The sequence below is a fragment of the Lepisosteus platostomus genome, chromosome 10 (genome assembly GCF_059453375.1).
Source record: "Lepisosteus platostomus isolate fLepPlt1 chromosome 10, fLepPlt1.hap1, whole genome shotgun sequence".
In the NCBI taxonomy this organism is placed as follows: Eukaryota; Metazoa; Chordata; class Actinopteri; order Semionotiformes; family Lepisosteidae; genus Lepisosteus; species Lepisosteus platostomus.
This window is the reverse complement of record NC_142620.1, coordinates 3,935,256-4,078,944: the sequence shown is the minus strand read 5'-3', so window position 1 is coordinate 4,078,944 and position 143,689 is coordinate 3,935,256. Positions and strand designations below refer to the sequence as shown.

The window sequence follows — 143,689 nt, the reverse complement described above, 5'->3', positions numbered from 1 at the left end:
TTTAGTAATCTGCAGAAAATATTAATAATCTCTCGTCTTCATAAATATTTAATTGTCTGTGTCCGTATGTAATGTATCCATTCACTGATGTAAGAGAACTGAAGAGCACCATAAGCTACCAGTTATTCGGTACGCTAGTAGTTGTATTTACTTAGAGCGCTCAGTATTTCTCTTTGATTTCCAGCTGAAAAGCTTCAAAATCACAAAAATAAAAAGGTTGTCTTTTAAATGTACATTAACATTGAGTTAATGTGTGCAAACTGAACGCATTTCAGAGAAGAAAATGCTTGCTGCCACACCTTCCTTGCAAAACTGATTCGCAATTTGCAGATGAAAATCACCAACCTTCTGTTAAAACTATTAATTCACAACCATCCATGCATCATAATCCACACACGAGCACACAGGGACAATTCTGAGACTCCAATTATCCTAGCCAGTATGTCTTTGGAAGGAAGGAGGAAACAGGAGCATCTGGAGAAATCCACATGTGGAGAATGCAAACTGCACAAAATAATTGCTGTGCCTCAACCTGTCATATCTGTGAGTCACTTTGGATAAAGGTGTTTGCCAAATAAAGAAACGTAGCAATCCCAGGACCTAACAGCTACAGCATGTGTAACAATGGTACCTGCACTGCTTCTGTAATTCCCCTAAAGGACAATACTTTCACAAAAAATCATGAAACAGGACTGAAAAAACAGGACACAAAATTGCTACATTTACACTGCATTATAGATGCAAGACTGCATTATATTTGTGAATTCTACAGGTTTATTTCTGAATATTATAACATTGAAATCACACTCTTGTTCAGTGCATGAAGCTGCCCTTTTGTTTTCCTTGCAAATAAAAAACCTGAACTCTAATATATTATATAATACAGTGTTGCTGGAAAGAAATCCACAAGAAATACTGAGAGGCAGCAAATGAAGTGGAATGAGTGGGCATTTCTGTCCTCCAAAAAAGGCCTTATTTGGTAAACATGCTCCTTCAGTATGTTATCAAGTACACTTGTTGAAGTTGTTGATCCGACACAAAGCTGGGAAGCTGGCAAGAGTGAATACATATGAAGAAAGTTACAGTAATTGAGAAATACATGAGGGTTTGCTAATAATAGGTATTCTAAATACAGTTAAATAAAATTATTGATTTTAAAACAACTTTACCTCATTAATTTACGCGAGTTATTTTATCAATAGAAATGAATGTGTGAAATAAATCTTCGTGTTTACTGAATGATCCATGTAAGCTCAAGTAAAAGGATGAAATGTTCGGGTTGTTTAACTGCAGTGATGTTGACACACTGCGCTGAATGTTTTAGTTTGGCTTGCTGTGTCACTCGTGCATCACAGCTGTTTTCTTCAATGTACCTCTTAGTGGCAAACCCTTCTCACCTGGTCTCCCAGTTCACAAAGTCCATCCATTTTCTATCCGCTTCTTCCAATTCGGGGTCGCGGCAGAGCCGGGGACTATCCCAGCAAGCCGTTTTAGAGCATATTTAACCGTAGTAGTATCATTTAATGTATTTATTTCTTTATTTTTCACGCTGTTCTGACATAGTGGGTAGATGGAAAGAGCCGGGCCTGCAGGGCGGTCTGAGGATTCCACACTCCCAGGCACGAGGAGGGACGAGAGCTGGCGGAGGTCGCCGGGCTGGAGCTGCGAAGGCTGGCCAAACAGGATAAGCGACAGCAGGGCAGGGCGACTGCAGTGTCGTGCAGTGCCGGATGGAAGCAGGTACAGCTCCATACCACAGGCCCAGGGCTCGGCTGGACAGGCGGGCTGCCGACAGGCGGCGCAGGTTCGAGACAGACAGACAAATGTACTCGGGCTGGATGCAGGCTGGTTGTCCTTCTTGGAAGCTATGAGCACTTCTCTTGCCAGGAGGTAACTCAATGACAGAGCACTGGATCAGTGGCACATAAGGGATGAAATACCCTGGACTAATGGACTAATTAGCCATTAAGTGGGAGCAGGCGGTGGGGACAAGCCTCCCGAGCAAGTCCTGAGGGCCCCAGGAGGTTTTCGACTCCTCATGCGAATGAGGCCGGTTTCCACGGAGACTGAGGCACACGTGGCATTGTATCTTACTTTCTTTCCTGAAATGAATTGACGATTTTTTTCCCAGACAACACATAAAAACACACTTACAGCATAGAAATTTGAAAAATAGCCCTGACATTAAACACTAAAAAGTTTGTACACTATTAGCTTTCCATGGCAGAAACCAGTTCATCTGTGGCTGAATGTATATCAGGCCCTTGAACACGTTTACTCAGCTGGACTGTCAGATGTGAAATGGTTTCAGGTGTGTAACTGGTTTGCTGTTCATGGTCATCACTGGTCCCCATGGGAATGACATCTTCTGAAGCAGACCCTGATGTCTGGGAGCCATTCGACCTCTTCTTGTCGGCCTTTGCTGCTTTTCTCTTCCAGTGCACTTTGGAGATTTTCTTCTCTGTGTCTTTGTAAAATGTGGTTAGTAGATTAAACAGAAGAGCCAACCATGCCATTCCAAAGAGTATCCAGAAGGCAACCAGACATCGATAATACGGTTTTGCTGTGTTGATGCCTACAGTATGTAATAAATGGAAATTAAGTTAATGAACACTTCAGATTTCACTAAATGCAATATCTTGTTTACTAGCTGTAATAATGCTGCCAAGTGCTTATATAGATTCATTCTGTTTGTTCCAAACACATTTTCAGTTACATAGCTGATCAAATTATTTCGTGAGCTACACACAGTATCTGCAATGCTTCTAACCAAGCTTCGAGGTTCTTCATGGCTGAACAGTAAACTTCAGTTTACAAGACCTTTCTTCAAGGCTTACACAATTTTATTTTAAGTCAATGTTTTGTGTAATCAGTCATATGAGACCTGAAAAAAAATTCTATATGTCTAAAGGACTATTCACTCCAGTTAGACTGAAAAACCAAAGACATTAGGCCCTACAGGAATTGAGTCTGAGATGCTTGCTCTTAAAAAATGGTGTTTTCCAAATTGGGTGGGGATTGTATAATGTTAAAATAAACATGCATTAACCTTGAGTTGCAAATAGCAATGGAGAAGGAGCACTGAAGATTTAATGTTTGTGCTTTGCAACTGCCTCCAGCTATCTATAGTAATGTGTAGATTTGCAGGGCTGTGAGTTGTATAGTTTAATAAACACTTGGCTTTTTAACTGTTGTCTATTTCTCCACCACTACTTAGTTCTAGGCACACAGTTAGCGCTTAGACAGTGGTAGTGGCTGTGGTAATAGCTGTAGCCACAACCTTTGAGGTTTGCTTATTATCAGCAGTAAAGGTTTTGTGAAGTGAGCCATTAGGAATAAAAAAAAGTAATCCATCTCACTTTGAATTAAATGGTGCTTTATTTGGATATCCCTGGACTAATGTTGACTCTGTATATGGCACTTTTTAATGCAGAAATTGGACATCAGTGCAGCTAGATTTAGTTTTGCATGATGTAGCCTTGCACACAGTCCATTTCCCATGTTTGCTGTTGATTAGGAGACAGGTGGCTTTATCTGGATTATCACTTAAGCATAATCACTATGCTCTGCCTGCTGATCTCAAGACTGGAAACTTTTCATAACTGGATCTCCCTATTTTAAATCCACATAAAGAATAGAATCTGGAGCAAATAGGAAACTGTTTTTGCCACATGGCATCTTGTGTTTCACTTTCACATTTCTTAGCTTCATATATTCATGGGACATAAAAGCAATTCTCACCAACAACATAGTCACCAAATCCAATCGTGCTGAGGGTGATAAACGCATAGTAGACTCCTTCTCTGTAGCTCCATTTTTCTGTGAGGCTGAACACGAATGGGGGTAAAGCCAGGAACAGGATTATTCCAACCACCAAGAAGAAAACAATGGTAAAAACCTTCACCCTTTTCTGCAACAGAAATAAAGGAGAAATATTATGAAAATATTTCAGACCAAAAACTAATTTGTACTTTGTCTAACTAGTCTTTACGTAAGGAGTACTTGTTTGCATTGTGATTAATAACCATGCACAAAATACATCTGCCAGCACATAGTTATTATTTTTATTTTTAGAGGCAAATGTCTAAGATGGATGTCATGCTGGCATGGTGTTTAGCACTACTGCCTCATAGTTCTTCGATTCTAAGTTTGATTCTGGACTGAAGTACTTTCAGTTTGTCTTGCATGTCCTTTTTGTGTTCTTCAGCTGCTCTGGTTTCTTTTCTTCAAAAGTCATGCTAGCTAATTGAATTGAACCCTGCAATGGTGACACCTGACTGATGTGTTACCCACTACTGCTACACTTAGCACTACTGCTATAGGTGTGTATAGGTACCTACTGCTGCTAGGTAAACTCTAAGTTGCCACAACAATCATATGAATCTTTCTGATAATGCATGCATGAATGCATGACAAAACAAATCTCAATAAAAATGTAGTATATATAATTTTCCCCTCTTCCTCCACCATTTGCCACTGAAAATGAAAATTCCCAGGCTATTTCCAGGCCCTATTGTTTGAAAATAGAGAAGTACAGCCAAGGTACATTGAAAACAGACCTTTTGAAAACTCTGTCGTACTGTGCCTTTAATTAAAACAACAACAACAACAACAACAACAACAACAACAACAACAACTACTATTTAAAAAGAAATTACTGCTGTGTTGAATGCATTCTACAGGGTATATGAGTATTTTGTTACCAGCAATTTCAACTACACCTCATCCATTCCTCTGTTGTATAGTCGAGTCCCCAGCTTCTCAGTCCAAGAAGACAGGATCTTCCCCACATGGTTCAGAACAATTAGGTTCAGGGGAATTCCAAACATCGCAAAGAGAACACAGAACATTTGGCCTCCTGCTGTCCTTGGAGCCAGGTATCCATAACCTGTATAGACACACTGTTAGTCACTACAGCTCTACGAAATGTCCTTGTTTCTCATTTTACTGTCTCCATTACTAATAGTTAAAATATTTTTTTTCTGGAATTCTTAAACTTTATTTATTTTCAACCATTTCATGAAATTAACTCAACGGGGTTTTTTTTTTCTTCCTGATAGCGTTGATATGATAGCGCTCGATGGTAAAATAAATCGAATCAGCAATGCGAATTGTTTTTCTTGCAAAATCACCGTAGCAGTACTGGTAGCCTCTACATGATGTTTATCTGAAAATGTTCTCCATTGCACTACTGTCAGTCTGCTGTAGACCCTGAGCACTCATACAATGTAATTATGAACCGCTGTGATGAGACTTTACCTATAGTTGTTATTACGGAGCCAACAAAGAAGAAAGAACTGCTGAAGTCCCAGTTACTGCCATTACCCACAGGATTCACCCCACTTTTCACTGCTGCAGTTATGACCTACAAGACTCAAACGAGAGTAGCATGTGAAATTATCTGTACACAAACATTTGAAGTTAGAGGGCGAGTGACCAACCAGCCAAAAACCATCATATATTTATATATATATATTCATAAATTAACTTTACTGAAACAAATGAATATGAGAGGCCATCTAAGTGTTCCAAGGGGGAAAATGTATTTGTGGAAATTGTTTAAAAGTCAGACTTTTTTTTTTAATTGTCACCTTCCAAAAACAATCATTTTTCTCTGTTTTTTTTACAGTTTCTGTGAAGTAGGATTTGGCAGTTCTCCATTGTAACTCAAAGAAACGTGATCTTTTTTTACCCACGGAATACTCTGAAGATGCAGAAATATGTCGCCCTTTCCACAAACTCTATTGCTCATCACTTAATAATCTGTACTTGTATTCCTTCAGGCACCGCAATCCCGATGGCAAGAATCGCCACTTCTCCATTTGTAAAATTACAGCATACATTTAGCGTACTGTGCCAACTTTTAGGTGCTCGTATGTCTCTTTAAACTCAAAACTTCCACAAAAGAAAGGAAGTAACAGACTATTATTAGTATGTTAGTAGGAACATGTCAACATTGTTAACAGTGCTAGGAGGAATGAGCTCTTACCTCAACAAAAGTTTCCACAGATTCTTTGGTTAAACATGTGTAGTTTTTTAGAAACAGTAACTTCTGCAGGTAAATTTCTTTTCTGATCTCTTCCTCAGAATGCTGTTCCAGCGCTTGAAAGACAGCGGCTCCCATAAGTAAATAAGCAAGGTACCCGATAACCATTAGTACCGTTCTGGCGCAGCGCGTAGACATTTTTAATAAAGATTCCGGATTGCTCAATACGGAAAAAGCACTCTATGTAAACTTAGTAGTTTATATTTAGTCGTAATTACATTTTAGGCACTGGATTCTTTGCATATATAATGTACTGAAGGAATTCATGTCCTCGCAGATTCTAAAGTTTCTTTTTCTTTCATCATGTGCGATATATATCAAGAAATTAATATCCTACGACAGAAAACGAGGTAGACGATATGACCTTTAAATCCCCGGTCTGGGGAAAGAGGAGTGGTACAGTATAGCTCTGTTTTAACGACCCCAAAGCGGAAATACCAAGGTACATTTTATTGGTAGAAAACTATTACGAGGTGGGAGAATCGTAAGAAAAATAATAAGCGCTACAGATAGTATCCTAACTGCTCAGCTTGCCAGGAAGTTTCTGTGAGAAAACAAATTGAAGAGGTGCTAAAGAGACCGAGGAGGGTAAAGTCCATGGATGAATGACGTGCAGAGGCTGTCAGAATTAATGTAAATTTAAATGCCAAAAACTGGATTTTCTCCTCGCATTTGTTTAACTCTTAAATCATACATTCATTTTTATCGATTTGAGTATCATCTGCATATCCAAAATCAACTTAATGTACAGAACAGTGTTGTGTCTTACGCTACCGGTGTTTTCCAACGTCGGCTCACTGTGTTCTATCCTGTGAAACACTACAGGCGCGCATCCAAATATATTCTCAACCTGTATGGTTGAACTGCGAGGAGTTATTAGCCTTGATTTTGTATATTAAATCAAACCTAATCAATTGCGTTTTAGGAATTAGGAAATACATTTGTATGACCTAGCTTTCTGTGCATTTTTTTCCATTCCATGAACAGCTCAGCTGATTCTTTATTAAATTAATCGCTGTGTTCCCAGTAAATAGGAATATCCGTCTTGCCGTCATTTAAGTTTCCACATCTTGGCACGTTAAAAATGTTAGGAAGTCAGGAACTAAGAAACAAATAGTCTTTGACAATTTCCTGCAACAATAGTACATCTCTTTGAAAAACAAAAACAACATGACAAAAACTGCAGATCATCGTCCTCTCATGCTGTATTCTGAAGTCTTAGTTTCGTGGCTTTTTTTTTTAGCAGTTCGTCACACGTAATATGAGTGGTTTATTTTTTTTTATGAATTAGAAAAACGCAGAACACATCTAGTTCAAGTTTTGGGTTCGGTGCCAACAGGAACTATAAAACATAAGAACATAAGAAAGATCACAAACAACCAGAATGCCACTGGTCCATCTAGCTTTTTCATAAAATGGAAGACTCACTGTGTTGAAATAGTGCCATACCTAACCTAAAACTGCTAAGGCCTCTTTGCACTGCGAGATATTGAGATGTGTGCCTTGTTCTAAAAAGGACACAGAATGGGTTTGGAGCTTTTATACTCCACAATCTACCGCAAGCTCAGTTCTATTTAACAATATTTATATGTTTAATATTGTTTCTGGTCCTTACACAGGAAAGCATGGCAGTTCTTGCAGTTAGTAATGAGATTATATATTGTTTCCCTGGGAAGCATCTACCGCAAGACAATGTGCAAGATATTGCAGAGAGGATGAAAGATTTCCTGAGTCTATTACTTTCACACTGGGGACACAGAGATGTCTTCTCTCCAGACAGGAGTAGTATAAATTCACAATGGAAAGGGTGAGACACACACACAAGTCAATAGGCTGACTTATTTATAGTAGGTTGGAGGAATATTGCATTTTTATTAAACTCAATGAGCAGTTCCTTTATTTTGAAGGCAGTTAAAGAGAACTCATCGCACTGTTTTGTGAAATCATTTGGAATGGGCCTGTAATGATTTTCGGGACATGGAATAAGCTGACCAAGGCTTTTCCATAAGCAGACTTGAAGAGATGTCTATGTGATTTCTCTTAATGTACTGTGGGTGAGGGGAGGGTCAGGACATGATGCCCCGTGGTCATCATGTGGTTATCCCTATTGGACTTGTTGAAACTTACGGTTATGAATGATCAATTAATAAAAACTACACCAGAGACAATGATCAGATATCCAAAATACATTGTTGGTACTAAATATTTCAAACAACATGCGCGCAAGAATGATAAATCATTTTCAGGGAAAATGTAACAAATGTAATAAAAAAAACCAATGTAACAAAATAAGAGTTATTCCCCATAATGCTTTTATGGTGAATACCCAAAAGATGGCGATAGTGTCTCTGTGTTTGAGTTTTCAAAGTCAAGCTTGAAGGCTTTGCGGCGGAGCAGGAAGTTGAATTAGCAGATACTCGCGATACTGTATTAAAAACTACTTCCCGGTTGCAGATCCAAAATTGTCAATGATTAATGAAATAGCGCGAAAAAAGTGATTGTTGTTATTATTATTATTATTATTATTATTATTATTATTATTATTATTATTATTATTATTATTATTATTATTATTATTTAAGAGTAATCAGTAACACATTGCACATAATGATCGGATTTACCGTGTTTTGCATCGATGTTAAACACGTTTAAAATAAAATGATTATACTAAAATATAAAAATGTTTAGTTTAAGTGCGTGTATTAAAATGGAATAGCACCTTGAATAACCCCTGTTTAATGTGTTTCAGTATGGTTCATAAATCATGTTTTTTTTAAGACACCACACACTCTTTACACGAATCACCGCTGTTTCTGTTGCTCGCATTAATAACCTCTTAAAGTTATGATTTGTTTTGCTAATAGGCAGTTTCCTGAAGTTGTCCCACGAGGAAAAGCCTAATTGAAAACAACACCAGATTTTACGCTAATACAAGTTTATGAGACCTACCGGGGCACCTTTTGGCAGTTTTACAGTTGTTCCAAAAGAGCTATGTACCCTCATACATAAATGAAAGAAATGTTCAATTCTAGTTATAGAAATCTTGATGTGTAAGACATAGACATCTGTATATGTTTGATTCTGTGCAGTTGATATTTGGGGATCAACCGATCTGTATTTGAGAATTGAGAAATTAAATGTAGTGTCAGAATGATGAAATAATAAACACCCAGACTTCACAGGAATAAAAGAAGTGTGGTGCTGAGTGAAGAGTTGTGAAGACAGGTTTCAAGCTCATCCATTCATTGCTTCTCAAGAGGTGTCCGCACACAGACTGCCTCTTCAGTCAAGTGTCATTCTCTCCAATCAGAGGCCGCTCTCATGATTTTAATTGAATTCACTGTAACGAGTGATGACTCTCTCTCTCTCTTTCTCCCTACTACATCCATGACCCATGCTTAATTCTCTCTCATCACTGTAACAAATAACAGAAGTCTCAAATCACAATGTACACATTGAAATGTCTTTCTAGAGGGCGAAAGTGTTTGATTTTAAGCTGCTCCAAATTTTGCTATGAGTTTCATTAAGCAATTAACTTCTGTTAATTGGGTCCACCGGAAATATCACATAACTACAGATAGTCCATCTTAAGCATAGTTCTGTTCAAATTCATTTCCGACTGGAGTGTCTTATCTTCCAACAGTATGAAGGTTGTGGGTTTGGAAGACTGCTATCCACAGCCCCCAGCTATTGTTAATGCTTATTTTATACCAGTTCCAATTCTGTTTCTATTGTTTTTCTTAAAAGCATGTGTGTGCATTCCCCTGCTTTATGTGGTATCATTGTGGCTGCTTTGTAGGTCAGATCACACTAAAAACCCATAAAAAATACCAAGAAGAGAAGCTGGTTGAGAACATTGGCTGAGCAGTCAAAAAGTTGACAAAGAAATGAATTTCTGCAGGGCCATCACATCATTGCCCTTTTCTGCTTGTATGTAGTGTGTGCCAACTTCAACCTCTATGCCTAGAGAAGAACACATCCTTTGTTCTGTATAGTCTAATGCAGTGTGGTTTACAGAAACTGGTGTATGCTGAGGTCCACATTAATTAATCTCAGCTTTTTAAACAATAGCTGACACATTATTAATCACCTTCCTGTTGTTCAGGTGCAGAGACTGAAGCCATGTGAACAATGTCATTTATCACATCTTGGCCAAATCAAAACCATCTATGAATCATTACCTTTCAAGTAAGGATTTGTGTATATAGACAACCAGAGTTGAATTTTCCACTTGTTGAAACCAAAAACCAGAAGGTAAACCTAAGAGCAGTTTGAGTTTTTTGGGTAATTATCCACATAGTGAAGTCTGAGAATTTAATACAGCTTATTAATGAAAACTTGAAGCAAAAGTGGTAAGTGGTATTTCTGTTCCTTCTTATGTGTATTTATCATAGGTTTCTCTCATCCACAGCAAAGAAGTATTTCAAAAATACAAGTGACAAGCTTACTTTCAGTCTCACAGCACTGGCTTGTGACTCAACGCATTGATGATGAGAGATTCCAGACACAATGGTAGAGAGGGGGGCTTTATCTGAAAGTAAGTTATGTAAACAAAATATGCCGAAGTGGCTTGATTTATGTCAAATCAAAAATGAAATTGACAAGAAATGTAATGGGCAATTGATTTGGTGGCTTTATTGTATTTGAATCAATTACTCACCACTATTATTGTTTTTTAGCAATGAAAGTTTGAACATGAACTTGTGGTGTGTTGCATTAAATTGATGTTAATAATTTAAATGAATCCCTTGGTAAGAAAGATGTTTAAATGAAACAAGCTGAGATTAATTCAAAGCTGTATTCATAAATGACAAAAAACCTTTTCAGTTACAGAGACAGGTGGCCGTTTTTGAAGGCTTTTTCAAAGGTCATTTTATCTTTTCTTGCCTTTTCTTTCAGCTTGGAATTATCTCCTACTTAGTTCCTTTGCAGGTCTCACACTGACACACCTCCCCGATCTCCAAGAGATTTTATTATGTTCACTTTTGCATCCTGAGTCTAAAAAGCACATGTCTGAGTAAGGGAAAGCTGAACACACTTCCAGCTGTCCTACATCAGACAAACAATGAGAGAGTAAAGACTTTGGAAGCAAAAATGAAAAAGAAGCCAGTCTGAAAGATTTCACACTACATTTGTGAAATAAACAACTGTTTTAGGCTTCTTACCTAAATCGAGCCTTTGCTCACCATACTAACGAGCATGGCTCATTAGTGCCCGTGGCCGTAACAATAAACAGGCCTAACCAATCTTTCCAGCAGTAACACTTACAGGCAAAGCTTTTAAAAGTGTTGCTCAGTGTACTGTACATAAAGCAGATGCAGGATTCCAGTATCATTGTTTTATTTTTGTTACAGAGTTAGGGAAAGGTGAACAAGCTTGGCTCTAAGCACAATAACAGAAAGTCTGCCAAAAAGACATTGTGTTTTGGAAACTGTTATTCATCCTGTTTGTGACTGTTTTATTAGTGACCTGTTTCCCATACTGGACATATCAAGGAAAATTAGGATAGCACCCTCATGAGCAGCACTTCACTAAAGTCTGTCTAGCACCTGACAGCTAGATGGCTAGATGGGCCTGATGTCTCCCCTTGTTCGTAATCCTTCTTATGTTCTTAAGTCAGGCATTATGGAAGATTTGAGATCCTGAAGAATAATGTTGATGCTAAGGGGTGTTAATTAACACAGGATTTATAGGAATTTAAATGCTGGAGAACCGAATGTAGACTTGCTTTTAAATGTCCATTTCTCTAAACCGATTACCAGTATGAATTCACTGACAGTTGCTAAAGTTTTCTCTGTCAAGCTTTGTTAGCTCAAATGTGGCATAGATAAAAAAAAATAAACAATCTTATTTTTGTGCCTGACACTGCAAAGGCTCATGGACAAGTCTTCTCACAGTCAGAACGAGTGTGGTTCAGAGTGGGCCCTTGCCAGCTGACGGAAACGCTTTAATTCCACTAACCCTCCTTAGATCTTGTATTTTGTTCATAATCCATTGTAATTCTGTCTGTGTTTCATTATTTTTTACATCATTCAACCAGTGGTAGTTTTTCACACATAAAAAGGAAACGTTTTTGGTTATGCATATCATTTTCTTGCTACCATAATTCATCAAATGAAAATATAAAGGACCACATTCTTTTTAATCTCTCAAGGTGCATTACTTAAAATTCTAGTGCCTAATATTGCACCGAAGAATGCAGAATATTCCAACTTTATCTGAATGAAAAAGTAGTAAATTCAACAGTTCAGGGCTGATTGGTGACTTCTTTCTGTACTTCCTCAATATTTTTTGATGGCATGAACTTTCATCCAGATGGGGGTTAAATTGAGACCACCAAATCACCTATTATGAAGAAGATATGTGATATATGTAAGTTTTACATATCTATACACACACATACAATATATATTGATTATTTAAGGAGTTTGTATTGGTAATCCCCTTCCAAACCTACCTCTGTAGTCTTCTTCCAAAGCATTTGAGAAATTCCATAACAGTGGGCTGATTCAGTTCCACTAGCAAATACAGCTGAACACATATTGCAGGACTGATTCCAGTAGATCAGAGGTCTGCAGCCCTGGTCCTAGAGAGCTCACCTGGGTGAGTGCTTCAGACCCCTGTGATGAATGTTCAGAGGTGTCCAAAGACACATACAGCAGGACTCAACAAGCTTCTCACGATGACAAGAAATCTTCTCTCTGTACTTTGAGATCAGAATTTTCTTGCCAGCTCACTTGTCCACTTGATGTAATTTTATGCTGCACCATTGTCTTTAATCCCTTGAAGCTGTCTGTAGTAAACATTAGCCAGGTCTGCTAATGCTTTCACTCAAGCTTCTGTACCACATGCTGTGACATTCCCTCTATTTTGAATAAGATGGGTCACTCCAATGGAACATGCCATTCTTTAATATGTTTACAGGTCACTATATAATACAAATATAACATATATACACCATTGTAAATCAAGTAAGAACTGAAAAACAGTTCCCATAGAGGCAAATTTAAATTTTCTGTTTTTGGTCTGTGTTCTATAGATTTCATTTTGTGTTTATTTTCTTGCATTTTGCAGCACAGCTAGCACACGGACTTTGTTTTACCAGTGTGTAATGATTGCTGGATTTTGACAATCAGCAGAATGTCACAACTGGATTAGCACAAGTGTTGCCTTCTGGAAGTCAGGAACTGATGCTTTGGAAATGTACTGTACCTTGGTTTAGTCCATTATAATGGCATTGGAAACGAAAGGGGACTGGCAATGAAATAAGGCCAGATCTGAGCCAAAGGGGACTGCATGTCGACACAAGGATGTGGAGAGCAGATGTTCCTCCTGGCTCTATTGATTAATGGCTGCTGCAGAGCCTGTAATGTGTGCTAGCACAGTGTGTGGATGAACCTGCAGCAGAGATAAGAACGATCTCCCTTAAGTGCTCCCAGTCTCTGGGGAGAACAAGGAAAAAAACGGGCGTGCTGATTGACTAAATAGCAAAAAGCAAACTGTACATATTGTTTTCTGAACAGGGGCTTTGACAGGCTTGTGGAAAGGTAAGTCATGCGCTTCAAATTACCCCCGTGTTTAATTTAATGACGCCAAAGGGGGTGAACAGTTTGCTGCTTTGCAGAAAAGCCTGTCTCTCCCATGGAAACCACTTCACGTCCCAGTGGTTTCTCATGAAGACATGCAGAATTCAGATGGCTAATGTGGTATATTAAGAATATATGCACATTAATAAAATAGTATATTATTGTATATTTAATATATAATATTATACAACATAGTGAAGATTTAAATGGAAAATATATTTTTTGTATCTTTGATTGCTCTGAGAATTTAATACCATTTCTAAGCTTCTAAAATTGCTTGGGTACCATACTGTATATAAAAAGAGAGAATTACCGGCATGCCTTCTTCAGATTGTTAGCATTACAAGTTTTCTACCCTATTTTTTCATTCTGTTGTTTGGACCTTTGCTCTTCATTGCTGTAAGAAAAGATATGGTTGTATAGGAGTGGAGAGAGAGACATGGAAAAGCTGCCAGCTGAGACAAGTGCATCTCCAGCCAAACAGCAGTGAAATCAATGACCTCATTAAATTGGCAGCTCCTGTTACTCACGGGGGATGACCGCTCTCTTTAGACTCATTGTTTCTTTAAAAAACCCCAGAAAAAAACGGAGTCTGGAGTTATCAAAGTTTTCATTCGCAGAGATTAATTTGTCTCCGGGAAGCATGTGCAATTTGGATCATTACCAACAGATTTTTTTTTTTCACTTGCCACAATGCATATGTTTTTGGATTTCCATTTTTTTCAAACAGAAGAAAGCTTTGCTTCAACTGTGTCATGAAAATATCTGCCCACATGTGACAGGAATGATCTAGTGCAGGCAGCTGAAACATATTCCAAGTGAAAATAAGAACATAAGAAAAGTTGACAAAGGAGACAAGACCATTTGGCTCATATAGTCTCCTTGGTTATCAGTAAACAGTAACAATAACTCTGTGTGTTTATTGGCACATTGTCATCTTCAAAATGACTATATGAATTAAATAGATGATGGCCTTAACATTTTAATTGGACACAAAAAAGAACAAGATGTTAGGATTCTGGACTATAAATGGAAAATGGTCATCTGGTCATGTCAGCCATCTTCCCCCAAGGCAAAAGAGCAGCTGTTCAATTTGCTAATATGGGAAGTGCAGTTTTATCTAAATGGAACAAGCTCAGAGAAAGCTCTACAGAGCATTCTTTTTTTTTACTGCATATATAATATGTGACTTGTTCCGAGTCTGAGACGGAGAAGGATTAATGTTCCCAGATCATTTATTACCTACAGACATTATCAGAGCACTGTCTTTTTCCTGGCTTGATGAAGGTCACAGTTGTATAAGTAGAACTCAGATTGTCTTTATATTTAGGACACAGCTTAAAAGTTGTTCAGAAAAGTATCAGTGTTCATAGTATATGTACCATTAAATATACTGTATGTTTTCTGTATTTCTGAAATTATTCTGTATTATTTCTGAAGGAAGGGATTGATCATGTATAACATAGATTACTTTTAAATAACGAATTCTTAAATAACCATTTGCCTTTTGTTGTTAATGGTCAAAGAGTGCAAAGTTTTCAAGGGTATAGAACCTTTAAATAAGAGAAGCCAGTTCAACATTGCTTCAAATTACGATATTACCAGTAGAAATAAGTCTTGTCATCTGTCATCAGTGCTGAGGTCACAATTGCCCATTTATAATCAGGGAGGACTGAGCTTTTTAAATTAATCTCCACACTCATATTTATTTTTCTCATTCTTGGACCATAACCTAATGTGATGAGCCGCAGAAAATGCTACAGGAAACAACTCTCATTCCATTTCTACAGACGCCTGAGACGCTGGGTACACAGACTGGGTAGAATCAGCCCTTTCTGGTTTCCCTTTACTTTTGAATCAGTCGACTGTCTGGTCAGCAGCTCTATATTTAGAAAGAAGGGTCTCCAGTCCTAGCCCTGGAGAATCCCAATCCAGCATGTTTTATACTGTAGGTAGCCTTTAAATAATCAGTTAAGGACAATTCAACTATGATCATTTAAACAGGTGGTGTGTTGAATTTGATTTAATTAAATAATTTGGAACAAAAATCAGCTCTCAAGGACAAAGATTCCCTTCACTGAAACATCACATTCTTAATTGATCAATTTCTTAAACAAAAAAACTTTAAATGACAGGTGTAAAAATACCTACTGTATATGTGGGCCTCTTCAGGACTGGTTCTGCAGACTGTTGCATAAAGGCACAGACTGGTGGGTAATTTTGTGATTAAGAGAAAAGTGGGTATGAGAAACAAGAGTTTCAATCCTACCGTAGCTGGATATGACAAATAGACCAAAAGTTTCAAAATCTAAAAGTTTACAAAGGGGAGGAGGCCATTGGACACATCTAAAAGTGCAACCAAAATCTACTGCACCCCAGCATAACTATTTCATGGAGCCTGCTTGTCTTTTCATGTTCATTCATTTACATTCAGTGTGTAAACCTCAAAGTTAAATTCTTTGTGGAAGTGGTGTTTCATCAAGAGCTGACAATTAAGACAATTATACCGTAGTGAATTCTCTATCTGGATATCAAGGCATTCCTGTCCTCTGGCTCTCCATACAAGCTCAGGACTTCTCATTACAGTTTTTAATCAAAAGTGAGTGCGCTCCTTAGTTTCTTGGATGACATTATCTAAAATGAATCCATTCATGCTAAGCCAAACAATGTTATATTGCCTACTGTACGTCAAACCTAAGTGGTTTAGTTTGATAATTCATCATGTTTGATGTGCCAGACCTTGTGCTGTTTTCAATTCAAAGAAACGTAATTGCATTACTGAACACTATAATATTAGTCATTCCTCCAAAAAAAAGACTTTTGAAATCAGCAATAGCTTTGTTCTTTTATTGTCTCTAAGATATACAGAAAGGCCTAAAAGACAGACAAGCCAAAACCACACTTTTTAGCTGACACAAAGTTGTCATGGAAACCACCGCTTTCAGCTACAAGGTGGGAAGATTGTCTTTTTATATGAAACAGCAAAATCACCACCATGACCACCAGCAATATTAAACTGAATGTACAGTGCTGTAACTGAAGATGGATTAAATTTTTTCTGCCTTGGAAAAATGATTTTGCTTTTATGCAAGTGTTCTTCGACTGAGAAAGGGAGGTTACACTGATATCTCTCCCCAGAAATGGAACAAGTTTGTTTGAAAAATGTTAAAAATAAACACCTTTTGAGCTTCAAATTGAGAAGAAGTTAGTAATTCTTGTGTTCTGTGGGTGATGTCTGAAATCTTACCAAGTGCCTGGCTTGTCTTCAGTGTTGTATCAGTGTCAGATAGGTGTTCAGTCTATCCATTGTAGGCATGTAGGCACGCCTGTTCGAAAACACCACGTGAAGGCAACGTGTCGAGACTGTCTGGAATCTAATTAAAGTGGACAGAGAAGAATATTAATGCTCTTTTTTCTGATAATGCTTACAAAGGAAAAGATTGTCTTGTGAGATTTTTTCAAATTAGACGTAAAAATGGGTTTATGGAAAAAGCCTAATTCATGCAACTCCTAATTTATGCGCGCAAGCAAAGAAAGTATAGTTTCTCATTTGTAGTGAACAGGAATCTATTAATATGGTGACAGCTTTATAGAGAGCGGTCTTATTTTGTAGCAGGTGAAAAATGTTTTACTTGAAAAGACTTTAAAAAAATTTTAATAAGACTTTTTTTTTTAAAAAGTTTTTGAAATTGTTGGAGCATTATGAGCATATTAAGGAGACCAATTAAATTCCTCCCCTAGATATATTTCAGTGACTAAGCTAAAATAATTCATTTGGGAATATTTGCTTGCCTGGATAGGCTCCGGTTCCCCCATGATTCTAAATTTGATGAAGTGGTTAGAAAAAGGATGGATAGATTAATGCATGATGATTATTTGACTTTAGGTTCAGGAAACCAGGAAATAAAAGGGGCAGCATATACCCATCCATCATCTTTTAAGTCCATCTAGTAGATGCAATAGAAACAGAACTAATGTCATGGAGAAATTTAGGTTACATCCTGGGCCATCAACTGCTGCAAAAGTAACAGAGAATGCCTGCTTCTGATTATGAATGCACCAACGCACAAGTTCAGGTCTGTGCTTTTTGTGTACTCAGTCGTTTTAAAACCAAAGTACTCATCGTTCTGAGCTGCTGGCAAAACTGTCAATGATACCTTTTCAGAGAGCACCAGAATGAAAGGTCAGCCGAAATTAAATATGACAATACTGTGTGAGAAGCTCTCTTTGGAAGCCCAGGAGACAATGAAGCAGTTCGCCGTTCGGGAGCTCCCTTCAGGATTGCCAGTGTGTTGTCTTGGATAAAAGCCCTGTCCGATTGTTTGAGTCACACTGCCAAGGATTCAAAGATGACCTTGGCTACCCACTTCAGTGCTGTTGCTACTTTTTGTCTGAACTAAACTAATGCCACTGGGACAGATACAGTGTGCCGTTCTTTGGCAGAACAATCATAGAGCTCTCTGCCTCACGATTTACCAGCAATTGAGTTTTGATGGCACAGAGTTTGCTACTCCTGTGCATAAATATAATCGCAATAGTTTCAGCTGAAATAACTGACTTATAAATGAAGAGTATGACTTTTATTCTCAGTCTTGAGTTTGACCACTGGCTGTTTGTACATGTGAGCTAAAAGTACCTTTTTAAAGAACAGATATTTCTTAGAAAAAATCATAATCTTCTTATTACTTGAGAAAAATGATTTCTAAAATTGTGATGTTTGAATAACAATGTAACAGTTATTTCCAAATACAATTATTAAGATTAGGAGTTTGGTTAATTACTAATACAATTATATGTCCAACACGTTTCAGGCAATATTTGTATTTCAATTTGTCAGAGTATATCTGCTTTATTGGACTTCATCTTTATTTTTTAAATAGATTGTAGTATAAAGAATTATGCTTTTACATGTTTTAACCATGCTGGTGCTAGAGAAAAATAAATTGTATGTAGAGTTTTCTTCTTTGATTGCTGTTGCCAGGTGGTGCTGTAATACGTTTTCTGCTAATTCACAAAAACAGCTTAACTGGCCAACAAAAAGTCTCCTTCATGAACTACAGAGAAAATGTATGACAGCGGTTTAAGTGATGGTGTTGTGTTGAAAGCAGAGTTCCTTTTATATGTTCTGTAAACAATAAAAATTTCAAAGCTGTGTTTAATATTCAAATTTTTACAGAATTCAAAAGGAAATTAGTCTGGGAGAACACAGAAAGACCAGCTTTGTATCCTGTGGGCTCATGCCAGCAGGAAGCACATGAGACTTGATAAGAAACACAAGACCAACTTCCTTATAATGATTTAATTAACAGGCTGGAAAATGGGCCGTGATTCCATATCATTCCTCCACCTACATTTTAAACTGTTTTGCAAGCCAAGGATAACTGCCATTCAGAGAGGAGAAGAAAAAAATGAGTTTACTACTTTAGTGCTTTCTCTCACTGTTATTTCAATTGTGTTAAGATGCTTATGAACAAAGCACTGTGGAGCACAGTGGTGGGGCACTGATTTAGCTGAACTAGGAGTTTATCAAGCTAGAGCCTTTGTTTTACAATTAATTTTGTGTTTTTGCAATTAAGAAAATAAAAACATGTGTCATGGAGCACACATTAGACATCAAACCTGTCTTTTTGACAGATCAGCACCATCTGTGGTTTCCAACGGTTTCACTCTGCTTTCCTAATGTGGGCCTTGGGAATACATTGATAAATTTTACATTTAGACTCATTTATTGGGCAGACACGTTTATCTAAAATGACTTAAATTTGTCTGCATAAATAAATGTGGCTAAGTTGATTGCCTGAAATGAAAAACGTAAAGAAAGAAATCCATAGGGAACCCAAAGTCTGCTTAAGAAGTATTTATTCTTGATTACAAGTGAAAGAAATAGTACAGGCAATGCCCTTTTCCAAGCCAGCAAAAATACTGGCTGGAAAAGTACAGTGTCAGTTCGTACCCCTACTTCACAGCTCGGCCAGCCATATCACACTGCAACTTACAACTGGCAGCCCCCTGAAGCTCAGCAGGTGTGAGCCTGGTCTGTACCTGGATGGGAGACCTCCGGGGAAAAACTAAGGCTGCTGCTGGAGTGGTGTTAGTGGGACCAGTAGGGGGCGCTCACCCTGCGCTCTGTGTGTGTTCCAAATCCAGAGTATAGTGATGGGGACACTATACTGTAAAAAGGTGCTGTCCTTTGAATGTGACAAAAAACTGTAGTCCTGACTATCTGTGGTTATTAAAAATCCCAGGGTGTTTCAGCAGAAATACTGTGTCCTGTACGGGTGTTACCTTGTCCCATATGGGTGTTTTCCTGGTGTCCTGGCCCAATTTCCCATTGGCCTTTACCTCCCATAGCCTCCTAGTAATCTACTATGAACTAGCTTCATCATTCTGTTCTCCTCCCCACTGAGAAATGGTGTGTGGGGAGCAGACTGGCGCACTTGTTGCATCATCCAGGTGGGGCTGCACACTGATGGTGGTGGAGGGGAGTCCCCATTACCTGTAAACCGCTTTGAGTGGAGTGTCCAGAAAAGTGTTTTATAAGTCTAAGGAATTATTATTATTATAGCTCAGATTGTCTAGAATTTGATTCCAGCTGCTGGTGCCTGTCTGTGTGGAGTTTGCACACTCTCCTAGCTCTCACATAGCTTTTTGCCAGGTGCTCCATTTTCTTCCCACCCCCCCCACCCACAATCATTCTAGGTTTCATTGGCTGGTTTAAATGACCCCTTGGTCCATAGCCTCATGTCAGACTGGCATCGATGTGCAGAGAAGTCATGTGCCCTTGGCCTATGCTTCGGAAAACAGGCATGGACTCTCACCAGGATTAGTGATGGATGCAAACATACTAGACTGACAGAGGAAATGGGGTGACTGAACAAAATGTGTTTACTCCTATTTATCTCCTCGCAGAGTCAAAAGTCTCCCATGAACAGCCTTGACTGGCGATTTGTTTCTGTATGGCTTTTGAAACCTAGTTAATCATTATCCCGTCTTAAAAAAAATGAGTAATGAATAACAAAACTCAGTAGTCTTATTTAAAAAGAAGTGTCACTTTCTGAAACGTTATCTGTATTGCTAATACAGCTGGCTAATTAGGCATGGATAGACAGTATAGTTGTGTTTGTATATTAACAAAAATATTTTAAATGGAAATATATCACCTTTTCAAAGAGCAACGTGTGAAGACACTATCACTTAACAGCAGTTAACAGCAGCGGTTAAAACTCCATGGCTCTAAACAACTGACACAACTAAGTGATTTCCTGACTAAGGTCTGTGCCGGATAACTCTTTTTGGGCCCTGAGACCTTTTGATGTCAAAATCCACCATAATCCAATTGTGGCCCAAAAGTGATTTTAGTATCTTTGATTGAATGCTGTTTACTGTTCTAACCCTTGTTCTTTGTGTTTATTTTTTAAACGTAAAAAACTCCCTAAGCTGACGCACAAGGTGGACTTTCAATGAGGCATCATCAGTTGAAATTAAAACTAAATCTCATTCGTAGCTTCAATATTGACAGGAGAATATTTGTGAAATAACCACACTTCATAGCCTGAGGGATATCACTAATTACAAAGGACAAATGGGTGGTATAACAACAGCTGATGATTCACTGTCTGACCAACTAAACAACCTCTATACGAGGTTAGATGCTCACAGCAAGGACCCTTCACACAAAATGCCCAGTGAGCCTGGGGAATTTGTGCTGCTGCTGTCTGAACAGGAGGCACGGAGAACTTTCGGAAAGGTGAAGACAGGGGCCCTGATGGCATCACCTCCTGAGCGCAGCTGGGCCCTGTCTTCACTGTAATATTTAACCTGTCACTATCCCTGTCTACTGTCCCACTGTGCTTTAAGAGGACTACTATCATGCCACAGCCTAAAGCAACCAAGGTGTGACATCTGAATGATACCGCCCGGTGGCACTCACCTCAGTAGTCATGAAGTGCATGGAGAAACTGGCGATGGGACACGTCAACAATATTGTCCCGGATTCCTGGACCCCCTGAGGTTGTCTTATAGGAATAATAGGTCGGTGGACGATGCTGTCTCACTGGCCCTTCACACCACGCGCAAAATCACTGGGACCGAGCTACCCTCCATCGACCGGATATATCTCGCCTGCTGCCACAACTGGGCATGACCTATACATCGGGACCCAATTCACCCTGGCCACAATCTGTTTTCACCCCTGGGTTCTGGTAGGAGGAATCGCAGTATCAGAACACTGACCAATAGATTCAAAAACAGTTTCTTCCCCCAAGCAGTCTGCATCATAAACAGCTCCAGTTAGCACCTGCACATATTAGCACCTGCACGTTAAGGTACTGCACTGTTTGCACTATGTCCTGTCTTGGCTGTATTATAACATCGATTGTCTTAATTTATTGTCCATGTCTGTTTGTCATTTGTGGCTACTTTTTTTTCTCTACTGTAACTGGGGACAGATGAACGAGTAAGCATTCCAATACACTTGTTGTATATGGCAAATAAGAAATCTTGAATCTTGAATCAAATTATGAAAGAAAACAGGAGCATGACAATTGAATTTAAACAATGGAAAAAGGATCAAGGGAATCTTTTTATTTTCTCTGTTCCTGACTAGCCCCTTTCCACATATCTAACAGTGGAATTTTCTGTGCACAAGCTGATTTTGGCTGTGGATATCCTTATGATGTCTCCTTGATGTTAGTTTCCTGCCAGATCAGGGATCTGGACAGATTAGGGAGGAAAGGCCTGTTGAAGTCTTTCCAGACATTCGCATAAATGTTAGCAGAGGGCCTTTCTGTCTGAACTGGACCCCTATCTGTGTAAGCAGAATAATGTGTAAGTTTACAGGCAAATACAGGCCGACACTTGCAGACTTCTACGGCCCAGAGTATGTTCTGATTCCTTGAATTCATTGAGGATAGCCTGTCACATCAAGGTAAGATAGAAAGTAAATTCAAAGGCATCTAACAGCTGTATTCGAGTCTTGCTGTAATACAGATGTACACGGCATTCAGAAGACCACAAAGTTCACATATGCTTGTATGTAAAAACTGGATTTAAAAAGTCTGTGTATTTTACTCTAATATATATTCTAGGCAAAGAATTATTATTCTTTCAATGTGTTATACTCCCAATCTTTCAGGCTCCCAGGATGGGCTCATGCAAACTATTATACTACTGTCCCTAAACACGTTAATGCTATTAAACTTGCTATTAAATGTGGGCACAGGACGGTACTTTTCCACTTTCTTACTGCATTCCACACTAGCCTTTGGGCTCTCCTGGATCCATTAATTTCACAACAATATAACTGTCAGAGGACAGTAGGGAGGTAAAGCCCCTTGCTTTCAGGGACAAAAGCCGTGTTTACTTACTGTACATGTCTCCAGACTCCTCGTAACTCCCCACCCTCATTCTACAAATGTAAACTCCTGTGGAGTCTGCTTTTACTACCATCAGCACAAGAAAGACAGCATTTACTATGGTTCTGAAGATGTCTGAACGCAGAAGTGTTCTCCATGCAGTTTGTAAGCTAGGAGCCTGAGCAAAATATGAGGGAAAAACGCTGCTACCTTTGCTGCTGCTGTATATTATTAATTTTCTACATACATCCTACACAGTGGTCTCGCCAGACACAGTCCTGTCAGGAGGTATGGTCATTCCAACTACACGGAAGAACTGCGAAACAGTTCCTGTTATCGCTCTAGTTTAAATTGTGGCACAGTGTCATACTGTCCATTCAGCAAACAAAACAGAGGTGGAGAAAGACAGAGCTCTGTTTTTGCACCTCATTTGAGAACACTCTGCAGATGTAGGGAAATGACCTGACAGGCGTGTTTGTACAGTCAAAGACTCTTTATTTTTAGTGGGCATGATGAATGAGCCCAACCCTGTGTGAACTCACGCTGGCGCAGAATTGCATTCAGCTGGCAACTGTGTGCGATGTGATAAGACCGAAATGATTGTGTTGGTCTTAATTGAATCTTGATAAATAGCACGCCAAATCAAAAACAAACACCGTGCTGAGTAATCTTTTCACTTAGGTAGGAAATGAGGGAACTGCTTAACTAGGTAACAGCAGAGAGCCTGCAGACGAGATGAAGCCATTTGGTCCATTTCAGTCATTTGGCTCTTAGTAGTTTATTATATTTTTACTTAACCTTTTCGTTACCTGGAGAGCCATTTATATAGTAGGGCTTTTACTGGAGCAATCTGTGTAAAATATCTTGCTGAGGTGTTGGTCTCAGAAACCTCCTGACTCATGTTCCACACTGCTGCCCTTCTGATCCATTGGTATCTTCCATCTGGTTCTTAAAAGACGGCTGGATATCGGATTCAACAACATACCTACTGTAGGTAGGAAGTCCCAGTCTCCCACATTGCTTTGTGTAAACAAGATTTTATGTCACCACAACACAAAGCCACCCTGCTTTGCTGGACTGGAGACTAGAAGGAGCTCTTTTTATTTACCTTGAAAAAACAATGGTGGGTATCCAATCTACAATTGTTTGTAATGATAATAAGGAATATAAGAGCTTTGCTGCAACGTGTACTTCTGAAAATTATTTTATTCTTTTATCTGTGCATGATCAATATGAAAACTTCCCATCAAACTTCTTTGCAAATGTCAAATTATATATATATACAGGTGACGGGTTTATTACATGCTGAAAAAAAATAAAACATAACGTAATTTTAGCGAACATTCTTGTCAACACCTTTCAGCACCAAAACGTTTTTTTTTTGTTTGAAATTGTCCTGGTTTTAAAGTATAAAATCTGTATTGGCACCCTTGACCAGACGCATAAAAAGAAGATAATCTCCATTTTTTTTCTGAAAAACGATACGTGTTTTCGCGAACACGAAAGTCACTGCAATGTACAAAGCGACACAGACAATGTCCGACCGGTCAATATAAATTTAGCTGGCATGCCATTTATCAATAACGCTGTAGTTCCAAAATCGCTTGACAAAAAAAAAACCCAACAGTAGTGGCATTAGCCTTAACCCCCTAATCACATTGTTCCATGTCTGAACTGGACATTTTCACCGTCCTTATCTGTAGCTGAATCAGGTGGAGACTGCATGGGACGCATTCAACACCGGGAAATGCAGTCTTTCCTGTTCTTTTGTTCCTTTGAAACAAAGGCGTGCACGCTGAGCTGCAGGTACTACACTTCCCAGAGCACCTTTCGCTTCGATATCTCCAGTCCATGCGCACTGTGTTATCTGGCCAAAAGGGATGATGTCACCTGCAACAGCAGAGCTGAGCAGCATTGTGTTCAACGAGATTCCTATTGTAACCAGAGCCTGTGGAGCCTGCTTGAATGATGGGTCGGTTTTCAAGGTAAGGAATTACTATTCTGCGTTTTTTTCGGGAAAATGGAAAAAAGCCCTATCCAGATAAAGCAGCAGTGCAGATGGTAATAAAGAGGTTCAGTTGTGCTTCAGCAATTAACTGTAAGCTGTACACGGAGATTCAGGTTAAATAAATGGGTGGGACTTTAAGATTAGACACATGCAAATAGAAGGTAACAAAACAATATATACGCGGAAATATATAAGCCCTTGTTTTCGTTTCTGCCGTCTATATTTGAAGTTTTCAAGGTACTGTACTTGGATGAGACACCGGTACAAAAATGATGACGATGTCGTGGATTAAAAAAATAAAACACGAGTTTGTGCGCGGAGCCGGCGGACTCCGGTGTTGTGCGGTTGATGTAGTCTGTAGGCTTGGCTGATCGAAGAAGCAAAGGTCCCAGTAATTTATGCTTCGTGTGAATTGTGAACTGAAGTTGAAGATGCCGGGTTTTGTGTGTCTGTGTTACCTTACGCGATTATGATACAAACTGGTGGATCAGGAAGCGCATAACTTAAACCCTTTTCTGTTTTCCATCCACACGTTAAGGCAAATTTAATTAAGCCAGTAGATGATGTACTGTATTAAGGTACTACATTTTCTGGCATTTGACAGGCACAGGCAATTTAAGCATTTATTTTCAATACGATCAATAAATCGACTGTATGCAAATAGTCCCCCAGGTACCCCCGATTCCCTTGAATAAGCATTATTGCTATTTTATATTTAAGAACGAATGTATGTACGTTGCTGCATGTTTTGACCGTAGATAAAGCGGCTTTTAATAGGTCAGATTATATAAAGCACGTCGATCTAAGAGATTAATGACAGCTGCAGCAGTTACTGCAGTTTAATTTAATAGTTTCTTTCACTCTGCTGAACGCAAGCCTTTTTTAACACCATGTGGCTTGTCATGCATATTCGAAAATGTTTCTCGTACATTTTTGCCAGCTGTTGCAGGCGTAGGAGGACTGTAACATCTGCGTTTGCGAACACTTTTTGTGTGCCTTCCAATTTCCAAAAGTGCATCGGAGTCTTCCACTATTGTTGTTACAGGAATATGTGTAAATCGTTTTTATTTGGCTGCTCAGTGTCTGTTTCCAGTTATTCATGCGAAATATCTGCAATTATCCTGACAGAAACCTGGGGAATAAATTAACTAAAACTTGAAAAAAAAAAATCCTCTCCGAAAGAGCACCGAACCAGTCCCGGAGTCTGAAATTAGAGGTTTTGACAAAACAAACTTTGGCACAGTAGAGAATATTGTGCTAGTTGTGTCCTGTAGTTCCTTCACTCAGGGTTTAGACCTGATACCCTGTGATAATAACGCAAACCTCTTTGACTTTTGATGAACGCTTCGCCAGAGGTACGTTCATTCAGCAGATAGAATCTTGGCTTCTGTTTAATTAAGAACGAGTAACCGTGATAGAGATACAGGCTACAGACTTTCCACAGATGCAAAAGAAAATAGAGTCCTCTTGCGAGATGACTGTATATTGAAATGAAACACCCAACACGCAGTGCCATAGCGTGGTGTTGGTGTTATTTACTGTAGCATCGTGTGACTCCTGCTTTCCTCCTAGAACCTCAGCTGGAATACTGCCAAACCCACGGAGATTAAAAGGACTATTCTTAGATGGCCTCACAGGACACGAGTGGGTAGAGATTTTGCAGGCTCAACTCACCTACTTATGGGCACGATTCCGTCTTACATGATGTGAATTGACAAGTACTGCAATTGCGAGACTTTTGCTCTCAGAGACTCCAAGGTCAATGACTGTTAATTATTAGAAAGTGATGTCACTGAAGAAGATATACGTGACGCAAAGCATTTATTATAATACAGTGTTAGTTAGATGTTAGTGTGGCATAATTTAGCGAGCCATGAATGTAAAGCTAAACTGTGTCTCATTACATCAATTAAAATGACTGCTGTAGATTTGTCACCCACCAGCATAGTGGACACAATGGAATGACATTAATCGACCTCAAATCCCCACCAGTGACAGTTCTCTGGTCTTTTCCTATCTGGTCTGTATTGGAAAATATGAAGATGTTTTTACTTTAGTCAGTGTAAGCTTACTTACCCTAAATTAATTTACTTTGCTGGTGTGGATTTCAGTCTTTCAAGCATGGTTACCAGTTTCTTTTGTGTATGCTGCTGGCCTGGTAGTATTCCAGGGAATTCATAACACCTTTGTTACAGTACATGCCAGACAGCTTTGAGACTCCCTTTCACTTGCCAGGCACTTAATTTTAATTGAGCGTCTGTCTTCCTTCTCCTGGACTCCAGCACACAGTTCTGTGTAAGATCCTCTTATCTGCTGGAGCTCACTGTGAAAGCACTCCCAGCCATGCCAGAGTCAGAAATCTGCCTGTGTAAGGGAGCCAGATTATTGTTCAGGCATAAGGAAAATTCTTTTGTGTAGTATGCAGAGGCAACTTTTGAAACATGCTGGCAGTGGGTGTGCATGTAATGACCAGTTCAACATGCTGCATTGTGAGCTGATGTTTCAAGAAAGTGTAGTGTCAAATGCCAGGAGCAATTGTTCTGCTTTTCCATTTGCTCAAAAAATGATTTATAGATTCTTGTTTCCCTAATCTAGAAGGACGTATCCTTACAATTCTAGCTGTCTTTGCAGTACGGATCTCCTTTACAGCTTTAGATATACCATGTGTCATGTTGGCATTCATGCTTTTACAACTAAAGCTGTTGGGGAAAAAAAACAAAGGACAAGTTTAAGATGGTAAATAACTTTTCTCCCGACAGATGGGACAATTTGGATAGTTCTGAATAGTGTGATATTGAAATTCAGCCCCATTAACCAATTGAAGACAGAGGCAGCCGTATTGCAGATAAATTCCAGAAGTTTTTAGTTCGGTGCCTTTTTTTGTCCACAATATTCTGTTAAAAAATCTCTTAGGATTAAAGGTTAAAACCAGACTCCCTTTGTGGGTAAAGCACTGAAATAATCTTCTATGCTTTTGTTCAGTGATTTTATATTCATTAATCGGGGAAGTGATATCTTCCTGTGTCATTATTAAATCAACACCTGAAGAAGGCTCCACGGCCGAAACGTTGTGTTTTCTTTCTTCTTTTTTTCAGCATGGAATAAACTATTACTTGTTCCTTTGCAGCCTATGCATGCTGACGCAGCTCCCCACCTGAATTATTAGAGAAAATGCATTGCTGTTTTTTGTGTCACTCAACTGAAAGAGGAGATGGCACTAGGGTATCCTCGTTGTTTCTGCATGGAGAGGAGGCAGGTTTCATCCACCTTCATTTCTGAACATGGTTCGAAGTTTTTCTGATACATCTGTTTTGGTCTTGTAGCACATTACACTCCATAGTGATCTCCCTCACTAATATTTTGAACATCCATGCAGTCTATTCCCTTAGAGAAATTGCTAAACAAGCAGCTTTAACATCAGTGATTCTATGGATTTCTAACCAGAGATTCTTTTCCTCTGAGATGTCATAGAATTTCTCCGACTGCAGTTTTGGGGTCTGCACTGTAGTCCAGGTTCCTCTTTTTTTTCCAAGGAGTTTTCTTCTTTTTTCTGTCTAGACATGCAGGTTTAATGAATTTTGTTAAAGGCTTAAATGATGAGTAAGAACTTGAAAGGAAAAGGCCAGTTTCTAAAATGAATCCAGAGTTGTGTGAATGTGACAGGTATGCTTAAACACTGATCCTGTCAGAGCAATAATCAGATAGTGCCTTAATTTGAAAAAGTCCAAAAATAAATGTTTGCTCCAAACTGGTAACACATGTTAGCAACTTGTTCAGCAGAGCCTAAACATATTTGTCATGTAGTATAAGGTGCTGGGTACCTTTCGCTCGGTGTGCTTTGAATTCTCTGCTCTTGGTTTGCACTCTTTTGCAGGCCTTTTTGTTTTTCTGAACATCTTTCTCCTGGCATTTGTTTTAGCTGGTGCCCTAATACTCCTCACCTTGCAAGGACATGCTGCCTATTTTAATTGGTGCCTGTTAATCTGGGGTCTCCCACTGTGATCCTAGAGTGGCCCTATTCAGCAGTTTTTATAGGAGGCCATTAAACCTTCAGTTTCTAAAGACCCGGAACAATTTAACTGTGATCAGTTAAACAGGTAATTGGCTAAAGTAAGTTATTCAGAGATCATCTGAGGAGAAAATATTAAGATCCTTCCTTCCTCAGGGACCAGAATTTTGTTCATTCGGGGGAGCTCAACTGCAGTACTCAAGGGCTGCTGTTCAGTGGGTTTTATGAGTCTCTTTAAATCAAAAACCTCCTAAGAACAACGAGAGGCTTCATCTTGGGTAGTTAAGGGCTCAGGTGGAAGAAAATCCCCACCACCTTAATAGAACAGATTGCGTCCTCAATCAATAACTCACGTGTGCCTAATCTTTAAAGAGCAGGTGATTTGCGGTGACCTATAAGACTGAGTGGGGTTAAAATCAGGGTTGGAGGCGCCTGCTCTGATTGACCCCTGTGTGCATCCTGTGATGGACAGGCGTCTCCCCTCCAGGGCGTATAGTATCGCCCCTCTTTATACACTGTGCTTCAACAGAAGACTCCAGGTTGCCATGACCCTTAACGATAAGCGAATTTCTTGAAATGCATGGGTCAGCCTTTCCTGGGAAAGGTAATAGTATCAGCACTCAAGTGGAAGCGGCCATGCAGAGTATTTCAGCTTTGGCGGTGCGTCAGAGGCTGTTTCACGATCAGAGAATTTACGGATAATTCACAATGAAAAACTGAACCTCAGATTGCAATTTTAGAATTCTAATTCGGGGATATGAAAACAAACAGGCAACCTGAACACTAAGTGACAGTGACAGTGTATTAGCTTCTGGGCTTCTGCAAACAGTTTGAGAGGTTCAGTGGGCACAGACTCTGGACACCGGTTGGATAAGGTGGAAAATGAAGGGCACATAAACATGAGGAACACATAAAGATGTAAGCTCTATGTTTGTTCCAGGAAAAGGAGAAATTAAATATTTAGAAAGCAAATTGGCAGCGGTTGAGTTGGAGACAGTGCTTCTGTGTTTTGTACATCTTATGGCTCAACCATTATATTTCATTAGCCAGTTGTGAAACATTAGCTTGTAGTTTTGGTGATCTAGAAAATATGTTTTAAGGCAGTGTCGTCTATATTTCAGTTCCTTATGCCTCATTGATATGAGGAACATGAGTGCAGAGTATCAGTTTTTGTTTTATTTTGTTTTCATTTGTGTCTTGTTTAGGTTTGCCAGGTAAAATAAGTCAGTTATATACCAGAGATCTGCTCCTGGCGTTAGGATCTGCCATTGAACATGAGCAAAGTGACAGATCAAGGTGTCCTTCAAACTCCTCACTAAGGTCCTTGTGAAAGGAGGAGAAGGTGCTGTTTCTGTGTGTACTGGAGCAGTGCCAGGGTTGGGGAAATACCCCAGTGAGGAATGCATCCTGCTGAGCTCACATGTTACATGAATGAGGTGGAAACAGAAACTTCTGATGCAGGGAAGATTAAAAAAAAATGAATTATTCCCTTTTAGGTTGCTGATTGCTTTTAAGGGGTTTTGACTATAGTTGCTTCAGAGTGATGGCAAAGGTCATTTGGATGGTTCTGTGTTGACTTGAAGATGCCTACTTAAAACGGTTAGAGTGATCTTACTGCCATCTCATTAAGACTTAATTTTCCTTCGTCGCATGCGGTGAAGCCATTAATCTTGTCTTTGCTGGGGTGCTGTCTGTTGAAGAAGTGGGTACAGTGGTTGCAGTCACTTTATTTGAGTGATTGGTAGAAGTAATGTTACTGTTAGCAATTTTCTCATTTCTGAACCAGAATAGCAGAAAAAAAGGGTAAGGGGTAGTATGACGATAATTGTTTTTTATTATATGAAATCCCTCTTGGCTTGAACATATCGTAAACCAGGGAGGCTGGAAATATTGGTGCTCACTATTCAAAGATTCACAGGTGGTATTCTGTACTTCATATTGCTCAAGAACAGGGTTGTACCTCAAGGATCAATACTGATTAGTTTGCCCAGGTTTTACTCGGTGAAGTGTATCCATGGCAACAGACCTCTATAGATTTCCTGTTTTGCAGTCTAGGAACGTGTGTAGCTAATCTATACTTTAATGAAAGCTTGCTGTTCATGAATGTAGATCCATCCACGAGTAATACCAGTTTATTAAATTTGTGATTAAGTTGTAAGAATAAAATCAGCTCAGTACTAGTAAATTAGACTATATAACAACGTAACAAGATGTTTATTTAGGTCACTCCTAGAGATATTATAGTGATGGGATCACTATATGGGATGGGATTCTTCAGTGTAAAAAAAGCAAATAGGTTAAAAAAGCCTGGTTAGATTTTAAGGATTTTCAGGACATATTTCTGTTTTTCTAAAGAGCTAACGTAATAGGAAAATCATACAAGTTCCTACAGAAAAAGTTTTCATAATGATAATTGGCATGGGTTTAAGTTCTAATGTTTTGATTTTTCCTAATTTTTGTAAACTGTATTTCAATTATTTTGTTTCTGCAAATGCTGATCTCATTGTGGATAGCGAAAGCATGCTCTGCCTTTCAATATATCATTAGAAATACTTCAGGGAAATCCTAGAAAAGAATTATCTCAGCACAAAGAAAACATTTTTTCTTTCTATTTTACCTGCCTCTTATCTTGTCAGTTGTGTTCAACAGTGTATTTGCATAGACCTGTTAATAAGGTGCTACAAAATGTCAGGGGTGAGGCATTGAAAAACAGCCACCACCTTGTTTTTGATGAGTGTCTGTTGAGTTTTTAATATTAACTGTTTTGTTTGTATATCCTGGCACATGTTCTCACCCGGTGAGGTGTTGACATATGCCGTCAGTCCGCTAAACAATAATATGAGGTGATAAAGGCAAACCTTTGTGTGAGATTGTGCTGCATCTAAAATTTTAGGAACAAAGACTGTTCAGCAAAATTTGAATTGCAAAAGATACTGGGCGCTTGCACACAAATTTACATAATGGTACCACCAGCCCTGAAGGGTTGCCATCACCCCAGAGATCAGCCTAGGTTGGTGCTGTGACAACAATAGGCCTGTGTAGTTGTTTGAATATTCCATCCTTTATGTAGTGTGGTTCAGTAAGAGTAGACAATAGCCTGATTTAAAGTTGTGTACATGTAGGGTGCCGAACGTCCCCTGTCTGCACTAGCAAGCTCACTCGTGTTTTAGCTGTCAGGGCACTGTGACTGCTGAGTGTGGACTTTACTGATGAGCAGGAGTGCTAAGAAAAACAAACAAACCAGCCCCAAGTTTTCATACCCACCTTTCCTTTCTCATGACTTCTAGTTCTTATGAAGTTGGCATTTTTAAGAGAGATGTGGATCTTTGACAAATTTATTACTTACTGCTGATGTTTATCTCTTAGCAGACCCTAGCTACTACTACCATTTATTTGTCACTAAAGTAATTCTGTTGTGCTGGTAATTACTTTTATAAAGCCTTTGCTCTATGACAGCCTGAGGAACCTATTAGGGCATCAAGACTTATTATGGGTTTTTAAATGATCCCGTTGCCTAATTTTCCCCACCCGTGTTTAATTAGCATCACGCCCAGAGCTCCCACTTCCTTGTGTAGTCAGTATGTTGCATATTTTGCAAAGCACTGTGGGTAATGTAATTGTTTTGCTGGTCTACTGTAGGTTGCAATGTCTGTCATCTCTTCTTTTCCAAAGCACAGACACTTATCTCTCCAACAGCCCAACTAACCATAAGTAAAGGGTGATGGTTCCCTGAGAGTTATACACAGGTCATTTGAACTCAAAGCATCCAGGGCATTCTCTGTGAATTCTGCCTGCATTACTTTTAAAACTGTAGAATGTATGCAGTCTCCTGTAAGATTTTTATTAATTAGTTGGGGTCTTTGACTTTGGTTGGACTGTTTTCCAGGTGGCAAAGGAGCTGAATATTTCCTCAGAAACTCTTAGAATTCACCCCTCTGGGGGAGCTGCTCTGCCATGATCGCAGGATATTGCAGCCATTGTACTGCGACTGAAAGCCATGTATCTGCTTAACATTATCTGTGTCTTGCTTAGTTAATATTTTATTAACATGGAACATTGTGCAGAGATTTTGTTGCTTATTTTTCATAACCAAGTGGGATTTTAATGCCAGCCAAACCTAAAAAAAATTGAGTGATTCTAAAAAAATGTGTTGTTTTCTTACAAAAAACAGATAAAGACCCATTTTCCATGCGTTTTTATTAATTTAAAGTACATTTTTTCCAGAAATTATTTTTCCTTGCTTGAAGCCATCAAATTAAGGCCTAATCCTAAACCTGGATTCATTTGACCAAATATAGGCTCAATGGAATCAGAGCCGCAAATCTTGAAACTATAAATATTTTGAAATGCCTAATTCATGTCCTCCTATTAATAAATATAAACTGCAAAACCACAACCATAAATATTAATATCTCAATAGACTATATAGATTGTATGCTTGTAGATTTCTAACTTGTTAAACCAGTAATTGATGTAAAAGATCTGAATGTAAAATACATCAGAATTAAATATCACTAACTGAGAGTGATGAGTTTGTTAAGCCTGTCAATCTTTCCTTAAGATGTGAAATAACCTTTATTATAATGCAGAGTTTCTGCATTTTCCAGAGGTCCAGTTTTGTGTTCAGTGGCCGGACACCACCAATCATCACATAGCGATTCATTTTCAACAACCCTGCTCTGCAGTTTCTCATAACCGGCAACAAGACGAAACAGCCAAACATGTTTCCTGCTGCTCATAAGCTCATCTGCGTTCTTTGGTCAGCACCTCAAGTGCAATCCAAGGACCCTGATGAACGTTGCTTATCAGCAGCTGGTGGTTTGGCTGCAGCTTGGAGCTGAAAGCTGAGCTGGCTGGAGCTACCATCTGAACTCCCAGGCAGTCCTGCTAATCAAATAAATAAAAGTGAAGGGCCAAGAAAAACTCATGCAGCAATCTGCCATTAAAGAAATGGAAAAATTAATGCTCGGAACTGATGTCAGAACACCTCACCCTGAGGCTGCAAATTAATGTTAATGCACAAGCTTTGCTTCTAGATCTCGCAGTGATATTCTGTTTCTCAGCAAAGGCTGCGCTTTGCACCAGTATTTTCTTATTGCTTTCAGTTTAGTCCAGTGACTTTGAAATGATATAAATGATCTTTATTTTAAAGGCCTGCTTACCGCAATACAAAAAAAAAAAACAACTAAGCGATCTCAAAGGATGCTATCTGCAGTCGATTATAGTGAATAGTGGAAACGCAGGATAAAAACCGTAGGATATAAGCTAAAAAAGTGGGGGTCTAAGATGCTGATTTCAAAGGTCATTTTGGGCAGAGGAGGGGCTAATTCTTCACTGTCAAGCCAAGGGGAGTCTTTTAACAGGGCTGTAGAACATCTTGGATGATGGCTTCTTCCCTCTCTCTGTGACAGCAAGCTCTGTCACCGTGACCCAGTCACTATTGACGCACCGTATTATTGCAACAGACGCGCACCTGTACTGTGCCAAAAAACTTCCTCTAGTCACTCTGATGCTTCAGTCATCCAGGATATGAGGTAAAGCAGTTTTGTCATAGTCTTTACAAACAAATTAACTGCAGGATTCCATTTGTTTTTTGACTGCTGGCCGGAGATGAGGTGTGTAATAATAAAATATCACTTTCCACTCCCTGTAATGAGACCATTCTGTTGCGTCTTGTATTGTGTGTGCTTCGTTTTGTTGATCTCCGTGTGCCAGCTGTTCTCCTGCTGTACTGTGTGCTGTGTGGTGTTTTCCAGTACCGCTGCTGTTTTTGACAGTCAGAATGTTTCTGGCTGATTGGATGACTGTCACCTCCTTTGGAAAGTGGTGGCTCCCAGTATTCTGGAGAGATTTGAGTGCGGAGCAGCATCAGCATGCTTTGGCTGTGAAAGAACAAGTAAAGGTTAATTCCACGCTGAAAAAACCACTATGTCAGCTGTTGAGCCTTCTTCAGGTGTGAGGATTGTCACGGGTGATCATTCTGAAGAGAGAGCTTTTTCCCAGTGGATTTCAGTTCTGTGTATTTTTCTTTCCAATAAATTAGAAACTAAATGGTTCTTCTTGACTGTAGCCAAACCACACAGTGTCACATATACCTGTATTGTTGGATTGAATCTCTGTACCTGTGTTTGCTATTAAGTTCTGAATTAGCAACACCTGACTTTGCTCAGTGAAGCATATTTTCAGTAATGGGGTAGGACATTAGTCTTGAAACCCAGTACATAATTTAAATAAAACCTTGTAGAGTGGCTCATCAAAAGCAATGACACAATGCTAGAATTTGATATTTTTCCAACAGTGGACAAAAAATATTTTTTCTTTAGCTTATATGCATCACGGTCATTTTCTGAGCTGGCTTTGTTACACTTGGTATATAAAGTTGAAGGTTGAACTTGGGGAAACAGTTGTGCTTAATCTTTGTTGCTACCAGGAGGCCTGAACTAACATAAAAATTCCTAACTGAATCAACATTCATTAATAGTTATTGGTGTCTCTGGGAATTTAAAAAAGATAGTCTTTCACTTTTCTTGTAAGTTAATTGTGTCACACGTCAGTTGCGGAGATCTAATGCCCCCCTGGGGAATCTTAGAATATCTCTGGTACAGTTAGCATCTCGCGATGTTTGCCAAGTTAACCCTAACGCAAAGTCAAAAAGATTTCATTAAGTCATCATCAATCTTGAAGTGGGAAAAAAATTCTAATTTAAAGAGGAATTCCAAAACCTTGTTGTTAATATTTTGTTACCCATAAAACTTAGATGTGGTTTTAATTAAGAGGATTAGCCTAACCATACCCTAAGAACAACACTGCTCTGCGGATATCCAGATGAGAGCTAATTAAATCTGCCTTTAGCTCTAAATGAGCTTTGTGCATATCCCAAGTTAGAACATTTTCTTAGTGTAATGTTAGTTACCGTCTTAGACCTGCGGTTGGGCACAAGAGGAGTCAGGTGCACTAAACTAAACTAAACAATCATAAGCTCTAATATGACACACCCGAAGAAGGCTCCACGGCTGAAACGTGTTCTCTTTCTTCTTTTTTTCAGCATGGAATAAACCTATTACTTATTCCTTTCTAGCCTCTAATATGTCATGATGATATCTAATGTGAACACGTTTTTATGTGAGAATGTTCTGCATCAGGCTGGCTACACTAGCTCAAAAATTCAGGATTGAGTGGACAAGAAGATGCATTCGGTTCTATTCCTCTTATATGAGTGCTTTGGAATGTGTTCTCTTGTTTTTTTCCGGAGGCTGAAGTTATACTCTGGCACAGCTGGAATATTGGTAGTGTAAACATGCAAGGTACACATTTTGAACAAACTGGAAAACTTCCAGAGGACACTGCATGCCCACACAAAACTTCGGCTCTGCTGTCCTCCCCTTGTTCATTCTGGCATTTGATTTCAACTGGGGAACATACAGAAGGGCACCGTTCCAGTTTTCAATTTTGGGTTGTGACAATAAATTTAACTTTCAGTTACTTATACTGATTCTTTAGCATCAGGCATTGCCGTAGAAATGTCTAATGTTGGTTTAATAGACATGATGATGTTGTTGTACACAACAGTGTCAGCACTAGGAAGAATTATTCCCAGCCGTTTCACACAAGTGTGAATCCGTCATTCCAAAAACATGTGCCAGAATCCTTGCAGAGCAAATTCTACCAAGAATTGTGAATATACCTGTTGGCTCCTTGTTTGCTTTTTTTTAATTCTGTGAAAGTAAGGATAAGTTATCTTTGTCTTACGTTTTAAAGAAGGAATAACACGAAGAGTTTATTTTTTTACAGGCAACTTACAGATGAGTTACTGTTTGCCATTTAGCCATGATCCCCACAACTTTGTGCTGTCAGTTTTAATGTTTTCCTGTGTCTTACTGGCATAATAACACATCTGTCTTTCAAAGCAATAAAATTGCTTTATGAGAATGAGACTGAGAAAAAAGTGTTTTTTAAAATTCAGCAGACCAAACACAGATAATGATATGTTGTGTGCGAAAGCAGCTAAGGGACATCGTTGGCTTCGCTCTGTAAAATCATGATCTGTGGAGGTATGTATGTTTATGTAATTCTGTAATTGTCTACACTTGGATGCAAACATAACAGACCGAATTGCACCACCTGAACTTTTGTTTTGGCTTTAGCTTTAAGTCTTGACAGGTTTGGATTTTAGATTTTACAATCTGAAAAGTTTACTGTAATTAGAGCTTGCCAGTTCCATATCACCCTCCTACCAGATGGTTTTCTGTACTTGGAATTGTAGATTATAGAATAAACATTGCTTAGTATTTATCTAAGTCTATTTAAAGTACAATAACTAAAATACAAGGGTCATCTGGAAAGTAATACCACATATATTCTGAAAGATTGGTGCTGTAAAACGTAACTTTTTCACTTTTGAGACTTAACCACAAATATTCCTGCCACAATGATTAGTCATTAAATACATTATGGCTTTGGGGGTACAGGAAGACGTGGGGCGTATGTTCTGGGCACCCCAGTGTCTTTCACTATATGTTAGGATGTTTTCTGTGATCATGTGCAGATTTTCCTTTGTTAAATTCAGAAGAAAAATAGGTGACCTGGAAGTAGGCTTGAAGGAAAAAAAAATCTTTTTCTGGACACTTGACCTACTTAGAATTATTTCTGAACAAGATGTTTCCTCTTAAAAAAAATTGACTTCTTTCCGCATATAGGTCTTGTTCAGCCTTGGTGTCCCAGGAATCCAGTTTGGAAAAGTCACCGTGAACAGTGCTTTAAATGAAATGTTTCGCCTCTGTTGCTGTCAATATGGAAATGCGAGCCAGTATCGTGGATTGTTATTGTGCATTGTGAATACTGGGATACACTAAATAGTCTGTCCAGATTCTAAATAATGCCCAGCAAGTATTAAGCCACTATTGTCACTTAAACAGCTTTGCAGCGGGGGTAAATAATTTTGTGGAGGACATGTTATTTCAGTTGTTTTGCCCTACTGCTGGCATAAATGATGTTGTTCACATATACTGTTGCACAGTTTGGGGAGAGACAGTCACGTGACATCGAGGTTGAGTTGTGAGAGACTAAACCTAATTCTGTCTCTCGAAAAAGGAAAAGGAATTCCTCACATGTGCACAACACATGGACAGACAAGTGAGATAAACAGTGTCAAAAGTAGTTGTTCAGCTTTTTGGTGAGATTGAGCTCTTACGTTCTAAATATCTAGACGACATGCAACATAGTTTAATGTGACTTAGTAATAGCATAATCTCTTAATTGGTTTATTTGAGTGGGTAGATCGATTGAGAAGAAATTCTGTTATAGTGCTAATACAGTGGCGACTCCGTAACATAGCAGGGCATTAACTGGAATATACAGGCACCTTGCTAAATTGTACAACTGCAGTGTCCCATCTGGAATTTGAACCTGTGACTGGTTCAGAGTCCAGAATCCTCACCATTTCCCCACACCGCCACCATTCTGGCAAACAAATACTTGCAGATCTGCATTTGAGATGTTTATATATCTATACAGTCTATTCATTTTTAACTGAAATACCCAGTCTTCGTATTTTTTGTTAAAACTGGGATGGAATTTCATAATTTCCCTGGGCTTGTGAAAGAGTTGTTCAACCTGTTTGTTTTTAAATATTCCTTTAGGGGAAATCTTCATCTAACGATTTTCTTGAGCTTTTTTTTTTTATGGCAGATTTTAACGAAGTTTCATAAACGGCGTTTCCTGTCTGAAATGAAATGGCCACGACAGAGTCACTCACCACACCCCCCCGTCCCCTTCCATGGATTCTCTTCCGGTCCCGTTCCTCTCGGCCGGCCGTGCTGGGAGGAGAGGTGGATAGACTGTCCCCTACTGTGGAAAATTCTTTGGCTTCTCCCATGGAAGTACGAAACACACAAGCAAAACATCAGAGTCACATGAAATCACATGAGATCACAACAACAGTATGTGATGCATAAACACACGGATAAATATATAGGTAGTGGGTGAACTACATTTATATACCTTCATTGAGTAGTTGTATTGCAGAGGGGACAAAGGATTTCTTATGAATGTTTTTATTTGAATTGGGTACCCTTTACCATCTTCCTGATGGGAGTGTTATGAGTTGAGAACGGAGTGGGAGTGTGGAATTAGCTGTGATGATTCTGGCCATTCTGAGAACTGTATTGTGAAAGAAAGTACAGAGCTGGGGCTGCTGCTTCCCAAGTATTTTTCCTGCCACTTTCCCAGTCCTGGACGGTTTGGCTTTGCTTTTCAACTCCGGGTTTCCAAACCAAACTGCCATGTTAAATGCCAGGATGCTCTCAACAAGGCTTTTACTGTATATGCCATCTCTAGGACATTTTGACTGACATTAAAGTTCTTTAGTCTTTGAATTAAAAACAGCCTCTGATTTGTTTTCTTAAATATGTTGTCTATATTCTCAGCGTATTCTCAGCCAGGGGCTCTAGACCCCTCATGCCACTGAAGAGTAAGACCAGCTACCATGAGAGACTGAAGCCTCAATACATTTTGCTGGCAATTCAAGAGCATATTTAATTGATAATTAGGGGGTTTTATCAGCACAAATGTAAATATACGTTGTCTGTTCACCAGCAATTGTTTACTACTGCTTGCAAAGTGTGTGTGACAGCAGTCCTGTTGTCCCTATTTAGCTCAAGGTTAAGAACAGACCTTCTTAGCTGGGGTCCAAGGGGACTATAAGTGGCCAGTGTTCAGGGGAACAGCTCACTGAGTTTCTGCCAGAGTCTCCACTGGGCGTGCTGCTGGGAGTTGGAGACCGGCTACAAGCTCTTGATTAGCATGATAATGAGCCTCAAGTGCACAAATTAACAAGCTAAACTGTCATGCTGTTGGCAAAGAAAAGGAGCAGTCTGCTCTACACTAGCTGAGCAATGCCCGACACAAAAGTACTGGGGTCCGCTGCCACCAGTTTAGCCTTGACCGAATTCTACTCTTTCTAAGAACTCTTGAATGGAGTGTTGTAGAGTTTATCTTTCTTTTCTGGCTTCTTGGGATTTAGACGTTAAATGAGGGATCCTAATGGCTGGGGAGGAGATTCAGGAAGCTTGTACAAGTTCCTGGACTCTGGATTTTCAGTATACCTTACAGCTGTTTTGTGAGCGACGTCCTTAAAACAGGTTCTCAGACGTTTTACTAATTTACAAAAAAAACTGCAAAATTAGCACTATGGTATTAACATACAAATTAAGTAGTTTTTATTTATGTTTTTAATGGGAACAGCTTCAGTAGGGTTGATCACCTGTTGAGGATGTGTTTTGGAATACAACATTCATTGGCCTATTTGGTACATATGCAGCTAGTAAACAGGAATCTTATCAGGCAAGAGTGTTTCTTGTCTCAGCATGTTCAGTGGGGGTAAAATAAGACTATATGTACTTTCTAGTTGCAGTTGATTTTAAGATGCTTTTCAACTGCTGCTGTATGGAGCAGTTTATTTTGTTAGATATAGCCTATGCCCTGGATGGTACCCTTACAGAGCAGACACATGGACAATTTAGAGATGCCGATTCACCTGAGCGCGCATGGCTCACTATTACACGAGCATGGCTCACTATTACACGAACATGGGCAAAACATGCAGACTCTACTCAGTCACAGCAAGACCTGGAGTCCTGCTTTGTGCTGCAATGGAAAGACTAACATTCCCCAGAAAGCACACGAAACAGAAGTACAAGCACTTAGCCGACCATATTGTATCCTGACATGGATAGTAGTGATAGGATAAACTCATTGAAATTGAGCACATTCACTTAGCTAATGGCCTTTAATTATTTAGGACCTTCAAGCGGGATTACAGATACTAAAAAATACTTTTTTTTGTTGAGTTCATTTGGGGTACTTAGCCTGCATGCCAACTTAAGTTAAATCATTAAAATTTAAACATGCATTAAAATCAAAAGCCATCTTAACAATTAGTGTTTATTCTATCGATAATGTACAATCCTTAGCTCATTATAGCCATGCTGGTAGGATTTTCCTTTTCAGCTGAACCCATTAATGTTATTGTACGTCAGCTGTGGGACACTGTCCCAGTTACAGGAAATTTCTTCTTTTTTTATTTTAACGTACCAGCCTGAAGGGCATTTTTTCTTCTAAGCACACGTCTGGCCTAGAGCCTAACGATATAGTCATGCTTGGTCTTGTGAATCTTCCTTCAGGGTCTGAGCTGCGCCAGTGATTCTAACTTTGGTCACTGTCTACTGCCTTAATTTGTATCCACAGTATATACTCAAAGTGATGTTTTGTTTTTGGTTTTAGAGTGCAGGAATACTGGAATCCAGCAGTGCAGATTCTTGTTCAAAGTATAGTGTTCCTTTACACTACATTTGTACTTTTATTCTGCCTTCTTATTTTTGGCTGTTTGCAAGTAGTAAATTATATTTCTGCCTGTTCACAGAGTGACCTAGCTCTTCAAAAAACAACATGGAATTATCTAGAGGTCAGAAGGAAATAAATTATTTACAGCACAATGCTCATTTAGCCCAGAGCTCCAGTAACATAGTTATGGAATATTAAGCTGCTATGCTTTTCATAATAGTTCAGTAGCAATGTACAGCACGATAGCCAAGTGAAATAAGACAGTGTGTAAATCTGGCCCATGTGATCTTCTCCGTGAATAATCTGCATTCGAATGAGGACCCAGCTGCAGCATGAGCAGGTTGGCTCAAGTGAGAGTGGACGTGTGACCATAATTTAAAACGGCGAAGAGACCTTAGGGACTCTTATTCCGTACTTGAGGAAAGCCCTGCTTTCCTTGTGCTCTGAGCTCGTGTTGCAGGGAGCCTCCTCTCCAGTGGACCTTTCCCCCTGCTCTCGCCGCCGCTCCTTGGCCGGCCCGGGCCTCGCCCAGGAGCCCGCCTGCGTGCGCTGGGGGAGCAGCAGGAGGCCGAGACGCCCCCCCACGCCCACGCCCACACCCACGGGGTCGAGAGCGGAGAAACTCCTGCCGGGAGCTCAGCTGGGCATGTTATTGAAAGTCAACACCCTTCCTGCGCCGTGAGAGGAGGGAAGGACAATGCTTTGAGGCCCTTTTTTTCTACAGGGACCTTGACATTAATACTGTTAACTGTCTTGGAAGTATCAGGAAGACTATAGATAGCATACATGCTGTGAATGTGTATGTATATAGACACTCTTAACCGTGCTTAACTGTTGCTTTTTTTCCTACTGGCACCGTGGGAATGCTGATCCACTTAGGGAGGATCTAACCTTTTCTTCTCTTTTGAAAAGCCTTCTCAGATGCAGTGTCAGTACTGTGTCGCACACTGCCCTGTTTCTGATTCATGAAGGTGCCAGTCCTGGTATATCAGGATGCTGTCTGGTGTGGCCAGCAAGAAATATTTACAAAAAAGGATGTTTTTTGAGTCCTATTTAGTAGTGGGACTAAAATTGTCTGAACAGGTGGCAGTTGCAACCAGTCAGGATTTTATCTTTTATCGTAATGGGATACATGTTGCTTTTGGTCAGAGTATCAGTCCTGCGGTTTTAAAATCAGGTTGGAACATAGATACAAGAATCACCCCTATAGTCTGTTTCCAGGGTTACAGAGTAAACATTTCATGGAAAAGGTAACAAATGATTAAAGTTCTGGGAATTCCTTAGCTGGGACTGAATAATTTTGAAAGCTGCTTTAAGGTAGCATGAGAGTTATAAATGCTGAATGTTGTCATGATGTGGTCCAGCATACACCTTTGCCATGCAAGCTCTTGCATTTAGAAAATTAATCACTGTTTTAGAAGCGGCAGGAATTGTGGTCATTTTCTTTAGAAGGAGTAAAGAGCAGTGATCCATTGGTGAAGAGTTCTAGTTTGTGGTTCAGATTTTAAAAGTGAAGAACAGCGTGCATCTAGGGCATAAGCTTGTTTTGTCTTGGTTGTGCTGCAAGCTCTCTGCCACTTACTGTTCAAGCTGCCAGCCCAACAGTAAAAAGGGACCCAAGCTGTGTCAAAACAGTGTCAAATGTCAGGTGTCTCTCTAGGTAGAAATTTTAGATTCATTGAGACACTATAGGAGATTAACCTTTATAACAGTAATAATGCAACTGAAGTAGGAAGGTTAATCTGATAGCCTACCCAAGGGACGGGCAATAGTACTCTGCTGTTTGTGAAAACAGAGCGCAGTGTTATCAGGAAAACAGAGCGCACAGCTGATGCACAATTGATTCTTCTGTTTAGCTAATTATTTTGTTGAAAGTGTTGGTTCTGGCGTGGGTGGTATTACCTTATAATCACATTGATGTGACCAGGCTGAACCTATTATTTGAGCTGGGTGTTGCTTTTGGATGGATATATTCTTGTCTGTCTTGGCTTGGCCCGACATAAAATGATTGTAATTATATTTTTTTTCTAAAAAGAGCATGTCTCAAGTGTTTCAGGGATGTGAAATGTTGAGGACATTTTAATAATGTCGAAATTTCACAAGCCGGCAAACCAGCTTTTGCAAAATAATGGTTTAATTAGGTCTCTGAATATGACCTTCATTATCTCCCCACAGGACAGAGAGCTCAAGACTGCTTTAATCTGTGCTTTTTATTTTCTATCAGAGGTTGGGAGGAAATCATTTTTCACCGCAGTGGTAAAATCGAGATGAGTATCTGAAAGGGTGGTTATTGTCTGCTTTTCTTGTTTTTTCGTCCACGCCGCAGAGATGTCAGTGCAAGCTTTCATCCGGTACTAATTGGGATTCTATCACAGTAACATTTTCCCCCCTTAGCCTCTATGGAAACACAAGTCCGCAATTGTTACAACAGATTGTTTTAGTTGTTTAAAGGTCAGACAGAAGTGGGAGGGGCTCCAGTTGCCCAGAAATGCTAACCTTAAAATTCCTGTTATCAAGCTCACTGTCTTAGAGAAGCTCTGTGTTCCACATCTTGTTCTAAAGTCTGTAAAGCACTACACACAAAGCACAAATGTGTGGCGTGAATGTTACACGCATTGAACAATGAAACATTTACTGGCGCTCCCAAGCTGCATTTTAGTGATGAAGGACAACTCATACGTGCTTTGCGGGTGACCCCTAAAATAAGGTGTTGCGATAATATACTGGTAGATAGCACACAAAAAGATTATCTTGCATATATCCATACAGCCAGTATCAATGGATGCAGTGTATTAGAGCAAAAGAAGTCACCAGTTGGAGGATGCCATTCTGTAGCATTGCTGGATGTTCTAATCCACAGAGAGTACAAAAAAAAACACACCACTGAAAATCAATTTTTTCTAAGACGGGAAGGGGGGAAACATTTCATTTTTACTGTGTTTCCTTTTCATTTTCTTTTGAGGTGGGGAAATACAACATCAAACAAAAGACACAATTTCCAGTGGAAGGAAATAACGCCCCCCAGTGTATGTGCACATTGCAGGTTGTGAGTCCTGGAATGACTGAAGACCATCCACGTTCAGATTATTTTAATAATATATTTGAATATTTGAATCTCTTTATAACTCTTTATAAGGGAAGCAGACATAAGGGGCTCTACCTGTGAGGAGTTTATTATTGACAGAATGCCGTGTTTTCTGGGACTTTGAATCTTTCCACCAAATATTTATTTCCGTGATTATGGAGAATAATGTAATCTACAGTGTCTAAGGGGTGATGTATATTTTTAAGGAAATCTATAGCATATGCTTTGGCATTAAAATCTCCCCCTGAAACTGTCTGCATTGCTTAGACTGTCTGAACCCTAGATTCTACTTCTTGGCTTTCTTTTATTAGAATGCTGTCCAAGATTATGTTAACGGTGGTCTGTGATGACCAGATCTGGCATACATTACTTAACATAAGATAAATATTAAATGCATGTTCACTGTTACAAATGCATGAAGTACTGTGCACTGTAGGTGCACGTACAATATAATAAAGGAAAAAAATTGCAATGTGCAGAAATAGTCTATCCCTTGATAATTGTTAGTCTTATGCTTTACATAAATCTGTTCTGCACTGCACATATAATTTATAGTTAATTAACCCATTAACTTTAATAAGTGCTTTGCAAGTATGAGGATTTATACAAAATAATGATGTCCTTTTGATTGAACAGGCTCCCTTGGGATTGTAAAGGTAATATTTTTAAATACTGGCAAACAAGCCCATAGTTTCCACATGATTTTGCAAAGTATTCAGTGTTTCCAGTTTAATACTGCATCTATACTGCTGTGTGGGTCATCATCAACGATTCATGTGATGCACTGGTGGTGTCGCGGAGATGAGATACTCTAGGACACAGAGCTCCTGTTGTTCTAAATGTCTTAAAGGCTCTTCTGTGTAGGACACTTGGCCATAAATTGAATTTCTTAAAGTACGTTTTGTACTCGATGGGTGATTATTTTTAAAATACAAACATGTTACTGATAAAAAGTAAATTCCCATATGGTGCATTAATAGAGTTTTGAACTATAAATGGCTTGGAGGTTAGCTTAATTGACAGTTTAGTCATTAACAACTTGTTAGATTAAGGAACATAGCTGCGGGTTTCATGAATTGCTTCTCACATGCTTTTACAGTATTTTGTTAATGACTGGTAGTATATTCTCTGTGTGATTCTCATATTAGAATTTTGTTTGGTGTCTGCGATGATTCAAGGTTAATAGCCTATAAAATTTCATTTTAAAACTTTACAAGTTTTCTCTTGTAAAGAAATTGAAGAAATGTAAATGTAAAGTCCAGTCACTGTCTTTAGAATCAGCGATTCATTCTACATTTACAGTTTGCTTTCTGGAAGTACACTTATATTATGCCCATTAAGAATGTACAGGAGGTGTGCTCCTCTGTGAAACTAAACTATGTGGTGAAATGATTATGAACAACAGCTCCACATCTGAAGCTGATGGACAGCCAAAACTCTCCTTTTAAAACTACGAAAGCAAAGTGCTTCTGCAGAATGGCGTCTTTGTGTATGGGCAGTTTAAAATACCAGAATGTTTAGAGACCTTTTGAAGTTACTAATCTTCACATCCCTGTTGGAACCATTTTCCTCTTCGGAAGGAGTTGCTAAATTTAAGACTTTTTTTAAATTTAAAAGGGAAATGCGTATTCTGACAGAGAATACTGCTTTTCAGTATAGGCCAGAATTACTCTACTTGAGAAGAAACAAAACTGTTTTACCTTTAAATGACCTGATAGTGTGTGAATTGGTACAATTGATGTGATAATGTTAAACATTCTTAAGTCATCTGAACTTTTCACCTACTTTCTTTTATTCAGATGTTCTAAATAGATTACAAATGAGAGGATTTTTAATCTTTTGATTATCTTGCTCGTATGGTTGCTGATAACTGGACAGGATGCTTAGATCAATAAGCTGTTTCTTGGAAGATGGCAGAAATCTGCCCTGACAACATGACTAGCCTTTTTTTCCTTACTGTCACAACTCTTTGTGCAAAAGATAAATCTCCTGTTCATCGTAAGATAATGATTTTGATCAATTCTTTTTGTATGTCTGTAACCAGACTAATCAGTCAGACTGAGGCCTTCAGAAACAAAACATATTCAATTTCAAATAGTCAAATTTTAAATTAAAAGCTGATCAATAAATGTCCAATAAGCAAACCAAATGTTAGAACTGCGATAAGTTAAGGGAACCAATTATTCTGTATATTATAGTATTAATACTTCACATTTTATTACCTTAAGGATTATTTGATGAAGCCGACTTTTAAAATGTTCTTTGGTTTTTGTTATAAACAAAAGGTTTGAAGTTCGTGGATGAGAGAGAAGTGTAGCTGGGAGTAAATCACTTTCCACTCGGTTTGAAAATACTTGGTGGGTTAATAAGTAGATATACTGTGACTTTTTCTTCTCACCTAGATTACCTATTGTTGTCTGGAATGAAATAGGAAAACATCTGTTCTACTGACGCGATATAGGTGGGGTTGCACCAGTTTGCTGTCAGGGGGATGTACCGTGTCTCTGGAGCAGATTGTAATCAAGTTGTTCCCCTTGGCAGTATGTTAGGTAATCTTGCATGTTTCAGCTTTGGCAGGAGCACAAGATTCCACTTTGGAAGGGCTCCTGAGGGAGCAGTGTGAAAGAGTAAGACTGCTCAAGTTGTGCCTTGCTTGCACCCGCAGTCAGCCTGGCAGACAGACAGTTGTCCTGAAGTGGCGTTGCTGACTTGTTTGACTTACTAGGAACCTAGTTAACCTCCGGGGCTTGTGAAGAGCATTTAAAGGCTGTGCCCACACTAGAAAAGCCACAGTACATTGTAGCGCCGCAGGCTGAGTGGTCTTTCTTAAGTCTGTTGCTGTCTGCGCTTATTGATATGAAGGGACACCACTGGAAGGAAACCGGGAGCTGTTGGGTTCTGGAGTGTCGACTGCAGGTGACTGTGCCACCTCTTCAGTGCTAATGCCTCCCGAGGTGGTGCGGCAGTTCCATCTTACAGCCCTGAGCCCAACGGCGTCGTGTCTCACGTGACACCTGGGAGTGCGATCAGGCATGAAGACTCTGCCCCGACTGACGTGTGAAACTCCTCGGAGATTGACCTTGTCGGTGTCGCTGGAGGTGCCGCGTGGAGGTATTGATCAGAGGTGCTGGGTCACAAACCAGCCTCGTGAAATGCAGATTACGGTTAGCGAGGACTGGAGCAACGGGGCTGGGTTCTGGCACTTGTGGGCACTTGTGATGCTTCCATCTGCACATGGGGCATTTCAGGCAGAATACTTTGCTCTGGTGGTCAAAACTGAGATGCCCTTCTCTGTGCTTTCCTTCCCAAGATATTCTTTTGGTTGACCTGCTGTTAGAACTTTACTTTTCTGAATGTAACTGAGGGGCTTTTGCAGGATTTTTAGACTGGGGCACATTTCAAAATTTGGTCATTTGTTTGAACTTAATTGCTCTGAGTTTTGTGGATTGACCTAGGCAAAGCTTTACTTGAATGGAATCACCCGTTCTCATTTGGAAGTGGAAAAAAGCTTGTGGCGATGGGGCTCGTCTTAACAAAAAACAATCGCAGGAGGAATATTGAACTGGCTTATCTGTCATCAGCTGGCTTTCTGTCAGTCCTTGCTTTCGCTTCTCCCCGTGTTTGTAGACTGTTCTGTGTAGACAGTGTTGGGCACTATTAAACGACTGAAGAAATCTAAAACAGATTTTCAAGAAGGAAACATTTGAATCTTAAGAGAAAAGCTGGCAAGACTGCGCCTGTGTTGTTCGTTTGGCGAACTTATCTTGAAGGACATTGCAATCAAGTCTCGTCTTGTGCAGTCAGACTGACACGGCTGCCCTCCTAACAGTTGACAGCCTTAATAAACTTGATGTACCGGGTTAGTGCTGCAGACACACACACACATGCATGCGCGTGTGTGCAAACCTCCAGGCATTCCTTTCAACAGCTCTGCTTTGAGCAAACCAGCTATTTCAAACGCGCACACAAGCAGAAAAAAAGGAGAGGAAGAGAGAGGGCGGTAGCTTAGCTTAAGCTGCATCCTATAGGAACTGGGGTGTTGAAAATGGGCGTTAGCTTGAGGTAGGGACTGACTCACAGCAGCAACATCTGTGCCTTTGCTCTGGGCTTCACTGCTGTGGAAGCCATCGAGTGGCCTTTTGTTTTAGTGTAAACTAGGAAATGGCTTTGGAAGGCTGAGTCCGCTGGGACAGGAGAGATTGTTCGTGCTTTCTGCTTCTCCCACAGACCTGTGTCAAAGGATGTGTCAGATCTGGAGCAGCTTCTTCAAGGGAGCATTCTAAAGAGGCATTTGCTTTTACCTGTTTTCAGGATGGACCACTGGGAGATGTAACTCGTGGACCCCTCTGCCTGCAGGTAGAGAAATGCATTGTTTCTGAATTCAGTTCTAAAAAGATGTGATTGTCATATCACTCACAAAAAGATATGCTGTCAGCTAGGAAATATGAAGATGGTTGTCCTTTCAGTGTACAACTGATAAATGTGCAGTCACTTGAAATGCAGACTGGGAATTTTAGCTTTCACAGTCTGTTTTTATGAGGGAACTAATAATTTTATTATAAGAATCATTTGCCTATTCTATCGTGGTTCTTAATGGCCCACAATGTCTTCTAGATAAAGAGCTGTGGTACTGTTTTTTTTCTTGTCTTTTGCTTTAATGGGATACGATTTGTTTGACCCTGTTGGGCTTGATGTTGATTTTAATATTCTTTTTCTTTGTAAGTGTTTTTTTTTTTTGGAAGAAAGGACCCGTTTTACATGGTGCCCTGGGTGAAATCCTTTTAATGGAGTAACCCTTTACTTTTCGCGTGCCCTCACTCCAGTAACTCAGTCATCAGCTTCCGTTCTGATAGGCAGTAAGCCTTTGAAGAATGACTGCAGTTATCAGCGGTGATGTTTTTAATCAAAAGATATGCTGTGCTTAAAATAGAAGAGGGTGCCATGTTGTAGAGAGGAGCCTTCAGACTGCTGAGGAGTGTCTTTGTTCATCCATGTGCTGTTTCTGTGAACTTTGCATTTATAAATATTCAGTAAAGTAGCAGAGATGACCTCATACATTTAAAATGGAAATGAAAAGAAAAGGAAAAACATGAGCTATGTACTGAACTTCTTTGCACTACAAAAGGCTTCTTTAACTGGGGCATTCTGCATGGAATGAAACCTGCATGCATTTTATTCTGGGGTGTGACTTCTGAGATAAGGTCAGTGAGAGACAGTTACCTTGAAACTACAGTAGTTGCATGGCTAGCCTCAAAATTTCTTAAATTCCTCTGAACCAAAATGGCTACAGGCTATTTGCTTTTTGTGACAAAGCAGATTTAAAATCTGCTATTTCGGGTTGGTGGCGTGGGGTTAAATGGAGACACCCTGCTAACAGAGCCTTGTGGCTTGGGACTGGCTAGATAAGAGGGCAGAGTACCCTTCTGCCCCCACCAAACAAACGTCTGAACAGCAGCCACCTTGACAGTACTACTCTGCAGTCTGATGGCAACAAACGTCCAGGCTTTCCATGCAGATGTTTAAAACAGATCCATTTATTTGACTCTTGTCAAAAATAAATAAAAATTGATTTTTCAAATTGATTCACTAAAACACTTAATGTAACAGATTCTCTCGTTGCACATTATGCCAGAAATGGGAGAAACAAGTACTTTCTTATGGAGAATTCCTAGGTATTGTGGGCGTTTTAATCTATATTGGACCAGACTTCAGTAAACCACGGAGCTCCTAAATGCCTGGTTAAGGTGAGGTGGTCGTGTACTTGCAGACTGACATGAGAGTGTTCCTGTTGGAATACAAAGCATTTTTGTTTGTTTTTCAAATATTATGGTGATATTTCCTCATGTTGAGAGGCAGAAAGCAAGTTTATTTCAGCACTTGGAATGGTCTGACAACGCCTGTGTTTGGAAGCATCTTGCTTTGAGAAAAGAAAGTATATTGGTGAGTTCAGTTTGAAAAGAATTCACTGAGCCTTCATATCCATAAAAAACATTTAGCACTTTTGCCGTGTTGTATTGTAGCATGATTTACAGCTGCAGTTATTTTGCTAAACAGAAACATTGCCTTCAACATACTAATGTTGAGCATTCTCTGTGTGTGTGTTTTATATTCTTGCTCTTGCATGTTGAGGTGTCATCATGATATCCAATACAGTATTGCCAGTTGTACTGTAATGTCGGGGTTGCCTTTAGATTGCGTTGAGGGCTGGGATAGGTCTCGCAAATTCAAAGTCAAATGGCAGACTTGTCATTTTACCAGTTGTCATGGAACAGTGGCTCCTGCAACCTTTTCCTCAAGTTCTGCGGTAATTCTTGTGTCTTTGTGTATTTGCATAAAAGGTGATACTAAGCCCCACTGATGGAGAAATAGGCTGATATTTGCCAAGGAATTTAAACTTTGACTCTGGATATAAAGGCCTTTGTTGCCCAGTTCAGTAGGTTATTTGCAACAGCAAAGTCTAGCCATTTAAAAGAAAATCCCCTTTTTGCCAAACACTCTTTAGTAAATATTAATAACAGCTTAGTATATGTACTTTAAGCTGCTGAGCATGCACATCAAGCAGCTATTGCCATGGTAACAGTAGTAGAGGGCTTTTTTCGTAACACCCTACAATGCATAAATATTCAGTATGATTTGATGTTGGGGCTCTACCATTGGCAGTAGCAAATTCATTAGAGGCTTAGCTGGGAAAACTCATTACTCACGCCGGTCTCTCGCAATCTTAACGGCTTGTCCCTCGGGATTAGTCATGAAACAGGAAGCAGCGAGATGGAAAAATCCTAGCAACCAAGGATCGGCAGCGCCTTCAGCACATCAAGGTCACAGCGCTGATCTGTGAGGAGCGACAGTGTCGGGGAAAAAAAAAACAGCTCGGGTGCATTGGGGTGATGAGGAACGTTTTGAATTTGCGCAGAATTTGAATTCAGCCACCTTCATCGGCGTAAGGTGTTTATTCCCCTGGCAGCGTGTCTCCTCTCCCTTTTTCTGTACGGCGGAGAATCCAGACGAGTTTTTTTTTTTACTACACTTCTCCCCCCCCATCACCACCACCCTTTGGAATAGGGAATGAAACATTCATGGAGGTTTCCAGTCAGTGGGGATGTGGAGCGTTCAGATGTCACCGATTGTAATCGAACTCTTCTGCTGCCAGAGTTCCCAGTGCTGGACACAAGCAGGAAGGGGTCGGTGCAAGAAGCAGAACGAAAACCAGCCATTCCCAAAATAAAACCTGCTATTGTTTTCTGGACCCCCTCAGTGCGGGCTTGTCACCCTTCAATCAGCTGTAGGAAATCTGCACAGAGGGAAGATTTAGAGACTGCACCAGTGAAGTCGGTGTGTTCCAGCTCTAATGTATAGTATCTTCCCCCAGAGACTCCTAATGTGGAATTGGTCTCTTCTCTTTGCCGTTTAATTCTCCGTGGCTGAAACATTTGACTTTAAATTATTACTTTAAATTAAACCTATTTGTTTGCTTACAGTTTCACATTTCAGGCAACGTAGAACACCGTTGTTTTGTGTTTTCGTTCTCCAAACAGTTATAACAGTATACAGCAGTTCATAAAGATGCTAATAGATTTTCAAAGGCATGTCAGCTACAGGTGGCACATGAATAGCGTTCTTCCAATTTGAGCTCCTTATCTATTAACGGATGCACACTGCTTCACAAAGTGGATGTTGGATACATTCTAAAGATCCCTTATGGAGTGGCATAGTCTGTACACTTTCCATTTCTCCTTGAGGGTAAGTACTTTTCTGCACTGGGCAGAAGGACTACAGGAGCACAGGCCTACTTTGACTTGAACAGAAAGTGTTGAAAAGTGGCACAGTATTGGCATGCCTCTGGCGGTGATGTTTGCATCATGGCTATGCTATGGTATGGTCCATGCCAGAGGTTATTGCAGATATTCATTGTGCAGTGTTTTTGTTTGTACTGGAGGGTTGCTTAGCTAAAGCTGTCGAACACAAATCTATATCTACATTTGTAAAACTGCGGCTTTTATTTCTGTTAGGAGAACCAACTATTGCTTCATTCTTATATACATCATACTAAACCTCATAGAAAGTGTTTTTTTCTGTTAATACTCATATTTAGAAATGCCCAGGTCACAATAATCCACATAAAGTAATGGATACAAGAACATCCTGTGTTATAATAGGTTTCAGATGTTCTAGTGTCTCAGTAGCCCCAAAGCTAAGACTAATAGTTTTGTCCTGAAATATATGAACACAAATTTACACTGTCTTCAGTCTGCAATCAGCAAGTAAAAAATGGCAGTTACATTTTCTAGTTTCAGTTTTTCAGGTCCTTCTATGTGATTTATAAAATGGATTTTGAATATCACTGTAAGGAAAAACGTTGAAATTGCGCCTCACCTCTATATTTTAATTAAATGAATATTAACATAAAAATAAATTTCCAAAATATTACGAATAGTTCACTGAGATAAATTGGGAACTATTGACAAACATTTGACTCAATAATTTCTCATGTACAAAATACTATAAAAACCAAAACTGTTTTATTAAAACTCACAGTGCTTTGCAACACATCACAAGGTGCAAATTATGACATTTTATTGTTCAGGTATTCTTTACACTAAATTAAAAAAAAGGTTTTTAGTTTGGACAAGTAACTTGTAGATGTTACTGCAGTTTCATAGAAAATGTTCTAAATGTTGTAATTTTTAATCCAATAAATATAGATTTATTTAAAGCTTAGGGTGTATTCGTTTAGCAATTCCTCATTGTGATTGCAGCCAGTATTTTCCTTAACAGGGAAAATCTTGGAGTAAACCTGTCCTGCCTGGATTGAACCTAACCACTGCTGCTGATGAATTCTAAAGGGTCAGTGATTCAGGCAAGCCTCAGGAAATTCTCGAGAGCCAGTCATTTGGTTATCCGCTTCAATCAGTAATCTATGGATTGAGGGATCCAATTAATTTTGTCGTAAATCTGTTAGAAACCTAAACATTCCATAATATTAAAGTACTACATTTGTGTGAAATCTACTTGCAATCAGAAGCCAACATGTGTTCGTGAACTTTGGAAGTGTTTTCTTTGCAGAGGTGTTCTGGAGAGTATACAGTATAGTTTACAGTCACAGTTTAAGGTAGCTCTGTTTTAATAACATGAGAACGATTACAAATGACAGCAGGCCATTCAACTCATCTACCGCATTTTGTAATAAGTAGATAATTGGTCTAAGAATGTCGTCCAGCTGTTTTGAAAGAATCCAGGGTATTGTCTTTAGCAACAAGGCTCATGGCTTATTCCATACTACAATATTCCTTTGGATAAAGACATGCCCCCTGGTGAGGTTTAAAAACTTCTGCATTGTTTAGGTGACTTTCATTATTTTAATCACCTGAGTTATTTATAAATTAAGGGGGTACTTTTAGTGAATGTTTTCTTTTGAGATTGTACTGGGGAGGAGGAAACAAGAAATCCGGGATTTTGAGTTCTTTGCGTCTCTTTTATAGACTGCTGTGCACGCTGAGACTATCTGCCCGTGTGTAGAGTATCTATGGTATAGAGAGCCCCTATAGCATCAAATGGGAAATGTATTGTTCTAGAACTGTCATTGCTAGTAGCTTCGTTGTCCTCATTCATGAACAAAATGGTATTGCAGTTTCAAGCAGTTGTGCTGCTGTCATTCTGCCAACAGGCTGTGTTACATTTTTATAATGCTGTATTCTCAAAAATATAGAAATCTTACTAGACGGGAAATTTAACCTACGTAGCTGCGTTCAATTTGCACTGTGAGGTATAGTGCAGATACACTTTCTAAGTGGTGGCCAAGCCCTTGTAAAAATTTAAACAGGTATCCTTGTTATGCATAATTGATTATAAATTAATATATTTTGAGAACACTAGTAGTAAAAAAGTGGAGTCCCTGAATTGTTTTTACATTCTAAAAAAAGCTTTTATGTAAGCTGTGTCTTCAACAAACAGCTCCCATCAACACTGTAAAGATATTCCAGTGTAACGTTAAATTGTTTCTTAAGCTTTCCACAACATAAAGCCAATATCTTGGACTTCCCATTACTAATCATCCTTCTTCCTTTGAAAATCTAACTCGGTTGGTATTTTGGACTTCCTAAATTGAAAAGGGCATCTTTATGGTTATGTTCTGTGATTCAGGAAAAGTCAAACATCATAAAGCTAAAATACTGCCTCAGCTAAACTGAAAAAAGAACATTCCTCTTTGGCTTTTTGGTCAGTCTAACTTTGAATTAAATGGTCATAAACTCTCTCGTAGAATGGCTTTGATTGAACTTATTTTTAGTTAAGGCTTGTACATTAAATATTTTTTTATTTTTAGCTGTTTGTGATTATATTAGACAAGACACAAACCCCTATGACGTCAGTACTGGATGGTTGTGTGTTACTGTGAATTTGCATTGTAAATTTGATTCTGGAAATCCAAAATAAAAAGCTTAATTTAAGACTGTGTATACAATACTGTATTGAGAAAATTCCCAGTTTTCAATCCTGTAACACAGCAGTTCAAGTAGGGAGCTGCGTCAGCATGCATAGTCTGCAGAGGAACAGGTAAAGGTTTATTCCCCGCTGAAAAGAAAAGAGAGAGAACGTTTTGTAATGTAATAAACCTTTACCTGTTCCTCTGTAATGCAGCAGCAGCTTACAGTGCTGTCAATCAGAAGTTATATTCTAATGGGTGAAAGGGAAGAAATAAGTAGCATCCAAATTTAGGTTTTTACCTTCTTTCCCATTTTATGATGTATATGGCTATTTCTGCTCATAGCAGAATTGTGTATGGTTTCTAACTTCTATATATATATACAGTATAAAACTATATTCCACAAAATATTTGTCAGCAATTACCTTTAGGGTCTCACAGAGCAGGAGTGAAAATGAGATGATAGGCAACCTCACTGATAATTATCAGTGCTGTTCTGACATGGCTGAGCTGGTGAAGGAGGTCTAGTGCTGTTTGCACCTGCTGCCCTAAAAACTTTCACAGCGCGCAGCCTCTCAAGAACACAAGAACGGTAAAAAAAGAGAGGAGCCCGTTTGGCCTCTTTATCCTGTTTGGTAGTCAGTCGCTAATTGACCCGAAGATCCCCTCCAGTCATTTCTTGAAAGAAACCAGGCTTCTGTCCTCAACAACATGGCTGGGTGGCTTGGTCTTTGCTCTCACAATACTTTTACTATTTTGGCAGCTGGGTCCAAGGCTTTTGATAAAACTGACTAAAATGGTCTTTTGATTTTAGACTAAAACGCTGTACTGTACATTGTGTTTCTTCAGAAGTCATGCATGTGGTCTGTTTTGTTCTGTAATTGTTTCTGTTTCCCACTCCTCGGAGCTGGAGTTTAAATAAATAAAGGACTTGTTAACAAATGGTCTTTGCGGTTGATCTGAGATCAATATCAGCCTGTTTTTTTGCCACAAAATAAGCTCTTTTAGGATATGTCTTTAAGAAAAAAATACATGATAACTTCCATCTAGCCTGTCTGGTAATTAACTTTTAAGTACCAAATGGGTGAGTATTGTAGCCACACGTAAAACAGCTTGTTGGAAGATAAGGTGTGTAAATTTTTTCTGAAGTGAAATGTGTTTTAGAAGAGCTTGAGGTAGGGTAAGTGATAGTGGTGCCTGCAGTATTTGAACTGGCTTGATGAAAGGCAGGTTGGAATGCATTTATGAGCCACTCTGTTTTGTTCTTAACATTCCTTCCATATAGATTGAGGTTGTGCAGTTGAAGTTCTCTGTTGTGAAAGCATGTTTCAGTGTCGATTATCTTAAATGATCCCCCAACTTAAATAACAGTGTAATGGAGGAGACAAGCTGTGCTGAGACATTTAGAGCATTTCAGAACACAGTTTGAGATAAGTCAAAACAGAGCTGAATTAGACCTGTCATGGTTTTGTGGTTCTCTTTAAAGTAATCGTTAAAAAATAATGGTACACAAAGGAAGTATGGCACAACCTTTCGTATATTTTGTTATACAATATTAAGGTGATTATTTAAAATCATTTGAGCAGAAAAAAATCAGTTTCACTTGTTTGCTAAAGGGAGGATGGTCCTGAGTATAGTGTAAAAATTGTAATACACCCCATAACAGCACTTGTTGCATTACTATTAAATTACCATTTAATAATAAATGATTTAATTTCAGCCGATGATCCGTGAAGAAACCATTTAGTTAAATGAAGTTACCAGATTAAGTCTGAAGACAATAATTTTAAGGCAAATATTCAACACAAACACTCACAATAAATATCACTGTCCCTTGAGTTTGAATAAGGAGATTCTGCACTGCTGTAGCTTTTTTGCCAAACTGCGTATGCCATTATATAATATATATATATAAGAAGTGAGAAAAGGTTGTATTGTTTGGGGTATAATCTGACATCTGGATGTTATGGAGTGAGGCTTGTGTACGGAGCTTATGGGATTTGCACCGGGAGGATTCAATGGGTCCTGAATACGTTAGGCAAGGTTGCACTTTCCAGATTGCTAGAGGTACAGTATACCTCGGCATGGGAGCTCAGAATGTACGATACCACTGATGTGCTCGTTAGACAAGGGTGTTTCAACTTGTGTCAGATTTGAAAGCACGTAAACCAGTATATACTTTGTTCAGATTTTCAATGGCACAACCATGTTTTAAGAACTTTGAACATGGGTCCGTACTACTTTCATTTTCTTACTGTGTTTTAGGGTTTTATTCTCTGTTGTGGTGCATTTCCTTTGCTTTGTGCTTGTCAATTTAAAATGACAAGTGTTAAATGTAATTACAGCGTTCTTGTAGAAGGCTCCAAAACACAGTCTAACTGAACTGAACAAAGCTGAGCTACGTAAGGCTTAAAATGTACACCTTAACAATGTCTCAGTTTGAAGGTATGAGGAAAATGAGTGTTCTCTCAGAGTAAACAAGCAGGCACATCAGCTGTCAACATGCAAACTGGTGTACTGTAAAATAGTTCCACTGTGCATCAGAGTAATTTAAATTTAAGTTAAACTGGCAGATTCAGTGTCACAAAACAAGGAGGATAACTCTTACACAGTTTGAAGACTGAGAAATCAGTAGTTGTACTGAATAGTCTGGAGTACATCAATTTAGTTCTCATAAATTGGCCAAAGGATAGTTTAAGTGATAGTTTAATCAGTTAATCTTTTAATTTAATTTAATTTAACATTTCTCACTCTACCCTAAAACAAAGCAGTTTGCATGACCTGCATTTGGAGTAAATATTCACTTTACTTTCAGTCTGCATTGTAGTCTGTCTGGTAGTTATGCTTCCCACTGCTATTTCTGCTAAGAAAAAAATATCTGAAAAGTAGTACTCACGTTTTCAGCCAACGAGAGTTTTGCATGATATGTGTGTTTAATGTACAGCCAGAGCCACTGCAATAGATCATGATAAAGAAAGCTCAACCCCTTCAAGCCCACCAGGATGAGTCCAACTCAACCTGGCAGACATCGCTCCTCCCATCAGTCTCCCACTGCTGCCAGGCTGGAGGAGTGAACTCTGACTCAATGCGTTGGTACAATGTGCTTCTTCTGGAACTACAAATAATCTCCTTTCTGTATAAAATCGTTTTTTAATTATAATGTGCTAAAAACATAAGAAATGCTGTAACCGATGCTCCGTGATTCTAAAGTGTGTTGCTGTACAAGAAAACTGTAAGGCAATGATCTCCGGTCTGCACGGCGCTTAGAAAATTGTGGCGGCAGATTTCTACACCGCCTGGAGCTGATGAGCTTTTAGCAGTTGCTCTTAAAGCCTCGACTATGATGCACATTAACTTTGTCCCTCTCATTCCTAGAAAGGGAGCTGACTATACTGATCAGGACGCTGCATTACAGTAGAACATTCTCACCCTTTTCTCAATTCCTGTCTGTAGATAACAGCCCAGCTGTCTGAATGGAATTTCTCCAGTCAAGGCAGGTTTCTGGAAACTTGAAACACGCTGTTGGTGCGAGACGCGGACGTTAATGCCATCTCTGCACAAACTTGCAAAACTGCTGGTTGGTTTAAAGGGACTTTAGTCTTTTTCTTTTTTTTCCCAGTCTTTGGGCTGGCTATAACACTGCAGCGGCGATTATTAACCCCTTGGGACAACACCTCATTAAGGGTTTCATTTGGATGTCTCGGATAAGAATGCACTTTATATCATTTTCCTCAAACGTTGTCCTTCAAAACAGACCAGGAGGAAATCGGGTGAGCCACATCTTTCCGGGTTTTTGCTTACCAAGCTTAAAATGTGCGTCAGGAAACGAGCAGATTTCACTGCCGAAGAACACAAATGCAGGCCATTAGGCAGTGGCTGCACTTCAAAGCTCAGAGGCTCTGCAAAGACGATCATTTTCCTGCAGCTGACCTCTTTTATAAGATTGATTTTTTTCAAATGGATTTCACAAAAGGAAGTCTGCAGCTCCCAATAAAATGCACGTGTTGCTGCAAACTGTTCGCCTATCCTGTTATTGTTTCAGCAAGACCTGAGATTTGTCTTCAGTTTAACATGTTTACTAGGACAAAATGTAATCCAGAGCCATTACAATTCTTTGTCTTGATGGGCCCCATTAAACACCAGTGACACGAGTGTGCACACTTGTCGAGCCTTTTCATCTGATTTGTCATGTGTAGTCCTGGTGTTGAGCCATGCAATGCACTATTATGTTATTGCTGGCCTGTTATTTTGATTTATAGTACCTGGCACAGTTTTTTTTTCTTCATACTATTTCAGCATTAATGTGAAGGTGTTTGTGTGTAGGTAGGCATTGGATATAGACTGTGTTGAGGATCAGAAGTGAACTTGCAAATACCTTTTCCAGTTTTGTGGTTGTGGAATCTGCAGTGTGTTTAGATTACCCTGCCTTTGAGAAGCTGGACATTCTGGATTAAACTAATCTGAAATTAAAATAAATAGTTGAAAATTACTGTAGTTATTGAAATCTGACTAGCATAAGAGGTGGGATCCATTATTTAAGGTCACTGGGGATTAAATAGGCACAATTGTGTCAAAATAGAAGTTGAAAAACATCAGTTTCAGTGCATATAAAATACTTCCTTCCTTCCGTGCAGTTTGCCAGTAAATGTTATGGTACAGAAAGAAAGCTGCTCAAGGATTTCTTATGACTATCTTCTTAATTAATGCTTATTCCATGCCTTTTCTTTTTTTTCTTTGTACACAAAGATTCTTCAGCAAGGGCTTGGTCACCCTTTACACAAAAATACAAACACGGTTAACACAGAAACCTTTTTAAGGGATGAATAGCCCTCTGTGCTCTGATTCTTGCGAAGCTAAGAGACGCCATAATCAGTTTTTTTCCATTCAAATCCGTGTGGCTTTGCAGTAATTCGGTCTTCCTGTGCATTTACGTGGGGCAGTAGTGTGAAACATGGGGCGGCCTTTTAATTCGCAGCCTTTTATAATTAGAGGCCTTGTACCTCTCAGGACAACTACGCACTAAGATCTTTAGATTCCCAGCAAAAATGTAAATCTTGTAATTTGACGGATTTGTATTTAAATAGCCTGTCTTGATACGACGTTCAAGCCGTACCGCATTGCTCCTTCAATTACGTAATGAATACCACTGAACTGAACAGAGCCAGTTCTCATTTAGTTCACTCTACAAGCAGGTGTTCTTCCAGTCTTTCTGTTTCTTTGGAGGTATGACCATTATGTCCATTCTTCTGCCTTATTCTTAAATGTGAAGCCCCAGCTCTCATCTTTCTGACAGAACTAACTGGGTGTTTTGGGTAGCCAGAGAAGAGATCTGCACGCATAGCTGGACAACAGGGTCATTGAAAGCTGCGGTCACGCTTGTGGTGCATTTGCCCTGCTCATTTAGGACAGTGGACGTGCTCTGTGTCTGCTCTGCCTGTTTCAGCGAGGTTTGCGGGACTGCTCTGAGATTTTCTGAGACGAGGGAAGTAGGTGATCCTGGTTTTCTCCAGTGATACCAAAGAAGTGTTACTTTCTAATCCCTCTCTGGTGTGCGTGAAGAATAACATTCCCATCCACATGTCGGTGTGAATATTGTGGCTATGGAGTGTACCCAGAATCTCCGTGAGTGGAACATGTACTACTGAAACCTGTATGGCCTTACAGGTTGGAAAGTTGGGCTGGGCTGTGCTTGTGAACACACAGAGAAATGACTGAGCAAGTTAACCAGTCTGGCTTTTTTCTGCTGGGAGGCCTGTGGGGAATCTGTGGCCAGCTCAGCTTGTCTTTTGCGGTCAAGTTAAAGTAAACACAATATAGGCTGACCTGGCCATTGTTTTCTGGGCTCTAGCTCAGGAGGAAACAGCTGCCTGCCTTTTCTTCCAGTGCAGCTCATAGCACCAGTAGAGAGCAAGGTCCTGAACCATTCATGTAGGCTAGGTGCCAGGGCACGTTGTGGACTGACGGCAAGAACCAGGTGGCTGGAATTCAAATGTGCTTGAGACTGTGTGAATGTGGAGGAAGCCGGGAGGATACCCTGGGGGTGCAAACTGTGAGAAAAGGTGGACTGGTGTGGCTTCTGGGTTTGTTTAGCCCAGCAGGGGAAAAGGTTAATTTTGCTCAGTCTCCATGCGAGCTATGCTGTGGCTGCTAGCATCCACCAAGGGTTAGATAAGAGTAAGAGCTGACTGTTCCGGGAAGGTTGAGGTTTACTGTACTTTCTGGGTACCTACCCTGTACATGAGAATTAACCACTTAATTTTAGGGGTATTTGATGGAAAAGCAACCCTGAGACTGGCATAGCTGCTGTATGAATTAGGACTATCCTTGTGAAGATCAGAGATATGATCCATTTTTCCCATTTAGTAGTGTTATACCGTAAGTTTGTTAAAAAGCCCAGATAGTGAAACCGAGTAGATTATTTTAGGTATCGGTATGGTTGTTTGATTTTGAATTATTTACCTTGTAGAAAAATGACATTGTAGTAGATCTGTGAGGAATGTAACATCTCATACGCTAAAGTATGTGTGTGCCCAAATCTCCATTCTTTTTCTTTATAGTTTAAACCTTGTAACTAAGCTTTCAGAGCTTTGAAGTACAGCACGTCCCCTACAGTGCTTTGAGATCAGTCTCTCTGTGGGGGATATACATTTTGTGGGGAGTATTGAAAGAGGCTTGAGGAGTAAGCTTTGAATCCTCTCACACAGGCTTGCTTCCCTGTGCATTGTTACAGAGAAATAGTCTTTTGATACTCGATCCTCCATCACCTTGAAATCGTCGCTGAGATCTGGTGTGGTGCCTCAGGTCCCCCACCACCTTAAAGGGAATGTCTTGATGTGAGTGTCAACTGGCATGGAATCCATAAATAAAAATCTAAAACGAGTCATGTTTCGTAAGAAGAAACAAGGATATAATTTTACAATATATAGGGTTTCATTATTTGGAGAGTTTTCTTACATCATGGCACTTTTAAATGCTCGTCCTTTATAAGGAGACGAGTGATGAAAGAATAACAAATCGAGGTTAGGTTTTTCTACTGTAGTCCCCATGGAGGACAAGTGAGACCTTCTAAAGACCATCACATGGCGATTCTGAGCTATGAGGAAATTCCAGCACACGGTGGGCATTGATTTGGAAAGTGCTGGATCATAAACCTGGAAAGGAAAAGTAAAGCTCAGAAGCGTGACTTTCTGTTGCTCAGGCAGGGAGCTACATGTAGGTGCAGATTAAGGGCAGCATGACTGGTGAGACTCCAGTTTTCTGGTAGTGAGATCAGAGACAGGTCTGACTGTGCATGAAATCAACAGGATTTAAATGGGCTGACAGTTCACGGTTGCTTATCTCCTCAGAGTGACGTAAGAACTCTCTACTTTTTGGCCAAAGGAATGGTGGTACCAGCATCTGGCTGTGCCTCCGTACATAAACTGGACAGGGGAGTGTACCATCAGGACTGTTTGCTAAATAGCTGATAAGGAATGAGGAAGTGCTCAGCAAGCACGGGTGAAGGGGGAGAAGACGGTGACAAGCCAGCGATTCGATCAGCGTCCCTCGTGATATGTGAAGCTGACCTGTTTTACCGGCTTGTCTGCCGTGGCTTGTGTTTCATTCCAAAACTCCCAGAATACTTTCAGAATACCTCCAGAGGACGGTGTGACTGATAAGATGTGCCAGCCATGGTGTGCGTGGAATGTCTGTGAGTTTGTTGTTGAATAGTTGACATAACTTTGCTGCAGAAGGAAACCTGAAGAGCTGATGGCGAGCAATTTTTCACTCACTCATTTGGACATGGAACACATTGCACGGACACAGTAACTAATATCCGTTCAGACAAAAATGAACCAGATGTATCATGAACCCAAACTAAAATAGTGAACTTGCCCAGTGCGCTGAAGCAAGTGGGCTTGAGTTTCACAATAGTTCCATTTGCCATGGAACTGCTTGTCCATTGAGGAACCAAAGTTTTGGACAGATTATCACAAGAAATAACATTCGTGTTTTTCTACTGGGATACCTTTTGAGACTTGAGAGCTCACAAGGCAAAAAGCCAATTACTTGTAAGATTGAAAGGTGTCTGTTTTTCACAATGTGGCAGTTTGCTGTGGAATTTGTTAGCAAGCTAGTGATATCTTTTGTACGTTTTGTGATGAAGTGGGTCTGCTTCATGGTGTTTACACAATTTCGTTCTGCGTATTGGTTTGAGACAGAGGCAACTATTAACATTGCCCAGATTAATAAAGAGGTTTGTCGTCCTTTTTGTCATCAGTTGTTCTTGTTTCTTGTTTGATGTAATTTGATTTCACGGCAGGTATCGTACTCTAGCTTAAAGATAGCTCACAGTAGCAAGCATATCATTGCAGCTATTAACATTCTTTATAGAGTACAATACTTTTCAGCTGCTCCCTGGACCCCCGCTCTCTCTGTACATATTAAACTTCATGGCTACTATGTGGAGTTCATTCTGACCAGAGATTGTCTCCTGATTTAATACAAGCTCCATGCTGAAATGTTTATTGTAACATTATTACTGATTTTAAATGTCTAAAAGTGTCAAATCCTAAGAATCTAAACAGCAGGCACTGGGACACTGTGGCTGTAAAACAGTGCCAAATGTATAACAAATGTGTCGTATATCAGGTTATCCAATAAGAAAAATCAGAGGATTTCACTCTGTGTAAAAAAAAAAACCCAACAACATTGTGGCACTTATATGAAGAATGATATTTAAACTCCATAATCTTGTTCAGTAGAAGATATCTGAAGTGCTGATGTGAGCACATTTTCATTTACACATTCGTCACACCCGTTTGAAAATAAAAGGATTTCAGCATGTTAGTCGGACGGGCGTTTACAGACCCGTGTAGCTATGTAGCTGCATTGCACTGTAGCAGAAGGAAGATTCAGTAGTCCGATCCGGTAGGAGACGGGTGAAAGGAAGAGTGTAGTCAGAAAGCAAGGGCATGAAGATGACTTCTGCCCCAGTACAGCCCCCCCCCCCGCCCCCCAGTGGTGACCATGTGGGCGTGCCAGCTGCCTGTCTCTGGCTAACAGCTGTGAATTTTCTGGCATTGCGAGACAGGGCAGGGTTTAGGGTTGAGCCACAGAAAGCCATCCTGAAAGAAATTAAAGCAAAAGCCACAAGCAGCGCCTGAAGTGTTCAATCAGATCTTTTGAAGTGCTATTAAAAGCGTCCGAGTCTCTGTCAGATATATGATTTTAAATTTCCAGTTGCCTTTGTACTTATTGTTAGGTGCAAGCGTTCCCTACCTATCCAGAAAGCATAGACCTTCCCACAGTCTCTTTGCCTTGAGGGGGGAGGTTTGTAATAGATGAATCACTGACTCAGACCCCTGGTAGTTTCATACCTATCCCTCTGTTCGTGCTTCAAAGGTGCTAGATGATAGAATGACAATTTTCTTTGAAGACACTGAAACCTCACGACCGTTTTGTCACGTACTGCAAGCCCTGGAGACGGAAGGTGAAACTGCTTTAATCCCGCCTAATGAGCTTCTTACTGCCACCCACACTTTGAATTCCTGGGTTATGTTTCATTCACTGTTTCACAGATCTTTCATCCCTAGCTCTCCAGTCTCACTGAAAATGTATTTCTCTATAAGAGAGATGAAATGTGGTTTTGTATCTCCACTTTAAATTTGTTGGGCATGGATTCTTAAAGTTGCTGGGACAGTAGTATGTAACGAATCAATTCTAGACATTTTTTTTTAGTGAAAGGAACTTTAATAGAAGGCGGTTGGGAACTCCATGCTTGGTCAAAACCCTTTGCTTTAGATTGGAGGATCCACTGCTGGCTCTGCTCGGGACTCTGCTGGTCCTCTCTGTGCTTGAGCTCGATTCTGACCTTCCCTGACTGCCTTCGTGTTCTTTTGAGCACTTCTTAAAGTGAGTTAGACTGCAGCTGAACTTCAGTACGAGTTCAAAGGGTCCCAGTGCTTTGATCTTTTATTTATACCGTCAGGCAGCAGTTGGTTATCCCCTCAGTCTGCTCTTTTTACATGGGGTTTAGAATGAAGTCCTCATCTTTTATTAAACTTTAGTCTCCTTGTGCGGTTTCAGCTGCAGTAACGAATAATTTCTTCTTTTTTTCTGAAGCTTAAGTGTCCTCATTTCATTTTAGGATTACTTTGAGGAGCATTTCTCTCTTACCAAATCAAAGTTAGTCTAAATATCTTCATTATGGTGTCATGGGCGTCTCAAGTGAATAACCTTCCATATCATTTTAGCCTTTTAAGGTATTTTAGGTTGTGTGTGGTATGACTGATAGGTTTATCTGTGCTATACAGTTACTATACATCAAGAAGATGTTTTTTCTGCCAGACTTATAATGGCTTATTGGGTTATTCTTTAATTGTACTGTGGGAATATTTATTTTTTGCTTGGATTCTAATAAATTGGAGTGGAATTGGACAGTATTGGTTAGGGGGCTCCAACCCAGAGGTTCTTGTGTTCAGATCCCAACTTGTGGCACTGACACTCTGCCCACGAGTGAGGAGGCACTTGACCCAGCTGTATAAATAATTGGGTACCACAATTTGTCTACAAATTAAGAAAATCATCACCTTGGATAAAGGCAGAGTCAGGTTAATAAAACAGAAATGTAGAGTTACACAAATATACTTTGTGATACTAAGTTGCGTACAATATATACTGAAAGCAAATGTATATTACTGTACCTTATTCAGTGCTTTTGCAGGTTTTTAAACTCCAAAGAGAAACACAACACACACAACAATTTGTAAAAGGTACAGCCCTAAATCCAAAGTGAATTACAAATACATGCCAAATACGATGGCTTGGACTCGTTGAAGGAACTGTTTTTCTTGTACAGCAAGAAGAATGGGCTGATGAAGGCCCTTTAGTTGTGCTGGCTGTCTTCGTTGCTAGGGGAAGCCTTTCTAGGTACCAGTCCTTTTCAGAGCTGAAAACGACCCTAAAGACTTCATTTCAGTGCCGTTTTTTTCTTTGATCACCAGATATCAGGTCCAAGGTCCCTGTAGGAAAGCAAATTAATTTCAGCCTGTTTGCACAGACTTTTAAGAGTGTATTAAGGGAACACTGTCAACTAATGTAATTAAGCTCTAGCACTCAGCATGGCCGTGAAACAATACAAGAGGCTTTTCAAATGCTTGAGATGAAATCAGCATCTGTTTACCTTTAGATTCCTTCTGTCTTGTTAGCTGAAAATGAAGGAGTGTGGTCAGGGTGGGATTTCAGAACAGCGGCGTCTCGTGTTCCTTCATTTAAAAAAAAACAATGACTGCCTTCAGGTTTATCAAGTTTTATTTCCATTTTGCCCCAGGATTTTTAACATGCTGCACTGGAACATTTTTCAGGCTCTGCCGATTTATTCAGACGTACATTGCTTTTTTTGCTGTGTGTCTGACAGCAGGCTCCTTAATTTGTAAAAAAAGAAAGTGTCGTACATTTGTGAATTGTAGGTTTTCCCTTAAGTCCTGATTAAATAGTAGTTTTTGTTTCCATCGATCGTCTTTCTTAGGTTTGGTACTGAGGCAAAAGGCATTTGGCAACTAAAGGCTCATGTGCAGTAGCTTGTTGCAGTCCCTCTCAGTCAGGAAGTTAATAATTCTCTGGTGACGTGCATCAGCCTTTCTGCACCAGCGTCCCCACAGCAGAGAAGTCCGGGAGGCAAGCTTAAGCCAGCTGGGGCTAACTCCCTTACTCTTATGAAGAGAGCGATAGGATCTTTCATGACCTCATTTCAACATCCCCTCCAAGACTGGCACTTCCTAACCAGTCACCATACCAGAAATTCTGGTCTGGGAGAAAGCGCGCCACCTACTGGTCCACCAAGACCACGTTCAGCAGCTACTTGGTTTCCTTTGCGGCGTTCCATCCTTGTACTTAACTTAACCAGGACCAGCTTTGTTAAGATCAGGCTACAAGGTGGTAACACTGCTATCAGATGCCATAAAGACTAAATGAATTGTGCTCGCACTTCTGTCCATCGCAAGTCAGATAAGTGAAATTTGTTTTTTTCTTTCGTGCTTTTTGGAAGAGTGCACTCTAGATCAAGATTGAGCTGGGTTAATTGTCCTTTGTCGTTATGTTGTTTGCTTGTGAAACAAAGGGCACTCTTCCATTTCATCATTTATCAAACCACATAACCTGGTTTAGTGTATAAAACAGTGTAGACAAATTATTTTCTTAATGTGGTTCAGAAACAAAGTAAGATTTGTCTGGCTAACACATTAATTGGATGCAGTGCTGTTCATACAGATGTCGTTCATAGTTTCCAAGTCAGTCTTGTGTATGGCATTTTCAGTTTTTACTGTAATAACTGTGTCAAAGGCCTTTTAAAATGATTAATTTCATTAGAAGGTATAATTGAGTTGGAAGAGTGGTCATTAGGAAGTACAGGCAGTGAGGGTAAAATAAACTGATCCTGACTGAGAACCGATCTGGAGTTAAATCAATTCTGTTTGGACTCTATTCAAATGCAGATTTTTTTTTCTGATTTTGATTACATTTTGGATGGATATACTTTGTGGATACATGTTGTCAATTTTCAAAATCTATGTTTTTTAACTTAAATTTCATTTTGGCTTAGGGAAGCTATTGCTTTCAAGCCCTGTTTTCACAGTGTTCACTTAATTGCATTTAAAATTCCTGTCCTTAGCCAGATGATTGTAGCCATAGAAACTATCAGTCTTGTCCCAGACATATTATTATGCAAAATAAGCGATTGATTAGCTGGGGTAAGTCTCTCTTGCAACAGTTGAGGTATCGAGCGACTTTCACCTTTGCACCTCAAAGGATATTATGATCTGTACACAGGTGATCTGGGTCTACATTTTCCAGAGTTTAAGAGCATCTGCCCAGATGGTGATAACTCGGCTGCTGTCAGCCTGCGTTCACTGAGGAAAAATAAATGCTGAAAGATTTAGTGGCACACGTGTTAAAACACGCATGTTGTGTGCAGTTCAACAGTTTTTTATCCTCTCTAACACAGTGGCTACACAAGTGTGATTTGGGCTAGATTCTGGTGTCAAGATAAAAAAAGCTTCCTCTGTGAAATAAGACCTAGTATAAACATTTCCAGTAACCTTCAGCTTGAGAAAGCTTTATTTTGGTTTGGCCTTTGTACAGACGTCATGACAGTGACACCGTAAAATGACAGCTGGCTTACGAAGTGGTGCAATACAGTGTTATCCGTCTGTAAAAGTAACATAGGAAAAGCTTACAGTTCTAATGATATTAAATGCATTTGCCAGAAAACAGCATTGAGGCTGAAAGTTTTTTTTTTTGCGGTTAAGCACCAGTGGTGAGCAGGAAGCTTCTCACAGTACAGAACAGGTGGTTGGGCCCAGCAGGCGAGTGGGTCTCTAGGGGTCCGACTTTGCGATTGGTCTTGGGATGCTCCTGCTCATCCCCCTGCTCCTGCTTATCCCTGCTCCTGCTCCTGCTCATCCCTGCTCCTGCTCCTGCTCATCCCTGCTCCTGCTCCTGCTCATCCTCCTGCTCCTGCTCATCCTCCTGCTCCTGCTCATCCCCCTGCTCCTGCTCCTGCTCATCCCCCTGCTCCTGCTCATCCCCCTGCTCCTGCTCATCCCTGCTCCTGCTCATCCCTGCTCCTGCTCATCCCTGCTCCTGCTCATCCCTGCTCCTGCTCATCCCTGCTCCTGCTCCTGCTCATCCCCCTGCTCCTGCTCATCCCTGCTCCTGCTCATCCCTGCTCCTGCTCCTGCTCATCCCCCTGCTCCTGCTCATCCCCCTGCTCCTGCTCATCCCCCTGCTCCTGCTCATCCCTGCTCCTGCTCATCCCTGCTCCTGCTCCTGCTCATCCCCCTGCTCCTGCTCATCCTCCTGCTCCTGCTCATCCTCCTGCTCCTGCTCCTGCTCATCCCCCTGCTCCTGCTCATCCTCCTGCTCCTGCTCCTGCTCATCCCCCTGCTCCTGCTCATCCTTGCTCCTGCTCCTGCTCATCCCCCTGCTCCTGCTCATCCTTGCTCCTGCTCCTGCTCATCCCCCTGCTCCTGCTCCTGCTCATCCCCCTGCTCCTGCTCCATCCCTGCTCCTGCTCATCCCCCTGCTCCTGCTCATCCCCCTGCTCCTGCTCCTGCTCCTGCTCATCCCCCTGCTCCTGCTCCTGCTCATCCCCCTGCTCCTGCTCCTGCTCATCCCTGCTGTGTCAGATAGCAGGGGGAACCTGTGCAGTGGAGTGGCCTGACACTTCCCCTCTGCGGCTCCTGGGTTTGAGTTGTAAACGGGACCCTTTTCTCCCCCCTCAGGGACCAGTAGCTGACGCAAGGGCCCGAAGGATCTGAGCCATGCCTCCTCGGAAACGAAGCGGGCGAGGGATCTCCTTCATCTTCTGCTGCTTCAAGGGCAGCGACCACCCTGAGATCACCTACCGCCTCCGCCATGACAGCAGCTTCGCCCTGCAGACCATGGAGCCGGCCTGGCCCATGCCCCCCCCGGAGGAGCTGGATGCCATGTTCTCCGAGCTTGTGGTACGTGGCGGCCTGTTCTGGTGCGCCGGCCTCTGACGGCCCCAGGGCTTCGATATCCTTCCTGTGTCGTCACTTGCTTCGCAATCTCCCACAGCTCGACGCCCGCAGGACATTCACTCGATGTGTGTCATGCACACGCCTGAACAGGGCTCGACAGCCGCAGTTTCAGTTGCAATTAACCTTTCTTGTTCCTTGTGTATAATAAATACACTGTTAGTCAAAATGCTGTCAACGACTTTCACAGTTTAGTACAGATTAATTACATGGGTTACTGTGACAAAAAAGGGTTTCAAAGGAAAGCATAAATATCAAAGTTTCTAACAGTTACCTTACAATCCTTCACCATCTGTGGAGGAGAAAGCAAAACTTTAGTAAAATAATTGGCATTCATACTTGTCGACAACCCTGTGCCTGTATGGAATTGTTGTCCATGCTCCGCTAGTCTTGCCAAACAGTAAAGGGCTGTCTAAACCGAAAGCTGGGCTTTTAGTTATTCACCACTCTGCTAAATAGGTAGTACTGAAACTAGCCCTGTCAGAAACAGTGCTAGAGCTCTGTTTGCCATTTTTTTTTAAAGTCCCGGTCTTCCTTCCATGCTTCTTTTGTCATTGTGTAGCCACGTTTACTGAGCTGCCCTCTGGTAAATTCTGTTCTTGAGATGTCCCTGTTCTTGTATCATGTGCAGCATCATCTTATGTGCTTACGAACCTCGTTGAGGTCATGAAAGGAGCTTCCTTTACAGCTGTTTGGTTGAAAAGCCTTTCTGTTTCACTTCGAAGACCCTTGTGTTTAGAGGTGATGGAATTGAAACAGACCTCTGTGGCATGCAGCTCCTCCAGTGCTCCTGTTTTCACCGGTGAACACAATGGAGGTCGAGAGGTGTCATTACTGTTCAATAGACTAGACAGCTTACATGAAGAGGATGGGTTACGTCTCCTTTGGGGGAAACTTCTTACAGAATTCCCTTTGCAGCAACGTTCTACCAGAGATCAATTGCTTATGGTGAGCTGTGTGTTGCAAGAGTATTTGCGTATTCCACATCAAGTAAACCTATTGGTATTTTCTCTGCACTAATCGCTAATTTTCATGTAGGCGAAGGGCAACTCTCCTGTTCCTTCAAATCCACAGGACTGGGAAGGTAGCTGAAGAGTTTGCTTTGAGTCCTGCAATTGAGGCAGTGACACCTTGTGACGTCTCCTCTGCTGACCCTCTCACAGATCACTTAGTTTCTACCTGCCTAAACAAGAGGATTAAACTATTGTCAGGATGCCTCCTCTTCCGCAAAGAGCAAACTATACAGTAACCAATTGTTAAAGGACCTTGTTTCTGGTGCAGAGGGCAAACAGATTTAGAAATAATGCCAGATTGACAGGAGAACTTGAAGCTATTCTATAAGCTTAGAGAAAAAAAAATCTCTAATGTCGTGGGGATGGTAAGAATGTTTCTCCTATCAAAAAGTAAATAGTTTTTCTTGGCTTTGAGCTAATGGAAGTCACCAGATTTTGGATATGATTTTGATGGAAATGGCTGTATAATTATTTATTTCTGGAACAGAGATGGTCAAGGGAGTGCAAGTGTATTGCTTTGCTCTTTACACATCAAGATAGAAATATCCGTAAAATGAAGAGCAGCGCAATAAAATGCGTAATAACAAATGACTACAGCAGGACTTCTGAGTGTTTGTCCATTACATTGTGCCTTTTTAATTAGTATTCTAAAGATAGCCTGCAACAGTCTGTGAAGAGGCATGCGCCAGTCGAAACCGCTGCAGTGACAGGATTTTAAACCATGCCAGGGGAGGGTGTCAAAATGTGTTCATGTGCAGAGGATTTCCAAGTCTTTCACTTTGATTGATTATTGAGTTTCTCCTGCTAAAAACAGTGACATGCCTGAGGGGCACCATGCTGTCGTTGGGTTTCATTGGGCCTGCGCTCCCTAGTTGTCAAGAGGAGAATGTAGGGCAGCCGAGATCAACAATTACAGTGCACCCTTGCAGAATTACAAAATTGCAGAGTGTTCGGAAAGGATAAGGGGGTCCTGTATCAGCACCCCACAATGAAAAGTGTTAAAATTCAGATGGAAAGGGGTTTCTCCTCCTGTTTCTTGTCTGCTGATTGCTGTTCTTTTTGAATCGGGCTGCTGTTACCATGTTCTGACTAGTACAGCGCTTGAAAACTCAACAAAGCAAAGCTAAACTCTCACAGCAGATTCCAGGAGATGTTATCTGCAACTTCTACTAGTTGTACTATATTTTTGATGTTGACCTATTAAAGATGTTCACCTGTCAAATCTGCTGCACGTACTGTCCAGTGACATTTTGTCCTCCTTCTCTTGGGGTTTGCAGTAAAAAGTCCATAGTGACTTGAACTATTTAAGGTTTGGCATAGTCAGGGATATACATTTAGAAATGTTTCTCATCTTTTTGCTTGTTCTGCCTGCACTATACTAAGTATTCTTCACTTCTTGAAGAAAATAATTCACAGGTTAGGACAGAGGCAAGGAAAATGTTTTCTTCTCCTTCATTTTTACACTGAAAGTGCTTAATAATAGGATTTATAAAGCTAATTTTCTTTGGGTGTTGTATAAAGTTAATGTTTTCAGAGACCTTGGATCATTAAAGGGCATGATGGCATTTGGGCTAAATGACAACTTCTCATTATCACCAGTATTATTAATTCGTAACAGTCTTAACAATTTGCAGTCTAGGAGCTTGTATTAAGAAGCCTTTGTAGTGAGGTCATCAGATCATACATTTAAGTTTAATCCTTATTTTAGGAAAAAACACTGGATTGTGTTATTGTAACTCATACATTTTTGTTGCAAGAGGCAAACAATAGATTTCCGAATATTTAAATATGAAGGTACAAGCATGATGCGTGGTAGAAATTCTGTTGATCGCTGTCCCCTTTCATTGATATCTGATTTTTATCCCTGTAATAAAAAAATGACTATGTGTGGTCTCTTTTAGAAATATTTAGGAATTGACTCTTGTAGTTGTAACATGTTGGATGTTTTGCAGCCACTGTGAGCCATTAAAAAGAAATAAAATGTGGTTTGAAACTGGCAAGCAGTTTTTCACAGATGTAGAAATGTTGACTGTGTTGATCTGCTCAGCCTCTTTGCCTTTTATCATCCTGCGTGCTATTTTAAAAATGTGACCAGCTGGTGTTTTTGGCTGCTTAGAATAGGCTTTGGTGACTTTAGGCGATTTTCTCTCGGAAGAGGTTAAAGCTTATATGCTGCAAATTGGTTTTTTTTAAATGAGCACAAGTGTCTATGCCACTTTCTTTCCTAAAAACAGCCTGCTAGAGTAGAGATGAGAATCTACAGCAGGAGAAAAAGAAAGGAGAATCCCGATGGGTTTTTCCCTTTATGGATTTGTAGGCAAATGCTCACTGGAACACAGGGATTGTGTTCTGTATGCCGGGAGGATCTTCAGGGTCATTTCCGCACTTTTGTTTTGCAAACTCTTAGCCTGTTTGACAAGAGAAGCCTCTGAGCTGTTCAGTACCGTATACCCTAAATCGCAGCCCTGCGGTGTTTGATACTGCTTGCAGTCAGTTTTGGAGTGAAGTGACCTACTAAAGGCGTTGCACTGTGGAGTGGTCCGGTCTACCAGTCTTAGACTGAGAGATGAGAGCCTTAGGGTGAGGTGTGGCTACGCCAGTTGCGATGGCGTTATTGCAGTCTCCAGGGCGGCAGAGCACGGGGGGGAGAGGATGCAGACATGAGCTGACAGTGCAGGTCATCACAGCGGACCCCAGGGCACAGTGAGGAAGGAGAGCTCTGGAAAAGAAATTATGCGATGCATCCCGGGCTGCCTCTTGTGCACACAGTGAAGGATACACTGTCTCAACACATCTTAGGACTATGCTCTCTGCAAGTGCAGAGAAGACTGTCGCAAGACAACTGTTTTGCACATATATGTATATGTACAGCTAGCTCTTAGGAACTTGAGGATGGCAGATCATGAAAAATGTAATGTCAGACATGCTGTGCTGACAGCTTTGATTTCATACTGCATTGTTTAATTAGAGGTCAACTTACAGCAGTGGTATAGGAAACCAGTAGAGGTCAAATATAAGCCTTTGGTTTTCTGTGCTTGTCTATCTCCTGCCCAAATTGAATTCAGCCCCCATGGGAGGCCCAGACAGGCATGTTGGGTGTCTGGCTATCATCAGCGTACACACTGCTGAACTAGGCAGCGATCTAGTCTTGTGCTCTCTCCTGTGCTGGCATGCTTTAGTGTAAACTAGTTGCCTTCAAAGTGCTTTCTTGTGACTAACTGATTCCTGTAGTTGATGTACTGTATACTTTTTGCCAAATAGTAGAAAGGTTTTCGTTTTTTTTCTTTAAGGTTATGACAGAGATGGGGCAAAACGGATGGGGGTTATTGCAATGGCTTGCAGGTGAAGCTGTTAAAGTTGCACCCGAACATCTGGAATGAGTTTTATGAGACAGGCTGCCAAGGAATGTAATGCCGGTTATGTAACAATGCAGGTAATAATTTAACAATTCCATGGAAGGCTTTTCGAGGCTATCACAGCCAAATAAGCATGTCCCAGAGAAGGGCGAGTAAGAAATTAACCCTTCCTTCCCACAGAGAGCTCAGGTTTAAATGCAGGGAAAAAAATGCAGTTTTGAGTTTCACATTTACTGTACACCAATTACACCAAAGAGACCACAATTATTACTTGTGCTACAGCATTTTCTGCTGTGTATCAAATAGTAGAACCGCTGTCCTTTATCTTTTTTAATATTTTAAATTGAAGTTGCTAAACTGTGCTAAAAATTGAGGGTAGGTAAAGAGCACATCAAATAAAAATTTGCAACGGAACGAGTGCAACATAAAACAAATGAGCTTAGCTGTGATTTTGAGAGAAAAAAATTAACTTATTCATGAAAGAGTGAAGTGTTCATCTCCATACATCCTTGTTAGCATCCCTGCAATGGTTAAGTCTTCTAGTATTTCTGACTCAACTCCAAACCAGACAAGAAAGATGTTGAAGAGCATCCACGTGTAGCGCAGACATGTTGGTGTTGGGTGTTGGGATCTGAGCAGGTCGTTATCAGGCACAGTTCTATGCAGAACAAAGTGAAAAGGTCTGCAACATCATTCCAGCTTCCACAGGGGTTGTTATCCTGATTAAACACTAAAGGATATGTTCAGCAACTTTTGGTTTCTTTCAGAACTGAGTGATTTCTCATACCAGTCCTTGTACACGAGTGAAAGGGCTGATATCAGCAGGATGCAAAAATGTTTAGTGTTGCATGAAACACAGCTCACCAAACATTACTGTCCCACAATGCACACGTCTGCTTCCTGCCTCTCCTACGTGATTGTTTGAAGTTAAAAATAGCTGAAGACCTCTTGTTTGCTAGAATGCCTTTAAGTTTTTTTTAAGACCAGATTTTTGCTAATGTGGTTTCCAGAAAGTATCCCATCTGTTTCCAGAAAATATGGAGTTCAGCCTTGCAGTGCCTCATTGTGATCTGTTCTATGTGTTTTCTTACCCCTTTTCATCACTAAATCTTTTCTGCAGACCTTTCCTGCAGAATATGTAGTGCCTGATTTAGCTTGATCCCCATCAATCAATGCATCAACAAGTCTTCTTAAGCGAAGAGCTGGGATTGAGTGTGGAGGGATTCACCCAAGTTAATAGAAAGCCATTGTTTAGAAAGCACCAATCGATAACGCACAAAGGGCACGTCCTTACTTTGGAACGTGCTTCTCTTGTAACATTAATGTTTTGTTTTGCTTTCATTTAGTAGGACCCAGTTTTGTTTGTTTTCAGTTCTGTGTAGTGCTGTAGGATAGCCCCGTGTTCGGGGAATGACCAACTGTTCCTCTCCTTCTGTCCCAGGATGAGCTTGACCTCACTGACAAGCACAGGGAGGCCATGTTTGCCCTCCCAGCAGAGAAGAAGTGGCAGATATACTGCAGCAAGAAGAAGGTAAGGATGTTTTATAATGCCTCTCCAGGGACCAATTAGGACACGTTGCTGTGCAGTTGAGCATGCAAAGAATGGAGAAAGAGTTTTGTTTGATTTAATTTTGTGTTGTCCCCTCTTTTGTGAAATCACAACATTCTTCTGAGTTGCTTTTTTGGAGATAAAAGGTCTCTGTTTCAGCTTTCTAATTTGCTTGGCCAAAGTGTAAAATGTTGCTGAGTTTGACACGGAATTGAAATGGGGGATAATTTTACTCTATGCAGCGCTGTAGTGTACGTGCCATTATGTGTGTCTCAGTGAATTCTGTTTAAACTGCTTTAAACTGTGGTGAATAGTCGCTTTTGTTAACAGTGTTGGAAATGTTACGTAACGTTTATTGCAAGTCATGTCCTTTGCATTAATGGCTTGGAGTGCTCTAATGGGGGCATATTGCTTTTAACGGAGACCATTCTGGGCACTAATTATAATCCCTCCTGGAAGACCTCACCCTGTGCATCACAATACCCCTCACTGCATAAACCTACTTTTTCATGGAGCAGTTTCTTAAAATTCTATTATACCTTTTATAGTTTTAGCAATGTAACCTTTTTTAAAATATTGACATGTAGACATTTTTCACGAACTAATACAAGAAGGTGGTTGAGTGAAAAAGAACATGAGGAAATTACCTCCTTATATTGGTGTGGTAATCTGAATTTGTATTCCAGTTGTAGATGCTTGTCTTCACAGTCACCTGTCTGTGTCTAAGATTAAAGGGAAATAGCTAAGATCTGTATCTAGCAAAAGAAAACAAGACAACCCAAGTGGAAGCAACAGCCAAGTGCATTTTACACTGAGAACACCTCTTGTAGAAATAGTTATCCAAGTCTGGAATAAAGCTACCCATGTTGTCAAAGTTGCTTCTCAGATATCTTTCTTTCATGAAATGACTGGATTAGATCTTTGTGTCATTTGGAAATGTGCCACCAAACAAGTTAGCTGTGTCAAATCTCTTTTCCCATTTACAATGTTTCTTATAATTGTTCTTATAATGCTTGCATTTATGATGACTGTGCAGGTGCTAGTGACCACGTCCCAGCTGCCTCTTAGTACCTCCATTTATTTCTGTTACATGAGGCCACCAGCAGGTGCAGGATATTCTGAATTATAGCACCCCCAAGACACCATTCAATGTCTCCTGAAAAAGCACTTTAAAAATATCCTTTCATTAACAAGACCAGGCATGGAATGAAATATTTTCTAAACAGTTCCAAATGCTATAAAGATCTTTACCTGGAGGCAGGAGATATTAGGTCAGCAGAAATGCTCGTGAGGCATTTTGTATTTCTTCCCCAGCAAAGCCAAATTTTCATTGTAAGGCTGCGGTTCTGAGCTCGTTATGAGACTTCTGAAAGCTCTGAGGAGCTCTTGCTCTAAGAGGAACAAAGCACATTGGATTGTATTAAGATGCTGCTGAATACAAAATGGTGTTTTCAATAGGAAACGCTTGCAGTTTTTTGCTAGAAAGGTAATTCCCCTTTCTTGTTCCAAACACAACACGTTCCTACTTTGAAGCAAGGTCTCTCCCGGGTCCCAGCCAAAACCCAGCATCTGTTAGTAATCTTTTCACATTTGGAACTGACAGATTTTCTTGAAACAATGAACTTCTGGGCCATGAAAGGCTTCTGCTGGTGAGCTTGTGTGTGTGTGCGCGCGTAGTTTTCAGAACATAGGAAACGGATGGAATTGCGGTTTAACTTTGAGGCACACTTGTTTTATTTTTATTTCCCTCTTATACACAGGGTCCAGGGTTCTTGGTTTTCCAAAATCAGAAGGAAATGAAATTCTGTCACCTTGACCATATCCTAAATAGGAGAACTTTCTGCTTTCAGGTTGTTTACACTGTATTTTGTGCTAGTGTGTTGAAACAGGCCTTTAAACAGTGCCGTCTCTTTTAACATAATAGGCTTACCGTTTTTTTTTATGTCTCCCACTATATTTTTTTCCCTCCTGCACTCATGTCTGCAGTTCAGATAGGAGTTCTGCATGGAGGTTACTGATTGAAATAAAGATGGCTGTCTGCTGTATCTAGTCTGTATCTCTCTGGCCCTTTATGCAGAGGGACCGCTGTTTGCTGTGCATTGTCTTGCTTGATCCTTCACGTTGACAGATACGCTCCGTAACGTTTCTGTGTCTTCTCTTCTCAGAAATTTTTTTTTGTTCCCAAGCTTCTAAAGAGCCTGTGACAAGATGCAGACCCTTAGACCCTGGTGTTGCCTTAGAGCCATCCTTTCAACATTCTAACATGTTTGCTTTCTGAAGTAAAATGTTACTTTTAACGTTTACTGCGTTTGATATTGAATTTGTTTTGACGGCTTCAGGACGAACAAGACTTTCTCTGAAGGAAAAAAAAGAAAAAAATATAAGTAAATATCTAGCTGAATTTAACTGAGTGAAATAGATCAACAATTCATGGTATGGTTATCAAAAAACGTGTTCCTTGTTTGTTAATGCATTTCTATTTGATTAAAAGATAACTGTAATTTAGATGCTAGAATCCTCTTCTGATTAATGCCTGTGTCTTTGTAAGAGGAGGCACCGAAAGTATTTCCTACAGTATGGGGAAGGGCTTTGCCTTATATCCAGAGTACTCTTGGGCCTCAGTGCCGAGCTGGTACCACTCACAGAGCCCTGGAAAGTAGATCTCCAGCTTCGTAGTGAGCTCTGTAGGAGGGGCAGTAGCGCAGGGTATAGTGGAAGAAGAACCTCCTTTGTTCCTTCGTCCACCCTGTGCAGTGCTTGGGTGTACAGTAGGGTTTAGAGGTGTGGGTGGCATTTGCTGTCTCTTTGTGGCTACAGAAATCATGTAATATTCCTCCCCAGAGACTATATTTCATTTTGTTGGGAATTATAGGCTCAGACTTCAAAATATGTGCTACAGAGCACACTACTCATTATCTTCTCCCTTTATTTAAAGATAATATAATTGGAATTTTTCCAAAAACAGAGAACATCATGACATTCCTGTGGCTCAGCAATAAAAATGTCACCATCAGGCATGTTTTATTTTCTTTACAATCAGGGAGAAATAGGCATTGGGCTGTGTAGACTGTAGTTCTTTTCAAGTCCAGAACGGATGAGATTTGAAGACCCAATGAATAAATATAAAGGCTGAGGATGGGGCTTGCTGAGTTTCTTGTCTTTATTCTAACGGAGAGGTCTGGGTGCTTGACACATCCCATGAGCTCAGGGGGAGAGTGAAAGGGATGTGTTGTGTGGCTTCTTTTTCAAAGAGTGAATGCAAAGAGATGACAACTCTGTGCCACATTTCACAAGCTGTCGTGAATGCTGACATCAGCCCGGTAACTTGAGCTCTTGTCTGTGTCCAGACTCTTTGCTTTCCTTTAATTCATCAGCCCTATGCTACTTTCAGGGGACCTGACCTTAAGATTCGGCATGAGTTCTTACAGCGACCTCTCTTTGTTTTAGCTGTGGCCTAACTTGACAAAATGTTCATTTAAAGTACCACTAGTACATTTTAACATTCTTGTCAAAGAGCAGAAGATTTATTGTAAATGTATGTAGGATTTATTTAATTGTATTTGGTTTTAATGCAAGCATTGTCGCAGATTTGATGTATTATGAAAGTCTATAGTTTTGATTATGTGGTTTTGAATTAAGGAAGATTTCTGGAGAGCACAGAGCAGAGAGGCAGTTCAGAGCTCCTCCATAACGGCTTTGCTTTAACATCCTTTACAGTTGGAGCAGCTGGCGCAGTTTTAATATTAAGCTTCTGGGGGAGAAGACACCCTCGCTGTGTTGGAGATGGATGACTTCTGGAGATCAGCGCAGTCGAAATCCAAATTCCTGCCACATGTGCAAATCATGTTTCAGTCCTCCCTGACTTGGACCTTTTTTTTTACTTTGTAAAATGAGTGTTAACAAGCCTGGTGCCTTGGGTGAGGGGAGGAGCTGATGTAGCTGACTGCCATATCTCCATTTCAAACTCCGGTCCTCATCAGTTTCAGATAACAGATACGTGAGGGTCTTTGTCCAGCTGTGAACCTGTGGTATTCTCTCCTCAGAGCCAGCAGGTCTGGAACCCAGACACCGTTTTTTTTTTCTTATGGGGGGGAGGGTTGGAAAGGATGTAGGGGAAGCACACTCCCTTCTGCTGATGTCGGTCTTGTAAACATTGCCCCTCTAAACTCTGTCATTCAGTATAACAGTCCCTCCTGTATGCTTGCTGAAGAGTGTGTTGAGTAGGCTTCACAAGTGATACTCATTTTGTTTAAAAAGCTTACTCTTGGACCCAGCAGTGCACTGCATCCTGAAATGGACACATTGCTTATTAATCTTTGCGTGTTACAAGTTTGATAGTTCTTAAGGTTTCCTGGCTCTCAGTCCCCACAAGCCATGTTATCATCGTGTTAATATTTTGAATAGTTAAAAATAGTTTTGTAAGATCAGTCATCTACTAATTTGAGTGCTTTCAAATGTCACTAGCAACGCCAATTCTATGAAAAATTCGTAAAAATCATATTTGGGACATTGTTGCAGAGGGAGCTAACCTTGCCCTGAAAGTCTTGCATAGATCAGTTTTCATTTAACGCCCTTCAGATTTTTAGACATAATAGATGTCTTGTTCTTTTGGTTTAGCTTTGAAGCTGATTAACTATTCATTTACAAAGCTGGATCATTTTTGGTGAATGTCTGATCCAGGCAAACAAGCAGCAAATTAGAACAGCTTACCTAATCGCACCTGCTGTGTGCCAGTTAAAGTGCAAATTACTTGGTGTCGAGGGGTTTATGTTTGAGAATAAAATAGGGCACTTGCTAAAAAAAATGAATATTGCCCTGATTTCTCTAGTAAAGAAAAAGATGCACATAAAAATCCTGGAACTGCTCAATTATTCTTCAAAAGGAGCAGATGTTTATTATAAACTAAGTCCCACAAAATGTTTGTCTGGTGAAGACCTTGGTTTATATAGAGTTCGTCGAAATGTGTTGTGGTTGATGTGGGGCCAAATGCATATTTCATCACAATTAATTTTGTTAGCAGAGCTGAAGAAAATAAATACTGGGGAGCACCCAGTCTTCCTGATTAGCCTGCCAAATGATGGTTCTTGGCTATGGAGGCAATAATGCACACTCAGCACTGCGGCAGGCCAGAGCCCAGCCCAGCCCAGCTTGGCACAGGTCTCTCAAGGCTTCAGACTTGCTTTGAGATTGCCGAAAGGGAAGTGTGCAGACTTCCCCATCCAAACAAGGAAGTCTGTGCTCACAGGTGCAGCGTTTGTTTGGGGCTTACGGTGGGACTGGAATGCCTACAGGGATGGCGACGTCGCGCCATGCCTACCGCCTCAGCACCCAAGACTGCATCTTCCCACTCTGTCTGGGCTCAGTCAACAAACTCCCAGATTTGTAGAAATTGTTGTTGCAGTTCATACAGTGTTGCAGGCATTGTGGTGGGGAGTTTCGTTTATTTTTAATGAATCTTTTAAAGTGTGCTTGAAAAACACAAGCCCATCCATTCAGAGTTTTCTCCTTAGTTCCCTTTGTGAGCTTGCAGCCTTGCTGAGGCTGGGAGCACTTGCGATGGAGGTAAAGATTAAGAAGTTTTGTTCTTCATCAAAAGCTCAGGAAATGTAGCTATTCTGTTGAGCATAACAGGAGTGCTGCTTGTTGGAGTACAGTGCTCAAAAAGAAGAGTACTTCCAACAAGCATCTGGAGGACAACCCCAAGCCCAAGACTGGCTGGAATTGAAATGGCTGGATTGGAGGAAGCAGGTTCTTCCTGACCCAGGAGGGGAAGCCCAGGTTATATCACACAGGCTTGCCTGTTCGAGTGACTGCTTCCTCTGCTGAAAGTGTCCCACACTCAACAGCTCCTGTGTCCATGTTACCATGTCCATGCTGTGCTGGTTGACTCATGTCCACCCGGCCTTGGTGCAGCTTGGTTACGTGTCCTTCTTACTAGAGGAGCCCTGGTTGCATTTAATATGAGGACAACATGAGGATAGCGTCTTGTACTCCAAGGCACAGAAACATTCTGTGCTTTTTCATTGCTAATGCTTGCACAATTGCGAGATCGCTCCAGCTCCCGCCAGTTGTACAGCAGATCTTTGGGGCCAGTGTTCCCTGTCCGTGGGAATAAGTGAGGAAAGGGGAGCTTGCCTCTTGAGCTTCTTTGAAGTTCTTGGTTGCGTGTCTTACATAGAAAGCCTGACCTCTTACTTGCTTGACTCTTTGACTTGTTTTCCAGGGCACCGTGGATTACTGCACTGGCTCTGGACTGCATTAACTGGCTAAGCGTCTGACATTTGCAGAACTTTTTTTATCTTCCTGCACTGTTATTGCCACTTAGTTGAGGAAGCCATTGACCACTCACCATTTTGTTCCATAATTAAATTTAATCTTAAAGAAGAATTTGCTTAAGGGATGCCCTTTGATTGGGAAGTGTATCTATATTTTTCCAGGTTTTCCTGGATTTGTAAGATTTTTCAAGTCTGAGATTTGCAGATACTTTCCAGATTGTCAAGATGATTGTTGACAGAATGTTAATGTTTAAGGCATTTCAACTGATAAATTACAAAGGAAAACAAAAGGCAGTATTTCCACTTGAAATGTCTTTTTTGAAGGATTGTGTGCAAACAGAGAATGTGGTGCTTTGAACAAAACTGTTTTTGGCAACATTTCTGTTTTTAAAAATAGTTACTTTCTCTGTGCTGACTTACCTTGTGTCTACCAGTTCGGCACTGAAGTCAGTTTTGTCATTAGCTGGTACTGTGAGGCAGGCAGTCTGTTTGCAGTGTTTTCTGCTGTTTATTGTTGTTACTGAGAGTATGCCTGTTAAAAGGAGCCATTGTAGAGTGACAAAACAAGCCGCGTCTTAGGTCATCGCTCCTAGGCAAGCGCCAACTATCTTTCCCCTTCAGTCTACATGGTTCCAGTCCTCTCATTATTAAGGGGGATGTGGGTTTGTGTCGTGAGGTTAGATGCCAAAAGGTTGCCACCTGTGGTTCTCAGTTCCATGTTCCCTGGTGTAATACTGTTGCTCTTAATTGCACTGGCTATAAGGTATATGTGTCAGTTTCTGCATTACAGTGTAGAACAGAAAAAGGAAAGCCGTTGTGTTAATTTGGCAAGAGCAAGCATAACCCCTTTGTTTGTGCTTCCAAAGACAAAGGCTTCTTTCTGAATTACTGGTTACAGCTCAAGTTTGGTGTATGCTGCTATATCAGCCCACGCAGATTTCTTTCATGTCACGCCTAGAAGTTTGCCTAATTATGTCTTTCTGTTTAGATTCAAGAATAAATCCTCCTAAAACTTTGTACCATTCCGTACCTTGTGATTTTAGTACATAAGAACATAGAAAAGGTTACAAACAAGAGGCAGCCATTCTAACCCAGGTGTTATTTAGTAGCTAGTTGATGTAAGGATCTCATCCAGCTCTTTCTTGAAAGAAAGGTATTGACTTTAACAACATGGCTTGGTCGCCTGTTCCACCCTGCCTTGACCTTTTGGGCAAAGACCTGCCTCCTGCTCTCAAGTTCTGTACTAGCTCTCCAACTGTTTTATCTCTAAGCAAAGATTTTTTTCAAGGATATTTTTCAAAGCCGTGCAGGTTCCTGAGATAAAAAGACTGCATTGACAGGTGTTTGTTCAGCAGTGTTCCCACAAAATGCACAATCAAGAGGTTATCACTGTTCCTGAGTGACTGATCCATGAACCCTTTTCTGGACAGTCGTGAACTGTAAATCTCCTCTTGGACCTTCTGGCTCTTATTGTGCAGTTTCAAGGGTTTAAGCATGGTTGCAGAGAAACCTGCAATATTAGTTATTTTTCTTCCAATAAAATTGAGTAATTTAGGAAACATAACAATAAAACAGGTGTCCTGCTGCTTAAGTGTGTTGGAAACTGAAACTGCTTTGAACTTCTGTTTCCTTGTTTTCATTCTGGATGTGGATTGTTCAGGTAGTCAGTAAAGCTGCTCAACAATACATTCAGATGCATTTTTTTTCTGCAGCAGGGGTAGAGGTTGCAAAAATAATTGAAGTGCTTCATAACACAAATGCCAATACCTGAATGGAGTTTTTCAAATTGTACAAACTATATTCAGAAGGAATCTACACATGATTTGTGAGCATCCCTCTTAAGTCGAAAGCAAATCTATTGTATCTATCTTGCCAGAACCTCAGCAAATAGATCAGCAGAATATAATTTTGCAAATTAAGATAGCCGCAGTCTTTGGAATTGTTGGCAGGAGATTGTTAAAATGGCCAGAAACATTTTTAGCTAATGAAAGTCTGCTTTCCTTTAAGAAATGTCTGGTTAGTTATTGAAATTATGCACTTAATTTTTGAATTGGTAAAGTGGAGGACTCTAAATCATATTTAGCTTTTATATCTCAGTTGCTGTAAGTGAGTAAATCCCTCTTCAATGTAATACATTGTTATAATGTCAAGGAATTTGATCATTTTAAATGTAAAAGCATTTAGTGTCTGAAGCAGCCTGACAGTGTAGTCAGGGTCCAACTGCAGACACAGTTTACAGTTGAAGAATTATTTTATGCTGGATGACTGCCATTACTCACAGGAGACTGCACAGAGGTGGAGTGTGACGCTATTTAGAATTACCACACCAGGCCTTGCTTATTAACACTGGCTTCAGACTCCTGATCCGTTTAAAGCACTTGTCTGTATGCAAAACAATTATGTTGGCAATTAAATGTCCTTTAATTTGTTTTCAGAAAACAAAAGAGCCATACTCTGTTACTTTAGGCTTTGTGTGAAGAAAGGGCCTGGATTGTGTGACTCTCATTGTGGAGATCTTTGTCTGAATTGAAACATTCTTTATTGCCAGGGAGGCTATGCCATGAATCATAGTTGCTACGTTACCCCTAGGTGCCCCACATGTTGTAGATTCAGTACGAAACAGCTAAGAGACTTTAAGCGGCAAATGCAAGCTCAGAGCTGCTCAGAATCAGGTTTTTTATTTCCAAATCTCTAAAGCTTTCCTTTATCTTGTCATTCCTTCTTAAACCACACAGCTGCTTTTTCAATGTAGAGCAGGTCCTCCAGAGGACAGGAGGGAATTTTACTTGTGCTTTTTTATTAGAAGCATGAGTCCATTTTACCCGAGCAATTCTTGACAGTATTTTGTTGTAGCACCTTGCTAATTTGGCCATAATTTGTCTGTCTCTCTTTTGTGTAATTCAGCATACGTTTTCCTGGATCTATTTTTTTGTATTTTTTGTATTTTTGTGGAATGCTACATTTATCTTGTTTTCACAGTGGTTGATAAAGCATTGCAGTGCAAAGCTTCATTCTCATGAGAGACTTCATTATTTCAGCCTCACAAGTATAAAATTAACTTCAAGCTAATTCATTTAAGGATGTTTACCTTAAATACTCAATGTGCACTTTTGAGCAGAATGGGAGGATTTCCATTGAGTGTTCTTTCGTTTTATTTTTCTCTTCCCAGGATGACATATGCTCCGTGTGTGTCTCTTCCAACCTCTGCAGCTTTTACACATTTCTCTGCAGCTTCAAATGTGTCCCACAAGTCAAAACTGAATTTCATCCTCCGTTTTAATTCTGCACATCTCTTTACCATTTCAGGATCAAGAGGAAAATAAAGGTGCAACCAGCTGGCCTGAATATTATATTGACCAACTGAACTCCATGGCTGCTGTGAGTTGTCTTAAATAAATGGTCTAGTGTGAGCATTTTACTTGTATTATATCCTTTATTCAATGTTCTTCGTCATATTAAAGGTAACGTTAGATTGTGAGCTAACTGGCCTCATAACAATATTTGAGGGAATTAAAAAATCAGAGCAATTTGAAGTGTCTTGTATTTTACTATAAAACAGGCTTTGCTTTAGGTTGGGTGGGATCTTAGAATAAAGCAAAACACCTCTACAAAATTTAAAGGCATGCAGGCTTTTAGGGGTTTGGATATCTTTTCTGTTGTATATTTCCCCATAGAACTGATACCCTGTCACGTCACAGTGCTTAGAGAATTGACGTATGCTTCCAAGCAAAGGCAATGACCAGGGATACTAAAGAAACAATTAAAACTGAGTGCAGTCAAATCATATTTCTGTTTAGGTTTGTGTATACGTTTCCACTGATCATCTTGCTTTCCAGGCAAGGATTTCATTGAAGTTTTAAATTAAACCATTCATAACCTTTTTTTTTTGTCACACAGAGGAAAACCCTCCTGGCTCTGGAGAAAGAAGATGAAGAGGAGAGAAATAAAACAATTGAGAGCCTGAAAACAGCTCTCCGAACACAGCCCATGAGGTATTGTTCGATTAAGTCACCCCATGTTAATGCACACTGACTTTAAACCGGTCACTCTCCTTCTGCGGACCTGACCAAACGCGACCCCCAGTCCACATCAAAGGCAGGCAGCACACAGTAGCAGGAAGTCTGCCTGTTGAGGGCCGTGGCTGCAGGAAAGCGGAGCTGCTGCTTAATCCCAGTTCCCCTCAGGACACGGCTGAGTCATCCTTGCTCTGGAGCCATTACCAGGGGTTTTATTACTTTGTGTTGCTCATCAGCCTTCGGTTCCCCCCTGAAATATAGCAGAGTAGGACCATCAACATTATAACTGCTCCTGCAACAAACAGAAATGATGAGACCCCCCCGCTAAAAAACCCCAAGGAACCTCACTTGAGGACACCTTACAGAAGACAAACATCGAATTCATCTGGCCATTAGCACTCTGTCACAGTCTGTAGTTTTCAGTGAGAGGCTGACTGAGGCCAGATAGAACTCGTTACTTGTTTGAAACACACTCTTCAGATGACCCCTGTGAAGCTCAGAGAAGCAGTGTGAAGAAGAGCAGTCTCTGATGATTTGAGAAACAAAAAACAAGACACATCTATCTTCTGCAGACTCGTCTCTAACTAGTATCAGTACTGCCATAAGTTATCCTTTTTAATTTGTTAACGCTTGTTTTTTGCCTCATGGACTATAAAATGAGCTTGTCATAGCATTTTAGCTCATTTGGAAGAGAAGCAGTTACTGTAATGAAGAATTATAGCACCTTTTCAGCTTTGAATGGATGACTTATTGTCAATTTATTGTTTAGTGTTAGCAGTAATGTATGAATTGCTTTAAGTGTTAAACTGGTTTATGGTGGACTATAGGCTATATTACTGTGAACGAAGGTGCAGAATTATGTAGTTCAATTCTCATATTCTAAGCAGAACATACACTATTAATCAAGTACTGGGATGATGTTGCAATAAATTATTGATCGAGGAGTGTGGTGTGTTCAGCAGAGCAGGTTATTTCATGAGCAATTACTTGTCACAGCCCATCTAAACAGTGTGTCCTTAATTATAGAGAATTATATTAAGGGATACCATTGATTTTAAACAGGATAAGGAATGTAGCGAATTCCACTATATCCTAAAGACAATTGGTATGATAGGTTTAAAAGGTTGTACCAACAGTGTTCATTTAGCTACTTGCCTTTAACTGAATTATTTTGATCATTTATTTCGTATGTGATGTTGCATTTGGATTTGGAGAAATATATCAGCCAGCCTCTTTCTATCCCACACATGTGCCTGAGCCCTTGCTCCACAGCAACACTGATTGGCTTTTTCATTTATTTTTCAGGTTTGTCACCAGATTCATTGACTTGGATGGCTTAACGTGTATTCTTAATTTTCTGAAAAGCATGGACTATGAGACCACCGAGTCTCAGATACATACCTCACTGATAGGATGCATCAAGGCACTTATGAACAACTCTCAGGGCCGGGCGCATGTGCTGTCCCACTCGGAGAGCATCAACATCATTGCTCAGAGCCTCAGTACGGAGAATATCAAGACCAAAGTGGCAGTGCTGGAAATCATGGGAGCTGTTTGCTTAGTGCCAGGAGGCCACAAGAAGATTCTTGAGGCCATGCTACACTATCAGAAGTTTGCCTGTGAGAGGACACGCTTTCAGGTAAAACTACAAAAAAACATAAGGATTATAATATTATAAAAAAAAACTGTTGTAAGCATTAGTATCTACTTATCACCTACTTTTTAAACAAAAATCAGTGTGGTTTTCTTTTTAACTAAGAGAGACTATATCAGTTAATGTATCAACTATTTAAAGCTATACTCCGTAACCACATCACAATCATTTAAAAAAAAATTCCAGAGAGACTTAAATAAAAAAACGAATCTTGGAGACTGAGTGACAGGGTGTAATACTGGCCACTCATGTTTGTTTTTTCTTTCTTCAGACATTACTGAATGATCTGGACAGAAGCACAGGGCGATACAGGGATGAGGTGAACCTGAAAACTGCAATCATGTCATTTATCAACGCTGTTCTCAGTCAAGGAGCTGGAGAAGTAAGCACCTCTTTTAATACTGGGCTGTCAGTCTTGGCGAAACATGTCTTATCTGCTGTGTGATGAATAACTCTTGCTGTTCCTTTGCAGGACAGCCTCGAATTCCGAGTGCATCTCCGATATGAGTTTCTCATGTTGGGAATCCAGCCTGTGATAGACAAACTGCGGTCACACGAGAACTCCACGTTAGATCGGTAAGCTGCCCATCGTCAGTAAGGTCTTTGTGTTGGTATCTTGAATGCTCCCTTTCAGTGTTTCACACTAACAGTTCATTTGTCTTATCTTGCGTGCCCTATGCCTCAATATATTGTATTCCAGGCACTTGGATTACTTTGAAATGCTGAGAAATGATGACGAGCTGATGTTGGCAAAACGATTTGAAACGGTAAGTCCTCTCCTGACTTCCTCTGGCAATGTAGAGATGAAGGTTTCATCCCTGGTATAATATCCATTATCTGTTATGATGTCTGTTTTGTTTAGGTGCATATCGATACTAAGAGTGCTACCCAGATGTTTGACCTAATTAGAAAGAAGATGAACCACACAGAAGCATTTCCACACTTCATGTCCATTTTACACCACTGTCTCCTAATGCCTTGTAAGTAAAGTGGCATCTTTATAATCGTGGTTGATGTTTTTTTTTATTTAAATACAAAAGACTTTTATCAATAACCTAAGGTGTCAGCATGCTTGCAGTATTTTATTCCAAAACCCCTCTTAAGTGTTAAAATTCCACTGTGATTTTCTGAAAGAGATGGGACTAAAGTAAATAAAATGTCCTATTGGCTCTGAGGTCTCAGCCCAAGAGTAACTGTGAACTCCAGCTCGTTGGGTCAGCTTGAACGGTGACAACGTGCTTTCTCACCAGAGGTTCTGGCCTCTGAACCCCCAGAGGTGATAGAGATTCTTCTGCTTCTTGTGCCGTTTGTAAAGCCGATGCTTCTCCTCTCCTGTCCTCAGATAAGAGAAGTGGAGTCACAGTCCACTACTGGCTGCTCCTCGACCGCATCGTCCAGCAGATCGTCCTGCAGAACGACAAGGGCCAGGATCCGGACGCCACGCCTTTAGAGAACTTCAACGTGAAGAATGTTGTTCGAATGTGAGTCATCTGCTGCTGGGCTGAGGGGTGACATAGACTAAGGAAAAAGAGATACAGGGGGTCCTCGCCAAGTGCAGCGGATTTGTTCTGAAAATTGATGTCAAGGGCGGAGCGGCGGCTCTGTGGCTCAGGATCTGCGCCTGTGACTGGAAGGTTGCCGGTTCAAATCCCACAGCTGGCAGAGGAATCCTACTCCGTTGGGCCCCTGAGCAAGGCCCTTCACCCTAACTGCTCCAGGGGTGCTGTACAATGGCAGACCCTGCGCTCTGTCCCCAAAACTTCTCTCCCTGTCTGTGTGTCTGTGTCTCCATGGAGAAAAGCTGGGGTATGCGAAAAGACGAATTCCTAATGCAAGAAATTGTATAGGGCTATTAAAGAAACATTACATTACATTACAAATACAGAGATGTGTGGAAAATAGGGTTTTTGTAGGCAAGCACACTTCCCATTACTTCATTACTGTGAAAGGGGATTGAGTTTCTTTATACACATAACAAAAAGTGCTTTATAGCGGGCTCCCTCCAAAGGTTAAATGATTTTGTGACGGAACGCCACCAGCCAGCAGCAGCACTCTGCGTTCAATGATTTCTTGTTGTTGTTTTTTTTTTGCTCCATTCAGGCTGGTCAATGAAAATGAAGTCAAGCAGTGGAAAGAGCAGGCAGAAAAGATGAGAAAAGGTTGGTTGAGTTAATGTGGTAGCATACACGGGCTCTTACTAGTGTGGTGTGTTGTTTATGCTCAGTTCAAACAGGAATTGGACTCTTTGGCACAATCTGTGTGGATTTTCTCAGTCTTGTGTTTCACTGTTTTTCCATCACTCTGATGCGTGCCTCCGGGTAGAAAGCCCTTTGTCTTGTTGTGCACCTCCAAGTGAAGGCCTGTCATTGGGCTTTGGTCATAATGTCTTCCCTTGTCCTATAGAGCACAATGAGCTGCAACAGAAACTGGAGAAGAAGGAGAGGGAGTGTGATGCCAAGACCCAGGAGAAAGAAGAGATGATGCAGACCCTCAATAAAATGAAAGAGAAGCTGGAAAAGGAAACCAGTGAACACAGACAGGCCAAACAGCAACTGTCAGAGCTCTCCACACAACTCCAGGACCTCAGCACTGTAGGTTTGCCTGCATACCTCTTTGAGCTCCCTCGTGCCAGTTTATACAGAATAGAGTTTCAGAAGAAAAATATACATGAGAACAAAATGTTAATGCAACGCCTTACAATTTGTTGTGGAACTTTGTTTTTTTGATGACGCACACACAGTATATTCTGAAACAACTCTTTAAAATCCTCCGGCATGGTTGGGATCACGCCTGCCGTTCACCTTTCTGCGCTCGAGGCATGGAGGGCTGGATTATGAGATGAGAGACGTTCATCGTGGTGTGTGAACTTTCTAAATTTGCTGTCACATGCCTAAGGATGTGGCAAACTCTTAAAACGGTTGTTATTGCGGAGCGGCTACTTCGCTCTTCGTGTTGTAGTCCAGCCCGCCGCTCCTCCTGCTCGACTGGATTGGTGTGCGGGGAGCGGCAGTGTGTCCTGTGCCGCTTGCTGTCCTGCTGAAGCTCGATTCCTTTTCCCTTCCAGAGGCAAAGCTCCGCCATCCCTGGGGGCCCTCCTCTCCCGACAGGGGCCCCAGGGGGTCCCATCCCTCCCCCTCCTCTTCCGTGCGGTATGCCCCCGCCCCCCCCTCCTGGGGGCATGCCGCCGCCCCCCCCTCCGCCCCCGGGTGGGCCCCCTCCCCCTCCAGGACCCCCGCCCCTGGGAGGGGCTCCTCCTCCTCCGGGGGCCCCTCTGGGACCGGCCCTGAAGAAGAAGAACATCCCACAACCGGCCAACCCCCTCAAGTCATTCAACTGGGCCAAGCTGGCTGAGGTGAGCCGAGCCGAGCCGCCTGCTGGACCCCGGGGTCCTGCCACATGGTTCGGCTCCGAAAGGAAGATAAAGCATAGTGGTTATTTCTGCTGCTGTCGCTCAAAACAGGCGTGCAGATGTTTATGGGACTGGAGGCTGAGTGTGGGATTAAGCTGAAAGACAGACGCTCAATGAGGAAAGCAAGTACAGGACCCTTAAGTGACAACCGGTTGAGAGCTCGGGTGACTTGACATTTCATTTTGCCCAAGCTGTGTTTGCAGACACAGGAATCTCTTAAAAATAAAAATAAAAATGTCCCGTGCAATGTGCAACAAAATGTTTTAAACCACTGACTTTGTATTCCGTTGTTCACAGAACAAACTGGAGGGTACCGTGTGGACTGAGGTTGATGATGTAAAGGTTTTCAAAGTGCTGGACCTTGAGGACATTGAAAAGACATTCTCTGCTTACCAGAGGCAGCAGGTAGAGTAAAATCGTAGCGAATTCAGAGCTCTTAAGGAATTGCTATATATTTTAAAACTAGTTAAGTCTCTGCATTCTACTGGTTAGACATCAGAAGAGCAGATCCAGTTCATTCTCAAGCACTTGATCTCTGATTATTGCACATTCTTTTCCAGTCTTCAACTGAAGATGCATTTCTGGTGTTAGTAATGTGATATGATAGTCAAGATGTCGCTGTTCAAACACTGCTGATGTTGCATGTCAAGTGAATGCTCAAAGCAAACTAAAAATGTAACAGGTTTCTAAGTAATATGCATGCCATTACCGCAATCAAACAGTGCTCAGATTAACAGTTAAGGAGTGATCAATAATCTAGTGTTACCCCTAGGGCACAGAGAGGCTATTATGGAATAAACTATTACAACAATAACATTTACATGTTTTTTATGCAAAAAACATCTTAAATTGATTTTTTGAGCCGTATGAAAAAGTTGATTGGTTGCAATTTGAAAGTAAAATTAATTTGAGTTTCTCATAAAGTCTCCAGCAGAAGCTGGAATAGCCTTTCCTGTTCCTTCCTAAGGAGAACACTTCCTGAAATTAATAGATTACATCACCACCCAAGCTTCTTAATTAGAGGATCGATCCAGGTGAAAACAGTTTATTTTGTGTCTTATGTTTCCATAATGCTAAAATATGATATAAATCCTGGCAATGTTAGGTAACTAATTCTTCGTTGCTATAATTCATAAAGAATATTGAAAAATGTTTGGTTTTTTTACCTGGAAATATCCTGCTCTTTTAATCAAGTTTTAACCTCTTCAGTACCATCAGGTTAAGAAAATAAAAATTCCATCTGCTGATGATCATATAGTACATTGGAACATTCATTTATAGCCATATTCTTTTCCTTAGTTTCAGGAATGCTTCACAACATTAGAAAGTTTGCAAGTGAGTGGAGACCATTTGGGCTATATAGGCCTTTTTGAGAGAGACAGATTTTTCTGAGGGTCATGTCCAACCATTTCTTCAAAGAAGTCCTGTTATTGGCAGGGCTGCTTGTTCTGAGCTTCACCCACTCCCTGTGCAGGGGGTCTCTTGTTCTCGGTTTTAAATACACCATAGTTACCATTTTTTGTAGTGCATTGTAGCATGTGTTTTCTGTGAAAAGCAGTGAATACCGTTAATGTGCTGAATTGAAAGTTCATCATACAGTTATTCTTTATTAAACTTGCCATCATGGTATTGGAGAGGTTAAGTTTACTATTCTCTTTGCCATTGGAGAAAACCAATAGTGTTATTAATATTTGTGCACCTTTGATTTGCACGTCTACACTATTCACAGAAATGTTGTGATTTTCTCCTCTGAGCCATTGCTCACGGGGCACTCTCTCATTCATCACTGGTATTTATATTGATTTGCTGTGTTGGCTGTTTTTTTTTTTTGCTTTGATTCACCAAACTGCCCTGTTTTTAATGAGTGCTGCATCTTCCTTGCTTCTTGCTTGCATTTTAGGACTTCTTTATGAACAATAACAGCAAACAGGTGAGTTTTATTTCTTAGCCTTTACACTCCTGTTTTTTGTCTGTGTCATCAGTCCTGTCCCTTTCATCTGGAAGAATCTTTAATAAGAGCAGAGTCTGTCCTCTTACAGTATGTTTTGGATGCATGTTACTAGTTGTCTGTTGTGTTTGGACCATGTTTTCCTGGCAAATACATAGGTGGCTGCATTGCAAATATAATGTGAACCATTATTTTTTAGTTCTACAAGAAAATGACAGAAAATGAAACTTTTCAGTCAGCTATAGCGTTACCTGTGATGCTTCAGCATATTTTAAGATGTTCTGTGTAGTATTTTCATTTTCTGTTTGATCAGTAAGCTGTTCTTTCTAAGCTGACCTTTGGTAGAGTCATCTCTTCTCAGGGGAAAAAAAACTAGTGTTGTTTTAGTTAACTGAGGGAATAGGTATTTTAATGCTGATGTGGAAAGCAGAAAAGACTAAGAAAATAACTTTTTAAGTAACTGTTTAAGTTTTACTCTCACACACATCTTTGCTTTGAGCTCAGTTACATAAATGAGTTTAATGGAATGGCAAGCTTCAGTGAACAACCAGAAGCTCAAGAGAAGAGATTTCTGTTGTCTAAAATGTTCTAAATGGTGAAGAATGGAACATCTGTCCTAATCCCTATTTGTTTTGCATGTTTCCTTTAAACAACAAAATGCAAACAGCAAGGTTGAAGTTTGAAGTGCCTTACACAGTAAACATTTACCTCGTCATGAAAGAACTTGACTTTCATGTTCGTGCAGTGTGTTGTGCGTCTGTGTGTCTCTAGATGTCTATCCAGCTATTTGTGTTGACTACATACTGTGTACAAATGTTTTGTATCAAAGCAATTAAAGGAACCAGGTGGAAGGCAGGACAGTCTTCTGTGAGCTAGACTCCGCCTCAGGCAGGCCTGGCCTTTGGCCAGCAATCATTCCCCTGACAGCTGGAGAGCTTCTGGCTGTCACTTGTGCTGTGAAATGTTTTTTTTTGCTATCCATTTTTAGTCATTTTAATTTTCAAATTCTCAGGGAGGTTGTAGAGTAACTGTGTTTTTATTAGAATGAATTAATTTTGTTCATTATATTTTGTTTGCGATGCTAGGTGGTTTATATTTAAGTGTTAAAAATGAAATTGTGTTTATCCTATTAAATATCAGAAGGTGTTGTTTTTTTTATTTACTGATGTATTTGGCAGGTGCTTTTTTATTCAAAGCAATGTAAATTTGCCCCCATTCATGTACTGTAGCTGAGTTTCATACTGGTGCAATTTGAGTGAAGTACCTGGCTCAAGGGTACAGCACCACTGTCTCACCTGGGACTTGAACCCACAAATATCCGCGTACAAATCCAGAACCCGAACCTCTGCTCAGCACTTTGCCACAGAGTATCTGCAGCAAGTTGTTTCAATGTCAAGCAAAGCTAATAGGAGTTAACTGTCTCTCCCTTTAGAAAGAGATGGATGATGATTCCTTGAGCTCCAAAAAAGTCAAGGAACTGTCTGTCATCGATGGCCGGAGAGCCCAGAACTGTAATATTCTTCTTTCACGGTAAGCTTCGGTGCCTTTCTCCTTTTGCATATTTGCTTTAAGTTTGAGTTTTGTGTGTTTTTTAGAGGTTAACTGCAAGCAATTTATCTATAGGGTATTTCCATTCATAACAGATCTACATGTTGTCTTGTGTTTCTTAACTGAACACAGCAGAGATCTGAGTCTTAAGTTACAGATTGTTCAGTGTATACATTGATGTAGCACTCAGCTTCTGACATTACATATTCCTTTTTTGGATGTGTTCTTATTTGATGGATTTTTTTTTCTTATGTTAAAATTGAAATGCTGTGGCAACCTCATGGTAGCCTGTGAATATTTTATAACGTTACGCAGGGTGATTCTCTGTAGCCTGGGCTGGAGCTGCTAGCTGATAGAATTAGATTTAATTGTTTACTTGCCTTGCAGGGCAGTATTTACAATTCAATAAAGAGTGAACCAGCATGAACATTGAGAAAGTGGAATCCAGTTATTTTAGGAGATGCTTTTAGCTAGCCGTTCTCTGAAAATCTTGTTTTGCAACCATTTCATCCTTCAGTGAAAAAGAGCTTATTGCTCTGTACCATGTAAATTATAATTATTTCTTACAGGGGTCTCAAACTCAATTCCTCAAGGGACTAATTTATCCTGGATTTTATGCATCTCAATCTGAGTTACATAGTTGGTTGAATTAGCTGCTTAATGTTACTGTTAAATTGGTGCTGTCTAGTGGTTTAGAGGTAACTGGACTTTTAATAAGTTAATAGTTTCAGAAATCTGCTGTAAAAGACCTTAAGAAAAATCATGTGAATGTCTAAGAAAATGGTTTAATTGACAATCTAGGTTGAAACAAAAACCAGAAAACACCAGAATAGCAAAATTATTTTTAATAAACAATGAAACAGGCGTTGCACAACACAGTGAGTTAGTGTTAATTTTGAAGTCACTCCAAAATAGAAAACATTATTTTAGATTTTGCAGAGATAATTTAACAGTGCATTGTGATTCTGATAAAACTAATGCAGTGCCTTAAATTCAGTGCAGTGTTTGGCCCATAGAGTCCGCAGGAAAAAAATATCAACTTCTGCTTGTTCAAATTTCTCATTGGCATGTTGTCAAAAATGGTATGTGATGGTATGTAACAACATGTTAAGGTTTTCTTGGATCAAAACCCAAAATAACTACTTGGTGATGTGTAGGCTTAGGTAAGTTTGTTGAGTGTAGAAAACTCCTACCCAGCAGATTATTCCACAGGTCAGAATAGCTTACAAAGTGCAGGAAACTTTTTGGCCCGTCTGGCTTGTCTTGCTTGTATCCAAGTGCTCAGACGATATCTTTCAGCCACTGAAAGAAGACAAGGTATCGGCTTCTACAACCAGGCTGGGAGGGTTGACTTGGTTTAAGCCTTTGATGCTTTTCAGTCCTATACTGTACATGAAACATTTCATAGGTTCTCTTTCTGTTCTCTTTCTTGAGAAAATGTTGAATTAATTTTGTTTGTGTTCTATAAATGTTTTTTTCTGTAAACACCATCAGGGCCTGGTGATCTGTTGATCTAGTGTCTATAGTACCTATAATACCTTTGTCACATCTGTGGTAATACTATTAAACACAGACCTTTCTTTCCTCAGCCCTAGGCATGTTGCAAATACTAACGAAACATTTATTTTAGCCTCCCTCTCAGCCCTTCTGCTATTTTCTGACTTGTTCTTTAAATTCATTGTATTCCTTTTCTTCATCTTGACGCTGTTCTTGTTTAATCATCCTGATGTGTTTTCTTTGCGATAAGAGCTCGGTTTCCTTTCTTTCACTTGAAGCAAAAGAACTCCACCAATTTTTTTACAGCCTAATTCACAAAGAATTCTGTATTTACATAAGATTTTGACTTGTTTTCCCTGGGAAATCATTTTTCAAATATGACAATCTGCTTAACTTTCTGCTTTGGCCTAGAATCATAGTTAACCTTTTCATATATGGATAATGTTGATCTCCACCACACTTTTCAATTTTCCTCTCTGATCTCTTTGCAGTTACAGTCTTATTAGTAACTTAATTTCACACACTCCATTTTATAGCTGTGACTGAAACATTTTTTTTCTCATTAATTATCCGTGATTGGAATTTGGTCATTGTGGTATCAACAATCAGTCTTTGATTCTTGAAAATATTTAGAAATGTAATTAAATAATTTTCGTGAGGAATAGGTGAATATGCACACTGAATTGAAGCTAATATAGAAAAGAGAGATATGCACTTCAATATGGTGTTTGAAGCATTAACAGTAATAACATGTTAAATACTGTAAACATGTCCAAGTGTCTAAAACCTATAACCGAAATTCTTGTGGACAACAGCTAGAAAATGCATTTGAAAATGGCATCTTGTGATTTTCATTGAACACTTCAAGTTCCAGTTTTAAATGGGCAGACAGCCCAAAGCTTTGATTACCAGGAAGGCCTAGGAATGGATAATGGCATGATGGGAAATGGGATGTTTGTTGTACTGTAAGGGCTTTCAGTGCCTGTACAGCTTTATGTGGAGGGTGATTAAAATTGCACTATGCGTACGTTTTACGCCAATGTCCAGTTTGAAATGCAAGTCAAGTTCTTTACATCAATTAATTCACAGACCAAGAAGAAATATGATCAACTTTTTGCAGAAATGGCCTGCACATGTCTGCAAATACTGAGACGTGATCAACACTGTAGCATTGCTGAAGGCAACATTCAGAATAAGTTGTTTGACCTGAACTTAACTTACTTAGTTGCTTTTTCTCCCTATAAGTGTTTTGGTAGGAATCTTTTCCCAGGACAGTTTAATAAACTTTCCCAAACTCAAGGATGTAAAAGGATCATGAGACCTGTTGACTTTCTGGGAGATCATGTGTACGTAAAGGGGTGGAGAGCTGTATGGTTTGTGGACCATACCTCCTCTAACCACTTCTTACATAGGCTTAGAGATTATAAAGCTCCTAGGGAGTGGCCTGGTCACCCAGATCCATGGGTGTGGGGCTAAGTGCAGTTATCACAGAGCTGTGTAGCCCAGCTTCAGACTTGTAATGGCAAGACGCAGGGTGTGGCTGTCATCTGGTGCATTCAGGTGATTATAAGTTATGAAATCTACAGGTTGTGCATCTATAGCACGCTCTAGTATAATCTGCACATTTTTACCAAAGCTCTTCTTTGGAACGTTGCCTGCAGTTGGGTCTGCAAGGTGTTGTGATTCTGTATTGTTTTACAGTTTGCTAACTTGCCCGCTGTCTGCCTTCCCCCCAAACTTTATGCGTAGAGATGAAGCTTCGGGTGTGTGAAGGACAGGCAGTCCAAAGGCGAGCGCGTGATAACCACCAAGCTTGTGTAGTGGCGATCTCAACATTTGTTGGTATGGCGAGGACTTGCGTCAGGCAGAGCTTTAAGCAATAATAGACTGTAAAGAAACATTTTTGGAGATTTTGCCACGTGGCCAAGTTAGGAATATTAGGGACAGCCATATCCAAGCAGGGAAATAAAACCAACTTGTTAGCTGCACTATTTGATGTCAGAGTTTGCCGATTTCACAGTTGGCCATGAACTAACGCTTGTTTTTGGAAAGCTGGCAAGATCAGGCGCGATCATGAGCAGAAAGGAGTTTCCTGCCTCCTGGGCAAAGCTTCTGTGGCTCCTGGGTGTGAACATCACCTGCGTGTCCTCCTGGGAGTGGCACGCTCCGAGTTGTGCAACGGTTTCCTAATGATCCACACGCTATCCTCTCAAGCTAGTTCTCATTCGTAATGGAGAAATGTGTTTGTGGTGTTTTAATAAAGACAGACCGCCTCCGTTTAGCTGTTTTTGATTTGAGCTGGATGGCTTCTAAGTGTTTTCATGTGACTCTATAACATCAATGCTGGTTCTGCAGTGACATTGGTTGTGTTCTGTCTGTGTTGTTAAGATGACTGCCAGTTCACTCTCAACAGTACCTTTTGTACTGTATAAATTATGTTTAGGACTTTGGCTAGCATTCTATGCAACTACAGTGCCCTCAGTTAATTAGTAATGCTTTTTGTTAAAAGGCAAGCTCTGTCAAGCAGGTGTTTTAACATAGACCTTAAAATACATTGAAATTTGAATCTGAAAGCCTGTGGGTGAACTCAGCTTTATAAATATCCCCACTTCTTTTATCACCGCTGAAGCAGTACCTTTTCCAAGGCAGCTTTTATGGACATGTGTGGCTTGAAAATCATGATAATTGTTTTCAATAAAAGCACGGCAGAAACATTTCATTCTATTACATACATCTGCTGTCAGTCTTTTACCAGATTCCAATTAGACTGTGACTGTTTCTCTTTTGTTCTGAATGAGCCCCATAGCACCATTGTTGTTTGTGTCTGCAATGCTCATTTGACTTCTGGAGCGTTTTTGCTGTGGCACAGTTTAACGTCTTCTTATTCTCATGGCTACGTGTGAAGTAGCTTGGGAGCACTCCTCAGCAGCCCGATTGTAATGTATGGCGGAATTTGGGTATCGTAAAAAACCCCTTGAATACATATGTAAGCCTTCTTTTTTAAATTGGGTTATTGACTTCTCTGTGGTAAGTTTTATTGTGAAGCATCCATAATATCAAAGAAGAAGTTGATGGCAAAAGTAAAAGTGACTGTTGTTGCATGCAAGTGGCTGCTTTTTGCAATGTGAGAACTGACACCATTGTGATGTTTGGTTTTTCAGTTTGAAGCTGTCTAACGATGAAATCAAGAGGGCCATTCTGACTATGGATGAGCAGGAGGATCTCCCCAAGGACATGCTTGAACAGGTGTGATCACAGTCTCTGTGCAGAAAGGCGCACTGCACTGACAGCACGTGAGATAGCAGAGGCAAACTTTTAAGTGTCCCAGTGACTCCAGCTCAGAGGACAGAGAGTATCTCTCTCACATCATGCGGAATTAAAGGATTTTACACTCATCTGCGAGCGGTGTTAAAAGTATAAGGTAGCACGATTAAAAGAAGCAGTGAGGCAAGTTCTTTTGTATGGTTATGAAACATCAGCATGAATCTGTGGATTATTAACAAGTTAAAACATTGGCTGCTATCTAGGTGCTTCCGTGAGCAGCAGGTTGGATTAATCTGCTCTCTGTGGGCACATGTGGTTGAGGTAATGGAGCTGGAGATAAACACAGGACTGGTTCTTCAGCTGCTCTCAATCATCCTCACAACAGGATTTGGGTAAACCACCTGATAGACTGAGAGTGGGAGTGTAGGGTTGAGCAATATTCTATTTCATTTTGAAGAGTTCGTATTTCTAATGTGCTTATTTCACAAGCATTAAGCAAGAAAATATTCCTAAGAAGCTTAAGCACTAGTTGAGCTTGTCAACAGGATAATTCTTTTCTACAGCAAGTCACTCTTGTATTAATCAGGCTCATGGACAGTATAAAAATTTATGAAGAGATGTACGTTTTAAAAACCCTTCTGAAACCTCTCCGATAGCAGTGGTCTTACCTCCAGTAGGCATCATGTGTAAAAGGAGGGTAAGATCTGGGTCTGATCATGTTTTTTTCCTCTTTCTCTCCGCTCATGGTATCATTACTGTCCTGTTGGTATCCTGAGAGCCACCTTCTGTGAGCGCTTTCACATCCAGACTCCAAACCTTCTTCAGAAAAGCTCTTGTTTCATTGGTCTATGTCTGCGTCTTGCATCTTCTTCTGCTGTCTAAACCCTTGTTTTTTAACCCTTGTTAATTTTATCTCCTGTTAACTTGTTTTTTACTGTAAAGGTCTTTGAGAAGAGACTTTTAAAGATGCTATATAAAATAAATTATGATTACATTATGTAATGTTGTTAACAATATTGCAATATTATAATAGTATTGTAGAATACGATTGATGTTGAATAACATGTTTAAAGAAAAATAGCTTTACTTAAAAAGCTGACTTTGCTTCTCAGTATATTGTCATTTACTCTGGAGGTTCAGAGTTTGTAAAAATGTGCACACTTTGAATTTTTGGGGGTTTTGTGCGTCCGTTTAAACCTTATTAATTTGGATCTGGATAAAGAGAAGACAGTTTTCTATGATGAATGAACATTTGCACTGAGGTATTTGTTGTTCTAACCTATGGACTATTGAAGTGATGTTGTCATTATAATAGCCCTTGAACATCTGAATATTGTTAGGGACTCTTTAGCAGCTACTCAGCAGCACTATAAAATATGTTCCAATTGTGTTCAGTCTATATTTGTGTAGAAGTGAGATGATGTGTTATCTTGGCACTAGGTTAATAGCTGGGCCATTTTTCCTTTGGCTTAACTTACTAATGGTCCCTTGTGTTTTAGTTCAGATCAGCATGAACTGACAAACATTTAGATCTGTTCTTTTGAAAATACATTAAACTTCCACTATCTCATAATGTGGAGCTGGGAAAACAAGTCTTTTACAGAGTACAGGATTCTTATCGAGTCCCTTGAGCGAATCTGGTCTCAAGTCCTGAGCAGATTAATGGGATTGGTTTTACAGTGCCTACAGTTCTCAGTTTCAGTCTTTCTGTCATCTGTCACCTGCCCTTGGAGACCTTTGGTAAACATTGCTGTTTATCAGTTCATGTAACATTAGGATATATCTTATCCAGTTTTATGTTACCGAATCTGTATGAATGAATTAAATTTAATCTTTGATCTTGTATGTTTTCGGGTGGCCGGTGTGGCTATGACAGTAGTGCTTGTGAACTGTGAGAGCAGTATCAGCTGCCTGCTCTACCTTGCTTTCTTGAGCTAGCTCAGGCGCCGTAGCTGTCTCAGCCATGGGAGGGCTTGTGCTTTGCGAAAGCTGAAGGACAGAAAAGGGATGAACCTCATTTTCCCCTGAGATAGGGCTGTCGAACATTCGGTCCACAGGCCAGGTTTGGCCTGCCAGGCCCATTAGCTTGGTCTGAGGGGCTGTCATGGTCTGAAGAGCCTGCATAGCTCACACACCAAGCAGATATGCCTGCCAGCATTACTGAGATAGCACTCCCTGTGCTGCTCTACCTCTATCCAATCACGCTGCCCCTTTGTGATGATGTCACGCGTCTAGATTGACAGGGGCGCGTCTTTGCCTGAAAGCAGTGGAGGAAAAAGAACTGATCCAGAGAGACCTGTCCACACTCTTCCTCTACATTGTGGAGCAATGTCAGTGATAAAATTAACAGTGGATTTACTAAACCTAACTTTGGGTTTGTTCTGGTCTTGATAAGATTTTTTTGGCTTTGTAATAGTGGCCTTTTAATTATCTTTAGTGAAAAGGAAAATATTGCATTTGCTAGTAAAATACACACTGAAGCTCTGTTGTGTCTGAATCAGGGTAAGAGCTGCTTCTCACTTATTATCAATGAGTGCCTTATCACGTTCTCAGCCATCATTTTCATGTGATTGCAAATCTCCGAGCCCCTGTAACGTTTCAGTCCTGTTGTTTACTAACCGATAGAAAAATTGCAAGGGCATCACCTTCGTTGAAGCAACGGTGGCTTCATATATTTTAATAAAACGGTATTAAAATACATGCTTTGTTGTAGCACAAATGTGTAAATCAAGTTTCTGTACAGCAAGGGGTGTGTACGTGTCTTTGTGCATTAATTTTGCCAGTTGTTGCATGGCAATATCTTTCTCAACAGAGCGAGACTTTATGTAGTGTGCTGTAAGCACAAATCCAAAAGTTTAGTTACAGTTCATAATGATAAAAACATAAAGCTCCGTCAAGATGCAGTGATTGCTGATGGCATAAAAGAAGTTTACAAATCAATAATACTGTCTTGCTGTGTTAAGTGTTTTGATGATTTATTGTTTTCATGGCCCATGTGAAGTACATTGAAATCAAATCTGATTTAACACAGTGAGTTTGACACACCTACTCTAAACTCTGTTTTTCACTTCGCTGTGTCTGACCTTTTACCATAGTGTGCTGAAGGGCTAAGAGCAACTCATTTTTCTTCCATCTCTCTGACTCTCTGCAGCTCTTGAAGTTTATTCCTGAAAAAAGCGATGTGGACCTCCTGGAGGAGCACAAGCACGAGCTCGACCGCATGGCGAGAGCTGATCGCTTCCTTTACGAAATGAGCAGGTATGATCGGATTGAGGAACAAAGGCTTTATTCTTGTTGAGATTCATTTCCAATCATGTGCCAGTAACTGGCAAACCCATCTTGTATGTTTTATTATTGTCACAATGATGTTTAGGGCTGTGTTCAAGCTGTGTGTGAACAATCTACAGTATTAACATGCTATCAATGTGATAAAAAGTTACTTGGATCTGAAGGTATGGTTCAGAATAATGGTTTTATTAACAGGCAATTAATTATTAGGGTTTTTATCAACACATTACTGTCACTCTTTTACCATGTTATTCATGTTCTGATAATAAAGTGTGAAAAGTGTTTGTTACTGTTAAATTCAGTTTGTGTTTGTGTCTGGAAAGGAAATTGTTCCAAATTTCTTACTGCAGTGTGATATTTTAAGAACTGTGCCACTTCTAATGGGATGTTGGGGGGTAGATGATTGAACAGTCTGAACTAAAAAGAAAACATCCACTTACTCACAGGACATTAGGTCATAATCTAAAACTCTTTCTGCTGACAATGAAGATTGTAGCCACTTTTGAAAAACAAAAAGCCTTTTAAATTAGCTGCTTTGACGCACGAGCTCAAACCATTGACAGTATTCTTTAGCAGGGCTTCGACTTTTTAAGTGATCACAGTCCCTAGGCAGATTCTAAAATGTCTTTATTTTAGAAGAAGTAGCCCCAGGCGAAAGAGCTGGCTGTTGTCACAGCACAGGATGACGCGCCCTGGCCATACAATAATATATTTCCGACTTCTGAAACCCACTCCTATATGGGGAAAAAATGCCTGGTTTCCTGGTCAAGTCTTTGTAAGGCTCATTTCAGAACATTTTGGAGCTTTAAGATCATTAATGTTCATAATCTGACATCTATTAAAGATAATTTTAAAGTGTTTTAATTAATGTTATCAGACATTTGTAATTTGTTCACATTTTTAGTACAATTCTGTTAACTGTGCAGCTGCCCTTTATGTGCTGATTAGCAAAATAAACACTATAGGGACGTGTTGGGAATCATTTGTTTCCTGTAATTATGAATGAAGCTTGCTTTTCATTTTGTAATTGTATTCATTCTGGTTAAAGGGGGAGGAAAAAAGCTTCCTTCCATGAATTGGTGACCATCTCAGATTGTAGGCCTGCAAGCGTTTTAGTTTGTGAAAACAAAGAAAGTCTCGCCGACTACCCTGTAAATGGAAGTATTGGCACAAATTGAATCGAATTGGCTAGATGTATTGTAAGGCCGACAAATGCTTTTCAAATAAACATGTTGATTGTTGTGTTACATGAGCTATTTTTCAGTGCTGAAACGTTCACATCAAGATTCTTCTTTGAGAACCTGCTTCTGCTTACTAGTCACTTAGAACTAAGGCAGCCACCAGTGAAATCCATGGCAAGTGTCAGTATCTGTGAGCTCTTTCCGAGACCGTCTTCTTCACAACCCTTCCATTGCCCTTTCTTACAGAATAAACCACTACCAGCAGAGGCTGCAGTCTCTGTATTTCAAAAAGAAGTTTGCCGAGAGAGTGGGGGAAGTCAAGCCCAAAGTCGAAGGTGTGTGCTTGATATTCTTGCAAGGGACGTTCTTAAATGCTCTTGGATATCCTGAAGTAGAATGTAGTACGTTGGTCCATGTGCTGCCTGAGACAACACAGCCTGTGGGTCCTGATTCTGTTAAGCATTACTGCAAGTATGTGCCTCTGATTAATGTTTCCTGTTGTATTGCACCTTTAACGATGCTGTGGAAAGACCATGTTGCACGCACGCACGCACGCTGAGTGTGTTTTTGTATTCTGCCTTTTGTGAATGTAACCACATGTTTTCCATGCTGGGCTCGCAGCTCTCATTAGGGCCTCTAAGGAGGTTCTGCACAGCAGAAACGTGAGACAGCTGCTGGAGGTGGTGCTGGCGTTTGGGAACTACATGAACAAAGGGCAGCGAGGCAATGCCTACGGGTTCAAGGTGTCCTCGCTGAACAAGATTGCTGACACAAAGTCCAGCATCGACAAGTAAGCATCCAGTGTCATGGCATTGTTCTTGCATGGTCTCGGACCAGCAGAAGTCAGACTCATTGATTCATTCTGTGTTCACATGGAACTCTGGACTGAAATAACTGTAAAGAGCCAAGAACAGACTGTGGCATTGAGAATGGATAATGTTTGTAAAGGGATTGTACTGAATACACTTCAGGCATTATTCACAATGTGCACAGAAATTAATATTTCATTATTTAAGCCGCAGAGTTTCTGATAATTACATAACACGTGTTTCATTTATTGATGTAATTGCAGAAATATTACTCTCCTGCACTACCTGATCACAGTCCTAGAAAAGAAGTACCCCAAAGTTGCGCTGTTCCATGAGGATCTGCAGAATGTACCAGAGGCTGCAAAAGTCAAGTAAGAAAAAACTGTCCTTCAGTTTAATAAAGACATGTTGGAAAATTATCAATAGAAAATAATGTAATGTGCAACTTGCAAACACCTTGCTTTTTCCTTTGATAGTTTTGCAGGGAAGATGAGTCCTTTTGATGCCTCCATATCGATTTTTTTGTATTGATCTGTATTCATTTTAAATGAAAAGCTCAAAAACAGTTTATTCTAACTTGAGATTTGTGCACCGTTTTCAAAAAGATTTATCCTTTCAGACAATAAAGACTGATCGCTCTCCAAAACACAGGGGTGTAATTATCACAACAACAGGATTGTACATGGAAAAAGTCCAGTCCATTAAAGCATTTCAGGCTTAAAGAAATCTTGAGAAATAAATCTTGGGTGTTTATTCAAGGTGTGCCATACCCTTGGAGTAGACGAAAATTGACAACTTGAGTGAACTACTTCTCTTCAGAGGGCAAACGCTTTGTGAAAAGACAAACTGTATTGAGCTTTCCAAGGCAGACCTGAGCAAACATTAGCTGCTGACCTAAACCTAGTCTGTGTCACCACCTTTTTGAACAGATTGGTAGTTTCTAGTTCAGGACAGCCCTGAGGATAAACAGCTAAGGTGTGTTGAGTTCCTGTAAAAGAACTGCCCCTTGAAGGTTTCGCTCATTTGCTCTTTGGAAACTTTAAAACGGAGAAATCTATGTAAAGTGCAGTATGTTGGTACAGTTCTCTGAACTAGTATTGAACATGCTAGGTTGGGAACCCATGGTATACACACTTGGGCAGGAAAGAGCTCTTTATCATCAAGCTCATTTTAATACACTGTTTCATAAGACTGTTTTATACTGTCATCTCTCCTGTGAGTCCAGCAGCGGCCATAACCACATGAAAATCTGAGTTAAATGTGAAAAGGCGCTGTGAGACAGATTACCAACACTTTTGTCACTTACAGTAGCTCTACTTGAAACATATATGTACGATGTTTTTTTATTGGGTTTAAGATAATGCACACCATCCAATAATTAATTTTAAAAAGGTTAATTTTTTTGCAAATAGCTTTCAGTCTGCTAACACAATCTTTTATGGGTGCTCACATACAAAGTCTGCTTAGGTAGTATTCTTCTGTATGTTGTATATAGACTTGGGTCTGACATCCCTTGTTTTCTCTTATAGCTTTAGGGTCCATTTGTGATGCAGAAGTATGTGTAAATAGGGAAAGTTAACTTAATAACTGAAAGTTATTTACTTTTAATGAAAGCATTCCATCCTTTTCATCCTTATTATGTGCAAATCAATAAAAAATCCACTTTTCTTCTTCAGACTCATTCCTTAATCTATTATTAATAGCTTTTTCTGTTATCAGTTAAATCCCATGGAAACACATTGCTTTTTCAGCTGGATTTGGCTAGACTCTCCACAGAAATGATGTATAAGGTATTGAGCCAATATTTTTGTTTCTGAATGACCTTAGTCTGGGAAAGAAAAGCATAAAAGGGCTAAAACGTGTATCAGGTGTAATCTGCTTTAACCTTGCTTTTTACACTGTCGTGATGGAGCTGTTCTTGAAACAGGAGAAGTGTTACGAACTGAGTCAGTGTAGTTGTTGATATAGCAGGTGAAATACAGAAACAATTGTTTCATTGCTTCATTGTCATTGCTGTTTGCCAGCAGTGTTACACAATACTCTATATTTGGGGATTAAATATATGGGAGTATTTCTGGTCTGGTAATTTTTAAAAGCTTTTGACAGTGTAGCATTTTACAAAGAATATTTCTTGGGAATGCTGGATTTTCATTTTTCTCCATCAACTCACAACTGCAGTATGAATACTTTGCTGCATTCTGCACAAAAAACAAAGCATCTGCATTGACAGAAGATGGTTTGAATATTCCTTTGACAAGGAAGCCTCAGGTCTGATGATACTCGGCTTGATCCGTATGGTCTTGCCTTCGGTCTTGGAAAGATGGGAGAAATGTCTGTAATATGGACACGGTCTTTACTGATAAAGCAGAACAATAATTCTCCTACTGTATATTGACTTATTTTTTCTCTGCCCATAAACATCACAACACCCTGAAATGGCTGTGGACCACGTGCAACAGAGCACATCATGTACAATGAGCTGGTAGCTCCCTGGGTTCTTAAGTCTGCCCACTCCTCTTGCGGCGTGTGGTGTAGTACATACATCTGTGGCTTGGCAGGAGCTCCCACGGACTGCTGAGACTAGTTCCAGCTTGGAATGTGAATGTATGCGCCACTCTGAAAAAACAAAAATGCTTATAATTGGTGTAGACAGGTTTTGTAAGCATATGATGTCCAAATCCAGACTCTTACAGTGAAAGGCTGAGATTTTTCTTCTTCCTCGTCCTCGGTAGGGGCAACTTGAGCAAGCCAGCATTGTTCCAGTAATGTACCCTGTTCCAAGTGGGTACTTCGCGACTGGGGTAAAGCTTTAAAAATACATGGAAAGAAGGCACAGTCAGGAGTGGATTTTTGATATTCGTCAAATTCATCAAAGTTTTCTGTGCAATGATTATTAAAAACATTATAATCATTACAGCTTGAATGAAGTGACTAAAGCTGTAGCTCTGTTTCTTACAACCCGATTTAAAATTCAGCATGTTTTTAATCAGCCGAGGGCAGCAGCAGGAGAGGAGAGTGGAAAAACAGCCTCCGCTGCAAAGATACTGAAATAAGCAAAGATATCAAAGCGTGAGCTTTGCTGATTGGGTATGTACTGTACACCAGGTGATTGAAGAGTACACACTTCTGTACAGGCAGGGAGAAGATGCCCCACAAAGACTGTCTTGCTGGAGAACAGTACTCTGCACAGCTATGCCTTAAAGCCTTAGTCAGGGAGATCCCAGGTGTATCCTTGGAGACTTAAAGCTTTGCGTGGAGGCAAAGTTGGACAAAACTCTGGGCTTGGTTAATTTAAATGTCCATAAATGTCCATTTGAATGACCATAAGGTAACCGAACTGTTTTCCTCTTCTGTAGCATGACAGAACTGGAGAAAGACATCAACAATCTGCGCAGTGGCTTGAAGAATGTGGAGAGTGTAAGTGGTTTGCCCTGCCTTCAGTTTCCACATGTTCTGCAGTTTGAGTCTGGAGTGGAAGGAAGTCAGTGCAGAGGACTTCATATCCAGGATGTTTTTTCCCAGTTTCCTTTGGGGTTTCCCTGAACTCTTTCCTTTCTAACCTAATTGTGTGACAGCCTTCCTGTTTGCTGTCACTTTGCTTGGCAGACTTACAAGAGCTCTTCCTAACACTTAAACAAATGTGGCCGAAAGGCTTCACGGCATCGATCTTGCCAGTACAAGGTCATGTGGCCTAAGCCAGATAGTTAAAACCCAGAGTGAAATTTAGAATGGACACTGGGTGTCATATCCCTACTCTTGGAAACTATCCCATAGGATCTTTAGCAGAGATATTATTTGTGTATATATAGTGCATAGTTGATTGTGTTGGCTATGTCTTAATTGGAAAGCTTTGAAGGAATACCAGTCAGACAGCATTCATCTTTTCTCTTACTTCTGCAGGAGCTCGATTTCCAGAAACAAAGGCCTCAAGAGTCAGGAGACAAGTTTGTCCAGGTTGTCAGCCAGTTCATCACTGTGGCCAGTTTCAGTTTCTCTGATGTTGAGGATTCACTCCAAGAAGCCAAAGAGCTGGTAAGCATAGCCTGGGCCCGAACAGCTGTTATAATAAGGATGGTCTAACAACCCGTTTTGCTCTTTGAAAAGTTAATGAATCTCACGTGCTCATTTCTCATTTCTTTCTTTCTTCAGTGGCTACCTGGAGGGATATTGAATAAAGCTACAAAATATAAACGCAGACATTCTGCATGTGATTAGAATTCTTGGGTTTCAAAATGTGGCAAGCATTCAGCCAAGTTTATTTTTAACAATTCAAATGCGGTAGAAGCTATCTTAATTACAAAACAAGAGAGTGCAGGTACATTAACAGTTAACGGTCGACTATAGTGCTCTGTCTGTGATAATGTACATGTGGAAAAGGAATGCTGAAAAGTGATTCTTAAAGTATTGCACATACACATGTAAAGCACGTTTGTGTTGTAATGGCTTGCTTAGCTTAAACTGAAAGGGAGTTTCCTGACAAAAGTAGATAGTATCACAGAGAGAAGATGACATGGTCCATTTGCACTCATTAACAACAGACTATATTTCAGAATGTGTCCGAGCAGAGCACACCTCCTCCTCATGTCCGTCACGTTTTGCCAAGACATCAGACCGCAGCGCTTGTTAATCATGCACCATTTAATACCTAAACTGAATACAATTCCTGAGCTCAGAGCTGTGAAAAGTCCCACTAACACACATTTGGTTTTGATATCTGGCCCATATGGCAATGATAAATTAAATTGACATCAAAGGGACGTTGAAAGTAAGAGTCCCTCAGCCCCTGCGGTGTTTACTATAGACTTTAAATTCTTGGTGCCCTTGGGCTGTAGTATACAGCTTCCATTTTCTCTTGTTTTGCCTTTGCTTTGGTTAATAAAGTCATTTGCAGTTAGGGGATTGTAAGGAGAAAGAGACATGTCAAGTGTAGAACCTTCAGGGGTGCAGTTTGACTGAGACACTGCTGTTGGAGTCTGCAGTCACACCTACAGGAGATTACACCAGGGTGTTGAAATACGTGGACCTGTCCTGCAACAGACTTTTGAGCATCTTAATGAACTCATAAAAGTCATGCATTGCCACACTGACATTTTTAGTGCGAGCTCTAGTGACATTAGTCCTGTAACTTTATCTGTTTGCAGCATGTTTCCTTTGAGGGCGCTACAATTTAACACAGCTTGCCAGTGCATGAATACCAGCAAACATGCACCTATCTTTGCTTTGAACTTCACATGTAATTACAAACAGCCTTTAAGCCTTCAAGCCTACTTTATGACTCCATTTATCTATAGGTTGAAATGTCGCTTGCTGCTTTTTCTGGAATACGTTGTTTGTCTTCTTATTTGAACATTGAATTATTGAAAACATATAGAAACCAGGCTTAGATATTGATTTCAAAGGCTTTTTTGTTTCTAATTCTCCATGTGGTATTTATTTGATGCTACTGCATGTGTAGAAAGATATTTGCTATTGAGATTTTATAATATAAAAAATAGGGACAAAACAGTCTTGCACTTGACATGAGAGGAAAACAAATCTAAAACATTATTAAACAATAATAAAATTCATTCTTGAACACGTATGTAGTGCATTTCCACTCAATTATTAGTTTTATTTTTGTTACATTCAGAGCTCCTGATAGATTTTCCTTGGGTTTCTTTCAAAGCATTTTATTCCTCCTTGTTTGTAGTTGCACATGAACTTGGGCTTCCATTTATAGAAATACAACATGGGAAAACTAGAAGGTTGAACCGGGAGTGGTGCTATTTTGTATTGGCTGCAAAAGAGCTAGTCAAGTTTAATTCCACAATGAAGCACAGAAAGAAAAAATGCAACATTTTAGCCTTTGAGTCTCTCTCTCCTTCATGCCTGAAGAGGGCTCAAAGCTGAAACGTTGTCCTTTTCTCTCTGCCCCTCGGTGTGGAGTTAGCCTTTGTTCCTGTGTAAAACCGGCATGTGCGAGATCGGATCATCAGGTGGGCCGAGAAATGCACGATGCAGTCTGTTATTCTGAACCAGATCTGCTCGTTTTCCCAACAGTTTTGCAAAGCAGTAAAGCACTTTGGTGAGGACGCCACCAAGATGCAGCCCGATGAGTTCTTTGGGATCTTTGATCAGTTCCTCCAGGCGTTTGCGGAAGCCAAGCAGGAGAACGAGAACATACGTCGCAGGAAGGAGGAGGAGGAACGCAGGGCCCGCATGGAGGCACAGGTGAGAGGAGCAGAGAGCACCCCTCCTGTCCGAAACACCGCTTCACTCCGCCAGTGTGGTCGTATCCTGGCTCCAGAGCAGTAACGCGAGACGCGCAGATGGTTGACAGATCCAAGTCTTTCGCAGCTTAGATCACTGAGATACAGACTAACATAACCAAGTCTTGGTTTAGGGGCCTCTTTAAAAAAATAAAGAAAGTTCAAGCGTGGGGAAAAAAACGAACAGAGTTCATGCACCTGTTTCGCTCAGTCAGTACCTTCCATTACTGGCAATGCTTATGAGATCACTGCAGTAAGATACAGTGAAGTGCTAAATGTAGTTCGCTAGCTGCGATGGGCAAGTCGGCATTCTTGTCTTCCTCGTGTTTTTAATTGAAGTCTAGAAAGTAAATTCCAGCAGGATGTGTTTTCTTGTATGGCGGGTGACTCCCTCCATACAAGAAAACACCTCTTCGCGAGAAAGAAAGGCACTGCAGAGAATGGTCAATATGGCCCAGAAGATCATCGGCTGCGGTCTCACCGAGATTAAACAGCTCTATGAGGACCGCTGCCGTGGTAGAATTCTGGCCATCACAGAGGACAGTCACCACCCAGGGCATGAGCTCTTCACCCCACTGCCCTCAGGCAAGAGATATAAGAGCATACGGACACTTACCACTAGATTCTTCAGTAGCTTCTATCCACAAGCAGTGAGACTGGCCAACACATTTAGCCATCCCCCTCGGACCACACCTACACCATCACCATCTACCTCATTGTAATTTATTTATTGTACGTCTCCAGTCATTGTTTACACGTCTGTATTGTTTACATTCAAACTGTCTGCATGTTTACTTGCACATTGTCTACTGTTTGTTTGTACATTGTCTTGATGCACTGTTTGCACCTTGTTTTGTTTTTTACACTTGTTTTACAATCGAGAGACTTTCTGTCAGTAAGAATTCCATTGTACCAGTACCGGTTACATATGGCAATAAAGTTCAAGTTCAAGTTCAAGTTCCCAGACCTTCGCGGCTCGTTAGTGTCCCGTTGTGACCCGAACCCGTCTCCCTCCTGCAGCTGAAGGAGCAGCGCGAGAAGGAGCGCAGGGCCCGCCAGGCGAAGGAGAACGGCGAGGAAGACGGCGAGTTCGACGACCTGGTGTCGGCGCTGCGCTCGGGGGAGGTGTTCGACAAGGACCTCTCCAAGATGAAGCGGAACCGGAAGCGCATCAACAGCCAAGCGACGGAGACGAGCCGCGAGCGGCCCATCACCAAGCTGAACTTCTGAGCGGCACGCGCGCAGAGCCGCCGCCACCGCCCCCCTGCCCCTCGGGGGGCAGCCCTGGCTCCAGCCGCTCATCCCAGTGGCCGGCTCCTTCTGTAGCTGACTCTCTGTGTCTGTCTCCCTCGGCTCAAACCTGAAAAAACTCAAGAGAAAAAAAAAAAGCCAATTTTCTGGTGCCGAAGCACAATAGTGTCTGTCTGGAAACAGATTGCGAAAGAAACATTCCCTTCAGTGAAGAATGCGGACAGTAAGCAAAAACCAAACTAGGACTCGAAATGAAATGAGTCACTGGTTTTCAAGTACCATCGGCCTGTAGCTGCCAAAATATTTTTTTCCTTTAGACTGTGGACATGACGGTGAAACTGTGGCGCTGGTGCACCATGGATGAAGGTTATTAGAATTAGTCTTGAAAGCAGAACTTCAGATCCAGTATCCTCTTCGAAGTGTGTGAAGGGGTCCACATCAATGGAGCTTTTGCTGAACTAATGCCGTTCTTAACCACAGGGGACACTGGGAGTATCCCTATATGTTTTTTTTTTTTTTGTTCCAGGAACTTTTACCTTCCTTTGTACACGCAGAAAAGGAAGATAAAATCTGGACAAGCTTTGCCCTTTTAATGTCTGCAGTGTTGGTCATGATGGAGAGAATGAAAAAGCATGTTTATTTCAGCTGCATTCCCCAGGATTGTCATGCTTTCGTAGAAAACACTCCATGCCGTCTTGACTGGCAGGCTGTATTTCCATAGTTGAAATGAAAAGTAGGATTCCCATTCCGCATTCTGCATTAGACATGTAATGGATATATGCTGGATTTTTAAGATATGACTTGAGAAAGAAAAAAACCTATTCCTGGCAATAAAATGTAATTAGAATGAAGCGTTTATTTTATCCCCCCCAAAAAAAAAAAGAAAGAGCAAAGTTAAAACAAATTACATAGTTTTAAAAAAAAGAATTTCCTTGGGAAATGAGCAGTCTTTTACTGGGAGCTGGCTGATTATTTGATTGCCATATAACCCTAGAGAGGAGTTTGAGCAAGTTGTGAAATATTTTGCGTTTTGGAGCACTTCCACTGATGGATCTGAATCGACTCCTTTGACAGGTTTTCTAAATTTCAGGACAGCTGCATTAAAATACACTGTGGATGAAAACTTCTATGCACCAAAAAAAGGTATTCTTTTCTAGTTGGCTAACAAAATTTACATTAAAAAAGCCTTTGATGCGAAATGTAAAATAGGCAATATCTCATTTTTCAGCATCGTCAGTCAGTGAGTGCTCCCTTGAATAAAGAAAATGTTTTTATTAGCCTCCTTTTCATGTGTGATAAGATTTCCTTTATATGTGGGTTCCTTCTATATGATTTTTTATTTAAAACTGCCTTTTAATGTAAGATAGATCTTAACTGAATAAAGACTGTTGGAGGTGTTGATTGTCTTTTTGTTAAGTTGTTAAGATACATGATCAACATTTATCTTGTCTGTATTTTAACCTTGCTTCAGAGCATTTTAGACACCTGCATGTGTGTTTGACATTAACAACCTGGAATTAAATACTTTAAAGGAACAAGTAATAGGTTTATTCCATGCTGAAAAAAAGAAGAAAGAGAACACAACGTTTCGGCCGTGGAGCCTTCTTCAGGTGTTCTTCTTCACACCTGAAGAAGGCTCCACGGCCGAAACGTTGTGTACTCTTTCTTCTTTTTTCAGCATGGAATAAACCTATTACTTCTTCCTTTGCAGCCTACGCATGCTGACGCAGCTACCCACCTGAACTATTAAATATTTTAGTCCCAACCTACCTTAAACTTTTGGCCTGAATGCAAACGTTTTGGCAAATTGAAAAACTAGTTCCTATTTAATGAAGCAGAAAGTCCCTCACTGCCTTGTCTTATAGCTTTAGAATTTCAAGTGGTCTACAAATCGAAGAACACTTTTGTGCACCAGGACACCCATGTACTGATAACGGAGAATGATTTGCATAGAGCGCCATCTGCTGTCTAAGTGTTGCCACTTCCCCCGAAAATTAAGTTGCTCATTGGTACTGCTATTCTGTTGAGGAGAAGAGCAGTTCTGTCAAGCCACTGCCTGCCTTTGCAGATGATTAGGGAATTTAGCTGCCGATTGCAATGGCCCATTTACAGTCACAGTACGTGTTGAGGCTGCAAAGCCATTGGTCACAGAGGTGAGCTGCCTCTTTCACCCTGAAGACATGGGCTCCTTCCTGACACCAACTCAGTGCGTCAGATTCAAAATCTCAGTAATCAGTATTCATCGTCTTTTTAGAAACCCCAAATGTTGTAAATGCCTTGTAAGCCAATGAAGCACTTCTGTAGCTTGCACAGTCTCTGTGCGAACAGGAAAATGATAAAGTAATTTTTGGCATGTTGGGTGTCAGATTTAGTGTAGCATCATTGCACTTACAGAACAAATTAATGCAAAAAAGGGAAAATTAGTCAAATTTCATGACATTGAATGATCTGATGGTATTGTATGATATTGTCTGAGAAATGCTTTCTGTTCTTAATTCTTAAGTACTGCTTGATTCTGAACAGAATTTCAGAGAACTCCCAAGACGGCTAGATACTGCTACTTTCTGTGCCAAGCTTGGACATGCCTTCTGATGAAGAGCAATGAACAATTCTTTTACTTTAGAATCACCTGTGGTTTCAATGTAGGGGTGGATTTTAATTTCTCTTAGTATTAAAACTGCATTTTCAGTAAGGGTTTTTTTTGCATTCATTGGTTCACAGGACATTGCACAAGAGGTAGAACAAATTTCACTGAAATTTAATGATCATCGATCCTGCTATCATAACTTGCAATACAAGTTGAAATTATCATGTTTGCTTGAGTGTTTAATCTCTTAATTACCACGTAGCAATTTTTTAAAAATGCCACATTATCACAGTGGGTTTCTAGGGGGAATTCTTTTTTAATATATTAACCTCGGTGTATTTGAAAGGAAATGAACTTTCAGAGACCAATGTATTTGCACAAAAGTGTTTCACCTGTTGGTAACAATTGGAAATGAGGCAGGGTTAGGGTTTTATCAATCTTATGCCAGTTTAGTGTTTCAATTCACCTTTTCACTTTGCCCTTATTTGATGTTTTGCATGTCTTGCTGAAAACATCACCCTCTGGTATTGAACAAAACAAAAGAGTTGTGCAGTGTCATGTTCGATGCATAAAAGACTTTGATTTATTTCAGGTTTTAGTTGCAAAATACTGTAGTTTTACATATCAGTACACAATAACAATAACAAACTGGAAATCTGACATTTACATACTGAAAAAACAAGCAGTGGAGTGGTAATCTTCAATTGCAGCAAAACAGGTAGGGAAATTGATCTTTTCTTGTTTTAAAAGGTGTTTTAAGGCTTTTGGCCAATAAACCTCTAGCAACTAATAATAATTTACTAGAACAAATTTATTATGTGGGAATGGTGTATAACGTGACATTGTGCTTTTGTTCAGTAACGTGTAGTGGCATAACAATAAGAACAAATAAAATACTGCATTTTGTGGGAAATATGCACTGCAGCAATGACATCAAGAACCATACAAATTCAGGAAGTAACTTCCTTGTGTACAAATCACAACATGAAGTGTAAGCAAATTAAATCTTGTCACAATGTACCATTGTCTAGCTGGAGGCTAAACGTGGGCTTTTGCGCTACAGATTGTGACAATTATCAACTAAAACAAGACCCAGTTTGATTGGCACCCCAGACTCTTGGCAGCCATGCCCCGGACACTGACACAAAGGAACAATAAGAAATATGCGCAATATATGCCTATCCATGCTATGTGGATTTATATTCACAAACACCCATTTAAAAGGTGACAGAATAAAGCTATGAGAGGCGAAAGAGAATCTCAGAACGAAACTGTTGCGGCCAACCAGGAGTGTGGGATGAAGCCCAGTCATCAGCCAGCACCGTGTACTGCTTTAGCCGATAAGGGGAAGACCTTGGTCTCGGCAGCAGTCTCTCGCATTAGATCAGGTCGACGAGCAAATCCGTTCCCTTCGGGATACTTACAGGGCATGTTTACTTTCTACCAAGGTAAACCGACTGTTGATCGCTTGGCATTCACAGTACCTGGACTTCGGTACGCCAGAGCTGTCTGAGGTGCTCACAACTTCTTGGTAAAACAGAAATAAGGATCTCGGTTGATTTCAACATAATGACTTAATTATACATCACAACAGTAAAGGAATACTGTAACGGGCTCTTCACAGAGGCAAGGTTAGGATCATTCAGGCGTAAACTGTTGCACAAATAATACGTAATGTGTGCTTCGTGCGTAACGAGGGACGGCCCACATGTGGCATAGCCCGGATCATTTTCAATTATAATGTGAAATAATAACGGTTTGCCTAACACAGGGTTTTGAAAACCAAAAACCTGCGAGAATGTCATTGAAATGACTAACGATGTAAATGGAAAAGTTGGGGGGGTGACATGATTAATACAATAGTACAGTAACGATAAAGAACCCTTTTCCGGACAGGTCTCTTTTCATTATTCACAGTGTAAGCTACTGCATATTGGCACTTTAAAAGGCAATTAAGTTTAAACCGCTGACCACCTTCAGCGTTAATGGCTGCGCAGTTAATTAAGAACATTATTTTGGAATACGTTTTTTTTTGGCACAGTTTCCAAATATTTACAATTTACTAAAGCCCTTCCAGTGAATTGGGTACCAAGCTAGGGCTCAATAATAATAATAATAATAATAATAATAATAATAATAATAATAATAATAATAATAATAATTTGTTTAGAAATGCACCCACAGACCGCAGTGCCAAATTGGCTGCAGCCGGGATTTATGGCAAAGGTTATTCAAAGGCTCGTATCTGCAGTTTCAGATTTGGGCGCTGCGGGTTCGGACACAGTGTCCGGATGCCCGTCCCGGCAGAACAGTACCGCCGGGTTTTTGCACGCCCACACGGCCAGCTCGCCGCCGGTTCCTGGGCTGGAGGAAGACAACCTGCTGCCAGCTCCGTGCCTGTTCACATACCGGTCCCTGATCCTGTCGGCGCGGCTCCGGGCTTCCCTGCCCTGGCCCTGCGTGGACAGGTAGGCGGCGATATTTCTAGTCCTGTACCCTTCCTCCCTGTTGCGCCCCAGGAGCATCGATATGTTGGGGTTCCTTATCGCGTAGATCAGAGGGTTGATGGCTCCGTTCGCCCAAGCCATCCATATGGCTACAGTATCCATCACTGGATTGAAGGAGTAGTCCCCAACGGCGGTGATGATGCCCATGACACAGTAAGGCCCCCAGCAGAAGATGATGAACACAATCATGATCAGGACGGTCGTGGCTGTCCGCATCTCGCTGTAAAAGCGCAGCAGGTGCGCGTATGTGGTCACCGGCCGCACCCTGATTTCCGACAGCCTCACGGTCTTGCAGATGTTGTAGTGGCAGAAGCACATGAGGGCGAAGGGCAGGAGGTAACAGACCAGGATTAAAGCTATGCTGTATGCTGTGCCCATTCTGGAGGTGCCAGAATGGAAGACGTACATGCAGTGGTAAAACCCCCTCTTGTGAACCACCATGTCCCCGGCTGTCCGTGCGACCAAGTACCACGGGAAGGCAAAAAACACCGCTGTCAGCCAGACGGCCACCAGCAGCTGGATGGCCTTCTTCCGCCCTATTTTTTCTTGAGGTTGCCTCACTATGGCGTAATACCGGTCGAAGGAAATGAGGGTCATCGTGAGGGTGGAAATGATGCCGAAGCAGGTGTTGAAGAAGCCGTTAGCTATACAGAAGCAGTCCCCAAATATCCACATGCCATCCCTGCTGAAGAGCATGATGAAGGAAAATGGTAAACAGAGGATGGCAGTGAGGAAGTCGGACAGCGAAAGAGACATGATGAACGCATTAGTTACAGTCCTCAGCTGCCTGTGCTTGATGATGACAATGACGACGGCTGCGTTTCCTAAGCTTGAGAGCAGAAAAATCACAAGGAGGACGAGGGCTTGGGCGGCCACGGCGATGCCATGAAGGAGAGAGTTTGTCTCGATGCCTTTTCCGGGGGAATAGCGTCGGTCCTGGTCGCCTCCGGCCCCCGTCTGGTTTCCAGTGTCGAGCTGGGTGACCAGGGAGCTCAGGGCGGGGGTCAGGGTGAAGATTTCTAGCGCAGGATTTGTCCTCGACGTGTTTTCGGCAGCTGAGGTGTTGCTGGTGCCGAGCAAAGCAATGTTCGCGGACAAATCCATCGGACTCGACTGGGGGGCATCCACGAAATGGAAGAGGATTCATCACTTTGGAATATTTTAGATCAGCGTTTAATGAAACACAGCAAAGCAAACGGCGTATATCCTTTACAGAGACCTTTCTCGTGTCGTAGACCTCAAAGTGTAAAAGACAGTACTTAGCTCATTGCAGGATCCCCCGACAGTCGGAATAAGATGCATTTTTTCCCCTGGTTGGTCATTACAATCGCAGGGGCTGATCTTTGCTCTGAATGTTTTTAATTGCCACCTCAGTCACTCCCAGACCCCCTTTCTCCTTCGCTAGTCTCCGCCTGCGTACACATGTTGGAGGCTCTGATCGACTCCGTGACGTTTAGTGCCGTTACCAAGGCAGCGGTGATGGGCTTCTGCTCCGGGTATTACGCACTTTGCAATAAAGAAGGGTCGATTTTAGGCAGGTTACGTTAGTCTTTTCACGCAAATGTGCTGGGTGGGAGGGAGTTCAGCGACTATAATGAGACGAAAAACGACAATTTAACAACTGGGTAGAGGAGAAGCCGCAGACAAATTATCCTTCTGGTCAGCTATGGGTTGTATACCCCTTTTGTATTTTATTTCCGCTTAGCAAGCAGTGTTTCTGTGAACAAGAAACGAGACATCAGATAAAGACAGTTGGCCAGCTAATTAGATTTAACAACGTAGTCAGGAAAATGGGTTGCTTGATAAATGCCATGTAAAGAAAAATTACATCATGCATCAAAGAAAAGCGTTCCTTTTGCTTAGGTGGTTTGAGCACACCTGTGTTCCTCCTAAAAAAAAGTCATGCATTGAAAATCAAATTTGAAAAGGCTGAATTATCTGAATAGACCATTTTGGTTCACGTGTTATGGTACATTTTATTAGAAACATCCTTCCTGTCATCTCATTAAAAGAAATCTATAACTGAACAAAAGAATGACATTACTGGGTGAAGTGCCCACCAGGTCTAATCGACTTTAAACACAGGACAGTCATTAGTCTTGTTGTTAAAGGTCATTCTATCATGACTGTAAACATCTTTCTTACAAATGTATTATACTATAATCATAGAAAATTAAGATTTACCTAAATTAGAATTAAAAATAGAACAAGACCTAGCAGTGCTTCAACCAACAAGGGTTTAGTCAGAATCATATTCCAATTAATACAAAACAATTTTGATAACACTGTTAAAATGACTGGGTTTGAGTGCACACTATATAAATCATTAATCTTTGTCTTAGGTACTACAAGATCATTTTGGAGACAACCAGTATAAATGTTCACTCAAAGTAAGTATTCTAAATACCTTATAAATGATTTATAGAAATACTGTTTCATATTTACTTCTATAATGAATAACGTCCATGATCACAAACATTATTCCACCGATATTGTAGATTTGATACGTTAAGCCAAATAACGATGTGGTCATTAAGGGGCCCATGGCACTGTTTGCAAGACTAGCAGTGTCAGCCTGGTGTCCTGGCTAAATTCGAGTAAGGGCTTTTCCTTTTCTGAAGTTTCCCTTTAATTCAGATGGTAAAGTCATTTCGGACTCCTCCACCAGACTTGCTGTAATGGGGTAGCTGGTGCAGAATGGCCGCCACACTTTAGCCTGGCTGGGGCTGGATTCCAATGGTAGAGTCAGTGGGTTCCCTCCTGTTTATTAAGCACACTTTGGGATGCAAAGTTCTAAACAAGTGCAGGAAATTGATATCGTTTAAGTTCCTACAAATAATTGTAAATGAATACATTCCAAGACTTCAGAATTACAGAAATGCAGCACATTCTTCATTTCTTTTAGAAACACACTCGAAGCCTGACCTAAACAGCATGCAGAAACAAGATTAACAGGCCCTCTGTGCACTTTGATTCTGTCAGACACTTATAATGCAGTGGTCTCCACACCTCAAGTACAATGCCAAATATAAGTCAAGGGGGATTGTTCGTTCATGTTTTCAAACATTATTGCATTAGCCGTTTTTTGGTGTACTACACTTTTAAGGGAAAATTTTACACACAGTATAAGGTACTGTGCATAATATAATGTTATTTCAAAAGAAAGCCATCTTTCAAACTGTCGTCATTTTCAAGTACAAAGCTTGCAATCCCAGTGTAATGTGCATGTCCTGCAACTTCCACCACAACGGCCTTGAAGTCGCCACATTTCGTTTCCTAACGGGACAAAAAAGAAAAAAGTATCAGTCATTATTTTTCATACATCCCTGGATGACTATGAAGCCTTATGGCCTGAAATTCAATTCTTAGTATCTACCGCACAGTGATATCATGACAGCTGTACATTTAAAGCCTTGTAAACGTTTGGAAAAAACAAAGTTCATTTCATCGCCTATGTTTAAAGAGGGAAGGTCCCGTTGTTACCTCCACTGCTCTGCCAGTGAACAGGGAACCAGTGGCACCACTTTGGAATGTCCTGGTCTCGTTCAGCTGAATAAGTCCTTTGTAATACTGCAGGGCAATACGAGCTGTCACTCCTGAACCTGTAGGGCTCCGGTCCACCTATAAAACAACAATGCAATGCAAAATATTATACAGCACTACCAAAAATATGAAAAAGAATACAGCTTAGTTTTTTCTATGATATGTTGACTTAATCTTCTGCTTTGCAAACACCATAGGAAACGCTAGATAAGAGACTAACAGTGGGTGAAAGACCGTTCACAGCCCTCATTACAATTTGGGCTGGGTTAATAAGAATTACAATGAACTCCTTGGTTCCCCTTGCTTACGGTTATCACCCTCTCTCTCACTCTGATTTGCTGTACAGTGTGAAATCTGTGTATTTTAAAGAAATCCAATTTATATCGTACCTGCGCATCCGCAAACACACACACATTAGCCGTAGGTTCTTGTGAAAAGGTGTCCTTGCCATCAGTGAGGATTGTACCATAGAGAAAAGCCAAGTCAGGACTTGTAGGATGATGAAGTTCGACCTACAGATGGAGCCAAGGAACAGACATGCTAATTTTAGCTTGACAATGCAGTTTTTCAGACTAGTTATGTCATGCTGTTTTGTTGATAATGCAGTTTTTCAGACTAGCTATGTCATGCCGTTTTGTTCAGTCTTGTGTGTGATGTTGTCCTTCTTTTTGTGTTTATACAGCGGTCAAGCCCATTTGGGCCAAGTGTTCTGGTACCTGAGATTTAACAGCATTCGATACTGCAGTCGCTATGTCCACGAGATCCCTGGTTCTGGAGGTCTTGACATCCACCCCAAACTTCTCCGCACTGACAATTGCGTAAAATGCTCCCCCATATCCTATATCCACAAGGACTTCCCCATATCCAGGCACAGAAACAGCAACATCTAACACATTGGGGGAAAAAAAGTGTTTAGTACTTTGAAAACAACAGTGATACTTTAAGACTTTCAACAGAATTCTGTAAATACCACTCCATTGGCATTTTCTGCCTATATATTCATTTATTTATGTATTAATCTGCACTAAAAAAGTAAAGACTGGGCCCTCTTTTTACAGTGATCCAAACACTACTTTTAAATTTACTTTGCCTGTTGTGTGCGTGTGTGTAGGGCCCAGCTTATTTGCTGGTAAATGTCTTTGCACTTTGTCAGGGGTTTTGGCAAGCTACAGTTAGACGTTAGCATCAATCTTGACACATTCCAAAGTGTGCTGTGAATTCTGCTGCATCAGACTTTCAAAGCACAAATTTCCCTTCAAAAATTCAAGTAGACAGTGATGTCAGTTTTTTTTTTCTTTTCCCCACCAAGTGTAGGGCACAACTACCTTGAACAACATCCTACCTATTGCAAAAGCAAATGCCGGCACGCTGTGGAATCTGACTTTCCCTGCTCGCCCATTGCAATACTCCACAAAAGCTTTCACCAGGCCGCAGGGGCAGTGAATGTTCACCTGAGTCTCTGGCGACTGTGGCGCTTCTATGAGGCCATAGTCCACCGCAAACCTGCCAAGCGCAATAACGGCATGGCCACACATGGTGCTGTATCCCTCATTGTGCATGAAGAGCACGCCCAGGTGAGCGTCGCTCAGCTCACTTTTCACGACCAGTGCGCCATACATGTCGTAGTGGCCCCTGGGCTCAAACATCAACACCCGTCTCAAATGGTCCAGGTTCTCTCTCACGTAGCGCCTCTTCGCCAAGACACTTTCTCCCTTGACCTCCGGATAACCGCTCACAATCACCCGTAAGGGCTCCCCGCCAGTGTGCATGTCGACCACTGACAGAATCGGCCCGTCGTGTGGGGGGATCTTCACTTCATCCATGTCTGCAAACTTTCACGGTAGCGGTGCAATGCCACGTCAGCGCCCTATTACAACGACGGTTCTTGACACCGTAGTAGAAGTGGTCTACTTTCTGAAGTCCAGTTGGATTTCCTTTTTAAAGTTCACCTCCCTCAGCTGTTCCGACGTCTGGTTGAATTCCTCAATTCTTATGACTGGAAACAAAAAGGCCCGTTAAGCATTAGTTGTCGTTTCCCCCCCACACACACTGAATTAGCTTCAGGTAACGCTAGCTAAATTCGCCGTTTCTTGTTCAAGTCCAAAACTAAAGAAAAAAACGACAAAGCGGAGCAAACAGAATATATTTGTGATGAGAATTGTCCCCTTTCAGCCCCCGTACGGAAAGAGCCCCGTTCGTCACCCAGCTGCGCAAAATCCGTATTCTTCAATCCTTACGCCATTTGCTCTTCGCTGAATAAACCCGAAGGTGCGCGTTTCTGTCGCAGTAGGTTTCGCCACTTCCGGTTTTTAGCGCTGAAGGCTGTGTTGTGGAAAAGGTGGAGCAGTGTGATGTTTTGGTCTCGTTAGGTCAGGGCATTTTTTAGATCATTATTATGGGTAAGCGCTTCTGCCGGATTTTATTTTTTTTTCTTTCATTAGCTGCAGATGTCATGGTCGCTGTCACTAAGCCTCTGTGTTTATTAGAATTTTATGCCGAGCCTGATTGTGCTGTGCTGGAAGCAAGAATTGATCTGCATTTTCTGTGCGGTTGTAGTGCCTTTTACTTTGATTAGGTGAAGTGTCAGTGATTTAAAAAAAATTAGCTGCCTAACATCTCACTTCTGTTTTTGATCCTCACCATTGATTTCTTGTTCTATTTTATAATACGCAGATATTTTAAGTGTTAGCAGTAACCTTATAAACGTCAAATGACGGTAATCGAACTTAATTTATTATTTCAAGTGATTGTGAGTGACTAAGCAACTACTATTTACTTTTTACTATTTAAGATGAGTCGTCATCTTAAGTGCAGATGTACATATGCGGTTAGTTTGGATAAATGAGAAGTATCGTTGCTTGGTAGTCGTTAAGAAACTCGTTTCGTTTGCTTCGCTTCCAGCCGTGGAGATGAGTTCCACCTGCCCGGGGTTATACTGTGGGAAAAGCTCTCTCAACGGCTCTCTAGGGGAATGTGGGGTGAGTAAAAACAATTTCCAGCGTATCATTAAAGAACATTTGTGAATATTTAAATGCACATGTTAAAGAGTTAACAGTATGGACGAATACATTCAAGTACACGTGATGTCACTTTGTCTTCTAGTAACTCAACCCGATTAAGATGTTTTTCTTTGTACTACTCAAAGGTTTGTCCGCGGGGCGAACGGACCAACGAGCAGAGTATTTGCCAGAGGTGTGTGGAGTCTCCGGAGCTGTATGACTGGCTGTATCTCGGCTTCATGGCTATGCTCCCTCTGGTGCTTCACTGGTTCTTCATCGAGTGGTATTCTGGGAAGAAAAGGTGAGGCTGACTGAGCCCCCGGGCACTCTTCTCCTCCGGGGCCTGTCAGAGTCGATCCAGTGGACGTCTTCAGAATGAGCAGCGAATTACAAACCAGAGCACACCAGTGGAAATGCTATAGAAGTGCTTTTAAGAACAAGACCAGGAGGCACTTCTCTACCTAAAAGGTGATACAATGGGTAATAGATTACCCTACGGGGTGTACAGTACCTGGGTGAGATCCTTGGCTTCATGAGCTGTGGACTATCCGCTAAGAAGCTCCTCTCGTTTGTAACCTTTCTCACGTCAGCTTCAGTCTTGTAGCAAATGTACACATTGGTTTGGAACGTAATTGGCTCAATGAAAAACTACAAGTTTTTTTTTCTTTGAATTAAAGAGCAGAAGGAAAGTTACAAATGACAGCAGGCCATCTGACTCTCCTTACTAGTAGTTCAAGTAGGGAGCTGCGTCAGCATGCGTAGGCTGCACAGGGACAGGTAAAGGTTTATTCCCTGCTGGAAAGAGAAGAGACACAATGTTTTGGCTCTGGAGCCTTCTTTAGGTGTCATTTCTTGATTGATCTCAGGACAACTCTTTGGCAATGTGACTTGAAGGTTGTCACACCTCCTCCATCTCTTGTAAAAGGTGCCTTTTTTCAGCCTTTCCCAATACCCATTGTTGCTCTTGTGTCACTTTTGATTGTGAAGATGTCAATTGAGTCAGTATGCCTTTCGGTGTTTTGAATACTTGCATTTACACCATTTAAAAGGAATATTAACACAATTATTTTTGGATATCTTGTTTCCTAACTACAAAACTAAAAAATCATGCAAACATACAACATGGCCTCATAATATGCATTACCTGAATTGTATAATTGACTTGTGCTTTATTGTGTTGTAGCTCCAGTGCCCTTTTTCAACACATCACTGCATTGTTTGAATGCAGTGCTGCTGCAGTCGTCACACTCATAGTAAATGATCCAGTTGGACAGCTGTCTATCAGGTCCTGCAAGGTTAAAATGCTTTCCGACTGGTACACAATGCTCTACAACCCAAGTCCTGATTATGTCAATACACTTCATTGTACCCAGGAAGCGGTTTTCCCTTTGTAAGTACACAGTTTTTTGGGGGGATAAATTCACATTTTACAGCATGCTGTGATTGTTTCTAAACCATTAAAACACAATAGGTGTATTGCCTTTCCATATTTATTAATGTGGTTATTCCATGAACTGTAGATGTTATGTACAGATGTTACTTTTTTATTTAGATGTTCTGTATGTGACTACATCACAAATGGTATTTCCATCATTTAATGTAAAGCATAAACCTGTGCTTTATATCACTGTATGTGAAACCTGTCACTTGTTCTGTTTATTGCAGGTATACAATAGTGTTCATATACTATGCTTTCTGCTTGATGTTCATGATGCTGCTAAGACCTCTTCTGGTTAAGAAGATAGCCTGTGGTTTAGGAAAATCAGACCGCTTTAAAAGCATTTATGCTGCATTATACTTCTTCCCAATTCTGACAGTACTACAGGCTGTAGGTGGAGGCCTTCTTTGTAAGTATTTTTTATTTGTATTCAATCATATATAATTACATATTTATTTAATATGCATTGTACAATATATTTCATACATTTCTGTAATGCAATATGATATATATGACAGCATAATTATAACAAATGTAATTATGGGTAAAACAAATAATGCATTGTTTTTGCCTTCGATATTTTTAGATTACGCATTTCCATACATTATCTTGGTTTTGTCCTTGGTTACCCTGGCAGTTTATATGTCAGCCTCGGAAATTCAGGTAAGGATGCCTTGTTATAAGAATATTTCTTCCCCAAATCAAATTAATGCTAATTTAAATTATTTTATTTCATCTATTCTATTTTTTAATGTTTTTTTTGACTCACACTTGATTTTAAGTAGCCAATTTTAAGTTTTTTTTTCTCTTGATGCAAAAATGGTTGTAGAAAAATTAAATGTTACAGCACGTATATAATAATTTATGGACAGGGAGGATTTATAACTGTTTATTTCTGAATATGTCTGCTGTAAGAAGTTAAACCAGATTTGCCTACCAGCATTTAGTTCTCAATTTCCATAACCAAATTAAGAGTGATTTTTTTTCTTCTTCAGTGTGGCCTTAATTTTTCAATGTTTCTTTCTGTTTCTGACACATGCAGTCTTTCAAGAATCTAATTGCCAAGAAGAAGAGACTTGTTGTTCTTTTCAGTCACTGGTTGCTCCACGCATATGGAATCATCTCTATATCGAGGCTAGACAAACTGGAACAAGATCTCCCTCTCTTAGCTTTAGTGCCTGGACCTGCTCTCTTTTATATTCTAACTGCTAAGTATACAGAACCCAATAGGATCTTGTCTGAAGGAGGGAATGGGCATTAATCAACATGAACAAATCATAAATGTGCTGCTTCAAACCAGGATTTCTTTGTTTACCTTTCTCCCTAATGCAAGTAATGCATACATTTTGGAGACTTGTGTTCTTTTCAAGCCATGTATATATTTGTATAATGCAAATCTGCTTATAATGTAAAACATCATGCAGAATATTGTGGGGTATGTTCAGATTCTATGATATGTACAGTATATGAATGCATGTTTAGGGAAGTAAATTTGCAGTTATCTACCTTAGGCTGTATTATACTTAATTGCGGTCCATGTAAATATCTTTGGGAAGCCACAGACTCCTATCTGAACTGTCTTATATCGAGTTGATAGTCCTAGTGCGATCAAAGTCAGTGATGTAGTTATATTGTTTTGCATTCTGTTTTTATATGTGTGTGGTGCAATAAAGTAATACTTGAAGAAGACTAGTGTCAAGCAGTGGTTATAACTGTAGGATCATATCTAGAATGTTGTCAGTTTAAATACTGGTTTGAACTGCTGTTGTATACTCTTGAAGAAGTCTTCATTATTACTTCAGTAAACGGCCCAGCTGTATCCACAAAGTAAACACATTTGCTAAAATATGTAGATAGAGTGGTTGGTAGGATATATCAGGAGAACATTTTTGAAAATATTTACAAAATCCTTGATTATCATCAAGAATGGCATGTATTTTGAACTACTGTGAATGTCTTTGACTGTCCGACTCAAAAGTCCTGGCTTGAATACCTTTGCAATCAGTGAATCTGAATTTTTACATTTTCTTTTTTGGGGTTTGCCAGCATTCAGTATTCACATACTGTATAACAGTATTAATTTTGGCCATTACAGTTTTTGAATAAGAGAAGCTTATTTAAAATAGATATGCATGTCTGTCCATCCGTTTCTAACAGCTTTTTCAATACAGGCTCTCAGGAGTACTGGAGCCTAATCTGGCAAGCAAAGGGAATAAGGCACAGTACACCCTCCAGAAGCCAATTAACCTGCCAGCATGTCTTTGGACTGTGGGAGGAAACATGAGCAAAATGTGCATTTAATATTTGTAATTAATCCATGTCTGACTATTTGTGGGGCATGCAAACTGGTGCAAGTACCATATACGGGTACAAATGGAACTGATTTTAAAAGAGCCATGGAAATATTTTGTCTTTACAGATATTTGGAGAATAAGAGTTATTTTAATTAACACAGAAATGTATCAGAATCTCTGGTATTAGTGATTAGACCTAATAAACCAGAGTGCTTCTAATGGGTTTATAAGGAACTGATGTATTTTACATACAGTAAAGTAATGTTCTCACATTATAACATCATCCTGTACCCTTATCAGATTATCATGTTATTGCAAATTTCCACTCTTCAATAGTTATATAATGGAGTACTGATTTAATAATAGTTTATCACATTGCACAAATATTACTAGTAAAAGACTTAAATTCAAATAGAAAAATCTTCACAATCATGTATTAATGAGAACAAGTTGTTTCCTTTATGTTTGCTTTGCATTCTTTAAAAGGGAGGTAATCCCATCAAGTTGGTCCTTAAGTTTTACACCAATGCCTCCAATCTTTTGTTCTCTTTGTTGTATTTTCCTCACGAGCTCCTGCATGCCATCAAGGATGCCTTGGTCATGCTCCGAATACTCCTGGGGAGGAGAAAAATGGGAGAATGGTTTTAGGGAATATGGTTTAGAGCTTTAAAAGTTTTCATTTTTGTATGTAGAGAGATAATGCTTACCAAAGTTAAAGAGGTATCTTCAGCCCAAGCCTTCAGGAGACACTCTGGAAGAAAAGCACTGAATTAAAACCTACATGATGGGTGTCACAATCCGATATCTTCGTTTTCAAGTCTGGAACAGTCAAGCAATGCAACACATGCAATGTAAGACATCTCAAACACACAAAATGTTTAAAGCTAATTGAGCTCAACTTAAATATACATTCACTTACTGAATAAGTTATGTAATTCATCTTTTAACCACTGTGTTTCATTACGGTGTCTCTCTGCTTCTTTATTGACATTGTTTATGTCCTCCTTCAGTCCTGCAATGCACTGAGAAACATCAGGATCAGTCAAGGCAGGTTCAAAGGGTAAAGAGTGAAGTCACAGCAGCAATCACATAGGTAGAGAAGTTTGATCATTGCACAATTCCAGTTATTTTCATTTTTATGAAATTTTACAAAACTGAATAAGAAAATAAAAGCAATGCATTACTCTCAACTATCTAAATGTCCTCTGCAAATGTTTTCCCAAAGCTGTGTATGAAATGCTGGAAAATCTGTTCAGAGCAGCTGTGCTGGATATGTACACAAATACACATCATCTATAATCAATTAAACCAGTACAAAATGTTTAAGCTTACCAAATGTAACCTGCTGTTTTCCATGTTGACCCGTTCAAGCATTAACCCAGTCTCGTAAATTACTCTCTCAGTTTTGCAGATTTCTGTTGTCTGCGTTTTAAGCTGCTGCATGTAGGCAGCACGAAGAGTTTCAATTTCACATTCTAGTTCCTCCTGTAACATAGATATTTTATCATATTCTAACAAACATTCTAAAATAGATTTGTAATACAAATACGTTTTGCTTGCATTATTTATACTTTGATATTAAATAACATTACAAAAGGCAGTGATATTTGGAATTTCTTTACATTTGTTACCTTTGGTTCCAGAATTATTTTGATGTCCTCCCTGAGTTCAAGGATTGAGGATTCCAAAATATTCTTTTTACTTTTTAGTTCTAAAAAATAAAAAATGTTCATAACCTGGTAAAAAATAAGCTTATGATTTAAAAAAGACTAATTATTTCAATACCAGATGAATTATAATGAGAATAATATGCACCATATGGTATTCCCATATTTATTCTCTTTAGCTAACTATCAATCACATCGACACCCCCATCCTACAGCAAAGTACCTCCAAAATATCATTCATAAAGGAATAAAAATAAAAATGGGGTACTTCTTTTTCCTTTAATGTTCTTATCCCTAAAAAACTTAGCAGTTAATTTAAACATCTAACCACTACAGTATTAGTCCTAACTATTTTTTTATAAATATAAAGTTTATGGAGTCTGGATACTGATTAAATATGATTTAATAATTTAGATTAATTGATTAAGTGGCCACACATTACTAGCTGGTGACTTGAACAGAAAACCCAGTGCTGGTCATCCCCTGAACCACTGTTGATGACAAATGCTAATCAGAATAATGAATTCACTTAAGTCTGTTCAATAAAATCTCAGCAAATATTTTTTTGTATTTGTAGTTATAAGATACTGTATGATTTTCTATTTTTATTTTATTTTATTTATTTCTAAATATTCTTTAATACACACAAATGTATTTTTTACACCCAATTTATTATGCTGAAAAACAATTCCATTTCTAATCACCAATTAAGTGTCAAGCAGAAAACACCTTTGATTTTTTAATGACTACAATGTTGAGCCCCCAACCCTTAGAGATTACAGGTTAGCAGCTCTCAATGCCAACAATCAGTGAACATATACTGTACAGGAAAATCCAATGGCTGCCATACCTGCAGTTTGTTTCTTTAACTCCTGATAGTTAAGATGTTCTGTGTCAAACTCGGCTTCAGCTTTTTGTAGTGTAGAAATGCTTATCTTTAACTGCTCTCTTTTTTTCTGTTGGCTTTCCTCTAAAGACTCAGCTTCTCCCTTTAGGAAGGAAATAAAAGACACAATCCATATTGATGAAAAAAAAAGATCAAAGTAATGCTATATTTAACATTAAATAATTGGTGATCTTGCAAATATTTGAAAAAGGTCTATAAATTCTATACATCATAGAATATTATGAATTATATTATCCCTCAGTTAAATTGATATCAATATTCCAGCTAACATATTTAAAATATGTGACAAATGGTGAAATGGGTCCTGCAATTCCTGACCCCAGCATAGAATATTTCATTCTTACACTGATTTGAAGGACAGCTGTATTTAAAGACTTTTCCATCTTTTTGTACGCCTCCTGGGCTTTGCTGAGAGTTTCACTTAGACATCGGATCTCTTCATCCACTGAGTCACATCCTTTTAGACTCTTTTTCTGAAGAGAAACACAAAACCCTTTTACAGTACACAAATGTAAACAACCAGCTTTTTAGGTCCTTCAAAACCACGCAAAAAATCATAATTAAATGTTTGTTATACACATACAGACTACCTACAGTAATCTTATCTTTAGAGGCAATTAAGCTACCCTTTTAATTTATTCCACATAGAAAGAATTATGATATGATATACTGCAGAATATAAAGAGCTACCATTATTTCCAAAAATTCAAATGAAAAAATATTGTGTCAATACCACAATTTAATGAAATATCACACCAGTCTCGGTCTTAAAATAGTCAAAGTTGTTAATTCTGTTGGTCTGTTGGATATAGATGATAGGAAATGAAATGATAGGCATTCAAGGAAATCGTTGTAGTTGGGGTGAAAACGTGGTAATGGGTAGAAAACAGGGTAAACTGGGATGATGTAATTAATGTAATTAATGGAGTACCACGAGAATCTGCATTAAGATAACGACACATAATTATTGTAGACACTTGTAATTAAATTGATTTACATAGAATTATATCCCTTCATCCATTTTCTATCCACTTTTTCCACTTCAGGGTCGCAGGGGGCCGGAGCCTATCTTGCCAAGCAGCGGGCGCAAGGCAGGGTTCGCCCTGGATGGGCTGCCAGTCCCTCACAGGGCAGACACACACACAAACACAGACATGCACGCACTCACACCTAGGGACAATTTTCCCAGACACCAATTAACCTAACAGCACCTGGAGGAAATTTCTTTTTGAGAACAGGAGGTACTTTTTGACAAGAGAGTTTCTGCACGTCTGGAACAAGCTACCCAGCCATATTGTTGGAACTAATACCATGGCTTATTTCCAGAAATAGCTGGATGAGATGCTTGAATATATTTGCTAATAACAACGAAACAACCTACAAGGTTTGAATAGCCTTCTCTCATTTGTAACCCTTCCTATGTTTGTTATGATAGAGGTTATGAAAAAAACCCATGGGTATTCAAAGTAAAAGATGCAAGATGGAAATCAGAAACTGGTGAAAATAGCTAAGCTTTCAGTTAAGATAACTAAGAAAAGAGAAACAAAACTTACTTCATTTTTTAGTTCAGCATATTTCTTCTTGTTAAGATCAATTACCAAATTCATTTCTCTTACTTCATCTACGTATGCTTTATGTTTTTCTGCAAGTTTATTTCCTAGGTTATCTTTCTCAGCCTGCAAAAGTAACCTACAGCAAAAAGAAAATATGAGGGAAATTACTTTAACAGACCATTTCTGCTAAGTAGTGAAAAAAATCTGGGCAGTCTATAAAAGGCAATCATTTCAATGGGAGGACCATTTCCTCAAATAAAACACATTTTCAAAGTTTTTATTAGTTACCTATTCCGTTTTTCTTTCTTAAGCTGTTCTTGCAGTTCTCCAGAGGTTCTCTGCCACATTTCTGAGTTAATTCTATACAAATAGTTAGAAAAAAAACACATTTTGAAAAGAGTTAAACATTGATATTATAAAAATAAAACCATTTCATGTATTGTGTCTTCTAAAACTAGGATATGGTAAATACAGGTTAACCCTACTTATATTGTAAACTACAGGTAATATATAGGAATCTTACTCATTGCTCTCCTTGAGTTTCTTCATCTCATCTTCCATTTCCCTGATTTCTATTTTAAACTTTGCAATAGATTCGATTCGTTCTTCAAGTTTCCGTTTAGAATCTTCTAGCCTGGAAAAAAGATTCGGCATTAAATTTAGCAAGAATTTTATCTTCGATATATTAAGATTAGTTTACCAATCTATCACAATTTAATTGATAGTCATTGAAGAAGTCCTAGTATCCTATATTTTTTATTTGCATTCAGAAAGATGTGCTACTGAAATTCTTAACCATAATTCAAAAAAATGTCTTCATTCATATTTAGCTGTATCAGGCAATTTATACCTGTCCAAATTAGAAACCAGCATTCTAAATTTATTAGCACATAGCAAATGGTACAGTAATGAGGCACATTGTGTGTTTCACGGTTATAAAAAAGTTATTAACTCATATGTTAATCATATTCATTAAAGATTTGAATTTTGTATTTGTGCAGTAGGACAGGATACAGAGGATATGGAGCTTACTGTTTTGAGACATTAAGATGTACTGCCATGCAAGAGTCCTCTCTTTTTCTTGCTGCCTGAAAGCTCTCAGTCAGACTTGTTAGTGCTTGTAAGTGCTCAGCATTCACCTCTCGAGAGTATTCCATTTCCTTATCAATCTGCAAACAGCCACATGCTTAATTAGGAGAATAAACTAAGACATCAGGAATGCCTTCTGTTATGCTCATTTGCCTTTTGTTGCAATTATGTTGTTTGATTAATTCCACCAATCCAACAAACATAAGGAATTATTCATGTTGTAGATCTTCCTTTCTTTCATGAATGCTTTAAAGGGGGAGAGTAAATATTGTTTTATAACTTTATAAAACTTTCACTGCTAAAGCAAATGCTCTTACAAAAAATGTACACTTGCATACTCATGAGTAAACCCAAAATATTTATGTAAGCCTACTGCAACCTTCTGCATGTACACACATTTTTAACAAAGGTTTTACTTCATGTCTCTCATATAAATGATACAAAAGGATAGTATGCCTATAACTGTGATGAACTGCTTTGTTTCACAAGCAGACTTACAAATGTGTTTGTTTAAAAAACTACCCCTTTATCGAACAGGACATTTACTTTTTTCTCTATTTTGTTCCTGACTTTCATGTGTTCATAAGGTACTGTATGTTGTTAACCTCCTCCTGTTCCTCTGCTGTGTGAACTATAACACTTCTGAAGAGTACCAGTAACCTGATAGTTTTAAAGGTCATCTGTGCACAAATTGCCTTTGATGAAGCATTTTAAAAGATCAATTTGAGTAAACTAGAGAGTCCACTGCTTGGCAGGAAATCAATCTTCTTCATCTGGCATCTAAGGAATAAGGGTTGCCCTTTTTTAAATTTTATCCACACACTATGTGGGCAATCAGCATTTTTCCTAGCCTAAAAAACTTCATTTCTTTTCTAAATTTGAGTTAATTTATCAGCATAAAATTTATACCATAAAGTTTTTTGTAGTATTTATCTGTAAAAATCCAATATTTACCATGCCGGTGTTACAGTAGGCCACAGCAAACGAGTACAGTGATATAAAGTTTAAAATGTTCATTTTCCATGGTGCTAAAGCTTTCAAGCACAATTATAATAACAACAATCCAAAAATAAGACTAACAGCTTGTTATCAATTTTTAACAATAAGAATTTAATCCAATTATAGTAAAATAAAACTGGGATTATGGTAGATCATTTATTTCGCTTACTCAGTGACATCTATATATTTAACTAATTTTTGATTTATTGTCAGTAAATGTCTGCATATACAGTATTTAACATTCTCCAGTCTCCAGAAAATTACTTTTATGTGCGCGTTAATGATCAGATATGACAGGTAAATTTATACTGTTGATTAAACATTTGTCATTACCAGGATATACCAACAGTCGGACTAATGTGAAATTCATAGGGCAGTAGCATGTGTGACCAATGTTGGAAGCAGTACAAGATGTTTATATGTGACATTTGCTTTGAACTACAGTAGCTTGCAGATATAACTGTGTGGGATGCTTGCCTGTTCATTGGTCTCTGTGCCCTTAATGTCACACTTTGTCCCAGCTCATCCTACAAATGTTAAATGGAGCTCAAATGTAGTGCAAGTTATCGCAATCTCATCTCGCAAGGAAGCTGTTGTTACATTAGCAGCATGAGGATGAACATGAGTGAGTGCACACGCAGAAAGCAGCAGATGAGATCCCTGAATTTGATCGATTTCGTCCTGTGCAGTCAGGCCACCAACAATCAGACTGTGGAGTTCTGTACACACTAAATACTCTTGTCCAGTCCATTACACTTAGACTCCACATCAGCTGGTCTGTTGTACACAACAATATTATCGTATTGTTCTGCAAATCTGTGCTACACTCTCTGATTTCCATCACACTGGCTCTCCTGCTAGTAAATATTCCTGAGCTGTTGCTCTTACATACCAATGGCCCATGAAGGCATTATTCTCTTGATAACTGAGGCAATTTGCTTCCTGTTATTTTATCTTTCCAGATTTTCACCAGGATCAACGTTCAACAGGTTACATCTCCTCATCATCTTTCTCACTAATGAAGTGATATAGGACATTTGCTACAAAGTTGTGCAAGTGTATCACAGTCAGTCACAAATAATCAATCAAAACGATACAAAGACATTTAATTGTATACTTTATGCTTCCAACAACAGAGACATACATGTCTTGATCGTGCTCAATATATGAAGAGGAAAAGACATTACTATACAATTTTTACACAATTAGTTCATTATTGTGTTTGAGTAGACAACTGCAATGTAATGTATGAGAAGTCTAAATGTTTCTAACCTTGAAAATTTCATCACGCAGGGACTGGGCTTCCTTTTGAAATCTTTCAGTCAGTTCAGTTAATTCTTTAGCAAGACAGACCCTGTTCATATTCATAAAAATAAAGAAAACATGGTTTGCATTTGTGTTTTGGGATCATATCTACGTAGTTCTGCATTTCAATACACAACACGAAACTTAAGAGTGATCTGTTGTACCACAAATGCCTCTGATCATAATATGGCTTTTATATTAAAACACAGTAATTCTGTATTCTAGCCTTTAGAGCTCTTATATCCAAAGACATTATCTCTATCAGTCTGAGAGTGCTAGTGATGCAGAAAATAAGAAACAAATGAAAGTCCTTACTTCTGGCTGACCAGTTCCTTAGCCCTCTTCAGTTCTTCATCATACTGTTTTTTGTGCTGCAGCGCTGAATCTTTCAGCCGGGAAATGCTTTTTTCTAACTTTTTAATACACTGTAGAACAAGTAAGCAAAAGAAAGTATTTAAGCACATCATAAATAAAGAACTTGCTACTGTACACAGCATTATAGTTTAATTAATGTTAAAAATGTCGACATTAACCACCACAATACTAATTAGGATAAAGTTCCAGTCTTGTCAGTATGCGATCTGCAAAGGAACAAGGTTACTTCCACACTGTGACATATAGAAAAAAAACAACATTTCATCTACTGTGCTTTCAGTCTTCTTTCTTGTTACTTTTCAGTCAGGAATTAACCTATGTTCATTCTTTAAGATGCTAATGTAAACAGTAGTAAATTTAAGTGTAAACTAACTGTTCAAACAGGGAAACAGCACACAGGTCAATTTCCCTATATACATCACAGATGTTCAAGTTGTAAACAAACACAAATTAAGTTAATAGAATGATCTATTGTTGTATGAACTTACATTCTTATGTTCTGAGATCTTTTCCTCCATGTCTAGTAATTCTGATGTGACGACATCCACCTGTCTTCTTTTCTTTGCATTGTCTCCTTTCTGGCGCTGTATATTATTTTCTGTTTCTGCAAGCTAAAACAATACATTGTTGTCACATAGAGGCTTGCATCCCACTTCGTTTATCCATCCACCCAGCCAGTTTCTAATTGCTTTACCCAATGCAGGGTCGCAGGGAAGCCAAAGCCTATCCTGGCAAGCAACAGGCACCCCTGATAAGATGCCAGTCTCATCACACACACCAGGGCCAATTTTCCCTGAAGCCAATCCACCTACGCAGTAAGTTTTTGGACTGCAGAAGGAAACCAGAGCATCCAAAGACAAACCACGTGAACCCTAGAAGTACATACAAACTCCACACTGATAACACCCCAGATTTTGGCCTGTGCAATCAGATTTACACACTACTGATTCTAATTCTAACCCGAGAAATAAGACAAAGGAAATATCTTACTTCTTTTTGAAGGTTTTCTTTGTGTTCTGCAAACGTCTTCCTCTCCTGTATCATATCTTCCTCCAGGTCTTCTATGGCATTTGCTAAGTTGGCAATATTTTCCTTTAAGTCTCGTATTTGATTGTAGGTTTCATTCAGAAGAATCTGTTTATGGGCTTTTTCTGACAGCTGGTGGTTGAGCTGATCAATAACATCCTCATGGCGACTCTGCACAAGCTCTCTCTCTGGACTTAAACACATTCATTATTTGTTGATTTTTATTAAATACTCCAAGACAAAAAAAGTAAACCAGAACCACACCAACCATTTTTCCTGGCATAATTTATAAAAAGGCATACAACTCCCTTCATTTCAAACAACACAAATATCCTAATTTAGGTACATTATGCAACTCAGTTCTCAATTTCTTTGAAGTATTAAAATACTAATATATAGCCTGCTTACACAGAAGAAGTAGATAAATACAATAATAGTCACTTACAATAATAATGCATTTTGTTCTTCGAGACGTTCTTGCTTCTTTTCCATAAAGTCCATATCCTTTATAATATTGTTCATATCAGTCTGTAACTGATTTAATTGAACTGCATTTGAATCTCTTGCAGCAGCAACAGAAGCTAAGATATAAAATAAATAATTTAAACTACATAACAAAAAAAGTCTCTGAAGAGTGGAGGTTTCTTAGTACTGACAGCAGAAGAAAAAATGTGCTAGGAACATGTAAGTATTGTGAAATGTGAAATTAATTCTGCACCATTTACTGTATTTTTCATGAATTAGACTCAGTGTAGAAACAACAAGCTTCTTATGTATAGGAAAAATATCTTCAGAATGCAGAATAAGTGAAGAATAGTGCACTAGTTCACTGGACCATCCTACTGTATCTATGGTTTCCTTTTCTACTCAGAGCTCAAATTAAATCGATTATGTTGCCATATTCTGTTATCAAACATCATACAAGAATACACCTTTCAACACAACCTAGCACCAAATGCAGATGTTCCATTTGATGCGTATCATGCTTTGGATGGTTTGGAAATGTTTTTAATATTTCTCCCAATAGATATATTGATTCTGTAAACAGCAATTGAGGCCTTAATAATACAAATTGTCCTGGTGATTTAATGTTTGGTGTTGTCAGACACCATTTTTTTTTGTTAGAACAAGCTTAGCTCACTTAATTGTGTACCTGAAATTTCACTCATAATCTCATCTGGTAGCTGCAACACTCTGTGTCTCAGTTTGCTGGTTTCAATAGTTTCTACCTCCAGACATTCACGTGCACTCCTTCTGGACGTCTCCTATTGAACAGAACATTTAAACAAATAATATGTTACAAAAAACTAAAACCCTTCCTGACAGCAGTTTCAGTTTAATAGCATGGTGTACATGCGAAGAACAAGAAGAAAATAGGTGAGACACAGCTTGATTGAAGGTGACTGGTAATTCGAGATCTGCACTCTCTCTGGCAGGTGGAGCAGATGTTGTTCGGGAGATATCTGGTTCTGCACTGCTCAATCATGTCATGGAGAACTCTCTCTGGCACTCTCACTTTGCCTACATGTTCTGACATCTTTGGGTCTCAAAGCGCTGGGCTCCTTCCCAGCCTTTCTTTCACCATCTGGTTCAGTCGAGGGCTATAATCCCCTCGGAGTGGATATTCACCATTCGATTCCGTCATGCTTGCTTCTGCCATAACTGTGAAACACTTTTTCTGGCCTCCTCTGGTATGATTTCCTCGGTTAAGCTGGGATAAGAGTATCTTTTTTTTTTTTTTTTTTTTTAGACTGAAGTCTGATATTCAGACAACTTGACCAACCCAATGGAGCTGAAGGCAGATACATTAAGACCCTGAAAATATGCAGATCAATATCTGAGGCCAGATTTTAAACTGCATAATTGAAACTGGATGTTTTACAGTGATTTTATTTCTTATTTACTGCTCACCCGTCTCACATATATGTAATAATAAAGCCATGAATGTATACATCCCTCCCGTCTCAATCACAGATACACAATGATTCCATGACACATAACAATAAATCAAACTGAAATATCACATTACAGAAGGAATCAATCATATTCCAGCACCTTCCCTTAATAGGAAGGAGTTAATTCTGTAGCCAAGACCAAGACGTGGTTAAAAATGGACACCTAAATTTTTAGACTATGCACCTACCGTGATTTAACTTTAAAAAACTGCTGTTAAAAATAGGCTAATTACCATTTGTAGTTCCTGACTGTAACTTACCAATTCAGTAACTGCCCCCGCAATTTCCCTAAGGTGATGACATGCCTCCTGGTGAAAACATAACCCTTCATTTTTAAGATGTTTCTCTGAAAATACACAGCAATTATATAAAATTATTTTCGTGGCTTTGCAGTAAAAAACAAAACAAAACAAAACACAGAATTTAACACAGACCTCCGTGGGTCAATGAAGTAAACTCGATGCCTGCGTGGAACATTTCTTGATCTTCTTACGAAACAAATGAAATTATAGGAACGGGGTATCGACTATCAGATGTTTTCGATTTAATTATTCAACCAAGGGTTACTGCGATGACAGGTCGTTGACGTATTAATAATAAAGAACATGTACAAACATGTACAAAAAAAACCCTTTTTTTAAGAATACAAGACTGGTTTTAAAACAACAAACAAAAAAAAAACTAGACAGAAAGTACTGAAACTCACCGATTTCGCCTAAATGTTCCAAAGCAACGAGAACAGCTGGAAATTCCGGCACCAAACAAGAACTCATTAGGAGTATTTTTAAATCTTTGAAAAGTGCCGATGCGTGATATTAAAAGTTTAAACACTACAACCGCGCCGCTCCTAAGGCCTGTGCAGGGGAAAGTGTCGTGGTCGTCATGGCAACCGCGCACAGCGGAGCTCCCGAGCAGCTGGCTGCGGTAACAAAAAAAAACAGGCGATCGGAGGAATAAATATCTATGAAAAGTTGTTTAACCGTTACCGGTCGTTGTAGTAAGTGTAAGGAAACACGGCTCTCGGCGGCTTTCCTTGTACTTTTCAAAAACTCAGGTCAACGTGAAAGGGAAAAGCAAATGTACGCTCTTCTAACATTAGTAAAACGTTGTACTACAAATTCAAATAATAATAATAAAAATAATAAAAATAAAGTAGAGAGGATGCTGCACCAAGGGTGTATATGACAGTCTTCCGTCTTAAGACACTTCTACATGCGATCCCCGATCGCATTGCTTCACAACCCCCATAACCTTACTTCCTTCAGATCCGCTGGCAGTCCAGGTGTGTGGAATTAGGGATATAAAACACACTCACAACCACAACCAAGCACCATTGAGCTGGGACAGCAGGAGTCAGGGAATTACTTCTTAAATAAAGGTTTATTCGTTTTGTTTCAGTATAAATATCAGTGTGCTTATTTAGGTAACTAATATATAGTCCCTGTTGTCTGTTATTCAAGAACCATGAAACATATTGCTGTCTGTAATTTCTATCTGTTCGGTGTTTCAAATGACAAAACATACAAGAAGAACCCACCCTTTGTTAAACCATCGTGCCTGACAAAGGGATATTAACTTATAAAGCGATTCGACACTGAGTTTGAAACGATTGTAAATCTACTGCCTGCATTACAAATGTTGCTGTCTAACTCGATTTATTTCAGTAGGTGTCACCAGTTCCTAGCGTCCTGTTTGAGTCAACAGATTTAATTTACCTACATATTCACACTGGTGGTGCACTCCTATATTGACAGACATACATGGCTCCTCTACTGTATTTTTAAAAATTAATCTTTAAGGCCGCAACAGGTAATCTTCCTGTACTATAACTGTTCTTTTTCTATACGGTGTAATTTTTTTTAAAAAAAGTTCATTTGTTGAGCATGATTCATATTTAGACACGATAAATATGAACTTTTTTACATTAACTGCAGAAAGTGAAGTTGTTTTATGTGGGTAAACAAATTGACTTACTGTATCTGCTTTGCGGGCAGGGGTTAAAGAATAAAGCAAGCGTATCTTATAGACGGCCAATATGATTACGCGAGTTACCTTTAAAATAAATAAAATGTCTTAATTTTATGCTTAAGTGTGTCTTCCTCTTCAGGAATGATCCGCGTTTTATCGTTCTAATTAGCTGATTAATGTTAATGAGTGCAGCAGTTTATTAAGCACTACTTTATACCAGCATCGCCCACCAGGTGGCGCCAAAGGGTCAGTAATGTATTTACAGATCACAGGCAGTAGAGTGGTTCTTTCATTTATTATGTATTGCCAAAGGTATTAAAGTGAACTGAATAAAAGACCCGGTATATTCAAGGTCATTAAAACTCAATAAACCATGCAAGGCATTTTTAAAGCTGCATTATAAAGGCTTCTATTAAATATCCGGGAATTCGCCTTTGGATCCAACGAAGACATGTCTACTTTTCCTGTCTCTCCCGTCTCCTCCGGTCTGCAGATTCGTGCGGCGCTGAGAGACCGGTGAACTCTGCCCTTTAAACGGGTCTCAAACAAACAGGTAAAACCAGCTCGCCCACAATGGTTCATTCTGAACGAATTAAATGGAATCTTTCTGCTTTTGGTCATTCAAAACCAAATAATTAAAGTATATTCTATAAACAGAAATGAAATATCTGAGACAACGTAAACCGATTCTCCTCAAAATGAATAAATAGTTCGTCACATACCGTAGCTGGAGTAATAATCAGTCTGTAAGAGAAATAAGACAGTAATACGATCACACAGTAAGATACAATATGAATGGTATGACCACAATTTAGACATTTTCGAGGAAGTGATTGACACAGATTTAAATGAGCTCAGGCACCGTGTGGATGGAATCAATATACATCTATGCAGCAGAGGGCAGTGTTGAGTCGTCCAAAACCAGTCGGAAAAATTCTCAGACGGGAGTTGCGTCGCAGTTGAAAAGTAATTAGACAAACCTGGAGCCCACAGAGTTTTAATATCGATTTTGCTTTTTTTCTCTCTCCTATCACTACAGCACCCATGAAATATCATGCACACAGTTTTCCCGTTCGTTTGTTTCTGGATCTCCCTGTGTCCATAGTAGATGTTGGTTACTTTATTGTCATTACTTGCAGCAATTTAAGGTCACGAGTTCGTAACCTGCTGAGACTGGGACAGGATCCATACTGTAAACCTCGAAATGTGCTTGATCTTGTTTTAGTTGTTATTGTTTAAAAACTACCTGTGTAGCAAATATTGTTTTTTTTTTACTGGAGAGGGTTGCTTTTTTGTCAGTCTTGAGGAAATGAAAGATTAATCAAGATGCTATCTACATGTATACAATCTGCATAAGCTATGCAGAAACAAACAATATGATGATGCCTAAGGATGCCTAAGGTACAAACATATATTTTTTCTTTCTAAATATCGCTAAGAAGCATAACTGTAATGTTAATTGGAAAATTAACCATCTTTTTAAGGATGTTTGTACACAAAATAAATATATTTAGCAACTAACATTTTATAAACCACTTCTCAACTAGTAATGACATGAGCTGGACTAACACAGAGAGCTAACGTCAACAGCAGGCGCTCATGATGCACTGTGCTTATAAGGAGGGAGCACAAATATAGTTTAGTAATTGGGGTAAAACCCTAATTGCATAGAAAAATAAGTAAAAGGGATAGAAAAGAAATTGGAAACAAACGCCCAAGATAGCCCCAAGGCTCCTAGATAGTGTTTCATTGCAAAGGGTGTGTGTGATATTGTGTTCTTTGGTCCTACCCTGAGGGGTATTTCAGAGGAGAAATGTTGCTGGTATTTTCTGAGAATCACCGAAGCCTTGATACTTTATGTTTGCTGAAATGTGTTGAACTGTGAATCAAAGTGTCAGTTTATTTAATAGTTTCATTTTTTTCCCTCCACGCCAGCACAAGAACCCTTCAACAAGTTGTCAGATTTTCAGTGGAGAGATATTGTGTACTAAACCACAGCCAACTATAACCATTCACTCTCATATCTGAGTTTTGACATGTCCTGGGTATGGCTGTTCTTGGTCTTTTCCCTTGTGTTGCGTTTAGAATCAGGTGGTGTCTTATCCCTTCTTTACATAAGTGTGCATATGCTAGCATGTTTGCCCATTCCCCCTCGTGCATTTACATACGCCTGCACTCACACACGTCTGCATCTACACACGCCTGAACTCACACACACGTCTGCACCTACACACGCCTGCATCTATACACATCTGCACCTACACACGCCTGCGCTCACACATGCCTGCGCTCACACATACGGTACGTGCAGTTACACATGCCTGCACTTATAGCATTTCACACCTCATCTGCCACCGATATACGCTGCTGTCTCCTCAGCAGTTGTGAAAGTGACTGTTCGCAGTACGATTGCACAGAATGAATGAGGTAGATAGACACATACAGTAGGTACCTAGCAGCTGTAGGGGACAGGTAGCCTTTCAGCACTTACTGTATAAAGAAGTTATCTGTTGCTCAGGGGCAAGGGCCAGTGCATAGGAGCTGACTCCTGTTAGACTACCATTCTGAGGTCAAGAAGGTTTCATACTGTACTCTGGTGTGAGAAATAGCCAAAGTCAGAAAGATAAACCGGTTCTTACTGGTCAAAATTATTATTAATAATACATTTTATCAATAGACTCCTACGGCAAAGAAAGCTTATTACTTTAAAAGAGAATATACTGCATGTGTATTGATAATGCAAAGAATAGATTAATTTCCACTATATTTATTCTGTGGTTTATCTTCCCTACAGTATGTGTATAGACATAAAGTATGACTTAAAACTGTTCACCCAATCCATTACTCTGTATAACCCAGTAGTGTTGATGATGGTTAAGATGCTTTGCTAACATGATTATCTACATTGATTTTTCTGATAGATGTCATTTGCTTCACTTTTGCTCTTATCATTTTTGGTGTCATTCCAGTATTCTGATGGACTCTCAGCCTGATTTATGTGATTATCTTATTTAACCTACTTTCCTATATCTCTGAGCAGAGCTGTTGACTCATTTGTACTCAGACACAATTTCTTTGCATAGTCATTACTGCGTATTTCCTGATTGAGTGCTGGGTCTTATGGATGAATTTAATAGCACAAGGCGAAGCAAAGCTGTAGATCATTGTAATACACAGCTTTGCTTCAACTTGCGCAGCCAAAGAATGCTGAGCTGTTTTTTGGAATCCTTTCTGCTTGTGATGAAAGGATATAAATTATGATGTTGAAACTTCTCTCCCTTTCTGTTCAGTTATAAGAGAGGGGCAAGCTTTGGGTATCATCCATTTTACTCCTCTAACGATGGAGGAGAGCATTGTAACTTCAACATGATTTTGAAGCAAATTTGTTTGTGATTGATTAGAACCAGATGGGGGCCATTGTGTCCTTCCGGTTGAGGGTTGTAAGGCTCTGCTGAGAAGGTATTTACATTTTGAAGTGCAGATAACATTTGCACAAAACGTGACCACCGAACTGTCACGAACAGTTCTTTCCGGGCCCTATGCGGACGACATGATCCGGAAGGTGAAGAAACAATAGGGGAAAATATCATGCAGGAGTGGGTCAGGAGACAGGGGGGCGTGTCCGAGGTGAGCAGGTGTCCTGGGGCAGTGAGTCCGGGGCGAACAATCCAAGCATGAATCCAAAATGGAAATCCAATACAGGAGGCAGAGTCCAAGACCAGGGGATCCATCCAAAGTAAGTCAAAACCAGAACCGGGTCAGGACCGGCGGGGCAGGGAATCAGGAAC

The 143,689-nt window shown here is 40.0% G+C and overlaps 6 protein-coding genes across 10 annotated transcripts; 2 read left to right on the top strand and 4 right to left on the bottom strand.

The window, feature by feature from the left end:
- Nucleotides 1-751: 751 nt before the first annotated feature.
- Nucleotides 752-6,644, bottom strand: LOC148653058 (potassium channel, subfamily K, member 16-like). The gene is made up of 5 exons (XM_088647569.1): nt 5,990-6,644; nt 5,260-5,365; nt 4,722-4,888; nt 3,742-3,910; nt 752-2,575 (listed from the first exon to the last, which is right to left on the bottom strand). The coding sequence occupies exons 1-5, from the start codon at nt 6,182-6,184 to the stop codon at nt 2,211-2,213; spliced, it is 1,002 nt and encodes a 333-aa protein (XP_088503695.1). The 5' UTR covers nt 6,185-6,644; the 3' UTR covers nt 752-2,210.
- An 18,175-nt stretch (nt 6,645-24,819) lies between these two features.
- On the top strand, nt 24,820-113,088 carry daam1a (dishevelled associated activator of morphogenesis 1a). 4 transcript variants are annotated; one of them, XM_088647559.1, is made up of 27 exons: nt 24,871-24,970; nt 48,654-48,782; nt 69,108-69,329; nt 75,194-75,283; nt 84,883-84,954; nt 85,474-85,568; nt 86,898-87,231; nt 87,518-87,628; nt 87,719-87,822; nt 87,947-88,013; nt 88,109-88,226; nt 88,589-88,727; nt 89,347-89,405; nt 89,650-89,837; nt 90,311-90,598; nt 90,953-91,060; nt 92,556-92,585; nt 94,036-94,133; nt 98,810-98,894; nt 102,064-102,170; nt 103,628-103,716; nt 104,003-104,171; nt 104,454-104,561; nt 107,547-107,607; nt 108,091-108,222; nt 110,230-110,400; nt 111,459-113,088. In XM_088647559.1, exons 3-27 carry the CDS (start codon nt 69,147-69,149, stop codon nt 111,666-111,668), a joined length of 3,216 nt encoding a protein of 1,071 aa, XP_088503685.1. In that variant the 5' UTR covers nt 24,871-24,970; nt 48,654-48,782; nt 69,108-69,146; the 3' UTR covers nt 111,669-113,088. The 4 variants fall into 4 exon arrangements, with proteins under 4 accessions (XP_088503686.1, XP_088503685.1, XP_088503687.1 ...); XM_088647561.1 differs by having other exon boundaries at nt 24,876-24,970; nt 48,738-48,782; XM_088647560.1 differs by lacking the exon at nt 48,654-48,782 and having other exon boundaries at nt 24,820-24,970.
- Nucleotides 113,089-114,836: 1,748 nt separating this feature from the next.
- gpr135 (G protein-coupled receptor 135) lies at nt 114,837-118,590 on the bottom strand. 2 transcript variants are annotated; one of them, XM_088647565.1, is made up of 2 exons: nt 116,686-118,590; nt 114,837-115,800 (listed from the first exon to the last, which is right to left on the bottom strand). In XM_088647565.1, the coding sequence occupies exons 1-2, from the start codon at nt 117,885-117,887 to the stop codon at nt 115,752-115,754; spliced, it is 1,251 nt and encodes a 416-aa protein (XP_088503691.1). In that variant the 5' UTR covers nt 117,888-118,590; the 3' UTR covers nt 114,837-115,751. The 2 variants fall into 2 exon arrangements, with proteins under 2 accessions (XP_088503691.1, XP_088503690.1); XM_088647564.1 differs by having other exon boundaries at nt 114,837-118,590.
- A 143-nt stretch (nt 118,591-118,733) lies between these two features.
- l3hypdh (trans-L-3-hydroxyproline dehydratase) lies at nt 118,734-122,488 on the bottom strand. Its single transcript, XM_088647566.1, has 5 exons — nt 121,669-122,488; nt 121,043-121,212; nt 120,716-120,838; nt 120,267-120,404; nt 118,734-120,059 (listed from the first exon to the last, which is right to left on the bottom strand). Exons 1-5 carry the CDS (start codon nt 122,147-122,149, stop codon nt 119,934-119,936), a joined length of 1,038 nt encoding a protein of 345 aa, XP_088503692.1. The 5' UTR covers nt 122,150-122,488; the 3' UTR covers nt 118,734-119,933.
- Nucleotides 122,489-122,574: 86 nt separating this feature from the next.
- On the top strand, nt 122,575-126,452 carry jkamp (jnk1/mapk8 associated membrane protein). Its single transcript, XM_088647568.1, has 7 exons — nt 122,575-122,725; nt 123,228-123,304; nt 123,472-123,626; nt 124,509-124,715; nt 124,991-125,172; nt 125,350-125,426; nt 125,806-126,452. Exons 1-7 carry the CDS (start codon nt 122,722-122,724, stop codon nt 126,022-126,024), a joined length of 921 nt encoding a protein of 306 aa, XP_088503694.1. The 5' UTR covers nt 122,575-122,721; the 3' UTR covers nt 126,025-126,452.
- A 941-nt stretch (nt 126,453-127,393) lies between these two features.
- Nucleotides 127,394-138,992, bottom strand: ccdc175 (coiled-coil domain containing 175). The gene is made up of 19 exons (XM_088647563.1): nt 138,640-138,992; nt 138,194-138,279; nt 137,132-137,243; nt 136,424-136,559; nt 135,943-136,171; nt 135,441-135,563; nt 134,893-135,002; nt 134,545-134,626; nt 132,217-132,353; nt 131,708-131,818; nt 131,473-131,544; nt 131,185-131,320; nt 129,976-130,104; nt 129,575-129,713; nt 128,689-128,768; nt 128,390-128,542; nt 127,977-128,079; nt 127,765-127,808; nt 127,394-127,672 (listed from the first exon to the last, which is right to left on the bottom strand). The coding sequence occupies exons 1-19, from the start codon at nt 138,704-138,706 to the stop codon at nt 127,517-127,519; spliced, it is 2,205 nt and encodes a 734-aa protein (XP_088503689.1). The 5' UTR covers nt 138,707-138,992; the 3' UTR covers nt 127,394-127,516.
- Nucleotides 138,993-143,689: the final 4,697 nt, after the last annotated feature.

Coding starts and splice junctions, on each gene's coding strand:
- gpr135 (XM_088647564.1), bottom strand. CDS start 117,887: ATGGATTTGTCCGCGAACATTGCTTTGCTCGGCACCAGCAACACCTCA.
- jkamp (XM_088647568.1), top strand. Junction 123,305..123,471: donor GCTCTCTAGGGGAATGTGGG/GTGAGTAAAAAC, acceptor TACTACTCAAAG/GTTTGTCCGCGGGGCGAACG. Junction 125,427..125,805: donor TGTCAGCCTCGGAAATTCAG/GTAAGGATGCCT, acceptor TGACACATGCAG/TCTTTCAAGAATCTAATTGC.
- ccdc175 (XM_088647563.1), bottom strand. CDS start 138,706: ATGAGTTCTTGTTTGGTGCCGGAATTTCCAGCTGTTCTCGTTGCTTTG. Junction 136,560..137,131: donor GATTATGAGTGAAATTTCAG/GTACACAATTAA, acceptor TTTATATCTTAG/CTTCTGTTGCTGCTGCAAGA. Junction 135,003..135,440: donor AGATCTCAGAACATAAGAAT/GTAAGTTCATAC, acceptor CTTGTTCTACAG/TGTATTAAAAAGTTAGAAAA.
- daam1a (XM_088647560.1), top strand. CDS start 69,147: ATGCCTCCTCGGAAACGAAGCGGGCGAGGGATCTCCTTCATCTTCTGC. Junction 87,232..87,517: donor GTGAGAGGACACGCTTTCAG/GTAAAACTACAA, acceptor TTCTTTCTTCAG/ACATTACTGAATGATCTGGA. Junction 89,406..89,649: donor GGCAGAAAAGATGAGAAAAG/GTTGGTTGAGTT, acceptor CTTGTCCTATAG/AGCACAATGAGCTGCAACAG.
- l3hypdh (XM_088647566.1), bottom strand. CDS start 122,149: ATGGATGAAGTGAAGATCCCCCCACACGACGGGCCGATTCTGTCAGTG. Junction 121,213..121,668: donor GGCATTTGCTTTTGCAATAG/GTAGGATGTTGT, acceptor CCAATGTGTTAG/ATGTTGCTGTTTCTGTGCCT. Junction 120,060..120,266: donor TCACTGGCAGAGCAGTGGAG/GTAACAACGGGA, acceptor TTGTCCCGTTAG/GAAACGAAATGTGGCGACTT.
- LOC148653058 (XM_088647569.1), bottom strand. CDS start 6,184: ATGTCTACGCGCTGCGCCAGAACGGTACTAATGGTTATCGGGTACCTT. Junction 4,889..5,259: donor CTCCGTAATAACAACTATAG/GTAAAGTCTCAT, acceptor GTGTCTATACAG/GTTATGGATACCTGGCTCCA. Junction 3,911..4,721: donor ACAACAGAGGAATGGATGAG/GTGTAGTTGAAA, acceptor TTTCTGTTGCAG/AAAAGGGTGAAGGTTTTTAC.